General features: G+C 46.8%; 11 protein-coding genes and 1 long non-coding RNA gene across 18 annotated transcripts; 6 read left to right on the plus strand and 6 right to left on the minus strand.

Moving 5' to 3' along the window:
* Nucleotides 1-344: 344 nt before the first annotated feature.
* Nucleotides 345-5,116, minus strand: gfap (glial fibrillary acidic protein). Its single transcript, XM_062487256.1, has 9 exons — nucleotides 4,576-5,116; nucleotides 3,271-3,331; nucleotides 2,955-3,050; nucleotides 2,527-2,688; nucleotides 2,197-2,322; nucleotides 1,704-1,924; nucleotides 1,492-1,535; nucleotides 1,255-1,337; nucleotides 345-1,053 (listed from the first exon to the last, which is right to left on the minus strand). Exons 1-9 carry the CDS (start codon nucleotides 5,076-5,078, stop codon nucleotides 1,012-1,014), a joined length of 1,338 nt encoding a protein of 445 aa, XP_062343240.1. The 5' UTR covers nucleotides 5,079-5,116; the 3' UTR covers nucleotides 345-1,011.
* Nucleotides 5,117-8,766: 3,650 nt separating this feature from the next.
* On the minus strand, nucleotides 8,767-23,033 carry map3k3 (mitogen-activated protein kinase kinase kinase 3). The gene is made up of 17 exons (XM_062486037.1): nucleotides 21,489-23,033; nucleotides 18,555-18,656; nucleotides 17,963-18,084; nucleotides 17,713-17,762; nucleotides 17,264-17,363; nucleotides 16,925-17,038; nucleotides 16,579-16,699; nucleotides 15,521-15,654; nucleotides 15,292-15,365; nucleotides 15,109-15,176; nucleotides 14,767-14,862; nucleotides 14,212-14,373; nucleotides 13,752-13,900; nucleotides 12,560-12,691; nucleotides 12,274-12,403; nucleotides 11,914-12,091; nucleotides 8,767-10,990 (listed from the first exon to the last, which is right to left on the minus strand). The coding sequence occupies exons 2-17, from the start codon at nucleotides 18,556-18,558 to the stop codon at nucleotides 10,762-10,764; spliced, it is 1,863 nt and encodes a 620-aa protein (XP_062342021.1). The 5' UTR covers nucleotides 18,559-18,656; nucleotides 21,489-23,033; the 3' UTR covers nucleotides 8,767-10,761.
* A 354-nt stretch (nucleotides 23,034-23,387) lies between these two features.
* Nucleotides 23,388-34,428, minus strand: limd2 (LIM domain containing 2). Its single transcript, XM_062487097.1, has 4 exons — nucleotides 34,249-34,428; nucleotides 26,936-26,980; nucleotides 26,413-26,549; nucleotides 23,388-26,295 (listed from the first exon to the last, which is right to left on the minus strand). The coding sequence occupies exons 1-4, from the start codon at nucleotides 34,249-34,251 to the stop codon at nucleotides 26,136-26,138; spliced, it is 345 nt and encodes a 114-aa protein (XP_062343081.1). The 5' UTR covers nucleotides 34,252-34,428; the 3' UTR covers nucleotides 23,388-26,135.
* A 2,541-nt stretch (nucleotides 34,429-36,969) lies between these two features.
* ddx42 (DEAD (Asp-Glu-Ala-Asp) box helicase 42) lies at nucleotides 36,970-43,882 on the minus strand. The gene is made up of 18 exons (XM_062486159.1): nucleotides 43,804-43,882; nucleotides 43,011-43,270; nucleotides 42,758-42,905; nucleotides 42,559-42,626; nucleotides 42,238-42,274; nucleotides 41,621-41,773; nucleotides 41,392-41,496; nucleotides 41,104-41,223; nucleotides 40,822-40,998; nucleotides 40,590-40,718; nucleotides 40,388-40,487; nucleotides 40,048-40,095; nucleotides 39,850-39,947; nucleotides 39,441-39,717; nucleotides 39,099-39,325; nucleotides 38,900-39,010; nucleotides 38,656-38,757; nucleotides 36,970-38,505 (listed from the first exon to the last, which is right to left on the minus strand). The coding sequence occupies exons 2-18, from the start codon at nucleotides 43,253-43,255 to the stop codon at nucleotides 37,861-37,863; spliced, it is 2,790 nt and encodes a 929-aa protein (XP_062342143.1). The 5' UTR covers nucleotides 43,256-43,270; nucleotides 43,804-43,882; the 3' UTR covers nucleotides 36,970-37,860.
* A 258-nt stretch (nucleotides 43,883-44,140) lies between these two features.
* Nucleotides 44,141-51,247, plus strand: strada (STE20 related adaptor alpha). 2 transcript variants are annotated; one of them, XM_062486407.1, is made up of 13 exons: nucleotides 44,141-44,279; nucleotides 44,516-44,597; nucleotides 44,803-44,860; nucleotides 46,159-46,187; nucleotides 47,572-47,674; nucleotides 47,816-47,937; nucleotides 48,187-48,295; nucleotides 48,403-48,526; nucleotides 48,803-48,974; nucleotides 49,194-49,298; nucleotides 49,440-49,693; nucleotides 50,000-50,042; nucleotides 50,195-51,247. In XM_062486407.1, exons 2-13 carry the CDS (start codon nucleotides 44,586-44,588, stop codon nucleotides 50,348-50,350), a joined length of 1,287 nt encoding a protein of 428 aa, XP_062342391.1. In that variant the 5' UTR covers nucleotides 44,141-44,279; nucleotides 44,516-44,585; the 3' UTR covers nucleotides 50,351-51,247. The 2 variants fall into 2 exon arrangements, with proteins under 2 accessions (XP_062342391.1, XP_062342392.1); XM_062486408.1 differs by lacking the exons at nucleotides 44,141-44,279; nucleotides 46,159-46,187 and having other exon boundaries at nucleotides 50,195-51,245.
* Nucleotides 51,248-51,291: 44 nt separating this feature from the next.
* On the minus strand, nucleotides 51,292-54,187 carry rnf113a (ring finger protein 113A). 3 transcript variants are annotated; one of them, XR_009932891.1, is made up of 11 exons: nucleotides 54,044-54,187; nucleotides 53,538-53,614; nucleotides 53,326-53,424; nucleotides 53,056-53,163; nucleotides 52,824-52,933; nucleotides 52,613-52,719; nucleotides 52,171-52,260; nucleotides 51,972-52,065; nucleotides 51,770-51,876; nucleotides 51,466-51,595; nucleotides 51,292-51,419 (listed from the first exon to the last, which is right to left on the minus strand). XR_009932891.1 is itself a non-coding variant. In XM_062486542.1 (11 exons), the coding sequence occupies exons 1-10, from the start codon at nucleotides 54,144-54,146 to the stop codon at nucleotides 51,528-51,530; spliced, it is 963 nt and encodes a 320-aa protein (XP_062342526.1). In that variant the 5' UTR covers nucleotides 54,147-54,187; the 3' UTR covers nucleotides 51,315-51,471; nucleotides 51,517-51,527. The 3 variants fall into 3 exon arrangements, 2 of the variants coding, with proteins under 2 accessions (XP_062342526.1, XP_062342516.1); XM_062486542.1 differs by having other exon boundaries at nucleotides 51,315-51,471; nucleotides 51,517-51,595; XM_062486532.1 differs by having other exon boundaries at nucleotides 51,315-51,595.
* Nucleotides 54,188-54,431: 244 nt separating this feature from the next.
* Nucleotides 54,432-66,126, plus strand: rundc3aa (RUN domain containing 3Aa). 2 transcript variants are annotated; one of them, XM_062486401.1, is made up of 11 exons: nucleotides 54,432-54,737; nucleotides 62,341-62,456; nucleotides 62,754-62,887; nucleotides 63,114-63,199; nucleotides 63,330-63,419; nucleotides 63,536-63,616; nucleotides 63,712-63,877; nucleotides 64,273-64,430; nucleotides 64,792-64,905; nucleotides 65,040-65,143; nucleotides 65,350-66,126. In XM_062486401.1, the coding sequence occupies exons 1-11, from the start codon at nucleotides 54,631-54,633 to the stop codon at nucleotides 65,490-65,492; spliced, it is 1,299 nt and encodes a 432-aa protein (XP_062342385.1). In that variant the 5' UTR covers nucleotides 54,432-54,630; the 3' UTR covers nucleotides 65,493-66,126. The 2 variants fall into 2 exon arrangements, with proteins under 2 accessions (XP_062342385.1, XP_062342384.1); XM_062486400.1 differs by having other exon boundaries at nucleotides 65,037-65,143; nucleotides 65,350-66,125.
* On the minus strand, nucleotides 56,020-59,330 carry LOC134041027 (uncharacterized). Its single transcript, XR_009932937.1, has 2 exons — nucleotides 59,139-59,330; nucleotides 56,020-57,712 (listed from the first exon to the last, which is right to left on the minus strand). It is a non-coding gene; the product is annotated as an uncharacterized LOC134041027 (long non-coding RNA).
* Nucleotides 66,127-67,475: 1,349 nt separating the features above from the next.
* fam117aa (family with sequence similarity 117 member Aa) lies at nucleotides 67,476-74,386 on the plus strand. 3 transcript variants are annotated; one of them, XM_062486416.1, is made up of 8 exons: nucleotides 67,476-68,012; nucleotides 69,193-69,338; nucleotides 71,126-71,221; nucleotides 71,455-71,568; nucleotides 72,126-72,242; nucleotides 72,437-72,578; nucleotides 72,710-72,833; nucleotides 72,934-74,386. In XM_062486416.1, the coding sequence occupies exons 1-8, from the start codon at nucleotides 67,898-67,900 to the stop codon at nucleotides 73,190-73,192; spliced, it is 1,113 nt and encodes a 370-aa protein (XP_062342400.1). In that variant the 5' UTR covers nucleotides 67,476-67,897; the 3' UTR covers nucleotides 73,193-74,386. The 3 variants fall into 3 exon arrangements, with proteins under 3 accessions (XP_062342400.1, XP_062342398.1, XP_062342401.1); XM_062486414.1 differs by having other exon boundaries at nucleotides 67,480-68,012; nucleotides 72,668-72,833; XM_062486417.1 differs by lacking the exons at nucleotides 67,476-68,012; nucleotides 69,193-69,338 and adding an exon at nucleotides 70,184-70,578 and having other exon boundaries at nucleotides 72,668-72,833; nucleotides 72,934-74,385.
* Nucleotides 74,387-74,837: 451 nt separating this feature from the next.
* On the plus strand, nucleotides 74,838-79,544 carry slc35b1 (solute carrier family 35 member B1). The gene is made up of 9 exons (XM_062486503.1): nucleotides 74,838-75,349; nucleotides 75,778-75,881; nucleotides 76,022-76,152; nucleotides 76,238-76,268; nucleotides 77,391-77,551; nucleotides 77,703-77,829; nucleotides 78,297-78,403; nucleotides 78,548-78,701; nucleotides 78,903-79,544. The coding sequence occupies exons 1-9, from the start codon at nucleotides 75,234-75,236 to the stop codon at nucleotides 78,953-78,955; spliced, it is 984 nt and encodes a 327-aa protein (XP_062342487.1). The 5' UTR covers nucleotides 74,838-75,233; the 3' UTR covers nucleotides 78,956-79,544.
* An 842-nt stretch (nucleotides 79,545-80,386) lies between these two features.
* Nucleotides 80,387-82,306, plus strand: ndufa4a (NDUFA4 mitochondrial complex associated a). The gene is made up of 4 exons (XM_062487168.1): nucleotides 80,387-80,546; nucleotides 81,242-81,327; nucleotides 81,548-81,608; nucleotides 81,977-82,306. Exons 1-4 carry the CDS (start codon nucleotides 80,505-80,507, stop codon nucleotides 82,031-82,033), a joined length of 246 nt encoding a protein of 81 aa, XP_062343152.1. The 5' UTR covers nucleotides 80,387-80,504; the 3' UTR covers nucleotides 82,034-82,306.
* Nucleotides 82,307-123,904: 41,598 nt separating this feature from the next.
* Nucleotides 123,905-125,045, plus strand: spop (speckle type BTB/POZ protein). The gene is made up of 3 exons (XM_062487072.1): nucleotides 123,905-124,190; nucleotides 124,636-124,757; nucleotides 124,871-125,045. Exons 1-3 carry the CDS (start codon nucleotides 124,113-124,115, stop codon nucleotides 125,031-125,033), a joined length of 363 nt encoding a protein of 120 aa, XP_062343056.1. The 5' UTR covers nucleotides 123,905-124,112; the 3' UTR covers nucleotides 125,034-125,045.
* The last annotated feature ends 3,400 nt before the right edge of the window (nucleotides 125,046-128,445 follow it).

Raw genomic sequence — 128,445 nt, forward strand, 5'->3', positions numbered from 1 at the left:
AAAGAGGCAGCATCACGTGGACAGGTAGAGCCAGTCTCAGAGAAGATGGGTACGGATGGAGATCATGGAAGAGGGCCAGAACCGAACACACTGACAAACAGAGGCCCTGGGGAACGGTGGGACAAAGTTAAAAAGTCAGGTGGCTGAGTCAGGTGGCTGAGCGGTTATGGAAGCGGGCTAGTAATCTGAAGGTTGCCAGTTCGATTCCCGGCCGTGCCAAAATGACGTTGTGTCCTTGGGCAAGGCACTTCACCCTACTTGCCTCGGGGGGAATGTTCTTGTACTTACTGTGAGTCGCTCTGGATAAGAGCGTCTGCTAAATGTAATGTAAATGTAAAAAGGAGAAACTAGGGTGAAATCTTTCTATGTTCTACAACAGCTCTGCCTAATTCACCACTTTTACACACTTGTCATCTTCTCTGTCTAAGACGTCTTGTCCGATCCCAACCACTGCTTCCTCCAGCGCCTGCAGTTACCTCCTCACTTTCCACATACATGTCAGCCACATAGCTTCATCCTGGCACCAGGTTCAAGCAGAACTACATTCCAAGGCCTATTCCAGCACTACATTCCAAGGCCTTCTCTCATGGAACTATTTCAAAACAACACAACTGTTGAACAGTCTGTTCTGTTAGTGAAAGCAAAAACAAATTGTGTGCATCTTGAACACAGACAACGCTGTAAACTTTCTTAGTACTCACAGCACACTTCCTATCTCTAACATGGATCAAACACCTATTTAATGTAACAAAAAATATTTTTGGTAGACGTTCTAAAAACGTTAAGTATTTGACAGTAGTGTTGTTATACTGGTGAACCGGCATGGCTTGTGATGATATGGGGAGCAGGAGTGGGATGGTGTGATAGTTGTGATTGTGGGGGGCTTTGGAGTTGGAGATGAGAAAAAAATCTGGTAAAAAACATGTGTCATGATCAAAACCAGTCAAAGTCCACCAAGCATTGCTGGGGACGGCGTGGCAGGTTTTGCCAGAGCTGTGAGTGTCCTTCAGATCAAGGCAGATCCTTCCGTTCAGCTGTAGATTCTTTTATGATCTGAAGAGAGACCAAATTAATTCATTAGTTGACAGCACAATGCAGGAGGGATAGTCAAGTGCGCTCAGTCTCAGAGATTGTCTTTAAAACACCGGTAGCTCAGCCACAATGATGTGACAGGCCCTGCTGCCCCCTGGAGGAACAAACCAAGAAGCACACCACCCCACCACCACAGCCTGACGGTGTCCATCCATGGCTTACCTCCCCGTCACGAGTCTCCACAGTCCGCACCAAGATACTTTTCTTCACATGGGCCTCCATGGGGACCCTGGTGTCTATATTCTCTGAAGCGAGTGAGTAGGAGTTTAGACAGGGAAGAAGCCTAATGCCGTTCAATTTCATTATGATGATGATAATTTGTATGTTTTATTTTACTTATATTTATTTAATCTATCAATGAAAGGTCGAGTAAATAATCTGATGCCAAATCAAACTGACCTCTGAACTGCACGTTGGAAAAGCTCTGCATTGGCACAGTGATCCTGAAGACAAACATGAGAGGGCTTTACAATCAACACGAGACATTAAGCAACATTACGTCTGCCGTTACATTTATATTATTTGATACAAATGGCTTTCTCAAGGATCTCTTTCGTCATGGCTGTGGTCAACCCCCTGTCCTCCCCTGCTACATGCCCCGCGTTGCTGACCTGCTTTCCTCCCCCTCCAAAAGTTTCCTGTAGGTGGCGATCTCTATATCCAGGGCCAGTTTGACGTTGAGCAGGTCCTGGTACTCCTGCAGATGTCTGGCCATCTCCTCCTTCAGCATCTGGGTCTCCTCCTCCAGGTGGCTCACCGTATCCTGGTAACCAGCCGACTCCACGGAGAAGCGGTCCTCCATCTCATGCAGCTGCCGCTCCAGGGACTCGTTCTGCGGGGGTCAGAAGGCTGAGCGGTTAGGGAATCGGTCTTTTAATCAGAAGGCTGCCGGTTCGATTCCGGGCCCTGCGAAATTACGTTGTGTCCTTGGGCAAGGCACTTCGCCCTACTTGCCTCGGGGGGGAATGTCTCTGTACTTACTGTAAGTCGCTCTGGATAAGAGCGTCTGCTAAATGACTAAATGTAAAACAAAACGCTGTCGTTACCGGAAGGTTTGGGATTGTGGGCTGGATGATCGGAGGTCTGTGTTCTGAATGGACTCACTGTTCCTCGGAGAGCCTCGAGGTCACAGGTCAACACCTGCATCTGCCGACGAAAGTCGTTGGCCTCCTGCTTGGCCTGTCGCAGCGCCTCGGCGTTCCTCTTGGCAGCATCGGTCATGTCAGCAAACTGGACATCAAAACAAGAGCGCACCGGATGTTTTCGGCGTGTGTGTTTGCATGTGCAGCGTTCAACACGTGCCACATACCTGGCTTTGATTGAAAAAGGCATTGTGTGCTTTGTTGTTTCTGAACAAAAGCACAATGGGATTTGCCCAGGTGTGGGTGTATTATTAACCCTAATCCTGCTACACCATGTCCACAACGCTCCTACCTTGGAGCGGTACCATTCCTCTGTCTCCTGCATGTTGGAGGAGGCCATGGACTCATACTGGACCCTGATGTCCCTCAGAGCCGAGGTCAGGTCTGGCTTAGACACGTCCAGATCGACATGGACCTGCTGGACCATCAGCTGCTCCTGCAACTCACGCAGCTCCTGAGGAGGAATCAGAGAGTCAGAGAGTCAACAGAGAGTCAAGAGAGTCAGAGAGTCAGAGAGTCAGAGAGTCAGAGAGTAATAGAGTCAGAGTCAGAGTCAAGAGAGTCAGAGAGTCAGAGAGTCAAGAGAGTCAGAGTCAGAGAGTCAGAGAGTCAAGAGAGTCAGAGAGTTAGAGAGTCAGAGAGTCAGAGAGTGATGCCACAATTTAATCTTATTTATTCTCGGTCAAAAGATGAGAGATTAACCAGAGGGGACTAGCTCACCTCCTCGTGAATCTTCTTCAGGAAGTCTATCTCTTCGTGCAGGCCGTCGATCTTCCTCTCCAACTGAACACGGTTGAGTGCCGCCTCATCCACATCCTACACACACACACACACACACACACACACACACACACACACACACACACACACAGACACACAGAGACACACACACACAGACACACATGCACACACACACAGACACAGACACACACACACACACACACACACACACACACAGACACAAACATGCAGAATGAGTCACAATACTTGAAGAATATATTTCAGAGATTGTAATGATGAGATGAGAGAGACTCGCCTGTCGGAAAGTGTTCAGGTTGTTCTCTGCATCCTGCCTGAGGCCCATCTCATCCTGCAGCCTGAGAGCGAGAACAACAGGTGGTTAGTCTCACCCAGACACACACAAACAGAGGGACACACAACACAGAATCGATGTCGCTGTGACGGATATCAGTCCGAATGTTTCTAAAGTCTTTTTAAGTCTATAAAGTTTGTGTGCGGTTCATTTAATTTAACAACCTAATGGCCAGAGGAGATCCTGTTGAGCATTAGCAGATAGTTGTTAGGGGCCGGGCCAAGCTGAATGGGGAGTTCATGCATCATTAGCCATTCACTCCTGTCCAGCAGCCATCTGTCTTTCCCACGGGGCGGAGTCTACAGTCAACAGAGCCTCATGCACGTCACTTACTTATATAGAAACATCTAAACTCGCAAAAAAAAAAGTGTCCACATACATATAACTCCATCTGACCCACTCTTAAAAGTGCTTTTTCACACTATCAAAAGTGGACTGACATCTGTATCTGTTAATACAGCAGTAGGAGACACTGACTGACCTCTAACCTCCTACTACAATTACCATCCAGGCTCAGATCGACAGGCTGGTTACTGACCATTCGCTTCTTTAAACCTTTTGCTCCCAAATTATCTTCACGGATGAAAAATAACAGGCAACCATTAGCAAGCAGTAACACGCACCCAAGACTTTGTATCCATTGTGTCTTTTTTTTCCCCTTTTAATGCTTAAAAAATTTGGCATCTTATAATAATTTAAAAAAACCACACACGTTTGAAAGAGACTGCATGATCAAGCAACAACAAAACAGCTGCCTGCCTTCTCTGCTCCTTTTGAAGGAATTGTCCTACTATTGTGTAGTTCTCTTTTCATCACACTCATTCAAGGGCTACTGGGTTGGGGGTTTGGCTGGACAAAGTTTGAAAAGCGGGGCACCCTTTCAGAACACCGACTGAAACATAGTGTAGACCGCTTTAAAGTCAGAGCACAAAGTCTTTAAAAAACATATGCCCGCGACTGCGCGCGCGAGAGAAACACAGCATTAAATGTGACATAGGGAGTCAGGTAGCTGAGCGGTTAGAGAATCGGGCTAGTAATCAGAAGATCGCTGGTTCAATTCCTGGCCGTGCAAAAATGACGTTGTGTCCTTGGGCAAGGCACTTCACCCTACTTGCCTCGGGGGAATGTCCCTGTACTTGCTGTAAGTCGCTCTGGATAAGAGCGTCTGCTAAATGACTAAATGTAAATGAAACGTAAATGTCCTGCCTTATGAAGTCATGTAGCGCCATCAGCCCAGGCTGCTCCTACCTCTGCTTGAGGGTGGTCACGTCTGAAGCCAGGTTGTCCTTCTCCACCTCCATCCGGGCTTTTCCGGCACTGAGGCCGTCCACCTGCCTGCGCAGCTCCCTCAGCTCCTCCTGGTAGATCTCCCCCAGGCGGCTGGGCTCCTTCCCCCTCAGCTGGTTCAGCTCCGCCACCAGCACCTTGTTCTGCTGCTCCAGGAAGCGCACCTTCTCGATGAAGGTGGCGAAGCGATCGTTCAGGCCCATCATCTCCACCTTCTCGCTATTGCGCGTCTCCCGGTACTGGGCCTTCAGCAGGGAGTCGGCTGAGAAGTCCAGCCGGTCCCCGGCCGAGCCCAGGGAGAGCCTGGAGACGGGGCTGGAGTAGGCGAGCTGGCGGGCCGGGCTGCCATGGAGGGAGAGGCGGCCGGAAGAGAAGCTGCTGATCCGGACTCCCCCTCCGCCACTGCCGGAACCCTGGGGCCCGAAACGCTTCCTGTAAGAGGACTGGACTCTCTGACTTTCCATGGCGGGGAATTAAGCTGGGTCAAGGCTGAAACAGACCTTTTATAGTGCTGCTACCCCCTCCACCCCCTCCCCAGAGGAGAGAGTCCCCAGGGAGGGGTGGAACAGAGAGGGGGGGGGGATCACTGAATGGGGCAGAAAGAGAGAAAGGGGGGCTGGTTTAAGTGATATTCTAAAGCTATGTGCCGAGTATTGTTTTTGCCCGTCCACTCAACTACAAATGCCTCCCAGCCATCTCTTTCTCCCTCTTTCTCTTTCTCTCTCTCTCTCACTTTTCTCTTTCTGCATCTCTTACACTTGAATGGGATTTCGCGCGACAGAGCCTGCCACGCTCACACTAACATGGGTGGGGACTATGTGTGACTGAAAGACATCAGGTGAAGGAATGAGACTGTCGGTGGCTTCATGACAGGGGGACAGGACAGATTGACAGTGGCACGGGGTGACAATGGTAGACAAAGGGACAGCTGTGGCTGTAGGGTAAACAACTGGTCTCGATATCTTGGGGATGGTCTCTCAGTGACATGTAGATACAATTATGTAACACCTTTTAAACCTTTTCCTCATGCTTATTTGAACCAAAAATCGTTATTAATAATAGGATATCCATTGTGATATATTGTAAGACATGACATAAATACCAGGGAGTCTTGGGTCTAAGGCAGGAGATCCCACGACATTTGTACCTTTACATCTGTGGTCGTTGATGGCAACAGTGAGAAAGGATGGTTGTACAACCAACAAAACGTACAGCCAATGACAACATCTCCTAGGTGCCACCTCTTTGTCCCTGAAGATTTACTGATCATGATGTCACTGCTTCTACCGAAGCACACGATCCATACAATCCTACTGTAAACTGTTTTAGGTCTTGACAAGAAAGAGAAACTAATGGTCCTAGGGCTGTCCCAACTGTCCCAGAACTTGAGGGCTTGGTACTTTGGTTGAGGGGGGATGGCCCATATGACTGAGAAGCCATCACCAAACAGATCCCAGCAATCACCATGGTAACAGAGAAGGCAGACTGGGTCAGGCTTTTCTAGACATTCGATCGACATTTAAATTCTCAAGATGGCGTGGGTAAACCTCTCAGGATTTGAAGTTTCTATTTACCTGAGGGAGAACGGAAATAAACCGCGGTGACGGAATGAAAAAGAAACATCATACTGTCTCTCATAGTGTGACAGTGTGACCACGGTCCTGAAATACCACATACCGTGCATGCTTCCTCAATCTGTGAACTACCAGTATGTTCTCCATCTGACTCCTCTTCCCTCTGACCAACTCCGGCCTTACAGCAGGTAATAAATCTAACCATCTCTGACCATGAAGGACCCCTTTGTTAGCCTCACACTACAGTCAGTCATGGAAAGTGGGAATCAGCGAGACTTGGACACAGTAAAAGACAAGCTTTTGTAGTTTTGGCCCAAAGACAGGGTGAGTATTCAAGGAGAATTAAACAAAGTGATTTGAATTCCAATTTACAGAGGTTAAAAGAGAGGACTCTAAGCCTGGCAACGATTTGTTGTTTTACTAGGCTCCATCTCCAAGGATTTACGGCAAGGCCTACTCATTAAGGTGACACTAATTGTGTCACCTCCCTGGATTTCTGAGGCTGTCACAGTGGTTGCCACAGATCTGGTCACTGAGGTAGTATCTCTTAGAGAACAAACATCCTGAGGTGGTAAGGGAGTGAGGTAGCAAGTGAGAAAGAGAGAGAGAGATGGCGTGAACCCTTGCCAGATTCTCCCCTTTCCTTACTCTCGGTCGAGCCAAGTCAAACAGCTGATTCATGTGTCAGACATGAAGAACTCCTCTCATTTACAGGAGGCAAAAGAAAAGCTACCTTGCCTCGCAGCAGAGCAGAATCTTAATGATGCTCAACCAGACTGATGTCTAGCCAACACAACACGGTCGCCAGCTCTGTTTGGCCGCTTAACGCGTCTCCACTTAGTGTTCGAAGATTTTAGACCCGCTGTGTCAGGCCCCACCCTTTTTGCTATTCTACGCACTCCCAAACCCCAGTATGCAAATGTCTGCATTCCAACGTCTGACCGAGGGCTCCTTCTCTACCCTACATCAAGCGCGTCTCACCGACTCAACGATTCTGCCTCTTGTGTCAGCTCATGCTCTCGTAAAGGCTCAATCCCATCTCTTAATCTCAGTCCCAATAGGAGCCCAAGGGACCCACCCCCACTGCCCTGTCGACAAAGACTCTATTGATTCCATTGGAGTCTTGGAAAGACGAGGTTCCATAGTTCTAAACTCAGGCACCACACACTGTGACCACACGCAAACAAAATACGTCTGACATGACGTTCTCCACCGAGGAGAACCATCTCCACCAAGGAGAACCACGCGAGGCATCTCTCACTCCCGGACAGGCGCTGCGTGATTTAGACGTCGCTTTACGAACTCCTACTGCGAAGAAGTTATGCTCGGGGTATCCGTCCTTGCTGGAGCCTGTGAATGGGGTGGAGAGGGTAAAGCAGGGAGCTTAACTGGGGGCAGACAGGCCGGCTGTATGACTCAGCACCACCGGGTCCAAACAAGTGTGGTCACAAAGAAGGGTGGTGGGAGAGCCGGTTCAGCCTCAGTCCAGCCGTTTGCCTGTCAGCAGTAATGCTGGGGCCCGGCAACCCAGGAACATACCACACAGTCCGCACCACATACCGCCTCAGACCCCAACACATACCACACCCACCACAGGCCACACACGAGCTGCCCCACGATAACAAGAAGGGAGGTGGGGGAACAGCATGGACCCCGAGGTGTGGAAGACACTGAGGGTACACCTGGCACCTGGCGAGTCGTGGAGACGTCATGGCAACACCGAGAGAAACACGGCAAGGAGAAGAAACCAGGAGGACAATAGGACTGGCGTTCTGGGCTTCTGGAACATAATGAAGGCCTGGAAGAAAGGAGCCCATTCCTGCACAGACCAGAGAACAAAGGATTAGAGGAGGAGAGAGGAGAGGGGGGAGAGCCAGGCCAGGGAGCTGATAAAGAGCATCAACATGGAGTTGAATGCCAAATGACAGCAACTGGACAGATGTCTGTTAGCTATTTGATCCGCTCCTAACCCAGCGCAGAGAGGACACAATGAGTCTATCCACCCTCTTCAGCCGCCCTCACCCTGCTGGGCATGTGATGCAGACATGTCCTGAAACCAACCTAACGTTCATCCGGACAGCAGTTGATTGACTTGTTTGTGGATGCTTTGGGAGTGCATTTGGGGTCATTCGACCAAGCATTTCATTAAGGAAAAATGGGACTTGGCTTTCACAAGCAAAGGGAAGGGACAGCGTACATGTAGTTGCTGGAAAAAACAAAGCAATAAACTAAGATCTACCATCCATCCTCATGTGGCATCAGTTCAAGAACAGAAACCTTTGTTTAGTAAAAAAAAAAACCTGTCCTCCATCTTATGGCTGCATACTGTAGGTTGGCAGAGCTCTGGAGAGACATAAAAAAGCGTAAATCAAGTTGATTCTTAGTTCCTACAATGAGCTCCATTGAATGACGTACTCTTTTGTTTAGTTGACTGGGCCCAATCCTGTTAGCCTGTTGGACACACATGCCCAGAGAGAGAGAAAGAGAGAGAGACAGAGAGAGAGAGAGAGAGACAGAGAGAGAGAGAGAAAGAGACAGAGAGAGACCTGGTCATAAACAACAAGATAGGCAACTTAAAGACCAGAAACAAAAACAATTTATTTGCTTTTGAAAGTAGGCACTCAACAATATATAAAAGACCATTCTTTTTCATTGTAAATAAATTTGATACACTGGACTTTGCACTGCAAATCCTGTCATGATACATAATCATTTATATTTCTAAACATCTAGCTTGTAGTCATTTGCTTACCCCAGGGTTCATTCAAATGTTTGGCTTTTTTCCAAAATAGGACCACTTTCAATACTGAATTGATTTTAGCTGCCTTTAGCATTTAGCAGCCACATGACATCTGCTCGTCACTCAAATGTTTAAGATACAGAAACATAAAGGGCAAGTAAAGGATTTCAAACCAGACCAAAGTGAGACATAAGGGAGCCCGTTTCTAAAAGTATGGTAGGGGCCAGATACTAGTCTTTGAACCCTGAGCTAAACAAATTCGTCGTGCTGGGTGGAACACTGGCATCACACTCCTCCAGAACGCTCTCCTGGCTGTTAGCTTTCTCACACGCTCTGCCACCTCGATCTCGGTGCGAGGACACTCAGACGGCTCTAGCGACAACACGTTGGTACATTACAGCTTTCCTCCTCATTCTACACTTCATCATATAGAATACCAAATTGTTTAAATTGTTCTTGTGTTAAAACAAGACTGAAATGACTTCTGGCCTGTAGTCTGCATGAGATTTCCTAGCAGAAGGGTTCCAATACAAACTTGCATGCCTGAAATAAAGCGAGGATGCTGAAACATATATTTGAAAAAATCTTGTGGTAGAAAAAGTGATTTGGTGGGACAGACAGAGCTTATTTTCCACCCAGTTGTTTACTTACATTATCAACCCTAATTTCATAATCTCTGCAAAACCAGCTGCTTCCACAGTTTATCACTTGACCACAACATTTCTCATATACCTAAAAAGCATCATTTGATTTCAAATGGTCTTTACAGAGACAATATATAAAAAATATATTTATACATATATATTTGTATGTAAAAATCTAATTGAATGGACACAGGGATATAAATAAAAGTGAAATAAACCTGTAAAAAGAAGGAAATTTGGCAGGCAGAACAAGAACGTTGTTCGTATTTTACATAAAAGTGCATCTGATTAAAATGAATCCTAAATGGGAGTGCTTCCAAGACAGATGAACAGTATACTGACTGGCCAAGCCAACAGCAAAAAGACTATACATAATGCATTAGGATTGTATTCCTCAGTTAATGAGTAGCAGACGATATCATCAGTCTCATTGTATGGTCTCAAATACATGAAGCCCCTCCGTGATTGAACCTCACGCCATTCTTCTTTGGTACAATCTAAGCAGCAATTGATGTACTGCAGTAGAGGGTAAAACATTAAGGCACAGTTATCGTCAATATAAACTGTCAAGGTAACATGAGGTTAACTCGGAGGCCTATTAGAGAGAGTCTTGTCAACATCGCAAACAGTTTGAAGGACGGAAGGAGAGGTAAATACTGTCCGTTCTCAGTCACACTGTGAGTAGTGCATAAGAGGGGTTTAACACGTCATGGGTCCTGCTCCTTGAGACAGTATTCAGCGCAAGCTGAGGCGAGTCACAGTTACCTCAGAGATCTCAGCCGAGAGAGACCGTCTGGAGAAATGTAAACGCGCGAGAGGACACTTTGGTGCATTTAAGACACATTTGGAGTCTGTGTTCTCTCTACGGAACACTAAAGCAACGGACATTGTTGAGGCACAAGGATTGCCCCTCAATCCCAGTCAGTGGGGGAATCACAGGTCGCGTGGCGCCCCCTGGTGGGAGGAGGTACTCAGACCAAATAAAGCACTGGTGAGGGTTGTCAAGAAAACACATTGCCTATGATTGTCAATAGCAACCACAGAGCTGATAATGGAATGACCCGGGAGTCTGGATGAGATGTGTCTGCTCTAAGGAGTCCCCTGAAGGAGGAAACTCACGCAGTTTCAGTCAGTGAGCCTGCTTGTCTGTGGGGCGGGTCACGAGGAGAGCTTGCCGTCTCTGACCGTCTCAGCACAGGATCTGGGAGAAGGGGTGTCTAAGCAACTCCTCAGCACTGGGCCGGTGCTTCGCGTCCACGAAGATGCGGTGGATGAAGTCCAGAGTGTGGTCAGAGGTGTTCGCGGGCAGTATGGGTTTGGTCGGCTGAGTGGCGATCTTAAAGATGGCCGCCATGGCCTCGTATTCTGCCCAGGGTGGTTTTTCTGTGAGCATTTCCACCACCGTACAGCCTAGACTCCTGAAGAGAGACACACAAGGCCACAAGCGAACACAAGCTTATTCTACAACGATACTCAACACACAGCTTTCGTGAAAAACCGTAACAAAAGTTATCGGAATAAAACGTCCCGTTTAGAAGAAATAAACAAAAGAGCTGCTGTTCCTCTACCCCTCTATACAGGCACAGGCAGCACATCGTTCTGCTGATCTGCTCCCAGGCTCCACTGGAATGTTTTGGTGGAAACTTCTTCCCTTTTTCCCCTCCTCACTGTTGACAATTAAAGTGTGCTATTGCTGGCAGCAGGGGGCCTCTTCAGTACTTAATTTCAGACGCAGCTGGGGGCTGGCAGTGGGGAGGGGTGTGGAGCCCCAGTCCTCCAACCCCTCCCTGGCTGCTCCCCACCGCTAGTTCTCCTTGCCCAGGGCCCTCAGGGGATGGGAGCTTGGAACATTCCGACCCCTGTTATGAGCCGGCTGGCTGGCTCTTACCCAATCACATCCCTCGCCTGACGGGATGCCACCCAATCGCATCGCACAGGGGAATCCCTGGGAAGCAGGTGGGCCCATCCCACTCTCTGGCTCACTACGTGGGAGTGTGGCAGCCCGTCTATTTCGCTGATTAAATATAGACCTTTTCCCTTAAAAATACGCGTTTTTTCCGATCAAGAAACTAAGTTTCCTTATTTAGAAGCAATAAGCTGTTATATACATGTACCCTACTTCCCTTTTGATTCCAGTACTCAAGCCACTTAGAATGCCTAACCACACCGTCTCAAGTAAACAGAACCTGCATAGCTCATAAAAACGTCTTAGAGAAGCTTAAGGGACTGAGGAAATATTGAAAAGTCACAAACAAGGCCCGTTTCCAACCAATCCTCCAACTAAATGTGCGTCTATTAAAGGCCATTGGACACAGTGGTGGCAGATCTGGCTTCATCTTACCAGACATCGGCCTTCCTGCCGTACCCCTCTCCACTGATCACTTCCGGACTCATCCAGTAGGGGGTGCCGGTGACAGAGCGGATGCCTGTGCCAGACATACAGATGGTCTGCAACCTCTTGCTGGCGCCAAAATCTCCCAGCTTTACATTTCCCGCTGAATCTCGCAGAATGTTGGCACCTGAGCACGGAAAAGTCGGGCGTCACGTCATGTGGCTCTCAAATAACCAATCCCTGTCCTTGTATTTTACAAACTGTCAGTTCTTAAGCTGGATGCTGTAATCCTTTTTTAATTGCTATCAGCCGTGTTTGTCACATCTGCTTTTAATAACAGCTTTCCGAGATGGGTACTGAGAGCAGTACCTTTGATGTCCCTGTGAACAATCATGTTGCTATGGAGATAGGACATGCCCTCCAGGATCTGCCGGGTATACTTCCGGGTCACATTCTCTGTCAGCGCTCCGTAGGCCTTCAGCTGGTCTTTGACTGAGCCCTGAGAGACAGGAAATGCAGAGTTTACGTTCCATCCTCCAGAGAACAGGGTACCAACACATACAGGGGCCTGGGCCTGAAGACCACAGATCTGCTGTAACTCTGAGTGGATCCCTTCAGCGGTGTGGCGCGGGCCAGTTCTGACTGACTCACTTACCCCTGGCATGTACTCCATGAAGATGGTGAGAGTCTTCTCGTTGCGGTCTCTCAGACAGCCGTAGTACTGGACAATACGCTCGTGGTGTAGGTTCTTGAGCAGCTGGATCTCACACTCCAGAGCACTCACCTCCTACAGAAAAAACAAATAAGATATGTGATGAGAGAGAAAGAGAGGGAATAAAGATAAAATCCAACAAATGAAATTCCAACTGCAACCCAAAAACATTCCCAATAACAATTTGAAAGTTTCTGAAGCCATACATTCAACAACACACACACAGCCAAATAGGACATAAGTGTGCCAGAGCAGAGCCGGCCGTATCAAGAACATGAGCTCTAACAATCCAGTTCCTCAAAAGCAGTTCCTGAGTTTACCTCAAACTATGTGGCCACAGAGGTCAATTCACAGGGACAAAGACAGAGATTAAGCAACAGCGAGAGAGCGGAAGAGGGAAAAGCAGCGATAAACAAAGTATCCCCGACACAAAGCCCAACTAAATAGATAAAAACAACAACAACTGATTAACATCCTCTGCAGACAGAGGGGATTGGAGGGGCTGGAGGAGGGTGAGGGGCTTTAGGAGGCCTGCTCTCTTGCCCCCTCTTTTAACTTGTTCCCCCCCTACACACACACACACACACACTAACACACACCCACACACAGTCCACTCAGATACAGGAAGTGACACTGCATGTTTTCTCTGTCTCTCTCTGGCTGACAGGAAAACACATTAAAGCAGAGGGGGGAGAGAGAGGAAAGAAAATCTGTGGAATAAATTCTTTCTTTCGGTCTTCTCAGCGACGGAGAGCATTCCCGGTCGAGATTTATGGGATACGCGAGGGAATCAGACAAACAATTCTTCAGATTATTATCGGATCTGCCTGTTTTGGTTTCAACGGTTAATAACTAGTTTTAGTAACTAAAACTGAGTGAAGTTTACTTTCGTAACACACTGCATTCCAACAGTCTTTTAGAAAGTCAACATGCAGAGCAAATAACCTAATTCTTGGTATCACTCCATATCAAAGGTGTTCAGGCCTAACCACTAGACTCGTCATTAATCATCGACCAGTCAGGCAATTGCTTTCTGTTTGAATACACAACAAATAATCCTTGGTTTGATTTGACACCATTCTTTGTGACCAGTAACCAACACATGTAGGGGCATGTTAAATGACTATGCTCTCACCTTGCTAGTTTCAGGGCTGTCAGGGTCAAACTGGACCTGCTTAGCAGCCAGCTCCCGGCCCGTGTCCACATCGTAGCACAGGTAGACCCTCCCAAAGGCACCCTGGCCCAGCAGCTTGCCCCGACGCCACGTCACCGGAGCACTGGGGGCTGGAGGGAGAACACGGGCACGTCAGCTGACCTCACAGAAGGGCCCTTATAATGTGTTAGCAAACATTTACATTTAGTCATTTAGCAGACGCTCTTATCCAGAGCGACTTACAGTAAGTACAGGGACATTCCCCCCAAGGCAAGTAGGGTGAAGTGCCTTGCCCAAGGACACAACGTCATTTGGCTGAGCCGGGAATCGAACCGGTAACCTTCAGATTACTAGCCCGACTCCCTAACCGCTCAGCCACCTGACTCTTTTTATCCTTGATGACGTCCATGATAAGACGGGTGTAAGACGCGTCAGGACTTACACTTGTGGGCCACAGGGCGGTCCTGTGGGCGGAGTCTGCCCTGGGCATCGACCAGCTGCCAGCTGCCCAGGCTCTCCTCGCTGCCGTTGAGGGAGCGTCGTGACGGGACCAGCGTGAATAAGTTGCCTTGGGGACGACGAATACGTGGGAATGTTCGTCGGCCTGGTGGAAGAGCAGAGGCAGGGTAAGAGGCAGAGTAAGAGGCAGAGTAAGAGGGAGGGTGAGAGGCAGGGTAAGAGGCAGGGTAAGAGGCAGGGTAAGAGGCAGAGTAAGAGGCAGGGTAAGAGGCAGGGTAAGAGCCAGGGTAAGAGGCAGAGTAAGAGGCAGGGTAAGAGGCAGAGTAAGAGGGAGGGTGAGAGGCAGAGTAAGAGGCAGGGTAAGAGGCAGGGTAAGAGGCAGAGTAAGAGGCAGAGTAAGAGGCAGGGTAAGAGTCAGAGTAAGAGGCAGAGTAAGAGGCAGAGTAAGAGGCAGGGTAAGAGGCAGGGTAAGAGGCAGGGTAAGAGGCAGAACAGTGGGATGCCTAAAGGGGGAAGAGGTGATGAGGTGCAGGACTACCTTCACTGTGGTCCTTGTGGTGCAGAGAGACGTGGTAGCGGCGGGGGTAGGTTCCTCCCTTCCCCACCACCTTGTCATAAACGTGGTTCTCCCGGTCTGAGGGACACAAGTCAAAGGTCAAAGGTCAGCTGGGCAACCACACAACTTGGGCTGAGCCCGGCCGCAGGCTGAGTCACACAGCATCCATGTAAAGCCAGTCGACTGTTTTGTTGCTGTGTTCTGTTGCCTAGCAATACACTGTTGAATTGTTGCCAAGAGCTTAAGTATGGTCCAGGACTGTTGCTAAGGGCTGGTGATTGACGTTGTTACCAGGAGTTATTCTTGTGCAATCTTGGCACCCACCTGAGCACTCCTGCCTGTTATCAGGGTAGCTCTTGGCTCTGTGCATGCGTGACTTCCTTTGGGAAGGGCTGGAGGGGAGGAAAGAGGTGGAGAGAGAGGTGCATAACTGTGTCCGGGAGTACATACTAAACACACAGACTCCATAACCCCGCCCATGTACAAACGTGCCTTTCCCCGGCTCACCTGTCTGAGCTGCTGTCCAGTGATTGGCAGCTGCCAGACACTGAGTTCTCTGCGCTGCTCCAAGGATCCAGCACCTGCACAGAGCCAGAGACACAGAGAGGGATGTGTTATGTGCAAACACTGGACAGCATGTACAACGGAAGCATGAGTAAGGGCCTGTGCGTGTGTGTGTGTGCGGGGGGGGGATTGTGCGTGTGTGTGTGTGTCCACATGAGCCCTGATGACTCACACACTGGTCGATGGTCTCGGGGATGAACTCCCCCTCGCTGTTAATGCTGGTGTAGGAGCCCTGGCGGGCGATCCTCTGCTGCCGCTCAGGGACGTAGCCAGGGGGTGGAGAGCTGCGGCCTGTGTTCTGAGAGCCTGGGATGGAGAGCAGGGGGTCAGGAGGGCAGGAAGAAGACTACCACAGAGAACCTTGTGTGAGTCACTAATTTGCACGCAATGTCAAAGGTAGTCCTAGCGAAGCACAATCCACAATAGCATAGCGCCTGGAATAGGATGAGATTTGCATCTTTGCCGTGGAATGACTCAAAACACCGAACGTGTCGACTCAAAGACAGAGTGAACAGACTGAAGCATGAATACAGGGATTGTTTAAAATGTCACTCTGCTTGAGGCAAGGATCTACTGCGGGTTTTTACAGCTTCCCCCCCTCTCCTCTCCCACCAAAACAACCAGTGATTCTAAACCAGGCCGCTGGCCTGCCTTGCTAATAGTGTCTTGAAATCTGATTGGCTGGTGGCCAGCCGGCCATTGTAGAGAAGCCAGTGATGGTGGACAGGAAAAGGAAGAGGACCCACAGCTAAGAGAGGAAGTCAGTAGAACAACAACCAGTGAAGGAGAGAGGGAGGGAGAGAGAGAGAGCAGAGAGAGAAAGAGCAGAGAGAGAGAGAGCAGAGAGAGGGAGGGAGAGAGAGAGCAGAGAGAGGGAGGGAGAGAAAAGGGAAACCAAAGAGAGAGCAGAGAGAAAAAAAGAGAGTGCGAGGCGAGAGAGCACGGAGAGAAAAAGAGAGAGTGCAACGGATATATGACACAACCAAAAACAAACAGAACATTATTGACAAAGTATTACTACTTCAGTATCATACATTCTAAGCAGAACAAGGCCACTTCCCTTCCTCCTTTCCACATTTACATGTATTCATTTAGCACACGCTTTTATCCAAAGCGACTTCCAAGAGAGAGCTTTCTAACATAACTAATGAACCGAGTTCTTCCAGAGAGACCAAGGATACTAACTGTATCGTACGCGACCGAAGCAATCGGCTAAAGGGGACTACTTACTGGTGGAAAGGTGGCGCCCCCTGGGTTCTGAGGCTTGGTACGCGGTGCTGACATCACCTGTGGACTGGGAGGCTTTGATCCTCACCTGCTTGGCCACCGTCGAGTGAGAAGAAGAAGACATCTGTCCAGGAAGACACAAGGACAGAGTACACATCTGGTTAACACACACACACACACAGGAGCATGCATAATCTGACACATAGTCATGGGTACTTTCTGTACCGTGTGTGTGTGTGTGTGTGTAGGTGCATGTGTGTGTGTGTGCATGTATCTCTGTGTGTGTGTGTGTGTCTGCGTGTATGTGTGTGTGTGTGTGTGTCTGTGTGTGTGTACGTGTGTGTCTTACGTTGGCGTGCTCCTGCGTCAGCAGCAGGATCTTAATGCTCTTCATGTTGGAGCTGCGGTCCAGCAGGTCGATGGCCTTGTCCAGGTCGTCCTGGGCACGCAGGGGGATGGACAGCTGGGAGGACACAACCAGGACAGACGTCTCAACACACACTGGGAACAGACGCTCTGGACACTGTCCACTGTGCCTCTACGAGGACAAGTCTTCGTAACTACAGCATTATTTCACTGTGAATTATACTTTGTGTGTATACATATACATGTATTTGTTTATATTCATCTAAATGTTTTGAGATTTTAGGGAATGACGAGCAATGGGAAGGAAGAAGGTTAGTATTACCTCATTATTCATATAGTGCAAGTCTAACTGTTGGCCAAAAACAGTCTTGACTTTCTGCTGTATTTCCTCAAACTGCACAGGTCGGCCAAACATCAGGATCCTGCACACATAAGCATGGATTTCAGATAGACAGACAAGCTGATCCAGGAAGAGACAGGAAACTAATATGTCTTTACATATGCAAAAAGTCATACACACACACACAGATCTAGTTTTCAGCATGTGCAGATTTCACTAAGCACACCTAGCATAACTGTGGTTTTATCTGGCAGCTGCAGCTAAACCACAGCCCTTTCCCTTTAAATTCTCTCCCCAGTCTGCGTTTCAGTCTGAAAGGACAGTGTGTGTTTGAGCGGAGTAGACTCGGCTCTGTCCTGTTGACCAATGACACGACTGAATTCACACCCGCGCGCCACTCATTCATAAACATGTTCCTGTCGCGAACTCACCTCCTCTCTCCACAGAACTCAAACTTGATTCTGACATCATCCTGTGGAATCTGAGAAACAAAGCCCATGACGAGATTAGGTAAGGAGATTCAAGTGAGGTCATGAAGTGAGGTCATGAAGTGAGGTCATGAAACGAGGTCATGAGATAAGAAAATAATTTCTAATAGAGTCCCTATCTTGTAAATGTCAAACTATTATAAGGACACTCCTCCAGGGTTGGTTAGACGTGAGAGGGGTGGGGGGGGGGTACCTGTCTGGTGGTGGGCGTGGGCGTCTTGGGCTTGCCCGTGTCATGGGAGGGCAAAGGCTGGCGCCTAGTCATCTGCAGGGCCACCAGGTCCTTCATGATAGAGTGGAGAGCCTGTCTCTCATCTACACAGGGCGGGCAAAGACACAGGGACAGAGGCAGTGACCTAAAGGTGTTCCACTTAGTTCCGCACGATAAGATGTAGGCAGACAATTAGTAAGTCATCTTTAACTGAAGCCACATTGAGTGTGCTGTGGCAGGGAGAAAACTGAGGTGTTTTCGATCTTCCTATTCCCACGTTTGATCTCTGAGCAGGCCCAGTCTCAGCTGTGTTAGCTCACGAAAGGAAAATATTCAGTTTGTGTTGATTGGAGCGACATCACACAGTTTCAGAGCAGGAGAAAGAACCAGGCCCATGTCTCCATAACACTGAAAACCAACCTTCACCCAACAGCGCCTGTAGCACCCTCGAACACAAGCTACGGTCTGGGGATGGTGTCGGACTGTGCGTGCGTGTTTCGATCTGTCAATGCGTCTGTAGACGTACTGTCCATGTGATGGTAAAGAAATCCATCTAATCAGACAGGGTACTTACTCATGTTGGTGATGTGTGTGTTTACGTTATGTGTACGGTGTCTTAGCCAGCCGCCTTCAGAGACTTCCTTCTGCAGTGCCGGCACCCATCAACAGCATGCAGCTGGAAAAAACAAACCTAGTCGTTAGTTAAAAGGAAATACATCTTGATGCCCTCCTCTTTCTTCTCCTCATCATCATCTTCGTCATCATCATTTAATAAGTTTGTTATCTGCATGAGAATAGTAAAGGCAATCTTTGGAAACAACAAAGCAGAAGTGATGGACACGTAGGATGCATTGCGACATACAGCACGACTTATTTTTATTCCATTGAAACGACCATTTCTCACACTGTGGGCATGCAAAGCCAAGCAGAAACATGAAATCTTCTGACTTTTTTGGGGGAGGACGAGGCCTGGATGAACGGAAAACTACAATTTAAAAAATGCTCCAAGTGAGTGTGTGCATAGTATGACAGGGAGTGGGGAACTTTGCCCGTAAGAAAGAGTGAGAGTTGAAAAGGTTTGAAACTCAAGATGCCTTGGCACTCACAGATCTGGCAAAGGTTACTACATAAGAAAGGTTTTACTGGGAATATTTTGCCATTTAAAAAGGCTGCCAGTGTTAAACTTCTCAGAGTGCATGAGCCATGAGACACTCACTCAACCATGTTATAACTGTATGGTTAATAGTAAGAGAGCAATATCATTTTATTCACAGCCTGTTCTGTGCCAAACACACATTTTTCCTAGATTTGTGGGGGTATTTCCACCAAGGTATTCATGGTGACAACATGATTATAAAGTAAGCCTTTTCCTTTAGTGGAATGATTTGCTAGATTAATAACATTGAGAATATTGCATTTTTAAATTTAGTGGCCAAGCAGTAGGAAGACAATTTAGCAGCAAAATAATATGGATTTGGCAGTCAATGTACTTTCTTTCGAAGACAGTACATCCTTTAGACTTAGGACCGTGCACCGACTGAGCAGACTGGTGGTCATACTATATCAAAAGGTAGTTTGGTCTCTCTACGGAAAAACTGCGTCACTCCTAATGGTATTAGCCTCTTAGCCATCCCTGCCCAGCATCTACCGAATCAATAAGGTCCTGTCAGGATCAAAATGATCTCAGACACAACAGAGACCAGAGCTCGGCGTAGACACAAGCCACCTGAAGCCACCTCGTAGTGACCCGAGGCGAGCTCAGGCAAGCATCCCACAAAAAGAACTGAACAGAGAGCTCCCCTGCACCCTGTAGTAATATTGAGGTGAAATTCATATTCACATAAGCCCCAGCCTTCAACTCCTTAAGGCTCCAGGGTGGGAGACCAGAGACACGGTGGATGAGGAGGGCATGTCAAACTATGGATGTGGGAAGATGGTGGGCAACGGAGGTGGCAGGAAATCCACAGTCAGGGGGTGTGACTCTACAACTGGGAGCAGCAACACCTGCAACACATCAGTGGTTCTCTGGATTTCTGTGTAATAATCACCCACTGGAATGTCAGGCATGTCCATCTGTAGTTACCAGTTACCATGGTGTCTGTAGTTACCAGTTACCATGGTGTCTGTAGTTACCAGTTACCATGGTGTCTGAGCCCCCTCTCTCACGCTTGTCCGTTTAAAGAAAGCTGGAATTATTTTTTATCCTCTAATATCTACCCTCAACACTTCCTACTAGGGGTGTAGCAATATATTGTGTAACAATATATCGCAATACAAAATGTTTACAATATGTATCGTTGAGTTATGGCAACATTTTTACAATGTGATGTCCGTTTGATCATATTGGTTGAGCTACCAGCATGCGACCTATTCTGTACCTGTGTAATGCATGCATTCATTGCATTCACAGAAATCGCTTGAACGGAGTTAACTAAATTGTATGTACGACAAAGAAAATTATTGAAAATGTTTCATGTTTTGGAAATAAATAAATTTTCAGTTCAGAATTTCAGTTTAATTACAATGTTCAAAATATTGTGATACGTATTCTATTGTACACCCAGTATTGTGATACTTATTGAATCGTAAGCTGAGTGAAACCACAGGGTCACGACCATATGAGCCTAATCTAACTACCTATAGCACATTTTCCATAGCTCCATAGTCCACTGGAAACACTGTGTGCAAAACATGTTTGTATGATATCTCAGTAATACATTGACTGGTTTCTCTGTCTACCTCTCCATCTCATTGCTCCTCCGCTCTCCTGATTTTAATTACCTCCTCAGTGGAATGTGGGGAATTCAGCGAGGATAGAGGCCACACACTAGTAGCCCAGTCAGCTGTCCATGCTTTATTTTCCTTGAATCACATTTCCAGGGCTAGCAGGATTTACATGGATTTTCCTTCCCTCCAACCCCAACCCCCCCCCCCCCCCCCCCTCCACCACCACCACTTTCTGCCTGCTTTGAGGTGTTTAGTCTATGGCTGTTTTTCCCAGACACGGTCCTTGCTCTGTCTCAGACTGGTAGTGCATTTGGAGTCTGTGTCTCACATCAAAATCCCCCGGAGCTGCCCCTGGCCTGACGTCTCTTACTTGTTTAAGAGGCTCAAGGGTTCCTGGTTAGGGCGACAGGGCTGTACAAGCAGCTGCAGTTCAAGGCTTTTAAAAAAAAAGTTACTGTTGAAGTTTGTAGGGAGGCGTGCACCTCGCAGTATAGCAGCCTGTGTGAATGATGGTGCAGGCTGCTATACACAACAGGCTGAGTTGTGTGTTTATAGTGAATCACAAATTAGTCTGGCCACATCTCCTTTTTAAGTATAAATATATATATAATTTTTTTTACTTTCATTGGTAAAACAACTGTGTAATAAATCATAGAATATACAAGCAAAATAAGTGGGCTGAATTGACCATTGAAGGCTGTCAATAAGCAGACACTTTTCATTTATTTCATTAGCAGCAGATGCGTTAACAGAAGACTTGGAGGCGTGCATGCTTTCTCACCTGTGGACCTCATGACCTCTGTCGAGGGCAAGGCCGGGGTGATGATGGAAGGCGCCGTCTACTGTAGGATGTTGGCCTCTATATCTTGCTGAAAAAACAGGTCGCTCAGCAGACAGGATGCGCTCAGCCGTTAACCCCACTTCGGCATCCTCGTCTTTAAATCCCACAGTGTTGTCATGTCACTCAAACAACCCCGCTGAGGTGCTGAGTGATGTTGTGGATGCCATGGTGGGGACGACCCACGGGTGCGGGGGCAGTCGTGCACGCTGCCCAAAAGTTGGTAGGCTATGGCGCATACAAATACTTTCCACTAATAGTGACCCTTCTATTTTTCCATCACATCGAGTGTTACTCTGTATCCTGTTCAACGAAAGAGCCAACTAGTCTGATTACAATGCCTACTTTAGACAGTGTTAAAATACATCCAAAAAAAGAGCAATGTCAAGCCTGCGTCGCCATAACATCCAAGATGCTCATCTTCCCAAACATTAAAACAGATGTCAGATGGCATCTCTTTATGTTACAGTCTGGAATGGAAAAATGAACAAAAGGCAAAGAATCTTACAAGAATATTAAAGACATTTCCTATAAAAAAAAATGTCGCACGTGGACGTTTATGAAAATGAACACAAAAGGTGCAACAATAACCTCGTTGCCTTTATGAAATCCATTTGTAACAGAACACCCAAGAAAAAGACCAAGCGATTTCCGTGATTTTGATGGCCTCTTTTCCTGCTAAATTTGCAGATTTCCCCCTTTCGGATTATGCACGTTTCAATCCAACGTGTAGGCCTATAGCTTCACTTTTATGCAAAAAAGAATACGCTATCCATAACTTTATAGCTTATCGTCGCCCGTTTCTATTGTAGCGCTGTCGTCTAGATCATATTATAACAAAAGAAAGTTTTGGGGAAAGTGGTTAAAGCCACAACATGGTGGGTGACGGACGATTGATTCAGAAAAAGCGTACCGAAAATGTTTTGTATGTTTATATATATATATACAAATTCAAAGCTTATGACGAAACAACGAAATATTTGGTTGACATACTACCGGAGGAAAATCTTGCAGTGATTATGGACTAGACAGAATACAGTACACTATAAGTCAGTAGCCTTACTCATTTCCCCGCAGCTTATTGCAACTCGAGCAAAAACTCCGTAGAAGTGAAAAATGCTGCTTTAACAAACAAAAGAAGTTACCGACATAGGCCTACACCAACTTATCAGACGAATTGTTGAATTCAGGACAATCAGCAAAAAATAAGTCCGTATGCCCACCAACACAAAGTAAAATATCTTTAATGCGTCCAATTTCCTGACAGAAAAAAATCGTCTCCGGAACCCCTCTTGGCGCTTCCATCGAAAAGAGAAATGTATAATCCAAGTGCTTAGTATTGTTCAACGCCTTACCCTGATTGCTTGTGTTTATAAATGTTCGAACTTATATCATTGTAGCGACGTAAATAAGTCACCAGTGTATGTTGTACGATTACAGTAACTAGATTTATGCCGTGCCCTCTCGGGAGCGCGCTGTTCTCTGCCGATAAATCGCCCTGGGTAGCGCGCAGAGCCGCGCACAATATTACTGGCGCGTTAAAAAAAATGGACTCGTAACCAAATGTACACAGTTATGACGTACTCATCTACATTATTCAGGACTCTAGAAATCATACTTGCGTGCGGGATCCCTTACGGTTGACAATGGAGAACAAAATTCCCATCCACCATCTCGAGTAATCTATGTCTTTTTACATTTAGATCTTTGCATAATCTTGGGTAAATACACCACGCGAAATACTTATTTTAAAGGTATGTGGGCCTAATATAGCCTACCATAGTACACTCTAGACTTCTGAGGTTCAGTCTACATTTTAAGAAAAGCACCACACCACTTCAGTCTGAGTCAGCACCAGCATCTTTATTTATTTTTTCTCCAAAAAGCATGTAAAAAAATTAAAATAAAAAACTATGGAAAGAAAAAGAGCAGACAATATACATCTGATTGTGTGTGTGTGTGTAGCAGGGTTCACATTTTATGATCATATTCTTCTACCAGCACAACATGAACTACATCCTGAAGTAAAGAGAGGAGACACAGCACGCGGCCCGTTGGCCTTCTACTGCAAGGCCACCTCATTCCACAGGTCAAGTTTATATCGAATACATTTTCAATAAGATGCATACATTTAAATCTCGTATCAATTATGGACAACAGTGACTTTTGAATTGAAAAACCAAAACGAAGTTACGTTAAATTTAGCACACTAGATGACTTGTAGAACACAGGAACACGGTTCTCGTTCACCTGAGCCTCCTGGTGCGCAGGTGTGGAAAAACATCCTCTTTCGTGTCTCTTACAAAACAAAAGTTAATTCACAGATTACGCGTTTGTACCTTGGCGTACTGCTCTTACAGAACAGGTGATATGGACACAGTGTCTTTGTGTCCATGGTTACCGACGAGGACAGGCATGAACTCAGATGATAAAGACAAATAGAAAACCTCAATTAGTTCAAATATGGTAAATTCAGTAAGGGGCTTTAGAAAGTGGGCAAATGCAGGCAGAATTAAGTGACCACTAGTGCCCACTGCTTTAACTGTATAAAGCAAGCATAAGCATTTTTATTTGACAAGTGAGAAGGTAGAAGTTAGAGTATGTAGAAGGTGGTGGTAGTTATGCACAAAGTGCACTGAATTAAAGTTTTGTATGGAAAACAAATATGGTTAGGTTACTCATTTCTAAGGCTTTTCTATACAAAAGTAATGTATACCTCTTCCTCAGTTTATTGTCTATTCTGCACAGCATGTTTCATTCACAGTAAACTTTCAGCCACAAAATATATTTTGTGTCATTCAAGTGTCAGTCAAGTGGTTAGGGACATTTGATACGTTTTATTTTTATGAAAATTGAGTCGTTTTATTCTTGGAAAAGAATAAGAACGAATGATATTAATAACCAACTGTGGTCTGCGTAAGTTTGCACTTTTGGCTAGGTCTCGTCACATACTCAAAATGTCCACAGAACTACCGCTAAACCAACAGCTGCCTAAGGGCCTCCGGGTTGACTAGCCAATCCCTTCCACGCTTCCACCAGTAGGAGGAGCTCCATGCAGAGGTTCAGGGTACACTGTTCTAAACTCTGCTCTTACAACTCTAAAGGCCTTGGTCTTCGCAAGCTCTGAAAGAACAGGCTCCGGTGCTTCAAGACAGCTAAACACTCGAGACATAGAGGGCCCAGGTAGGTACTGACCCAAAAAAGAAAAATGTTAGTGAAAGTGACACGCACTATAAGTTTCTACGAAGGAAGATTATATGGAACGATGTGATGCCCCATCAAGATAAGACAGTATGTTAGAGTGAAGTCTAGGTTGGTTTACACACTGGCAGAGCAAAATACAGCCCTAGCATGATATAACTGTAGGGGCTGGAAGTAGCACTAAATGGAGTGACGGTTGGTTTACTGTGAAGCTGTTCCCTGTAAAACGTCTTGCCTGGTGGTCATGCATGGTCATATGCGCAAGACAGAGTACATTATAGTGTGATATGTTCACTAAGTACAAACTACACCTATATGTACAGATCAACCTATGAGATACTTCTCATACCCAAAATAGGACATTTAAAACCCATTAATATTCCAGCCATATAGCTCTGGTAAAAGTAGCTTTCGGCATGACATCAGTCAGACTCAGCATATACACAAAGAGTGCTTGTTAAAACGTGATGAGTCAATGAAGCACATTTAAACAAATTCAAAACGAGAGGTTAGTACAGTAACAAGGCGAGTCTGAGACTCAAGACAACTAACATGCGCATCACACCAGACAGCCCATTCAGATCACAGGAACTTAAACAAAATATTTTTACAAAATATAAAATTAAATGGAATAACGAAAATAAAACTCTGTCAGAAAAGGAAGCGGACAGTGAGAGGACAGGCAGGAGTGTGCCATTATGTGAGATTGTTATATACAGTACTGTGTTCCAGGTTTGTTTCTCAGATTTCAAAAACCCTGATCAACTAACAACATGACCACTAGAGAACTGCTCAGTCAATACACGGTGGATCCATTTTTAAGTAACAATCAGAAAGATAAGTAGAATAGTCAAATAAACCCCCTCAGAATCTTGCCCTGAATGTATGCTCCGCTACTGCACAGAGGTAGGCCTACTGATCTAGAACTTCACATTTAACAATGAGTTCTTCCGAGCATACCATTTCCTTACGACTAAGCAAGAAGGGTGCAACTGGAAAAAAAAAGATTTGAAAAAAAAAATGTTTTTTGAAAAAGGTAAAACGTTTTAAGATTTCACTTCCCACTTCCAGCAGAAATTTAACACTGGCTGGTGGAGAAGGTGTTTGGTCACCATCAACAAACATTTCCCTGGAGGAAATGGAAAATAAAATGATTGAAAGATAATGATATGCGCTCAATTGAAATCAAGATAAAAACACCTCACCATCTGACGTTTCAAGCAGGTCACATCATTTACTGTGTGTGTGTGTGTGTGCGCCTGTGTGCATTTTTCACGATGTGCCATATGATGTGCGTGTGTTCAAAAATGGCGGGGTGAAGGTGGAGAGAGAAAGATGGGTGAGATGGGCGAGGGATCGGATGGCCAGGACGACGCAGGCAGACGGGGGTTATGCGGTCTTGGTTATTTTCTCCGCCTCCTTTGAGGCCCACAGCTCCTTGTGCTGCTTGCGCCCAAAGCCCTCGTCGTAGTTGCCTTTGCTTTTGAAGAGCTGCTGGAAGTGGGGCTTGCAGTAGAACTCACCCTGTAGGGCAGCGTAAGTGCCAAGGCTGCAAAACAGGAATCGAGGGAGGGGGTCAATATGTGTACAAAAAGGTCATTGCTGTGTGTGTGTGTGTCAGATTAGTTAATACATTGACATTGTTTGTTGGTGTACGGGCCCCCACCTGAGTTTGGTGTTGCAGTGCTTGCAGCAGAAGCAGGTGCTGTGGAAGATCAGGTTGTTGGCCACCAGTCTCTCCATGGGGTAGACAGTCTTGTCACAGGACGAGCATACTTCCCTTTGAGTCTTGAAGCTGAAGGACTGGACGCAAGGAAAAACACAAACACAGTCAGAACTAGGCTTCCAGAGAGCTGGGGTTCTGTGGCCATAAAGCCAGTTTACAGAATAAAGCCAGGCTTACTTTCCCTGGCATGAGCCTGGTTTATTCGGTAAACTGGCTTCGTGGAACAGGCTCCAGGTTTGGCTGAGACTAACTTCAGTTATTCAGATATGTTCAGTCATATCTGTGGTATGACCGACAGGGCCTGTCAGTGGCTCAGTATGAACAGAGGTCTTGGTGCATTTTGCACTATGCTGTGACCAGTCTGACGGTGATCAGTGGCTGAGATAGAGACAGGTGGACAGATGAACTGACAGGCAGCCCTACTGAGCAGAGTGGAGTGGTTGTATAATGAAGGTATATTTACTTTAGAGCGCTGGACCGGTTTCTCTTCAGGGGTGTTTCGGTTGTCCTAAAGGAGAAGAAAAAAGCAAATATGTTTATTTTGACCTCTACACACACACACGATAAATACAGTAGTCAAAATGCCGGAAACATCAACATTGCACATCACCAATGTTACACAATTTTCACAGGCAGACAGTGTGAAGCGACCAACTGCCATCCTCACCCCAGTCACTCTAAAACCACCTTTTCCCCCATCCTTGTTTCATGTAATTCCATCCCATCATTCCCTTTCATCACTGCCTCTCCCCTCCGTGGGCCTCTCTATCCTGGTCGCTCCATCTGTCTGCGGCCGGCGCTGTGAGGGGATCAGGAGCCTTCTGTCGGAGCGCGTCAGCCCTGCTAGGCGCCGCTCACTGGCTGCTCTACAACTGCACTCACAGGCCAACACTAGGAGGGAGCACTGCTCCGTCATACTGTATTCTGATGCACGTTCCACATACTGTGGAGTCCAAACTCCCCCCCAAAAATAAAAAAATCTAAGTAAGAACGCAGGCACCAGAAGAAGGAGATGTTTTACGAGCGCGGACTGAAAAGTGCTGTTCAAAAATTCAATTCCTTTCCAGACTAGCATTAGCCTTGTAATAAAAGCCTATGCGCCTGCCCTGTTATCAAAGAGTGGCCTGAGGGCAGAGCTGTTACACACACAGCGTCCTCCCAGATCATTGAGGTCGAGTCAATACGTGAAGAGGCACTTTGATCTAAAATCTTCATCCAAAACAACAACAAAAAAAGAAAGAGAAAAATAACTGGGCGGGGAGGGGTCAAAAAGTCGGTCAAATGTGTTTTGCTTCCAGGCTTCTCACCTGTGACACACCTGGCGAAGGGAACCATCCGTAAGGATGGAATGCCCTCGGGAACCTTGGGCCTTGTCTCCATGGTTACGTCTATGACCATGTCTTCAGGCCGGACTAACAGGTCGTTTGGGTGGATAATGAGGGCTGGAGAAAGCCAGGCACATTGGGGCTCCGCACGCTGGTGACAGGCGCTAAGGCAGTGTGCAGAAGGGCTCTCTCTCTCTCCCTCTCTCCCTGTCTCTCTCTCCCTGTCTCTCTCTCTCTCTTCCTGACTCTCTCGCTCACGCTCTCTCTCTCTGTTTAGGAGGGGAAAGTCCACTGCAGACTTCACTAAAACCTGATTATATAAGGGGGCTGGGGGGAGGGAGGGAGGTTTAACGAAACCTTTTAGTGAGGCCTCCACATCGGAGACAACTACAACCCTTTCATGTAGTCGTACACCACCCAACACACACACACACACACACACACTTTTATGCAAGCACACTGAAACTAGGAAAACACGTAATCGCACCAAAAACAAAACACAATTCAGCTCCGAGACATGTTGACCAGACAAAATCCCTGGCGAGTGACACATCAGACCAACCAACGATTCAATTATGCAGCACTAAACAAATTGTTGCCATTAGGCTCAGTGTGTTGTGCCGTATCCCTTACACACACACAGGTCACATTTCTCCCCTATGCCAGACGGTGTCACAGCTGTACGCTGTGAAACAAACGGAGGGAAGGAGGGAGACATGGGGGGGAGGAGAAGTGTCCGTGTGCAGCCTGTCTATCATCTGGGGACAGCCTGACCTCATGGACCCAACAGGTCAAGTTCACACCTCTGACCTCACGCAGACATCTAGAAAGAGAAGAATGGAAAGATTGGTGAATGGGAGTGGGGGGGAGAGGGAGGAGGAGAGGATTATAGCTTCCATATCTAAGATCAGGAAGACATTTCAGCGGGCTAATTTTCTCATGGGAGCACAACAGCTTCCTGAAGATGCTATCACCATCCTCTCTTCCTCATTACACTAATTTAGCCTCTAGTGGGTGTGTTGGTGCAAATCTTGCATACTTGGTTGCTTGGTGTAGCAAGCCAAGCCTACTTCCTGTTCCTGAAAGTCTTCCTAAAACTGGTTCCAGAGCAAAAGCCCCTCATGGTTCCAGATTTGCAGTGTGTAACGCCACCTGGTCCAGTCTTAAAAGAAAAACAAAAAGTGCAATATATACTCAGGTGACAACTCTGGGCAATCAGTTCATGCAAGGCATCGGGTTTCTCATGCACACTTGTCCTGTTGCAGAATCGGACCACAACTTGAGCAGAACACTTCAGCAACGTTTAACATTCCCTTCCATCATAGACCAAGCTCACCAGGCAGAGGCAACAGGCTCTTGTATACAAAAATGAAACCGGATTAGATGCCATGTCAAGACACACACACACACACACACACAAATCCTGGAAGGCTGCACCATAGCCATCTGTCTTATGTTGCCATATTTGTACATGAGATGCACGACATCCCTTCCCAAAAGCTAGCGTTTAAGCAGGAAGTTGTAATGACACCCAACTTCCTGTGTTTGGCTGTCTATCTGGGGAGGGGGACATAGATACAGGCCCAGTCAACTGCCACCCTGCTGCCTAACATGGGAGAATCTTATTGCTCTTGATTAGGTCCATATATGGGCATCACCATCAGTGCTTACAGCCAAACCAACATCAAGAGGAACTAAAAGAACAGAGTCTGTTCTGTCTAATCTATGGCCACGAACACCATAAAATATTTTTTGGTGCAACAATATGGGATTAAAACAAGTCTGAAAAATAAGAGGCCTTGATGTGCCCATTATTGTTGACACGAAGATTCAGTTGCAATTTGGTGCAGGCTGCCTATGTTTGGAAGGTGCAACCATATTTGGAGGGCTCTTAGCGAACAAAGAAATGCTTGCTTTCTCAGATTGCGCAAGATCAGTCTCCTTTTTCAGCAAGAGGCTCAGTTGTTGCTTGGTGACGTCAGATCTTAACTTTCAATCTCATAGCCGAACAGAAAACACTTATTAATAAAAAGGTTGAAACTGTCCCTAAAACACCGTGCATCGAAGGCTCGAGAGAATGTCTCGCTGTACGTTTTAAAAAGTGTGCAAGCGAGAATTCTTTAGGACCTGATTCTTAAAGCCACACCGTGGTAACTTAAGTATCTTCTTCTCCATGCTGATGATCCTCTTATTGTTTTACCAAGACAAATCCCTATTGCGTTCTCCCTCGACATTAGACAAGGGGCTGAGCTGAGGAGGTTTCCAGAGGTACCTGCACCTTCAAAGCCATGTAGGCCTTTAGACTATTCTAAACATGGAAATACTCAGGTCATAAACTGGAGACAGGTAAGCATCCTCTTCTTCAGACCATAAACCGGACCAAACGTGTTTACAAAAAGAGTAACTAAGTAGCTAATCCCTCACTTTTAGTAGTGTTACAGCACCACTCTGGAATATTACCAGAGAGACTCTGGTCTTTGCACTGCTGAACACAGTGATGAAGGACTTGATCTGTTCGGGCTTAGTGACAGTGTCCAGTCCGAAGCTGAAGAGTGCAACTGGCCCTACATGGGGAGAAGGGGCCGTGTGCTAACAAACGTCAGTGGTCATTAATTTCACCACGTCTTTCATTGTGTCATGTGATATTTTTAGAACCGTGATCAGCGCCTCATCCCCTTGAGAGAGACAGAGGGACAGATTAAAACGGCATCAAAATGCAACAAGGGCCACGTCCCACTGAGAAAACGGTAACTGCAGGGTAGTGATCAGATACAAGTGTCTGTCTCCCCCCCCCCCCCCACCATGAACATGAGACAGGATCTCTGATCTCTGAGAAGCCTTGTGCAGTTCTCGGGGAACACCACAGAAACAAACATGTGGTGGGGACATGGTTGACTGCTTTGCAGCCGAGTGCAGAGAGAAACACTTGCTTCATGAAATGTTGACACATTTAAGGGTAGAAGATCAGGGTGAAACTAGCTGGTCAGCAGATTGAAGGCTTTTCTGGTCTGCCAACTTCAAGTAGGCCGCACAAATGTTTGGGGTGTTAAAGACCCAACAAAACGCACACAAGCAAACAACTTCCTCCTTTGTTAACGTCTTTCCCTCAACAACACCAAGTACGACTTACAATCTGCCAAAAACGAGTCTAATACAAATGATACAATGTTGTACCGAACATTGTCTGCGTTCTGTAGCTGGTGGTGACGTTTTCCGTGAACTGACATGAAACCGTTTCTTCTATTTGACACGCCTGGAGGCCATTTCCTGTGAGCTGGCTGGGGGTGGCGGTGGTGTAACTAGTGACACAGACAGACAATGCGTCGTAAGATCATCCCTACACAGGATGTGAAACCTGTGTAGCAAGGTTCCTGAAGGCTGAGGTCTGAGTTTTCGTAGACGGGACACCAGACGGACCGTTTCCCAGGCTTGATCTGGACTTCCACTTTCTCACACGACTGCTTTCTAACACATGACTCCTTTCTAACTTGCATACATCACAACCAAGTGTTATTTCAGGAGGCCCAGTTCTCATCTAACATGTAAACTTCTTTTTCTGAAAGAGCTGCCAGTGTCTCCATAGTTTTCTAGGTCTGCAGAAAACGCACCACATACAAATCATGGGAAAGACTGAAGACACAGTTATATTCATGCTTCCAGGTAAGAACGTTTGCCACCTGTATGAACCTGTGCGTATGCATGTGTACTGCATGTTCAAGAGGCCACATTCAGTCTCAAGTTCTAACAGGTTAGGCATTGAGTAATACCTAGAGGCTGTATTGGCTTGAACATACATGTACCCAAAAGGTTTCTGATACCTGGCATATTTGTATGGGAGTCAGGTGGCTGAGCGGTGAGGGAATCGGGCTAGTAATCCGAACTGACGTTGTGGGCCTTGGGCAAGGCACTTCACCCTACTTGCCTCGGGGGGAATGTCCCTGTACTTACTGTAAGTCGCTCTGGATAAGAGCGTCTGCTAAATGACTAAATGTAATATTTACCGAAGACAACACAGCCTTCAGCATCTGATCAGATGTTATCACACAGTGGGGAAGAGAAGATTTTTTTTCCACCAAAGCCTCTGGGGGGAATTCTAGATGACATGCCCAATCGTGTTGACAAAAATGAATGCAAATCTGTCTACTGTTCCAGATGCCCTCTTCTCATTTTAAGCTGCGGGCTTTATTGACATAGCAGGGGGCAGGGCTGACGTTAAGGAAGTGTGAGGCCCCTGGAAAGGGTTAGTCTGGAGTGGATGTTTCACAGGAGGAAAAGTCGGCTTTCATTGTGTCATGTGATATTTTTAGAACCGTGATCAGCGCCTCATCCCCTTGAGAGACGGATTAAAACGGCATCAAAGGAGGAAAAGTGGCTGATCTTGGTCAATTATCAGCTGCCATTTTCATTACTATTTGATTGGAGGAAGCAGTGTGACATTTTGAAAAGGTTTTGTGTTGAAATGTCCTTTTTTGCAAACTGTTGAAACCAATAAAACAGTCGAGGGTCAATTGTTATGAAACTGTGATGCAAATTAACAGGAACTTCAATCTCACCACATTCAAAGATGTAAATCCTTCAGTCATGTAAGCCTACAGTACTCTTAAGACTCATTATTTGTCATAAACAAAGACAAAAGTTTGGTCTGGAAAGCTTGAATAAATCCCATAATTCTGCACGAATAAATTCTCTTACATTCTACCAGAGCAATAAAACATGATTATTGGATTATCATATTTTGTAATCTTTTACTGACTGATTTATTTCTGGTAGCGACTGTATTTGGGACTCATTACACAACATTTCTGAGAAAATGCTTAGATGCGTGCAATGACTACACAATCTTTTTTTTACACGACTGTATATCGGACACCCCTTAATCAGTAAAATTATCAGATCATCTGCATTAATTCACGGATTGCAGGACAGAGGGTATTGAACCAGGAATAAAATCAGCTCCTGAGGTTGCCTAACCTTGATGACGTGCACCTGGAGGGGATATTAACGGCTGCTATTCGGAATTGAAGCCAAGCAATTTCTCATCGTTATATATGCATCCGTCTTAGCCTTGTGCACCTATGGAAGAGAGGCTGTTTTTGTATTAACATGTGTGCATATTTAATTGAATTCCAATACACTTATTCCAGCAAAACAAAAACAAAAAAACTTGTTTGTCCATCAAAGTATATTGGAAAACAATGCTCAAGATTGGTTGTGTTGCTAGTCGTGTATTACTAATTTAACTGGAGCGCAATAAATCAGTCAAATCACGACACCAGCCGTCCAATCAAGTTTCAAATCCGCCAGCATTGACGTAAATCTGTCTGCAAACCATATGTGTCAAGTCACAGTAAACACCGGCATAAATTACAGACAAGGAGCACGCCGACGACGTTTAATTACCGGGATGCTGCAGATCGAGAACTAGTTTGACAAGACCAGATTGTTTTTAGAAGTGTGTTCCCTGGTCTAAACACAACCGGGGATATGGTTGGACAAGGCGTTTGCGTGAGGGTTGCTGGCACAGGTATCTGGCAATGGCAAAGCTCGCAGAATGACTCTACAGCCTTAATATCAACGAAATTACATTAGAAATCTTGTAAAGTGGGTTCCTTGTTGCACACTGTGTGATGAAAATCCAGTTTCTCCACACACCTTACGTAACATCGAGGAGTCTTCAGGTGCTGTACAGTACACAAAATGATTCCCGATATCATCAAGGGCAGCATCTAGTCTGGTATATAACGGAGTCCTATAAGCATACATTTCCGTTGCTGCTCGTTGCTTTTGGGTTACCGTAAAATAGATTTTCACGATCTCAATCATGTCAGAGTGGCCTGACAAACACGCAACCGAGTCAAAATAAACCTTATTACAATCATTGTAGCCTATTCAACAGTGAAAGTGAGACAGCATCTACAAATCGTCAACGTTGTTCACGGAAGCAGTGGACAATGCCTGGGTTTCAAGCACCCGCTCAGGTTGAGTGACAGGGGCGAAGAGATAACCCCACAAAAATGAAGTCAAGATAGGCTGATCGCTATTGTTGAGATTGCACGCAAGCCAACGTCCCTGGTATGCAGTTACCTGCTAATATGTGATGTAAATAGGGGCACAATATAATACATAAGCATATTCAATTCACTCATCATTTCTTTAGGAGTAACTAGCCTATTGATAATCATACAACAAAAGAGTTGGTTTTAGACATAACGTTAGATAGTATTTGAGCGCATAGTCGCACATCATCCCACTTGACGAAGAAGCAGGATATATTATTTACTCAAGTAATCGGTCCTGTTCACATCACAGCAGATAAAGACCGAGCCATTGCTCGCTAGCTTAAGGGAATGGACATCACATCACAAAAGAAGAGGGGGGGGTAGCTAGGCTATGTGCTGGGTGTACAGTGCTGTGGCTAGATCTGTGGAAGAAATTGGCAAGAAACACTTACCATCTTTGCCCTGTCGTTAACGTCAATGAATGCGTCCTCTTGTTCGTCTAAAATTGCTGTACTCGACTGCCTTTTAATTCTTTTGACGGGCCGTTTAAGGCTTCGTTTAGATTAGCTTGCCACAGACCCGGCGAGTTACCTCTGCTTGGCTCTCACCCCTCCCCTCGATTTTCGAGTCGTTTTTTTAGGATTTTCTATCAGCAGGATGTAGCTCGCTATTGGTCCAATGTGTATACTCTCGTTCTCTCACCCAAAACAAAAATGCCAAACTGGCCGATATTCTCGAATAAGGTGCGAAATATATGTTTGAGTTAATAATTATGAAATTCTATAAAAGCCGTGAAAATAAACTGTAACGAACCGATATTTCATGCTGATGTGTGTTCAATTAGAGACAGATAAACAGGCAGATACAGTAGATCGATAGATACCTATTGTACAGCTATACATTGTGATGTATTGCGAACTATTTAACGACAGACGCACCAACATGGCACATGCAGTGTGCAGACACTGTCTTCTGTATTATGACTTCCGTACAAAGTTGTGAATAAAAATGTTGTATAATACGCTGAAATCTTGCCAGACTCGAAACAGTTTGTAATAGCCCAAAGTCTGGAACTTTCAGACCGTTGCAATTTAACCCACATTCACATGACAGAATGTCAGACATGCCCAGAGAGAAAACTATTAGCACTACGAATGCTGAACGATAATAAAAAAAAACAGCACAATTCATTCATTCATCAACCCTAAGAATATGTTCAGTACAAGTTTGAAGACTATAATAAAAAAAGAAGACGAGGATAATAAGCCTCTTGCTTCATCGATAGTTCCATGACTACAGTATATGACGTGAAGTCAGGGGTGACCCATAATTTGTTTATTGAAAACAGCTGCTCAGATCCTTAAATGTAGAACGGAAAGGGGTATGGGGGGATGGGGTATATTTGTGTGTACGAGTTTACTGGAAACCACCACCTAGTGGTGAATTGCCGGTGTTGTATCACCCGATGCATGACTCTATGGATTGGCACCCCCTCGCGGGATCGCGCGCGAATCAAAGAGTGAAGGATTTCGTCTTGATATCGCAGCCAAACGAAGGGGAGACAGAAGTCTCACATTATACTTTCTTTGTTATAGAATTCAAGAGAAGAATGTCGGTTATCTGTGTAAATATCAGATGCTATTTTCAACACAAAATCCTTAAAGTTCGTCATTCAAACCATATAGTAACCGTAACCGTATCGTTACTATTAGTAACGAACGCGAACCAACATTCTTGCTCCACGACATCGCATTCTTAGGAAATATACCCCAGTATGATTACCAAAGGAAATGTATTTTGTGTAGCAGGTTCAAAGTATTTCACATGGCTCTTCATACTAATGTATATTCAAAGGCATGCGATTTTAATGCAGTTAGCCTGCGCGTAAGGTGCAGAATAGGCTATCAGCTGTCCTGAAAAGGGACCAAAGGTTCACATGCCTACAGCCTACAAAGCCTTCTCACCATCAAATCCTTTTTTAAGATAGGACATATTATTCTTATTGTTTAAGTCAATGAAATAAATGACAAAAATAAAACATAATAATCCCACACCTACCATGGACTATTCTGATTTCAGACCTGTCCACCCTATACATACACATGTATTGGTATTAAATTTATGCCATTACATGTACATAATGCTGGAGTAGAAGGGAAGAAATGTATGCAGGGGGAGAGCATTTCATGTTTTCCATTTTATGTAAGTGCAATGCACTCCCTATTAACACTGACTAGGAAATTGTTACATGCCTGAAACTTACTGTGGTTACTCATACTAGTGCCCTCAGTGTACAGTAAGAATCATTTGATGCTGGGATATACAGAACAGACAATAGAGGGGGGTGCATTTCACGACAGGCTTGTTGTATTCCTTGTTGCCATGAAATGCAACCCCTGCTAACTCTGACTAGGAAAGTGTTACATGCCTGAAACTTACTGTGGTTACTCATACTAGTGCCTTCAGTGTACACAGTACAAATCAGTACAAATCCTCAGTGTACAGTAAGAATCATTTGATGCTGGGATATACAGAACAGACAATAGAGGGGGGTGCATTTCATGACAGGCTTGTTGTATTCCTTCTTGCCATGAAATGCACCCCCTGCTAACTTTGACTAGGAAAGTGTCACATGTCTGAAACTTACTGTGGTTACTCATACTAGTGCCCTCAGTGTACAGTAAGAATCATTTGATGCTGGGATATACAGAACAGACAATAGAGGGGGGTGCACTTCACGACAGGCTTGTTGTATTCCTTCTTGTCATGAAATGCACCCCCTGCTAACTCTGACTAGGAGTGTTACATGCCTGAAACTTACTGTGGTTATTCATACTAGTGCCCTCAGTGTACAGTAAGAATCATTTGATGCTGGGATATACAGAACAGACAATAGAGGGGGGTGCATTTAACGACAAGCTTGTTGTATTCCTTCTTGCCATGAAATGAACCCCCTGCTAACTGACTAGGAAAGTGTCACTTGCCTGAAACTTACTGTGGTTACTCATACTAGTGCCCTCGGTGTACAGTAAGAATCATTTGATGCTGGGATATACAGAACAGACAATAGAGGGGGGTGCATTTCATGACAGGCTTGTTGTATTCCTTCTTGCCATGAAATGCACCCCCTGCTCATACTAGTGTACCATCTACCTCACAAAGCCATCCAAATGCCAAGTCTGAAAACGTTTATTACGAGGAAGTGAGATGACAACAACATACACGTGAAACACAGAATACAGATGAAAAGTGTTACAGATCACTGTAAGTCATTTGAAGTAGGTTATGAAGTCTACGCAACGGATTGGGATCTCCGGGATGAAAAAAATGGATGACAGACTGAGTCCTGCTCAAGCTATTTTTTATAATAACTTCCGCAAGAACTTTCCTCACACACGTTAACAAATACGTTTTGTTGACACCAAGGCCATAAGCATATAAAACACCTAAGTGCCACTGAAAGGCACTCCGCTAAACTTGAGCACAAGATGTTAAACACGTTGACAAATGTAATTTGCAGTAGTTCACATCTTGAAAACAAAAAGTTGAACAAATTAGCAACGTGGGCTGATATTACCTTTACCAACACATGTTGTAAGGGTATACATATACATATATAAAATAAAATGGTTGTGGAGTTGACCTGAGCAGCAACTGGCTGTTCAGTGAGCAGTAGGACATAAACAAGACAACAACACACACTTCAGCCTTGAGCGTTTACTGGGATAAAAATGGAGACACTGCTCCACTTCTTGCTTCAACTGGCTCAATCTGAGGCCAGCTTCACAAATCCAGACGTATGGCTGATACCAGGTGGGACTCCCAAATCAAAAAGTTCAGTTCAAGATAAGAGGACTGTTGTGGGAAGTTTGACAGAGTACCCAACCAATAGAAAGTGTCCACATTTCCCTTCATACTCGATCCATATAACGGGTTAAAGTAAAACTCCCCCTGAACCTCTGTGCTTGTTTCCGACTCTTCTGATATGACCAGCTGTTTGTCTACACACTAGGCATGCTCAAGAACAGTTGGCTGGTTCCAGATGCTTTCTTACTGGGTGGGTTTTAGTTGTCCCACCTGCTTTTTTTACGTTTGGGCGGATCTGGGACGGCAAAGCTGTCTTCCTCCCTGTTCCCTCTCCCCTCACCTCCCCTGTCTCCCCCCTCCCTGTCTCCCCCCTCCCGGTCTCCCCCCTCCCTGTCACTTCTCCAATCATCTCTCTCTCTCCTGTTTCCATCTCCATTACGACTGTCACCGTGGCGACCACTGCTGCCGTGGCGCTCCGCGTCCCCGTATCGGTCGCGTTCGGCGTGCCGGTCCCCGTGACGGTCCCGTTCTCCGCCTACGTGGCGCTCGCTCCTGTCGCTGTACCGGTGGTGCCCCTCTCCGTGGCGACCCCTGTCTTCCCCATACCTGTCGCGGGGCCCGTCCCTCGGGGAGGGCGGGGCAGGGTAGCTCTGAGGTGCGCTATTGTGGCTCTCTGGCACAGAGCTGAGGGAACCAGCACTGGTGAATCCGGCCATCTTGGTGCCCATACTGAGGGCTGGAGGAGGGGCCATGGAGGCCCTGAACCTGTCTGGGGCCTCGGCAGCCTCTGTGGGCACGGAGCTGAGACTGCCGGCACTGGTCCAGCCTGAGGAGCTGCTAGACTTGGTGGTGAGCTTAGGCGGAACGCCTGACGCTGCTACAAAGTGGTTCTTGTACTGTGACTGGAGGAAAGGTAACACATTGGCAAGTTATATATAGAGCAATGAAAAGACTAGGGGGGTATGAACAGGACACATTGTTTGAAATGTGAAGGACGGAAACTGCGGATGTTACAACATCTGATGAGTGGAGAGAGAGAGAGAGAGGGGTACCTGGAAGGCTTGCTTCATGGCTGACATTCTGTCTCCCATGGCCCCAGTAGTGGGTTTACTGTAACCTTCATAGCTACTTGAAGAAGACCCTCCACTACGATCCTGATACAACAACAAAAGAGTCTACAATGAGAACATATTTTGTACTATCTGTCTAAACACGAAAGTGCCTGGAGAATTTGACCTAAAAAGGCAAAGTTATGCAGGAGCACACAGACTTGAGTTTGAATGATGCAAAACTCACAGAACTTTCAGCTCCAAGGCCTGGCCTCTCCCTGTAACCAAGACCACCACCTCCTATGTTCACCTTCTTTCCTTTACCACCCTTGAAGCGGGATTTCCTGAACCAGGGATTCTGAGTATCATAAAACAAACAGGTTCAGTAAATACACTGAATCATCAACTCATGACACTCATTCTAAAACATTATCATTACTGTTTACCTGCATTGCTAAGTCCATGAGCTCTTTGGATACACATTGATTGGCTCCCTCCAGGTTCCGCACAAGGTCACCAGCAAAAGACGTGTCTTTATTGGTCAGGAGGGTGTGGGCCACACCCTTTTCACCCGCACGACCTGTTCGGCCAATCCTGTGAGTGTGTGTGTCGATGTCTCGGGCCACATCGTAATTCACGACGGTGCGGATTGAAGGGATGTCCAGACCACGAGCTGGAGACAGAAACAAGAGCAAGGAGTCAAGAAGTCATTAAAAAAAAAACATTATCACTGGTGAAGTCATTTAAGCAGATGAAAAATCTTAAATATGATTCGCTCCTCCTCTCACCTGCAACGTCAGTGGCCACCAGCACGGGCAGGTTCTTCTTCTTGAAGTCGGCGATCACCTTGTTCCTCTCGCTCTGGTCCATGTCTCCGTGCAGCAGCCCCAGGCTGTGGCCCTCCTGGGTCAGGTTGGTGGCCAGCTCGTCACAGTTGGCCTTCTTGGTGACAAAGATGAGCACTGAGCCGGAGGAGGTGAACTCCACCAGGCGGCGGGTGAGCCAGCCCCACTTCTCCACCCCGCTGGGCAGCACTTCCACCAGCTGGGTCACATCCTCGTTGGCCTGGAGGTGGTGGAGGAAGAGGAAGGTGAAGAGAGTGAGACAGGGGTATTATTATGGGGTTTGATCCAGATCACAGGTATCACAATTGAATGTGCATGCGATCAGATGAAAGTTGTAGGAGAAGTCTGTTACCTCTCCGATGTCTCCCTGCACCACCCGGATGGGGTCCACCAGGATGTCTCGGGCTAGCCTCTCGATCTTTTTACGGAAGGTAGCGCTGAACAGAAGGGCTGTGAGGACATGCGTGGTGGTGGTTAAGTTAGGAACAAGTAGTCCAGAACAAACAAACTCATCATCTCTTAATCATCAAGAAGGCTGACGAACACTCACTCTGTCTGTCAGGGCGGACATGACTGGCGACGGACCTCACTTGGTATTCTGTAGACACAGAGCGGTTAAAGGTGTTAAGACACGTCTGACTGTAGGGAGTCAGATGGCTGAGCGGTTAGGGAGTCGGGCTATTAATCAGATGGTTGTTGGTTCGATTCCTGGCCGTGCACAAATGACATTGTGTCCTTGGGCAAGGCACTTCACCCTACTTGCCTCGGGGGGAATGTCCCTGTACTTACTGTAAATCGCTCTGGATAAGAGCGTCTGCTAAATGACTAAATGTAAATGTTCCTCGTTGTGCACACTGTATATGAGAAACAGGCAGACAAGCGGAACCAACCGAAGCCCATGTCAAACATGCGATCCGCCTCGTCAAACACCAGGTATGTGACTCTCTGCAGAGACGTGGCCTTCTTCTTCACATGGTCAATCAGACGGCCCTGTGATGCAAACAGGCCACGTGAGTATAAACAGTGAGCTTATTCAGAGGCCGCGAGGACAGATTCCATCACGACAAACCCCCCGACAGGTGGAGCACTCACCGGGGTGCACACCACAATCTCCGCCCCCTCCTGCAGCGCTTTGGCTTGTTCCCACATGCTGCCTCCTCCATAGACCGCCACAGAGCGCAGAGAGTAGGCTTTACCGAAGCGCTTGCACTCTGCATGGATCTGGGGACCACAAATATGTCATTAGGGACTGGTGAATGTGCCATCACTAGTGACTAAATCCCTTCTTCCCCCGCAACCCCAACCCCCCCACCCCCACTCTCACCTGCTGACAGAGTTCCCTGGTGGGGCACACTATGATTGCGATGGGCCCTTCTCCGGTGTCCAGCTCTTTCTGGTCCATGATGTGGACTAGCATGGGCCAGATAAACGCTGCCGTTTTCCCGCTGCCGGTCTTGGCGATACCGATCATGTCACGACCACCCAGGGCTATTGGCACTCCCTGAACAACAAAAGGTTAGAAAACACATCCGATATAGCATCAAAGCATGTGCGTCAGAACATGTGACATGTGCGTGTACACAGAGTAAGCAGCTTAGGGACTGACCTGGCACTGGATAGGGGTTGGTTGTGTGTACTCAGACTTGCGGATCTGGTGCATTAGTTGCTCGTCAAAGCCAAAATGGGCAAAGCTGGTGGAGGGTTTAGGAGGGGCAGCACCTGACACCTGGCAACAACACAAGAGGTCAATCAGGACAAAAGATATATATAAGATCGAGACAGAAAGGAATCCAAAACAACAGGATTGTTGGACACAGCACACAGTCATGAATTACGGTTAGCATTTTAAATACGAGTTGTGTGGGTGTACGCGTGTTGGAATTCTGGGACTTACCCGCAAATTTAGTTTGTGCCTCAACTCTATGACCTGGGTAGGTGTTAGGCTGTGAAGTTCCTCATGCTCGTTGTAGAAGTTCTTCTCAAAGGGAGGATAATCGATCTGTATAGGGGTGACACAAAAGCAATAAGACGAGTCCTTTTCCTAAGTGCTACTCGGCAACATGCCAGAACCAGCTGAATCTTAAAGATGTAGTCTTCCAGTGTCCAGCCCATCCATATAGTACCTCTGAGTGGTCAATGGGGGGCAAGGGCATGATGATCTTTTTGGTAGTAGGTGCAATGGGGTTCCCATCGCTATCATAATCCACGTTCTCGTCCTCGTCCTCCAGGGTCAGCCCAGCTGTGGGGTTCTCCGCCATGTACCTGAAGTAGGCTTCCTGCAGAGAGCACACCATAATGTGACCCACACGGTCAGCTAGCCTGCAGAATTTCACCTACGGAGGCACTTGTAACACTCACAAAACATGGGAGTTGTTCACATCTACAAAAGGTTGGCCTAACCCATGGTATGGACAAAATATGGATGTTATCCTTATTTGTATCGATGCTGTTATTCTTTTTAACCCCTGACAGAGGCATTCTTTCACGGGATGAAGTAGGACATTGCGTGTGTTATTACATAGAATAACACGTGCTTTTCTGTTTTCAGAAATAAAGCAAATACAATATCGAGGAGACTTTCCTCCATGAGGGAAAATACCTGCAATCACCTATGTTAAGAAAAAGAGCGAGAATGGGTCGAGTTGTGGGATTTGAGCAGATATGGGTCAAGAAGGGGATGGTCAGAGGGCTTCTCTGATCAGAAATGTAGTAAATTAAGAACTTTTGATGAGTCACTCACTTGTTCATCTTCCTCTTCAATGTCATCACGAATACCCCTGAAAAGACAAGCGGAGAAAAAAAACTTCCCTGCAACTCGTTCATTTAACCCATGATGCCCCCACAACCCAGTTGTCCCTCAACAGTGGCAATTCAAACCAAGCTAGATGTGTTACCTATCTGGTGGGTTTGAAAGCAAATCGTGTTTGTTTTTGAAGCTGGCCAGATGTCATTTTGCATCTTTGTACTACTGCACCTGGGTTCAGTCTGGGTTCAGTCTAAAACACTTTTCCTTGAGGACATTACCGTGCGTATCCATAAAAAAAAACAAAAAAAAACTTACTTTGCAGTTTTCTTCTCCTTCTCCTTCTCCTTCTCTTCCAGTTTCCTCATGTCCTTAGCCGCTTGGTCCTAGAGAACCAAGGGTTCAATGGGACGGAAACAAGAAAAATCGAAGACACATTAAAACAATGGCAAGCAAATACTCAGTGACAGCCTTCGGACATGACCCCCTTCTGTAAATTGTCAATCTTAACACTCACCTCAACTTCCGCCATGAAGGCGTCCAAGGGGTCATCTTCACTGTCTGAACCGCCCCCTGACGGGAGCTGCTGGCGTGTGGGTGAGTTCTCAGCTGGGATGTAGGGCAAGTCTGTACTGCTGGACTCCTCTTCATCATCTTCGAAATACCTGATGTAGATTTGGATATACTTAACTCAGGTTGATGTAAATGTAAATGAACACTGAAGCTCATCGACCCCACCCAATGCAGTGTGGAAAAAGGTCAATACTCACGCATTCTCTTCGTCAAAGTTTGCTCTTTTTGTTCCTATTTTGTAGAATGCTGGGAGCTGCTGGTTCTTTCCATAGCCTGCTGCTGATGCAGTCGCTCCAAACGATGTGTGGGACTTTTGGGGCAAACGAGGCTCTTCCTTCTTTGCTGGTCCTCCTCCACCACCCCCTCCTCCTCCTCCTCCAAGTGAGAATCCTCCAAACCCGAATCCACGCTTACCACTCGGCCCACCCTTGCTCCAATTCATGTTTTAGGCTGTATCCTAGAAGGCGGCGAAAAACAAGTTAATACAAACAATACCAGGTTTTGGCTATTAGAAACCAAACCAATTTCTGTGTTGCCTCTCCCTAACAACTTTCTTGTACGAGTATATGTCCTATCCACCACACCAAGACTAGCATGGACATTAATAAAACCCCATTTGGAAAAGAGATTGTTGGCTAGCTAGATAATACACTAAACTAAGTCCACCAACCAACGGATTTTGTATTCTATACAGTGGGATCAAACAAAGACTTCAATCATACAGATTTGATTTTCAAAAGAGGAACTATATGATAGGTAATAGGCAGCGTTTTGGTTGCATGTTATTATTTACTAGCTAGCTAAACTAGCTTAGCTCGCTGTGCTGTGTGCCATGGGCCGCAGCGGCACGACAAGCTCTTGAAGTGGGTGTGTGATGAAAGATTAGCAACCAATGTGCTTTGCCAAGGTAATTTGCAAACATAACAATCGATACTTCATCACTAAATACCATCAACTCTCATATTGGTGCAGCACTATTACTACATTTACCTTACTGTTGCTTCGAAGAAACGTCTTTTAACGCAGTTTGATACAAAAAGTATTCTGCGTCATCAATGTCCGCAGAATTTGTGCACAACGTAATTTTCAAGCGACCCACAACAGCAAGAATTGTTCTTCGATTTCTGATAGTTAACGCACGTCGGTACACTAGGTACTTCCCATTAAGACAGATACAACAAGTGAATTGAATTGGACCAGAGATTTGCTGTAAAAAATTATACATTGTGTATAATTTATACAATTGTTAGTGTATTCATTAAAGACTCATGGATGCTCCCGACAATCCGTCATGCTATAGTTGTATTCCGCCCTGTGTCCTCAGTGTCAATCATAACAAGTAGACCCTATCACAGTTCCGAACCGCATCTTCCTTAGTACCCACCCCCAGTAGCTACGCTACGTAACGTTGATATTCAGGGAGCTTGAAAAACAAATTGGACACGGCTGAACAAAACCCAATACGTGTAAGTTATTGTACTTGCTATATGCATTAACTAGATATGTATATGTCTTGTTAGCCAATCCTCCCATCGGCAATGGTAGCCAGTTAGCTAGCTTGCAATCCTTCGCTAGCTACAGTAGCTAATTGAGCCAGCACAACCGATTATGTCCATTTCTGTTTCACATCTTTGGAGTTATCATGCCTATTCATTGTAATAGGTACTTCAACTATCATACTAATTTACATCTGTTGTCTCAGATTTTTCCATTGCAGGTGTTATCTCTGAATGGGTATTTTGACGTTATAGCCATCACAATCATTCGGATCCATGTCTTTTTTGGTAAGTCCTAGCTAGTGATGACAGTCCTGTGTTAAAGTTGACGAGCAGCAAAAGCATTCCAGTCACCTTTTCAATAAATAACCATGTGGGGCCTAGTGATTTACAGTATTTGTCACCATGAGGATTAGTCTAGGCTACGCAGTTGATCCGCTCTCTTCTCTTTCTCCTTTTACACATGCTTTGCACCTCGTTTTCTCCGTGTCAGCGTTGGGTCTCAGAGAAATTGAGCGTGGAGAGTCTGCGGGATTTGGAGTTATTTGGAGGTGAGATCCAGGTGTATTATTAACGGGTTCTCCCAAGCAACCGCGCACACATCAGGCTATTCATCAGCTACAGAGTTGCCTAGCCAAGATATGATCTGCCAGCCATGTCTCTGTTGCAGCTTTGCCAACAAGAATATTGTGCAATCTTTGTTTGCAACAACCCCCTACAAACAATCTTTAAATAAAATAATTGAATAATTCATAGATCTACAAACATACCATTGTAACAGAATACAGAACTATTATACAAAATAGCCACAGCTTGCTGTATTTAATTTAATTTAAATGTTTGTGGGAGGTTAGAAACAACATTTTTCACGGGAATGTTAAAAATGATTTGTCAGCGAGTTTCTCTGTTATCACAGTTTGGTTTGTGTCTGAACCCTGGTTGTTATTGATTGTTGTTCTCTGTCTGTAAAGTGACAATATGAAGATGATGTAACTTAAACAATGCAGCAGATGGAAGTCCCAAATGTCATTAGGAAAGAAATCTCTCCTGTTTACCTTTTAAACATGCAATAGTGGCTTCAGCACAAACAAACACTACAAATGCTTACATTGAGAACAGTTAGCCTAGCCCAGAAGAGTAAAATGTTATTGGGTTGAATATATATAGATTAATCAAACAGTCTAGAGGGCTGGGATGGGATGGGGGGAGGTTCATTTTGTTTTCAAGCTATGCTTCATGTTCCTTTTTCCATCAGCTTTTTTGTGCCTAATTGTTGCATGTGTCCTTTTTCTGTTAATGAGGTGGGTGGACCCCTTACATTGTATTGCTTTGTCTAGTAGCTTAAGGTAACAAATTGTCTTTCTAGCTTGATGACATGTATCAAATGGATTACATTAGGTATATCAGATGTTTTTATTCTTCCTAATTCATTGATTTACGGATGTCTGAGAGGATGATTCACACACATTCCAAAGAAAGAATTGAAGAAAGGGAGATTTACTGAAATATGTCACTGGCTGAATGCCATTTGTACATCTTACATCAAATGGATCACGCTGTAGCTGTCATAGGGTAAAACTAGGGCCATAAGTCCTTTCTGTATTTAAAGGAACAGTTCAGCCTACCTGATGCCTTCTGTTTACTCGTCATGAATAAGAGTACTGGTTTAAACTAATATTATGTAATAGACTACATCCAGCAGAATGAGTCTGACCAGCCATGTTGACACATATGCGATATGCTCCTCCAAGCACACTGTGAACCTAACGATTTCGATGCTGTCTTAAACACAGACCTATTTTGTGTGTATGTTTGTTTATTTGTCATTGATGTGGTTTCTTTACCCCAGAGCAATCTCAGAGAAGCTCTCACAGGAACGTAAGTGCAGCTATCCTGTCCACTGCAAATGATTCTTTTTTGCCCACCATAAGCCTTTGTTCATGTTACATTGTGTGAGTGTGTATGCGAATGAATTCACAAGCCCTGAGCCTGGTACTATGCATGGTCATGTGATTCACCGTGTTGCTGTGTGTGCGCTTTGTGCTATGAGGCCCATCCCACTTCACCCACCATGTTTTCTATTGGGGGAGGTGGAGAATAGGTGAAGCTTACAGTAATTAAACGACATAGTCATAGGCTTATGGTTAGTATAAGGAGACAAGGGGGTCAATTCAATCATATTAGCTACGAAGAGTTTGGTGAAAGTAATAAATGCCAATTCCAATGATGTAGCTGTCCCCCCCCCCCCCCCTCCCATGTGCATGGTTGCCTCAGAACATGGGCGATTAGTGTTTGCTTACTACTTTGATATCAAGTGATCCCTGTCTATTAACATTGTGCTTTCACCTACTATATGGGTTGATGTCCCTGTGGCCCCAGGTTACAGGGACTATTTTGTCTTCTAGTTTAAATGCCTAAATGGGTCCTCACTAATCCTCACGGTGGTCTTGTTGATGTACATCTGTTGTTGGGAGTTGTGATTTTACCATGTCTTTGGTCCCCCACTAAAAGCCCTCCTCACTAAATGTGACTGATACTGTTCCATGTGCTGTATGAGGTGAACGTGATCCGTGAACAGTGTCTTTGTTTGTGGCCCGTGTAACAGTGTGTGTTCTCTACGTGGAAAGACATGAAGGTGGATGGGTGGGGGCTGGTTGTTAAGGTCACCAGCTGCTGTTGATGCTTGTGGACTACAGTTGGATGGAGTTCCATGTGTTCTATTTTGGCAATGCATGGCAACCCCTTCTGATTCTGTCTTACTGTCAACATCCACCTCTCTCTAAACCGGTCACCGTGGAAACGCTCCCAATGCTTCTGATGCGCCCACATTGCAACGCTATTCTTACTCATTGCCCGACGATATTTTTGCACCCTACGAATTAGCTGCCGTGCTGCCACGTCTGGTCAGTTGCCATCGTTTGAGTGGCAGGAGTCACGGTCGATGACTTGATTGAACTTTTAGTTACAGAACCTTAGAATACACTCATGCACCCCCTGTTGTGAAACCAGTGCAGTGACGCGCTCCCCCCCCCCCCCCCCCCCCCAGTTCTGTTAACCAATCAAAAGGAACAGCTCTTCCTCTGCATGAGTCGAATGCTGCCGTCTAGCCAGGCCTCTCAGGCCGCCTAGCTACAACCAGCATCACGCTGACCCAGCCTATCGGAGTCACTGACACATGGCCTACAGCACACTAGCACTAACGTAGCCTGTTGCTTCCAGCGTTGACTCGTATCTGTGTTGCCCTCCGTCCTTCTCTCCCCAGGCCCATGAAGACAGCCAGGAGAGCCTGACCTCGCTCTGCAGACGGGGAACCATGGCTAGCTTCCTCCCAGACAGCGCTGCCTACGAGCTCCTCACCGTCATAGGTGAGGCAGTGACTCCAAGGCCGTGACGGGCCCTTGGTGTCAGACAGGGAAATCGGGGTTTTAATGTTCCCAGTGAATGCGTCTGTACACTGTGCGTGCGTGTGTGTGCGCTAACGAAAATGCGCGTGTTTGTCATCCAAGGCCGTGGCCTGGAGGATTTGATGACTGTGAACCTGGCCAGATACAGACCCACAGGGGAACACGTGGCCATCCGTCGTATTGACCTGGAGTCCTGCACCAATGACATGGTTGCCTACTTGCAGGTCCGCCTCTTGTCACGGCTCCCCCGCAAGCCACGCCCACAGCCAGCCATGACATCATAGGACAAACACTTCCTCTCCTCTCTCTTTATATCACACGTTACATAATGTCCTCATCTGGCCTCTGTGTTGGCCATCACTATGTCTCTCTCTCTCTCTCTCTCTCTCTCTCTCTCTCTCTCTCTCTCTCTCTCTCTCTCTCTCTCTCTCTCTCTCTCTCTCTCTCTCTCTCTCTCTCTCTGTCTGTCGCAGGGAGAGCTCCATGTGTCCAAGCTGTTCCACCACTCCAGCATCCTCCCCTACAGGAGCATCTTTATCGCTGACAATGAACTGTGGGTCATCTCTCCCTTCATGGCCTACGGTGAGGAATTGAGGCTTCTTAACGAAGGTATTCCCCGTGGATCAGTCCGGTGTTGGTGGAGGGGCCTACGTCTCTTAAGTCCAGCCTCTGTCTCCCTGTGTCTGTAGGGTCAGCCAGAGATCTGATCAGCACCCATTTCGCAGATGGGATGAGTGAGCTGGCCATCGCCTACATTCTTCTGGGCATTCTCAGAGCCCTGGAGTACATCCACCACATGGGCTATGTACACAGGTAAAACACATCGGCACCAGTCTGTTTCTTGCTCCCTGGGTTGACATGCTCTCACTGACCCCACGTGTGTGTGTGTCAGGTGGCTGAGCGGTTAAGGAATCGGGCTAGTAATCTGAAGGTTGCCAGTTCGATTCCCGGCCGTGCCAAATGACGTTGTGTCCTTGGGCAAGGCACTTCACCCTACTTGCCTCGGGGAGAATGTCCCTGTACTCACTGTAAGTCGGTCTGGATAAGAGCGTCTGATAAATGACTAAATGTAAATGTCTGCGTTGGCAGGAGCGTGAAGGCCAGCCACGTGCTGATCTCTGCCGACGGCCAGGTGTGCATGTCTGGTCTGCGGAGCATCTTCAGCCTGATCCGACACGGCCAGCGTGCGCGGGTGGTCCACGACTTCCCCCAGTACAGTGTTAAAGTGCTGCCCTGGCTCAGCCCAGAGGTGCTGCAGCAGGTACGCTCGCCTCGCCACACACATTTCACCACGGGGTCTCGGGGCCAATGACGTGGCATAAGTACGGGAACGTCCTCCAGACTAACCATCTGTCGGTCTCTCTCTCTCTCTCTCTCTGTGTCTCTGTGTCTCTCTTTCTCTTTCTCTCTCTCTCTCTCTCTCTCTCTCTCTCTGTGTCTCTGTCTCTGTCTCTCTCTCTCTCTCTGTGTCTCTCACCAGAATCTGCAGGGATATGACTTCCGGTCTGACATCTACAGCCTGGGTATCACAGCTTGCGAGCTGGCCAATGGACATGTTCCCTTTAAGGACATGCCAGCCACACAGGTGAGCACCGGAACTGACCTCGCCCTCCTTCCCTCGCTCTTATCGTTCCTCGCTTCTCGAGTTCAGTCTCGCTCACTGTCCCATCTCACTAGTCATTGTTCCTTCCCCTCCTCTCCCCCTTTCCTCCCCCTCTGGCCCCAGATGCTGTTGGAGAAGCTGAATGGAACAGTCCCGTGTCTGCTGGACACCACCACCATTCCTCCAGAGGAGCTGACCATGAAGCCGTCCCGCTCCGGGGCAGACTCGGGCATCTGTGAGGGCCCCGGGGCCGGAGGGGCCCGCCACTCTAACGGGGAGCCCTCCTCCTCCTCGGCGAACCACCCCTACAGCCGCACCTTCTCCCCACACTTCCACGCCTTTGTAGAACTGTGTCTGCAGAGGGACCCCGAAAAGAGGTGAGCCCGTGAGACGATTGGTTGTTACTGGGGCTCAGATGGCTGAGCGGTTAGGGGATCGGGCTATTAATCAGAAGGTTGCCGGTTCGATTTCCGGCCGTGAAAAATGACAGTTGTGTCCTTGGGCAAGGCACTTCACCCTACTTGCCTCGGGGGAATGTCCCTGTACTTACTGTAAGTCGCTCTGGATAAGAGCGTCTGCTAAATGACTAAATGTAAATGTACTGGGCCGTCAAACGCACCGCTCGGTACGGTGAAGCATGTGGATCATTTCAGTAATGGTGGATGTCCCTCTTCTCCCAACAGGCCCTCTGCTACCACTCTTATAGGTCATTCCTTTTTCAAACAGGTGAGTAGGACCCTTTTCCAAACTCTAGTCCAGGATATAAAAAAACAAGTCTAAATAAAGGGCTGTTCCTTAATGTCCTTGTATCCTTAATTCATTCATCTGTATTGGAAGAGCCTGGGAGGTAACAGTGGTTTGGGGGGTGTTCCCTGCAGATCAAGCGCCGGTCATCAGAGGCTCTTCCGGAGCTGTTCCGGCCCGTGTCACCCATCACAAGCTTTGAGAGCGGCCAGCCTCAGGACTCTCCCTCAGGGCTGGCTAGCCTGGAGTCAGGCCTCAGCTACCTGGATGTGGAGGACTGGGACTTCTGACAATGGAGGACAAACGGACGTTACGAGGAAGAGGACATTTTCTGAGAACACTGGACTGGAAGAACACTTTTTTTTTTTTTTACTTTAAACAACGGAAACTGAGTTTAAAAGCCAGCGGCCATCTTGCCTCCCATTGCTGTATCTTGCGAGCTATACCCTAATAGGTGCATGAGCAAAAAGACCATGCACAGCTCTGCTGTCTGTCACACACTTCTAGGGTTAAACTCAAAGCCCTCTAGACCCACCCTCGGAACACTAGAGAATGTCTTGACTCTTTACCAATGGAGGTGTTACATCAAGAGACAATTTCTCTATAGGAGATCAAGCTGTGTTCTCCCCAAGAAGCATCCTCAATGGACTGTCTCCAGTGGAGGACTTGGCTTTATCGGCCTGCATATATAGAGGCTACACTCTACCTCTCAGTCAGTGTGAGCTAATCACTGATCTATCCCAGCCAGGAGGCCTGTTTGTTATGGTGGGGAATAGCCCATATTAATCTTACCATCTGATGGTAGATGACCTGGATTCAGTACCAACAGTTTATGAACAGTGTTTTAGCGTGTCTCTACAGCTAAGAGAAGCACGTTGTGTTGTCGCCAAGCTCCTCATCCTCGCGTCGTCACGTCTTGTCTCACGCTTCACCTATAGGGGAAGTGACATTTGTTGTTCTCAGTCGATTGCTAACTAGTTCCTGCGTACATGCGGTGTCATCTGAGGTCAAATTCTTATTGGTCCACTGTCACATTTTTGTCTCTAAAAGTGAACATCACCATGGTGCTTGTTTCTGATTGGTTGTGTGCATGTGGAATTAAGAGTATGTGGAGCTGAGAAGGAGAAAATGTCGAGTGTGATTATTGACCATTTTACTTGATATTAAACACTTCACCTTAACGTGTAAGAAGCAGAAATTATAAAAATTCATTTTTAATCCCAAAAAGTTTGATATTCACAAAAGACAACAGAGCTTGGCAATTGCTTGCATCCTTTCTCCTAAAAACACTCATATGATACTCTTCCCCTTGGACCAACCAGTGCGTTAGGAAAAGGGATGACAGGATCTGGGGAAGGGTGGATGACAGGATCTGGGGAAGGGTGGATGAGGATCTGGGGAAGGCTGGATGAGGATCTGGGGAAGGGTGGATGAGGATCTGGGGAAGGGTGGATGAGGATCAGTCTGCTAATCGTCCTCGTCTGAGGGCGGCTGGTCGATCATGGCTTGGTGCTTCTGGATCTTGGACATCAGCTCTGCGAGAGAAACACATGAGGGAAGCAGGGTTTTAAAATGTGTTCACCTGACAAAATATATTCGCCAACAGCAGCATTTGTGTCTTAACCCGTTAACGATGTAGTTTAATCTGTAAGACAGTTGAATATATTCTAATCAGGTTTAAATGTTCAAATTGTCAAACTGTCATTTACCTTTGGCTGGGTTGAAGACACCATTAGTCTGGACGTTGCATACGTAACACCGCTTGGACTTCCGATAGTGTTGGAGAGCGCATGTCTCACAAAAGTAATGCTTGCACCTAAGATACAGAGGTCATTCATCACTGCTTCAGAAACTGCTTCTCATCTACACACCATCAACAAAGACTTTGAGGTATCAGTGCCTATGTCTTACTTTGTGATGACGGGATTCTTAAAGGACTCCCGGCAGATGAAGCACTTGAAGGGCATGTCCTCATCGTCACTGCTCACCTCATAGTTCTCCTCATCTACACACGACAACACAGTGCTTAGCAGGAGAATCCCTGAGATCAGAGCAGCATGCCAGAGCATGGCCCCTGGGCTTCTGTACACCTCTGCGGGGGTGAACTCACCGTTGGCCCCGTAGCGCCCCTCATCCAGCTCCCTCTCAATCTGCCAGCCGTGTTTGTAGTCGGATCGGTCATGCAGGAACTTGCAGCTGTCTGATGGGAGGAATATTTAGTACATTTAGTACATGTAAGCATTTAGCAGACGCTCTTATCCAGAGCGACTTACAGTAAGTGCAGGGACATTCTCCCCGAGGCAAGTAGGGTGAAGTGCCTTGCCCAAGGACACGTCATTTGTCACGGCCTGAATCGAACCAACAACCTTCTGATTAATAGCCCGACTCCCTAATCGCTCAGCCATCTGACCCCAAACAGAAGGGGGCTTAGTTTGCCAAAGCTGCCTTAGTTGCTATAAAGTGAGACTGCAGTCTGATGAGTATATGTATAGTTCTGATAGCCGAGGATAAATGCTAATTTGGCAAAGGAACTTCAACAACATGGTGCTCACCTCCAAAGCCACAGAAGCCTGTCTCTTTGTAGTCTTTGCAGATGTCTGGCTGGTAGTCCCACCTTACTGTGGCCCTCAAGTGTTCAGGGGCCCTAATTGGACCTTTCCTATCATGGTAGAAGGGGGGGGGGAGAGAGGAAATAATGCACAATGAGCTAACATTCAAAGCTGTTCTATGTCTGTGTTCCTCAATGCATACGTGTTCACTCACCTGACCATGCCAGAGGACGCATTGCCCATGGTGGAGTCTTTAGGCTTGATGTATTTGTGGTAGTTGTTTATACCGCGGTATATTTTATCATCTTCTTTACCTGTCAGCTCCTAGTGACAGAATACGTCATGAGAAATCATGTTTTTGCCTCTACTTTTGACAGGACACCCAACACCAAATGATAAACTGATATTGTCCAATTAGCTATCAAGCTAAATAAAGCAACCGTTACCTCCTGAATCTTTTGGCTCCTTTCAAAGATAGACTGAGCATCCTTATCCTTCTCGGTGTCCAGTTCATACACTGCAGTCGCACCCATGTCCTCTGGTCCTTCTGGTTTCTACACATTTAAGATGACACGTGGCATGATGAGGGAAGAAAGGATAGAGCTCAACAACAGAGCTCAAAACGTGACAGTTACGATTCAAGGTAAAGATAAACTACAGGCTTTAGTAGAGAAACCATAGAATGATGTTTGGAGATCTTAGAAATGGGGACTCACTGCCGACCGTGTGGACTTGTAGGCAACTGTAACTTTCTTCTCTTGTTTTTCTTCATCACTTTCGCTGGATGACACCGCCTCTTTCTCTACTTTCTTAGTCTGGGATGCAAAACACATAATGAGCTATATTTTATGATTCAAATGGCGAGAACCGGACAGTAGATATGAGCAGAGAAAAGGCTGTTCGTAGGCTAGTCAAGAGTACACTTTACCCTCTGAATCATGGGGTTGACTCCGGTAGTCTTCTTCTCTTTCCTGACCACAGCATTTTTATCTTCATCGCTATTATCTAGGCAGAACACAAGAAAACGGAATACACGATAGTAACAACTAATGGTAAGCCGTCTCAAATGGGCTCAACGTGTGCATTGGGCGCTCATGCACTGCAAGTAGGATCACCGTACTTGACGAGCTGCATTTAATAACAGACTTGGGGCAAACGTAAGCTAGCAGTAACGCCGCAGTGTCTAGCTAGATACTAGAAAAATAACAAATGGTTAAAACACCTGGATGCTACAGTGATTTCCTAACATATGTATATAATTCGTACTTTTTCGTACTGTATTTTATACCAGACTAAATGTGGCTCGCTGTTTAGGCTAACACACATATCTTTCATAGCAAGTCATTACATTAGCTCGCAAGCTAACAGGCGAACTATTATATCATTTTATGAACCAAAAATCAGCAGTGCGGTTTTCTTCAAATATCTGTGTACCTTTTTCGCTGTCACTGGCTTTTCTTTTTCGTGCAGAGAATTTCTTTGTCGACTTTTTGAAAAGAAAAGTACATGTTGATTTAGGCTCATCTGATTCCGCCATCGTTCTTTCTGCTCAATGCAACCTGCATCAACAAATCAGCAAGAGCGAACAACATTGAAACAGCGACCCCAACCGTAGAGGAGACATGTTTTCCATTGGTTTATTCTGAGGCACACCATGCCACCGTGTGGCCAAAGATAATATCACCATTTACAGATATTTGCTAAAATAAACGTATTCTATGCATTCAATTTAGAAGATTTCTCGGTCTAGTCGAAATTAAGAATGCATTATGGATGAATTAGTGTGCGTTAAATTATTTTGCATGAAGAACAACTATAGTCATACATGTTTTCAGTATAGGGTTGTGTGCAATAAGTCAATCGTGAATCGAATCGTGAGCGTGCCGACGTAGCTGGACACTCTCCTACGATAACCTTCTCCAGCATCCCTACCGCGGAGGACAGCGGAATATCTGTATGGCATAGTCCCGCGCGGAGGGAGGGGTCCTGGTGCAAGGTAACAGAAGGCTCCGTGCCGACGAATGGAGTCCGGCTGTTTACAGACAGCAATGGCTATGGGTTTGACATCGAAAAAGGCATCTACTCGGAGCGTCGGCGTGGAACGAAAAAATCTCATCACTGTTTGCAGGTATAGCGATGCGGATATATGTATGTAGGCTACTTAGTGTGGATATTCACACGCCATGTATTGGCTCATCCTATTGCTAATGTGGGATGTCAAATAGCCAAAACATGAATGGTGTTCATTAGGCTAACATCTGAATTTCATAAATGTTCTGCCTTGTCTTCCCATTAATACAATGTATTATATTCTATATCCAATTCTGTTATTTTGTAAACCATCTTTGTAAGTGAACCATAACAAATGGTAAAATGAAAGGACATCCATAGCTTTATAACCTGAAGGTTTTCACCTTCAGATATCCCCCAATGGCCTTATGAGAAAGAATTGTAGGCCGATGCGGTTTAAAGGCATCGCTCCCCATGACTGGCAAATGATGACGAGGGCCTGTTAAGGACAAGGACATGGTCTAAGCTCTGGAGAATACTCAGTTACTGATGATGATAGCCTTCATTTTTGTGAATTGACAATTATACCCAACATCATTTTACATTGTGAGAATGAAGGGCTTGAATCTAAGAACGTATGAAATATATATGATATAAAACGTTCCTATAGAATTGCATTGGAATATGTTTTTTTTGTGTGTGCAAATCTTTGTTTTGTTTGTTATTTTGGTGCTGCCTGTTCTGTGTTCTGATGCACAATGCAGTTAAGTCACTTATGCGTTTATTGTTTAGATGGACCACAGGTCACAAACAGAGCCAGGATTGTTACCTCAGAAACGTGTGGGTCTGTGGTTGGCAGATTGTATGTTAGCGATGTGAATATGTTATCTCTGGGCACCCCATGCCGCGTCATGTCAGGAGTCAGGTGGCTGAGCGGTTAGGTAGTCGGACTCGTAATCTGAAGGTTACCGGTTCGATTCCTGGCTGTGCAAAATGACGTTGTGTCCTTGGGCAAGGCATTTCACCCTACTTGCCTCGGGGGGGAATGTCCCTGTACTTACTGTAAGTCGCTCTGGATAAGAGCGTCTGATAAATGACTAAATGTAAATGTAAATGTCATGTCCTAGAGGGTTTGTGAACAGTGTGTACTGTCACTCCTGAGAAGTCATGATGAGACCCAACCAATGCTTGAAGGAGGCATTGTTCCAGGCTGGAATTACATCAGTTTAGTAGCGTTGTCAACATTTTTTGAATGATGAAGACATGGTCACCTCTCAGTCATCTTTGGTGTAATATTATTAACATCAGCGCTTTATATTACAGTGGATGTGGCCATGCTGACTGTGAATATGTGTTGCATTGGCATTAAAACATTTGACAGATGAATGAAAACGACAGAATGCAAAGCGATTTCTTTTATTACCTCTATGCCAGAGGTTCTGCCTGCCTTTAGTGACACAGAACAGTTGTGTAACAGAACAAATACAACATCACATAGAACATGCCTCAAAAGAAAGAAAAAGTCACAATACAGACTTCTGAGTCTTAGAAAGATTAGCGAGAGCACAATGGACGTTTGTTGCCACTTTTCAGTGACAGTTCATGTCAAGAACATTTTAATCTAAGACACTTAAAAGACGAGTACAGTGGACACAAGACTAAAAATGAACATTGAAAACAATTTGTCATCAGTAATGCTAATTAAACCATTCCATTCACTTTTTTTTCTTTCAAATAAGTCAGATTAAATTCTTTTGAGGGTTTTGCTCCCAAGGTTTGACTATTTGAAAACATCTGTGTGGTTGTCAGATCTGCCTATCTCTCTTGTTTAGCACCAAAGCATACAGTACATGGCATTATTAATCTAAATGGCACTCAGGCTCTAGATCACTGTGGTCTTGCCAGACAATTTCCTAGTGACAGCTCATGTTCTGGGGGGGCTGTTCAAGTAGACAAAGGGTATGACCTTCAGTCACACTACAGGGAAATATTGACTGTGGCCTTAGGCCCGCTGTTTGCGAATTGAATCAGGCTGGCAATCTGGTGTGGCTGTCATCTTTGTGTAAATCAGCAGGCTTAGACTGCCCAGGTGCATGGCCATGATATGGAGGCTAGTTTGACTGACAGACAGATACACAGCTACTTTCAGATCATTAGCCAAGAAGCCCTGCAAAGCCCACATTAGTGTTCAGTTAGTACAGCCAAAACATTAACAGTATTCTGATGGAAGGGTGTATATTCAATTTAACATGCATAACTATTCCCCTCCCTATCATATCATATACATGTAACATACAGTACATCAACACATATAGATTAACAGTCCACTTTTTATTAGGTGGAATGAAATCCATTTGTGGGATCTCTTTTGTTATAATTATTACACAGAATCATGCCCTGTTTTGAGTTTTCGGGGTCCTGGGCACATATAGTAAGCATGGGCACATGTGCAACTTGTTTATTATCAGGGGTCATACATGTGACGTCACAGGAAATAAAAGCCATCATGGTTTTCAAGGGGCACATAGGGCACCCTTGTGGACTGGTCATACTACAACTCTCTATATATCTAGCTATATCTAACACCCATTGATGTGGCTGGTGGTTTGGGGTCTTCATCATCAGTACTGTGACAATATTTTCAGATGAGACATAACATGCAAAGCAATAACGCTACACTGGGGAATCTCATCTGCATCGGAAAGATCATGGGTATTTATTATGCATGTGCAAGGTTTATATGTGACCTAGCTTGGAAAGGTCTCTTCTTTCAATTCCTTAATGCACTACTTGATTACTTACCTCAACAATGTTTGAGCTGTTGCTATGGTAAACATTATATGTAAAATATGGCAAGACTAGAGTGTCATACTGGTTTCAGATCTTGAAATTGTCCTGAAGGTGTTCCAACAAGGGTTTACAGACAATTCCATTTGATTCTACTCTACTCTAAATCTAATAGAAAAGGCCATAAGCAAAACCAGCTAATCGCAAGGCGATAGGTCATCCCTTTGTGGGTGAATAGTGTGCCCTAAGAGTCCACATGTGAAGGTCCCAGACTGGACGAACCCTGATGGCGGAGACCCGTAGAACCTAAAAAAACAACATAAGTTGAATAAGATGAGACAAATTGATTTTTCACTTTTTACTTATTTTCTCTTCTACTGTAGCTTGTTTAAGCCTTCCGGCTTTCTTCCTTCACTTAGAAGTGGCTGCACCATAGCTTTTTGTGCATGTTTACTGAGTAGCATAAAAACCTCTCGTCATTTCCCTAGTCTAGTGTACTGTCACTCTAGACTTATGCCCTATGTATTTATCGCAAGGTTTATTGGCATTGCAATGACAGCAGGTCCAACCAGATCAGACGCTTAAAATCACAGCATTAATTTAAGATGACTCTTGTGTTTTGCGACTCCAATCCTGTCAGGTTCATTTTCATTTGACTTTCACATATCATGCAATTCCTCCAGATACTCTCAGTTCTTCCCATCCCAGCCCTCAGGGGTCTTCTCGCACCCTCCTTTAGTTGCACTTGCACTGACCATAAAACACATAGCCTGGACGCTCATACACTCAGGAAGAGAAACACATTAATCCCCAGGACCTATTGATTCTATTTTGCATTTTGTCTGTTTGACCAAAAGTGTGATATTCCCAGCATCAGAGCAAATACACAAACAACTGTACGCCTAGGAGGTCCAGGGCACAGTTAAGTGGTTCTCCTTGGCTGAACTCCTGTCCCCTTATTGGGAAGTAGGGGAAAGCCTAGGCTGCACAGCCCAGGACATGTCTCTCACACCCCAGACGGTGTCTTATTATGCTGTGGCCAGTGAGATGTCCTCCTGTGTCAGCTGATCCTGCTGGTTATGCCAAAACTAAAGAGAGAAGGGGAAGACAGAGAGTGAAAGAGAGATAAATCAGGAAGAGGTTGAAGAGGGTGGCTCAAAGGATTATTGCTGACAAATGAAAGAAGTATTATGATAGTGTAAGTGCTATGGCAAATAAACCAGAATTGTGGGTAAGTACAGTAGAGGGGGGGGGGGGGGGAGGGGAGAGAACAAGGAGAACATTTGAAGAGAGCTGAGAGGAGACCTGGCCAGAGTCCAAGGCGAGTGAGAGGGGGCACAAAAGATGCTTGTTATAAGGCAGTGGTTGTTTTTCAGTGTCAAATCGTACCAAGAGCATGTTGCTGTGGTATTCCAGCCATTTGCATTTCAGGCATGCCAGCTATTCTCGCTCTTAAACTCCCCTTCACATCAAGACCTCCTAGTCAATAGAATAACTGAACACCTATTTGAGAATTTTTTTATGACACTGGCAATTTTTGCTTGGTCATCACAAATACCACAAATATCAATTAAGTCAGACCTTACAGTTAAATTGAGTATGCAAATTGATTTTGGGGGTGTGTTGCAAACAATTAACTTAGCATTGGACTCAAGGAATCATCTGAAGTCATGGATATAGTAGAACACACGTTACAATGCCAACTATCTGATATCATTCTGATACTACTGACCTGTTTCAGTGGTAAATCCTGCAGGATAAAAAAAAAATGAAAGGTCCGAAAGTAATATAATCCAATATTTTCGAAGTCAATTTGGATACCCCTTTGCAGATGTTGTAATGATGTCCGTAGTTCCCCTGTGACAGTAGAGTTTTGTCTTTTGATGTTGTAGATATTGCTGCCAGTTCCCCCCACCCAGTACTGAGACCCCGTGTCATCTAGAGGGTCTTGCGCTTTGGAAAGAACGCTTTCCGGAAAGATGTGGTAGTGGTGCCCCTGCTGAAGGAGGCACTGCCCAGGGCAATCTTGGTCTTCCCGCTGGTGATGGTGGAGGCGCCTAGAGAGGTGGTTTTCTTGCCCCTGGTGATGGAGGAGTTGCCCATGGCAATCTTGGTCTTGTCCCTCTTGATCTTGGTGTTGCCCAGGGAGAGAGCAGTCTTCCCTTCGGTGATGCTGGTGTTGCCCATTGGGGAGAAGGTTGTCTACCTGACCCGGATGAGGTGGTGGATTTTGGGGTTCACTCGACACAACGCATCGCACACTCATGCAGCACACCCTGCTCACCAAGCCTTGGGTGTGATAGTAACAGTATGTGCAGCCCAGACCAGAGCAGAATGCTAAGCGTGGATGGTGCTACCCCCGTGGCACATAATGCCCTCGTTGAGCTTGTGGACGTGGGCTCTGGAAGGCCGCATACCACCCATGTGTCCCTGTGAATGGACAGAGGCTGAAGTAGGAGGCTATAGCCTATCGGGGGGCCCCAGACAGGGGACTGATTGTCCCATCGCCACGACGACATAGGATGGCTGAAGGAGACATTGTTGAGCAGGGGACAATCTGCGGTGACATCACTATATTCCGAGGCATTGTTCCCTATATCCCTTGATTGTAAGGCATTGGCTCTGTGTGATACTGTTAGAACTGATATCAGGCATATCATTAGAATGTGAGCCATGATAAAGGCAGGGTGTCCTGGCATGATGTTCATGCACTGGCTTTAGCATCTCTCTTCCTGTCTCCTGGCTTCTGTTTGATATTATATAAGGATTTGGTTTCATAGATGTTCGGACTTTAACTAATTGTGACACAATGAAATTGTACTGATTCAACTTCAAGGTTGTCACACAAGTACTTTCTAAAAATAATTCCTGGATAGTTGTCTTCCACTTTAAGACAACGTTGTCAAGCAGATCATTACGATCATTACAAGTTCCATTTGTGAACAAAACAAATAAGCCAAACACGTTAAATTAAGGTTATTCTTTATAAGCACCATGTTACATCTGTCAATCTTGACATAAACTTTCTCTAGATTATAACTGTCTTGCTAAACATAGCATAATTATTGTAAAGGATGTAACCCCCATAATTTAAATCCGTTTCACTAGCATACAAGCTGGTTTTCTATTGTAAAAATAAATGGATATTTTGTGATCATATATGTGGAACTATATGCCATACATATGTGACGTATTCCCAGAGCTAAGGACACACTCTCTTGTGTTTTCACATACATCACACACAGCTGTTTCACACTTCCCCGCCCTGCCAACACAGCACCAACCACATCTCATCAGTCACACGTCTGAACAATGCTCTCAATGTGTCTCCAGGAAATCTTACTCATCCGATTTCAAGCCTATTAGATCTGCAACTCATTTAGCACTGTCCCCCACATGGGGATTTAATGCAGTTTTCTGTGTTCGATGAACACTTTGAACAGTTTTGGGATCTTAACATACTCAGTTAGGGTCATGTAGAGACCAAAGGAATGCTTAATTGTAACATAAACTTAATGCTTCACATTTATTACCAACACTGATTTTTATCGACAAGATTTTAAGCCACTGACCTGCTACAATTGACAACAAAAATATCCCTTAGTTATCGTATGTATCAAGTATTCACAGGTTCAAATCCCAGTAGACGTTCCTTTGAGTTTGGTTGCCCCTGGTGAAGGTGGTTTTGACCACAGACACGGACTTGGCCCCGTGACGGAAGGTCAGCGTGCTCAAAGAGCTGGTGTTTTCGCCGCGTGTGACAGAGGTTGTGCCCATAGTGACACTGGTGTTGCCCAAGGTGATGGTGGTTCTGGTCCAGGAGATCGATGATTTTCCCCAGGAGATGGCGTACTTAGTTCTCAGAACCAAGGATGTGCCTTTAGTGAAGGTGGTCTTGCTCGACAGGAAGGTGGTTTTCCATTCACCGCTAGACTCTCTTTTTGATGTCTTTGCTGGTTTGGGAGTCTTAGCCCTGGTGTCTGGCGTCCTGTCCATCTAGGTGGTTCTGCGCTTGGGCATTAATGCTTTGCGGAAGGAAGTGGTGGTGGTGCCTCGGCTGAAGCTAGCTCGGCCCAGAGCGACAGTAGTCTTCTCTCTCTGGATGGTGGATTCCCCCATGGAGGTGGTGGTCACTCCCCTGAAGATGGAGGAGTTTCCCAAGGATACGGTAGTCTTGCCCCTGGCTATGGAGGTGCTGCCCACGGCCAGGGCAGTCTTGCCCTCCGTGATGCTGGTGTTGCCCATGGAGGCGGGCAGCCCTAGTCCTGGACTCTGACTCCTAACTCGCACACAGCATTGCTTCCAGCCTCCTAATGGTGTGTTGGGTGTGATTGCGAGGCCAAAATGCTGCCAGATGAAATCAGTGTCAGGGGCTGCCCTAAATAGATCAGACCACAATTTATAAGGAGGGGGGGGGGGGAGGGGGGGTTCTTTGATTATAGCTGGTCTCTTAGAAAGTACAGACAGAGGGACAGACGAGACCCAGTGTGACCTGGAAGCTCAGAGAGTGGACAAAGGCTGCAACGCCGACGACCGTATCATCTGCCACTGGTTCGGGACACAAGGGGGTTAATTGTGCCGTCGTCACGGCAACGCCGCCTCGGACCTGAAGGGGGGCATTGTGCCGCACACAAGACAATCGGGGGGTGACCTCAGTGGGCTTTGATGGCGTCGCTCCCAACAAGCTCCTCCCAGCTATTGTTTTGCGAGTTTCAAACACAGAGGTGCATTTGTCTTTGCTGTGTGTGTGGTTACACCATAAAAAATAAAAATATATCAACACTGTACTGTTATAACTACTAGGCCGTTCTCCGTCCCGCTGTACAGCTGATAGGCACATTTACAGTACACATGACGTGACAAGATTCCCCTCATAGCAGATATTTTGTATGTTACATTTCTAAGCTTTTGTTGTTGTTGTCCCTCTCTCTTAGATTTTCAGTGAAGACTCTACTGGAAAAGTACACAGCCGAGCCCATCGATGACTCATCCGAGGAGTTTGTCAACTTTGCGGCCATTTTGGAGCACATTCTCAGCCACCGCTTCAAAGGTAACAGGGCAGGAAAAACCCATCACACATGCACAGATGGTTATGGTAGCATCATGCAGTTACTCTATTTCTGTAAATAATAAATGTGCGCCACAAAACTGGAAGAAAAGTGACACTTAAAGGTCAGTACAGTAGATTTATGAAACTGGCAAATTATTTCCTTGGCTGAGCAAGACTGTTGTATTACTCATATCCATCTGTGTGTACTGCATAGTGTCGTTTGACAGTGTTTGCAGACACTGTGTGGGCTGTGGTAGGAGTTGTGAGTCATTCTTGTGTTTCTAAACTGGGGTCCAGGTCCGGGCAGCTGGTTCAGCTCAGATGGACAGCGTAGTTTCTGGGACTACATCCGGTTGGCATGCAGCAAGGTGCAGAACAACTGCATCGCCAGTATTGAGAATATTGAGAACATCAGCACCTCACGCGCAAAGGCAAGGACTGTGTGTGGTATACTTTGTGTGTGTGTGTGGTATACTCTGTGTGTGTGTGTGTGTGTGGTATACTCTGTGTCTGTGTGTGTGTTTGGGGTCATGGGAAGAAGGGTTCTCTGATTCCGAAAGCATGCACTCTCTCTTTGTTTCTCTGTATGTATTTATCCCTCTGTCTGTTACTCTCTGATTCTTGATCTGTCTGCCATCTTCCTCTGAACCCTTCTAGGGGCGGGCATGGATCCGAGTGGCACTGATGGAGAAGAGAATGTCTGAATATGTTGCCACAGCTCTGAGGGACACACGGACCACCAGGTCAGTATGGACCAACCATGACAATGTCTTCCATCCACACCGTGCTCAGCAAGCCATTAGCATGCCCTCACACAACACAACCTCATCTCAGGACCTGAACACTTTGTACGCTTGAACGCACGCTTTGTAGGAGGTTCTATGATGACGGTGCCATTATGCTGAGAGAAGAGGCCACAGTGTTGACAGGCATGCTTATCGGACTCAGCGCTATAGACTTCAGGTGAGGCGTCACTCAGATCACATCAGAATAGGACACAACTTACAGAGTCGATACAGAACATTTCAAACATGCACAATGATCTCTCTCTCTCTCTCTCTCTGTGTGTGTCTCTACAGTTTTTGTTTGAAAGGCGAAGCGTTGGATGGGAAGTCCCCTGCAGTGATTGACTACACACCCTACTTGAAGTTCACTCAGAGGTCAAACGCTACACTTGTGGAGAGCTTAGAAGAGCGCAAACAGAGTGACATGGACGTGTGCTCTAGTACGATCCCTGTGTGTCTCTGTTGAGCAGCTACGACTACCTGAGCGACGAGGAAGACCGCTGCAGCGTGGACAGCAGTGCGAGTGACGAGAGTGTCCCCGAGCACCCCTACATCCCCTTGGTAACCGACGACGAAAGCTGGAGCACCAAATGTCGCAAGATGGAGCAGAGATTTAAGATAGTCTACGCCCAGAAGGTGATTCCGACACGTCGCTCCTAGCAATGTACTGTAAAACATTCAATATCAAAAGCCAGATTAAAAAGGATTTGATGCAAATGAATAACCCTTATTTCCACTGATAATCCATTTACATTACATTTTGTCATTTAGCAGACGCTCTTATCCAGAGCGACTTACAGTAAGTACAGGGACATTCCCCCCGAGGCAAGTAGGGGGAAGTGCCTTGCCCAAGGACACAACGTCATTTGACAGAATGGACGGAATCAAACCGGCAACCTTCTGATTAATAGCCCGATTCCCTAACCGCTCAGCCATCTGACCCCTAACACAAGACGCCAGTGTATATGGCACACACCGTTTCCACTCCTAAACGTCCACCTCGGGGCCTGTGCGTGTCTTTGCGTTTCCAGGGTTACCTGGAGGAGCTGGTGCGTCTGAGAGAGTCCCAGCTGAAGAACGTGGAAAGTGAGAACAAGCGTCTGAGCTCCACGCTGGGGGAGCAGAGTGTCCAGAGCCACCAGGAGAAGAAGGAGCTGGAAGCCATCGTTCTGGAGCTACAGGCACAGCTGTAAGAGCACACAAACTGGCCCAAACCGGCCCAAACTGGATCCTCATGTCCCAGGGCTCTTTTACGCACTGGGAAATTACATTTAGTCATTTAGCAGACGCTCTCATCCAGAGCGACTTACAGTAAGTACAGGGACATTCCCCCCGAGGCAAGTAGGGTGAAGTGCCTTGCCCAAGGACACAACGTCATTTGGCACGAACCGTGCCTTGAATCGAACCGGCAACCTTCTGATTAATAGCCCGATTCCCTAACCGCTCAGCCGTCTGACATGAGAATACATATGCAACTGTCATTCTTCTCTCTCCCTCTCATCCCAGTTTTTTCTGCTGATAGTTATTTAAATCTAGTGTTCTCCCTGTAGCACTGCCCTCATCCCCTGTGATTCCTCTCACCTGGCCAAACACCTGTCCATCCCTCTGGTCAACCAGTGGCCCTCAATCCCAAACAACCAGGGGGACGTCAAGCTCTTTCGCAGGTAAAACTTCCCACGACATGCAGCACACGGATCACATTTTGGGCTGTTCCACCTGTGTGCCTGTATGGTTGACATGCATGTGCAGGTGTGCAAATACAACAGCATTCCATAATGCTGGTTCACTTTTTCAGAAGAAGTTTCCACAGTCTGGAGTTGCTTTCTGCTGAAGTTAGCCTGAACTCCGAGTCCCAGAGAACAGATGGCAGAGAGAATGGAGATGCTGCCTGGTCTTCAGCAGGTATACAACTGAAGACATTCAGACTCATTCTCACCAAAACTAACCCTTTTGATACTGATATGCAAACGTTCAGATGGAAACCTCTCCAAAGGTATCCACATGTCACATGTAAAGGCATGTTTGGGTCCTGTCCATGTTGGGTTTTGGTCGCTGATCAAAGCGTGTTTTAAGGACAGAATGTTATCCTGTTTGTTCTCTCTTTCCAGATAAGGACTACACCCCCTCTATGCTTGGTCTGTGTGGTTCTCTGGCCTCCCTTCCTAGTTGCAAGTCCCTGTCCAGCCTCAAGTCAAGCGAATGTCTGGTCAACATCAGTACTGAGCCCAGCCCTGCTCTTTCTCCCAGCTAGGGGGCGCCACATCCAGGCTTCGAGGAGTGGCAACCCAACAGCCAACCCCAGCCCTTCCTGCCTGTCTGCCTGGTGATGTTGCATCGGCCATGATGAACAACACTGCAACCATCCTTGTCCTCCTCAACTTCTCCGCCACCTCTCATTCACAAACAATAGAGGGAAATAATCTATCCCTATTTCTTTATTTCTATATGGATACATTTAAAGTGACGATACAACAAAAAGCATAAGGTACTCAAGTATAAACTCTACGCATAACTTCTGTGACTTTTGCCCATGCAGTAATTCACTTGCCTTTTCCCACACACTCTGTTCTAGCCCTTCTGATGTATACATTTCTAGTTGGACTTGGTCTTGGCCTGTGCAGGATCTTGCTGTGCTTTTGATCACATATATGCCACTTCATTTCAGGAAAACAATTCAATTTAAATTCATTCTCCAACTGTTTCTCTGACACTGATAAATCTCCTCATAGTACTGTTTGTGTGTCAGTGTTGCCCTGGGCAAGTCATGCTTTTGCCCAGAGCAAGTCAGAATTACACAGAGCTGGAATGACTATGGAAGCAAATTAAAATTGAACTAAGAATTCATTTCAATGTGAAAAAAAAATTCTAATTCATATTTCAATTTTAAAGAGGTGAGTTCAAAACCAACAAATTCGGTGGTGTTAACAAATTCGGTGGTGTTAAACACCACCGAATTTGTTGGTTTTGAACTCGTCTGTCAATATTAAGAATTCAAGGCCTTTTAAAATTCAAAACATGTCACTGATTAACTTCCATAAATGACGTCCCTTTGCATTAGAAAGCAGTCCTATCTGGGTAAACAATGTGGTTGGGATGGGATATTGAGAGTGTTGCTAATAGTGTAGATGTGTGTTTGAAGCATGTGAATGACTGATCATTGACCCTTTATTTGCCAGGTTTTCCCACTCTCCAATAGGCATGTCATAGACCTGCTTGGAGTAATCAGACAGTATAACTTTAGTTAGTGTAAATTTGTGCAGCAGTTAATAAAAGCTATTGATGCCTATCGCCATGTCTTTGATATTTGGTTTATTGGACGTATTTTATAAGTCAACTATTCTGTTCTTTCAATTGATCTATTTTGTTATTTTTTCAATGACCAATGCTATTTGTTGCAATAAACAGCATTTTTGTTTATGCCCATCACAGTGTGAGTGAATGATTTTAAACTGGGAGACATCTTGTGTTCTCTTGATGTCACTTTCAAATGTGTCCAAATTATGTCCAAAAACAGCTTGTGCGCGACAAGCCCCTGTACAATCAAGGCTCTCTTTTTACTGGTTTTGGCTGTGGTAGTTAAAATAACCAGATTTTACAGCTGGTACAATTTCCGTACAAAACATCATCAAGACCGCTGGTAGTGATCGAGTGAAACTTTGTTCTCCAGTCCCTGGTACAAGGCAGTACATGTCGTTGAACGCGTGGGGACGCCGTTGTCGCCTACAAACCATAGCCGCAAACCTTAAGCTGGACCCAAACTTCCTACTGCACTGTTTTCTGTGGGTCAGGTACCAGGCAGTGATTGAGAATTACTTTTCATCCTGGTGCCTTTTTTCTTTGACGTAAAGGCTAGTTATCAAAATACCTCGACTCAACTCAAGTGAACGCTGGTTGCCATTCAAGGTAGCCAGGTTACCATGGAGGTGTCAAAAGAGTTCCCACCTCAAGGGGAAATTATGAAAAGCACACCACTGGTCTTACTGAAACCATGTTAAACAACGAAACTTGCCCAAATGGGAAGGAGGGAAGGGGGATGGGTGGTGTGTGGATGGATGGAGGACGCCGCACGGCACGCTGTTATGCCTTTTAACAAAGTGGGAGGAAACTTTTAACTTTGTATGGCATGCCTTTAACAGATAGACAAAGTCTACAACCAATAGATGCTCAGTAGTATTTTTCAGCATCCAACCAGCTACATTATTTTGCATTTTCCTCGCCCCTTGGAAGTAGAAAGTGCACGAGACGAGAGAACTTGTGTTGTCAGTTATCAGCGGAGGTGCAGGCAGGATCAGCTTGTAGTGTTAGGGTTTATATAAGTAGTTAAAAAGCCAAATAGTCCACTTATATTGAATAAACGAGTTGATTCGTAGGATGGTGTGGTAATAACTACGTGCCTAACCTGCTACTATAAGACATTTTACTTCTTTGATGACGACAGAAGTTGAGGGGAAATCATGGCCATCACAAAAGGCTGGCTGGCTGTGGCTAGCTGAGACGTGAGGCATGATGTTGAATAGCCATCGAATTCAAGCATGAAATATTAAAGTTTTCCATTGAAGTTAAAAAGGAGGAGCGGTTGCTGTATCCGTATAGAACTATACTCAAGTCGTAGGGTAAAAAGTGTCAAGTGAGGTCTGCTGCTTTTGCACTTTGGAGATGTCGTGTAGAAGTGGTGCGATACGGGGGGGAAACCCTCCGTGTCTTCAACCTCTGAGGGCCACTGTCCCCTTCCAACTCCACAATAAACCGCACTGCAAAGATGTCAAGACGGGTAATTATGCAGCCAGAACGCTAGAATATATATTGGGTGCTAGAATATTAATATATTTTCTTGTCATCATCTTTTAGCACAGGACTTAACTTGTATTGTTATTTTAAAATCCTATAACCTGTTATGACTATGCAGGAATCAGGAATTATGTAGGCTACAAACTATTTGTAAAATTAATTGATTTAGCTCATGTTTTCCAAAAGATCAGTATGTTTTGATCAGACATTGCATATAACTTTTTTTATACTCTCAGAGATTCTGAAGAAGGGGAAAAAAAACATTTGCAAGCTAAGATGACCTCAAATAACTTTTGAACTTTTATTGTGGGCTGAACTGGCCTACATATGTATGCTACTTTACAGATAAAGCGCAGATCTGGGCAAGTTGTACCATGCAAGAATCATCTTGACATTAGTCCACATTCTCTTGAGAGCTACTAACATCCCCTTATCGTTTCCAATCCTCAGTTTCCAGTCATCATTCTCTTAAAGATGCATTAGAAGCACTTGAGGTTTTGCATAGCTTTTTGTCCATCATGATCACCAGGGTAACCCTATGCACTTTGACATTTTTTACCATTTTTGACCACTGCCAAAGCATCAGGGGCTTGGTGTGTTTTTGTTCCTGCGTGTCCTGATATAATACACAGTCAAAACCCTGCAGCCTCCCTGTGTGCCCTTAAAAGCATTCTGTAACAGTGTTGCTCAAGTGCTTGTGCTGTTTATTTATACTGGATGCCTGGGAAGTGGGCCGGAGGGTCTGGGGTATCTGTGGAGGAGTGACCTGGAGGGTCTGTGCGCTGCAGAGGAGCAATTGTTGCCAGTTTTGTGCTTAATGCCTTTGCGTGGCTTTTCTCTAAACCCTGTGGTTTGGCTCACACCTGACATAGATTACAAAGAGTTGTTTAAACACACTCGCCTCAAACAACCTACATTCTCATCAGGGCCTAACAGGAAGGCTGACAGGAAAAAGGATGGGGGGGGGGGGGATGGAGGCCATTTTGTAATCCCTTGTTTTATGTCTGTTAAGAATGGGATAATCTGTATCTGTTTCATAGGCATTGTTACTGTAAGATGAACATGATGCCATCTTTATTACACTGGGTCAGTGAAGTATAACACTAAGCATGGCAGATCCCGCTCCCCTTTAATAATCTCACCTTCCGTTTGTTCTTCCACAGTGGACAGGACCAAGTCTGGGCCACCAAAACCAACCATTCGACGCACGCTCTCCCTTGATGCCATTGTGGGTCCTTATCTTCAAGGCCAGTGGCCCAAAGAGACAGAGAGCATGGACGTCACCTGTTTTAACGATAAAGCTACACAGGTGAGTTTATTTATGACACAGTAAAGTTAACATAGTAAGTAAAACCTTGATGCGGTGACACTCTGGACATGAGAATACATGCAGTAAGTGTTTTGGTGGTTTACAACAGCTTGAGCCAGAGACTGTTTATAGTTTCATGTTGAAATCAATGTGGCCTAAAGGTACTATACAGTGTAATCTGATTGTCTTTGTCTATTTTGAGGATTTCAAGTGAGCGTATCAGAGGTCGCCTGCACAGGTGTCGGGCCAGTTACAGTTTGAAGCTGTCAGAGAAAGGGCAGCCAACTGGAAAGGCTTGTTTTGTTCTTTACAACTTTTTCTGCTCTACCCTGTCCCCCCCCCCTCTCTACGGCACCTACCCCCCTTTAGAGCACAGACTCAGCTCACATAACCGCTCTGCATCTTCGGTTCTGACGCGGTTTCAGCTGAACAAACCCCCCCCCCGCCTGCACTCCATTGTGTGGAGAAGACCCTCCCTGAGCTCAATACACAGACCCCCCCCCTCACCCCCCCCCCGGTGTACTTTCTCTGTTTTACTTAAGATGATGTAACTGTCTCCTCTTCTTGGGCAGTTCCACGCTAGTTTCCCCGGCTCCTCTCCGCAGCGCCTTCCAGACTCATCATGTAAAACACACACTCGCACCGCTGTGTGTTTAAACCGTCAAAGCCCAGGCTGAACCGGCTAAGGAAATATTAGACATGTTCAGAATATTTGGCCACCTCTTACAGATCTTTTTATAGGCTTGTGTCCCGTGATTGCCTGTTTCTTTTTTGTGGGGTGGGGGTGGGGGAGGGGGAGTGGGCTGTAATACTACACCAGCGTCAGTGTGTGACTGACTGGTCTCCCTCTATGACTTATTTAGCCAGGCTCCCTGACCATGAGGTCCATCACATAGGGCAGTGGATGGCGTCAGTGTTTCTGTTTACAAATTTAGCTCCCTGCTTGAGTGGATTATGACATCTGAGCAGAGCTTGGCGAGAGGCGTCTGACCGGAGAGTTGTGAGGCGAGTGTTGCTCCAGTTCAGGCCGGAGACCCCCAGAGTACCAGGAGACCAGTAGCCGGTGGATCGTGTGGATGCCAAGCCTGTGAAGCAGCTAGAGTGTGTGTGGACGAGGTGAACTGGTGGAACAACTCGGCACAGGGCCCGTCTGATGAACCACCAAACAGCCACTTCCTGTCTGTCCCCAGCAGCCCCGAGGCCTGTGGGTAGAGCGGCAGGAGCTTGTGTCAAGATGTCGGTAGGAACACGGCAACGGCGTGGCCCCTTCTCCTGTCGCATGCGAACGTAGGAAGTCGCGGAAAGCTGCGAGGAAGACGGCGTCTCTCTGCCGACAGCTGGCTTATCGTCTGCGTGACGTGTCGTGTTTTCAGTTTGTCGAGTTGGCGTTCCGCCGCACTGTGCTGCGGTTGTTGGGTTTGTGTCGTGTGTTTGTGTGCACCAGGCTTCTCTGTTGAGGGAGTGTTGTCAGGCTCAGTAATAGTTGTTTCCCCCCCCTAACCCCCCTCTCTCATCTACACAGCTGTGTACGGTATAGCAGGTGTTTGAGACAGATGTGGGGCACCACTTCTGTTCTGAAACTAGAGAAAAGAAGATCTGCTGCTGTGCAAATGTCAGTACTAAACCCCACTGTGAAATAACAAGCGGTGTGGGTCCACCTAGTTTAAGCACGCCCACGGCTTTGAAGAGGAAAAAGCTTTTATCTGTCTGTTTCTTGACTAGCATTCCCCTTTCGATGACAAGTCTGGCTACTGGTGATACGCTCTTTTTTTCTCGTCCCTCCATAGACGCCCAGCTCCTGGGCAGAGGAGACCCGGGGGAGGAGGAGTATCGGTGGGCACAAGCGCTCCGCGTCGTGGGGCAGTGCGGAACACTTGAGGGAGGTCAGTAAAATCCTTCGTGTCAAGAGTGGATGGCAGTCGGAACAGTTGCCCTGTCACTCAAACACGCCATGACGACCCCATCGTCGTTAGGCAGATTTCGTTTTCCCTCGGCTGTTGTCCGAGTTAGCCCTCCATTTTTATAAAAATGCCTCTCATGCCGATGAACATGAACTTTTTCTGTCCGTCTACATTGAAGCCTTGACACCTTCTCTCTGTGCTGGTTCTCCCCTCAGGTGGCCACGCTCAGGCACCAGCTGCAGAAGCGGTCCCGACACGCTCCACCCTCGGGAGGGAGTGAGCGGCCTCACCACCCCATACCTGGAGGCCCCGTACCAGGATTCACCCAGGTACCAGAGACACAGCCCTCTCCATAGCCCGCCGTCTGCCTGCACGCTTACGACAGCTAGGCCGCTTTTATAACATCTTACGTTAGTTTTGAGAAATGATTCTGCATGTTTCTGTATTGCTAATCTAGAATCAAATAGCCTTCCACGTGATCCCAGAATCATGAAATGTATGAACATGTGTGTACTTCGGCAGAAATGGGTTTTTGTCTTAACATGCTGTAGTTATGTGATTGTGAAAAAAGGTGTGTCTTGCCCGTGACATTATGAAGGGTAGGACTCTAACATGCAGTTGTTTGAGCCTAGTCTCTAAGGCAGAACAGGGAGGAGCTAGCAACAGTAATATATAAACAGCTCAGCTTTTCTTAGGAGCTGGTGTCATCAAGCTGCCTTCATCACCCATAGCCATGCTATTGCAGAAATGCACAGGGAAACATATTATCTCAGTCTAGCACATATAGACACACACAGACTGGCTCTCGTTAAACACCACAGCCTTTTAATACACCCTTTCCTGCATTCAAGTGTGAGCCTAAGCACTTTTACTGTTTACTTCCCAGACACACTCTCTGATGCCGCTGAGCAGACTGGCTCCTCGACTGCGGCGCAGCGTGGAAGGTCTTAACCTGGAGCTGGAGGGTGTGTTTGTGTCTGAGATCCCAGAGGACCAACACAAGGTGAGCACAGCTTAGATCCACTTAGTGGTTCACTCAAACCTAACACACATCTACCACAATGACCTTAGCCGTAGTTTCAGGTGTATCCTCCCACTGCAGCCCCCTCTAAGTCATCCCACGGAAAGTAAAGTAGTTGTTGTTCTTAGGCTCTTGTCGTCTTTCCCCGACGTGTTTTTTCTTTTTCTTCTGTTTAGATTCTGGAGGTCCCAGATGGACACCGAGCCCCTGTTCCTGCCCAACGATACAGCAGCGGTTCTCAGAGTGACCCATCCCCCGTCCCCCTGGACCCGGGTCTCCTCTCCCCATCCCAGTCCCCCTGCCTCATGGGAGAGTCAGGTCAGTGAAGGGACCATTTTGTGCCAATATATTTACATCAGTGAGTCTGATCTGGAAAACACATGGATGTTCCCGTGTTTTCTGTGCAGACCATGTGGACAGCGAGACCTTGTGCCCCTCTCCCACACCAGCTCTTGTGGTTCTGGACCCCTCCATATTCCAGTCCTCATCTTCCCCTCGTCCCAACAAGACCTACTCCTTCCAAAGGGAACCTCCTGAGGGATGTGAAAGAGTGTGCGTGTGTGAAGAGGCAATGTGAGTAATACTAATGCTGTGTGGACACTCACAGAACCAAAAATACATTTTGGACCGGATAGCTAACTGTTCTCCTCGTCTCCCACTCTGTTAATGCTAGGTCGCCCAGTCAGGGTGAGCCTGTCATCAAGCCTTCCTGCCCTGACCCCAACAAGGTGAACTTTACCCCCCATGGAGGCTCTGCCTTCTGTCCTGTTAGTCTGCTGAAGCCTCTTCTGCCCTCCATGGACCTTCTCTTCCGCGGCCTGACGGTCTCGCCCGTGACTGGCTGCTCTGGTCAAGGCTCAGTCTCCTATCAAGCACCAGTGCATGCTGCAGGGGGGTATCTGAGTGGACCATTCCAAGACTCCACCATGTAAAAAAAAAAAAAAAAAAAAAAATTGATTTCTTTAGATGTGAGGAGAAATTTAGTTTCAAAGACAGATTGGTTTTAGCCTTTTTGCTGTCAAATGCTGTCCAGGCTATGAAGAACGCTGTGATTTAAATCTGATCAAGTTCGAAAGCGGTGAGAATTTATGTCTACAGAGTTGTCTCTGTGAGACTAAATATGAACTCTGCCATCTGAGCTTTTTTTGTGATAGGGCTTCAAATGGAACCAAACATCCCTACAAGGCACACCCTTTGCAAGAATTGTGTTTGAATGTGTAAAGAATATTTTTATACTATTTGTTCAGGCTATGATAATGATCATAATTAATATTATAAGGTAGACTTAACCATTTGACAAATGATTATCAACTCTATAAAGAGGTAGAAAAAAGGATTACATAAACAAAAATAAAGTTTGTTAAATGCTACCATTTCATTTTTTGGGGTGGCAAAAGTCATGAACTAGGCTTTAATTTGGATATTACCCACAACCACATTTTTCTAGGTTTAGCAGAAGATGAGCTCAAAAGTGATTTTTAGTCAGTCTGACAGAAAACCTTGATTCTGGGTTGGTTTGATGATTTCACAAGTTTGTAACCTATAAACTTTCAAAACTTGTTTTGTTTTGAAAATGTACTTGTTGTGAAAGGCTGTAAACTCAGTTTAAACCCCAATGCTAGCACTTAGATTAAGTATTTCAAGCATGGAAGGGATATATTTGTTTGGGTTTGGATGTTTATGGTACTGTTTTTATACTCATTTATCTTTGAAATAAGTGTTTTTTGTTTTTCTAAATGATATCTAGCTATAATTGTTTGGTTTACAGTTGGTTTGTTGCTGTAACTTAGTCTCCTGTGAGTTTCTGGTCACTGATGGAAGTTCTGCCAATGTTCACTTTGTTTGGACCCATCAATGTGTCAGTGTTTAGGTTGGTATTGATGTGCATTTGTGGTATTATGACCTGCGTTCATCACCAAAACGTGTTGTGTAGTTCAAATTTTTTTTTTCACTATTATTTGAGAATTCACTTGTTTTTGAGATGTGAAATGACAAGTATTAGAATTGTCTATTGTTAATTTTTTATGATTCAATATACCTTTCTAGACGTTTTATACGCATGTTAGTTGCGGACACTAATAATAATAAATAAATAAAATGGTAATGAGTGACGATTCATGTACTATAACCGTGTAAGCCCGTCTTTGTTGACAACTTCTTCCACGGACACGTGTAGCTGTCCAGCCCCGCCTTTTCAACAAAATGTCTTTCCTCATTGGTCTAATCAGGCTCGAGATTGCCTTATTTGGACCAATACAATTCGTACACATCCTAAAACGACTAAATGTTATGCGACCCTTCCAAGAAAGGCCCCCACATATCTGAATAGGAGGCTGTATATTTTGCCACATTTTTGCAATCGTAAATTTTTCCATGTAAAGGATTCTGACTTTATGTATTCGCAGCTGTGTGCAACCATCCAAAATGATGTGCTGCAGTAAGATCACTTGAATTCAGTATGACAAAAATCCTATGTCATTACCAAGTTTGTTATGGTGCACTGGGTTGTGCTGAAACAGTAGGCAAATCCTTCCACTCCTTGACTCCTAATCTTCGGGTCCTCATTCCCATTATTTTCTGACGCGTCCATATGCTCAATGAAAACATTCCAAATTTACACCGGTTATCACTGACAGAAGATTGACCGAATGAGAAGCGAATAACATTAACTTTATGTTGGTCTAGGGTCAAATTACTCCGTTTCAGAAACGGAGTAAATTGAATGGACAATGGCTACTCTATAATTCCATCTATTAAAGATTGATATCTAGCTAGCTAACACTATCCGAGTCTTGGAAGTAGACGGGATTTTAGGGTGAATTATTAAGTATAATTAAAGGGACCATCAAATCCCCCTTCGGCGTCACCATTTCCGGACTTGTGACATCTGGGATAGTGGAGCGGGACGTTGGTTTACGGGGTACGGGGAGTGGTGTCGTATCGGTTAGCATACCCGGAGTTCTCGGGGACAGAATGGCCTCAGGAAAAGGGAAGAACTCGCTTCTTCAGAATGAGCGACTACGATTCATTGTCTGTTTCCTCGGAGTTTTTGTTTGTTATTTCTACTATGGCATATTGCAAGAAACAATGTAAGTAAGCCGTTGCCACATCTTACCTCACCTTGTGTACGGTTGTATTCATTGCAACGCTGGTATTCAGTCGTGCATTTTTCCATTTATGATTGCCCAATGCTATGTTTTGTGTCTGATAGCTCTGAATACAATTACTTTGTAACTAGCTAAATGAAGAAGTATGAACTCTTATGGTATGCAGCCATGCACCATATCTTCTTATAGCTAATGTTTTGGCACTGGTCCGAGGTCCACTCTGCCACAAGAACTATTGAATGGCTTTCCGCTTAATGGTCAATTTAAGTTGTTCAAGGTTAAGCGGCAATTTACGCTTAACCTTGAACAACTTAAATTGACCATTTCTATACCATCTGTCTCTGATAATCCAGTTGCATACAGACTGTATAAATTGTAGCTCTGTAATGATCTTGGTCCTGTTATCTCAGCACAAGAGGACAGTATGGCCAAGGGGACCAAAAGGAGAAGTTCCGATTTGCAACAACCTTGGTTTTAATTCAGTGCATCATCAACTCTATATTTGCCTGGATCTGTGAGTATACTGTCCAAAGCTTAGTGTCTGCTTCATTAGAATATCTTAGAGATGGTTTCAATACGTGCTATCGCTGTTTTTAACTTGTTTTGATCATTTACCCTTGACTGATTGTTGCATCCGTTGCCCTTCCTCGTCAGTAATCCAGTTTTTTGAGGGCTCTACAACGGATCACACCAAGAGCTGGCTCTATGGCCTCTGTTCCCTCTCCTATCTGGGAGCCATGGTTTCCAGCAACTCTGCCCTTCTGTATGTCAACTACCCGACACAGGTAAGCCCAACTGTCTTTTCCTCTTTGTAATTACAGCTTCCAGATGTATGGTTGTTGTAATCATGTATATTCTCTGTGTTTATAGGTGTTGGGGAAGTCCTGCAAACCCATCCCAGGTTTGTTTGATATTACTGTATATTTCCCTTTTTTTCTCTCAGATTTACCAACCTCTTGCTTATCTTGTCACTCCCTCCCCACCTCCCTCCCCACCTCCCTCCCCACCTCCCTCCCTACCACCACCACCAACACCACATGACATAACTGTTTAACTAATTTGAGTGACCAGCCCACAGGTTTAAGGGATTTGTCTTGTCTGTTAAGAACAAGACACACTTTAAACGATTTTGTTCGATTTGAAAGAAGATTTTTTAAATGATCCCCTACAGTCATTATTTGGATACGATTAAACATGTTTAACATACTTTTTCTTTTTTAACCCTTGTGTTATCTTCTGGTCATTCTGACCCATCAGTCGTTGTGACCCACCGTCGTATTGCGACAACTTTACCGCATACAAAAACAAAGTGAAGCATTTTCTTTTAACCGTTGGGCTGTCTCAGACCCCCCACATTGCGAAGGTTAAAAGAAAATTATTTGTATTTGTTTTTGTATTGGGTAAAATTGGGTACACAACGATGGTTCGTTATGAACCTTTGGGTCATGTGACCCGAAGGCAGCACAAGGGTTAATAAGTGAAAAGCGTCTGGAAGCACATGTTCTGCTTTCAGGATATGTGTAAATGCAAATATCACAGGCCTTGCTCCCCACCCTCACCACTCTTTTTAAGCAAATCACTCCATGAGTTGTAGTTTTACTGTACTGTGTGCTGTGAATTGGCTTGGTTTGCACTTTCCACAAGGGTTATCTTGTGCCTCGCTCTGTCGCAATATGCAAACACTGTGGTCTCCTGTCCATTCCACAGTCACACTAGTCCTCTCTTTTCCACAGTCCTCCCAATGTGTATAACAGGGAGTCAGGTGGCTGAGCGGTTAGGGAATCGGGCTATTAATCAGAGGGTTGCCGGTTCGATTCCAGGCCGTGCAAAATTAAGTTGTGTCTTTGGGCAAGGCAATTCGCCCTACTTGCCTCGGGGGAATGTCCCTGTACTTACTGTAAGTCGCACTGGATAAGAGCGTCTGCTAAATGACTAAATGTAAATGTATAACGCCTATGATGCATGCTATGTACAGCAATTAGTAATGTTCCAGTAACCTCCTTCTCTGTTTTTGATTCCACAGTAATGATCCTCGGTGTGACAATACTGAGGAAAAGGTACCCCCTGGCTAAGTACCTCTGTGTTTTGTTGATTGTGAGTGGGGTGGCCCTGTTCCTCTACAAACCCAACAAGAGCTCAGCTTCTACAGATGACCACGTTTTTGGTTTTGGGGAGGTGCTATTGGTGAGTCCAAGCCATTCAATGTACTATTCAACATGTCAGATCCTATTTGTAGTCATTGTCTTTCTGTGTGTCCTTGTTGGCTCCTTGTGTGTGTGTGTGTGTGTCTCTTTTGGCATGTCTGTGAGTGACACTGTTTCCCTCTCTGCCTCAGTTGATGTCTCTGACGATGGATGGTTTGACGGGTGTGGCTCAGGACCACATGCGGAGTCGCTTCCAGACTGGAGCCAATCACATGATGCTAAACATCAACATGTGGTCCACCCTAGTGTTAGGATTCGGTGAGTCTACCCATTCATAGGTACTCGTAACTCTCGTGCTGTGTTCACACCAAACGCAACGCGAATTATTCACACGAAGAAGCTAATTTTCGCTTCGCTTTCATTTCATCTCTAGGAGCCAGAAATTATAAAAAATGTGAACATATGTATTTTTTAAAGCATGTTTGCATTGACTTCACATGTAATCTCGAATCATAATTCGCTTTGCTTTCGGTGTGAACACAGCATTATGCCTCCTTCCACCACCAGAGAACTACAGAACTACTGTTACTGCTCACTGCCACTAGGGGGTGCCCTCCTCCAACAGTTGCAATTGAGAAAGCAATTTTTACTGGAACCATTATGTTGACTGCTGGCTAAATCCTGTAAATTCGTTTTGAACAGACAATAGTTGTTAAAAGAGTAGTTTGAATGTCTAAAATGAATATATCTTCATGCGTGTCACTTCCTATTACCCCCACCCCCAGGTGTTTTGTGGACAGGTGAGGTGTGGGATTTCCTGAGCTTCACTGAACGCCATCCCAGCATCCTCTATAACATCCTTCTGTTTGGATTGACAAGTGCTTTAGGCCAGGTAGGTCTTAAATGTGTGCGTTGTTGGCCGTGGGTGTGTGTGTGTGGTTGTCTAATACAATGATAATGCGTGACGTTATAAGTGTCCCAACATGCAAACCTTACAGACAGATTCTACAGCCATTCATTCCTTTGCCTCCAATAGACCTTCATCTTCATGACGGTCGTGTACTTTGGGCCGCTTACCTGCTCCATCGTCACAACAACACGGAAGTTCTTCACCATCCTCGGCTCTGTCATTCTGTTTGGCAACGTCATAAGTACCATGCAGTGGTGCGGTACTATTCTGGTGTTCCTTGGTGAGCATCAACACCAACTTGTTAATTCTGGCTCAGTCTCTGCTTTGCTGTCTGTTTCAGTCTGTCTCTCACTCTCCACCCTGTGCTCCTGCTTTCACTCCTGCCTTTACATCTTGGGAGTATTTGATTGGCTGATTACACATCTTTTGTCTCTGCCCAGCTTGTCTTTTGTAAACCGTACCGTGTGATTTCTTATTCTAGGTCTTGGTCTGGATGCCAAATTTGGCAAGACACCCAAGAAGACAACACACTAATCTGGAACATTCTGACAGGCAGACAAACTGAAAGTGTAAGGCTTAGCAGTAGCCACAATATCTTATTTTCTTCCCTCCCAGCAGAGGTATGTGCCAATAGCTTATGGTTTATTTCCATTCATATTTTAAATTAATTTACCTGATTGTGAGGAGGACATTGGACTGAATGAAGACAGGAACTGAAGAGGTGAAAAGGCGTCAGAAACAGCATGATTGCAGCCTACTGAAATCTTATCTCCAGTATTTACCTGGGGTACTCGCCATTACAGAATGTCTGGTTTTCAACGGTTTTGCTCGTATTTGTATGTTTGAGAAGTACACAAGATGCCCTTCTTGGACATGTTAACTATAGCACACCTCTTTTTGTTTACTCATGCCAGCACTTTTATTCATATCTTGGATGACGGATAACTTTGATTACATTGTATGAAACTGTCATTTCATAATAAAAGGGAAACACTTTGTCATCAACGACTCAAATGTTTTCACAACTTTCTTTTGTCTATTAAAGTATTCTTGGACTGTTTAAAAAAAGAGGCCAATACAGGGTTCTTTGTAAGAGAATTAAAACCGAATGGAATAAAAAATTATATGGGCAACGTTTGTCACGCCTGTGTCATTGTATATATTGTGTTGTGTATGGCCGGATACACAAATATTTATAAACGGCAATATCAATCGACAATCGTATATGGAGGGCGATATGTCGCACTTGAGAGAATGGAGTAGGCTAGGCAACAAACCGAGTTAGGAATTGGACTAATCAGTGGTCGATTCCCAATATACACAATACTAGGCTACCGATGACTAAACGGCAAACGACTTCTGCTCTGGTTCAAAATCCTAGCTATGCTCAGGAAATCGGTAACAGAAAGATCAGTAAGCCATTTAACTATATACTATCTACTAATATACTATATCACAAATGATATAGTTAGTAGATACATCTAGCTAGTTACTTATATCCTTGGCTGACACTGACTTCAAATAGTGGAGAAAGCTGCATTATTGGCAGAATATCAGGTTCTGACACCTATGGAATGCTGCGATGTGAGGCACTACAGATGACATTGATCGACATTGAGATGCAAACAATATCTTAAATTACTGTCATTCTGACTATTCTAATGAGATAAACTTCTATGACATGGTATCAGACTAATTGAGCAAGCATACGCTTTATAATAAATTAGAAACATCAGAAATAATTTACGATGGTTGTACTGAGTTTGATGTGAAAATATTGCCAGATGAAAATAAACGTAATCGCTATATCCTCTTAACCATATTATAATATTCTATAGATTTAAAGGAACCTCAGTCGCGCGTGTAATAATTGATTAAATGTTGGTTTATTCAAAATTACTATATAAACTAATGATATGGGACATTACCAGTCAGGCAGCACGGGCAGCAAATAGGACCCCATTTTATGTAGTGATCGGGCAGTAGAGTCATCGGTATTATTTCTCACCCTTTTTGGCAAGGCCAACGTCAATCCAGTTATTGCGGTACCAGTTGGGATAAATAAACCCATACAAACGCCAGAATGCTAGGTACCGTCAGCAAGCAACTTAAATCCCACCCCGCTGTAAGTACGGTTGTTTTCTAGTGAAGGGTATATGCTTTATTTAGATACTTTTTTGTGGCACGTTTCGTATCCGTAGCCTAGACTAGCTAAATTGCTAAACAAGATTGTCAATTTTGTTAATCCCTGGCACGATTCAAATGTAGAGTTTTATCTTTTAAAAAACATTTTTTTATCCTTAATACTGATTTTAATTGAACGTTTAAACAAATTGACATTACTTGCGTTGTGTAGCGTTTTGTAGTTGGCTATATTTGTAGCTAACATGAGCTAGGAGTCACATTAGCTACCGAAGCTACCGGCAGTACCCCGGCCCTAGGTCACGCTGTCCACTCGTTCAAAAGGCTGTGTTTTGCTAACTCTCACTTGAATTCATTCGTATAGATGTGATATTCACTAGATGATTGTGTAATGGACAGGAACACTTTTTAAAATCAATTTACTGGATAATAGTATTAGGTTTAGTTAGCTGTCAACAAGCCAGCTGGAGAAAGTGATCTAAGGTCACGTGACGTGCCTACGGACTTCAAGGGCGAAACGGGTGACGTGAGGACAGAGCAATCGCTTTTAAACAAAGCTCTACGATAAGATGTTTGTTTGTCCTCATTATCAATGTTAAGTATATATTTGTTTTCTGGAAGTTCTTTACACTCCTGTGTTTACATCCCGCACTATCTCTTCCTCTTCCTCCACTGCAGCTGATCCCCCTGTTCTTCTTTATTGGTGGTGGGATGGTCATGTCCATGATGTACCTTGGCCGTCTCGGCCTCGGCCCTCATGTCTGGTAAGAATCCCGATGGAAGCGCAAGCACGGGTCATAAACGGGTCAATGTTATGATAAGGGAACATCGAGTGATAGCTAGGTGTAGGATCCAGTTCAATGCCAGCACATGAGAGCAGATCGACAACTGTTTTGTTTACTTTGAAATTCACACAGAGCAGTTTAATAAAAAATAAAAAATACTATACTTATATATATACTTGTATACTTAATCCTTTCTCAGCTGGGACCGCAAGAATAACCCAGAGCCCTGGAACAAGATGAGCGCCACAGATCAGTACAAGGTATGGTAACAGTGATTTGCAGTGCGATCTTTTGGCAGTTTGTTATTGTGTGAAATCCAACTTCCCCATAGTCTATACTTTGAATGTATACACCCATAGTGTAGATCTAGAAACGTTGACCGTGTACACAGTTCCTTCCAAAGACTATTTTGAGACAGGGACTAGAGCTAGATATGTACATGAGCTGCAGTCAGTGGTGGCTTATCCCTGCTTTGAATTAATTAAAAAGGATAAGCTTGTTATAGGTACCTTGATGGTAACTGATCTGATCAAATGATTTTCTTGCCAGTCTTGACACACTATCCATGACTTGGGTGTGCGGTTAAGGAGTGTGCCGTTCTGAACATGTTTTTTCTCTTCTCGTCTAGTTCTTTACCGTAAACATGGACTACAGCAAGTTGAAGAAGAACGGCCCCGACTTCTAAACTCGTATCTTCTGTCAAAGTGTTGCAGGGCCGTAAGTTTAGGGGGGAAACATGTTGAAAACACCTGGACCTTTTGAAAGCCCAACTCTGACCCCAATGGATGTAAAAAAGCTAACCCGCACAAATGTTTCTTTATCTTGTTGAATTTCCCCATTCGGTCCCATTGCACTTTCTTTGCCACCTTATATATATTATTTTCCTTCTAATTCTGTAAAGTTATCTAAGGTTGGCAATAAAGTGAAGGAGATATCTCCTGCATACAGAGAAAAACAATGTCTAATTTCTTCTTTATTGTAGAAAAAAATACAGATTTGCAGAATGTAAATCCATGTATCATGAGTAATGAGTCTATTATACTTAAATGTTTCTTTTAAAAGTGTGAAGTACAATGTGATTGTATTGGCTGGAAGTCAGTCATGTCTACCGTCGTGTCATTGTATTATATTTACATTTAGTCATTTAGCAGACGCTCTTATCCAGAGCGACTTACAGTAAGTACAGGGACATTCCCCCCGAGGCAAGTAGGGTGAAGTGCCTTGCCCAAGGACACAACGTCATTTGGCACAGCCAGGAATCGAACTGGCAACCTTCTGATTACTGGCCCGATTCCCTCACCGCTCAGCCACCTGACTCCGATATTTAGTTTTTCCAAGGTTTTTAAGATGGCTGACAACAGGATATCTTTCCAGACACACTTCTTCAAAAGACTTCACGCAAGTATTTATTGTAATCCTTGGCAATAAATTATTTGCAGGGCTCCATCTAGTGGTTCTGAAAATACACATGTATTGGCAAATGCAGTACTTTCACCATGTGAAAAATACACAGATGAGCCAAACATTAGCCACCTGCCTAATGTGTTGTTGGTCCACAACCCATAGAGGCTCAATCTGAGGAGATCTGGAGAATATGGAGGCCAGGGAAACATCCTGAATACTTAATCAGTTTCCTTCAAACCATTCCCTAACAATGCGTGCACTGCAGCATTGCACATTATCCTGCGGAAAGAGGCCAGTGACATAAGGGAATGCCATTGCCATGAATGGGTGTACTTGGTCTGCAATGGTGTATTTGTTTATCTGCTACGCATTTTTCCTGCATCCAACACGAGAACTGGTTGTTCATTTACATTTAGTCATTTAGCAGATGCTCTTATCCAGAGCGACTTACAGTAAGTACAGGGACATTCCCCCGAGGCAAGTAGGGTGAAGTGCCTTGCCCAAGGACACGTCATTTTGCACGGCCGGGAATCGAACTGGCAACCTTCAGATTACTAGCCCGATTCCCTAACCGCTCAGCCACCTGACACCATCGACCTCTACCCAGACCATGACGTGTGGCCTTGTTTGTAGATGTTATCTGCTTCACCTTTGAGCGGTCTAAACGTTAGGACTCAGCAGTGTATACTTTCATCAGTACGCTGCACAAGTTGCTTTAGATTGAAATCACACTTACCCAGTAAGTGTGATTCACACACAGTACAGGACAACTTTTCACTGTAAGGTGACAGTTTTCTTTTTATATATTTTTTTACTTCAAGTGAGCAATTATAATTTTCTCTGGAGAGCTTTAAATAGACCAGATGAAAGAGAGGCCTGGCAGAGGGAGGTGTGCTGTGTTTCTTCTTATAGAATGTCAACGCTCTCTGCCTGATGAGTTTGTAAATGTCAACAGGTCACACTGTGCATTTCTGTGGCTCGCAAATGTGCGACAAGGATGAGCAGCCAACGCGACAAAGAAAATGTCAACGAGACCTTCACATTTGAATAGAAAGCCTAGTCTCGCCTACCCTTTCAGAGTGTGGAGCACACTTTGTACCTTCGAGAATAATTGTTTCAGATGAGTTTCAGACTGACTGCAACTCTAATTTGTTCTTCTGATGTCTTTTGCATCAAAAGGATTGCTTTGTACTTTGTCACAGTCATTATAGACTGCATATGGTGACGCTAGATTCAGTAGGCTACAGACTAGAGACACTTATGTTAATGTGACCAGTGATACACCATGATACAGTATGTATAGCAATTGGGAATGCAATGTACAAACAGTAACTATTGTGTACTTTTGAGTCGTTATATATTGAAATGTGTGACGTTATAGATTTCAACAGGCAACATGTGAACCCTAACGCCTGTAGTAGTACAGCACAATGGCCTCTGTGATCAGTGGCATAACAGGTTGATAATGTGAAACTGGTGGTAGGAGTCGCTAAGGGGGAAGCCAGCTGTTACAGTGGAGCGTGGATACCGGATGGGTTTGGATTGATTGATGGCCTTAAGTGTTGATGGTAATCTTGCTTTCCCCAGATCTATAGCATGCCAGATACTCCCTCACACCCTTTTTAAAACATTTATACTTTGTACTCTGTGACTGTTTGTTTTCTTCCTCTCTCTTTCTTTCTCTCCCTCTCTTTCTCTCACGCTCTCTCTCTTTCTCTCTCTTCCTGTCTCTCTTCCTCTCTCTTTCACTCACTCTCTTCCTCTCTTTCACTCACTCTCTTCCTCTCTCTTTCTCTCTTCCTTTCTCTCTTCCTCTCTCTCTTCCTCTCACTCTCTTCCTCTCTTTCTCTCTCTCTCTCTCTCTTCCTCTCTCTTTCTCTGTCTTCCTCTCTCTCTTCGTCTCTCTTTCTCTCACTCTTCCTCTCTCTCCCTCTCTCTCTTCCTCTGTCTCTTCCTCTCTCTCTCTCTCTCTCTCTCTCTCTCTCTCTCTCTCTCTCTCTCTCTCTCTCTCCCACCCCTGCAGTGTGCTCCTTTCAGAGAGCATCTAAGGCAGCAGCCTGGATAGATTTATCTAAACGCTTGTATTTCATTGGCCTGGTTTCTCTCCTTAGGGAGAGGGGTGAAATTTGGGAGAAATCCTCAGCCATCCTTCACTGGAACTTCTTGAACTTGCTGTCTGTTCACTTAACTTTTTCGATTGTTCAATTTTTGATCCACGTGACCCATCTTTATCACGCGATACACATAGAGTGCAAACCAAAGAGTCTATCGATGCTTCTGTGTACCAACACCATTACATTGATCTCTCAGCTCCCTCACTTAGTCTGACAAAGTATCATTTGCAGCAGACACACAAAAAGGTCAGGGCTGTCGATGTAGTTTTGAGTGAGGGGTTGAGTAAGGGCACTGCAATTTAACAGCCAATTCAAGACAAATTCAATTGGAATTAATCATCCTGGAAATCTCAGGGACACTGGTGCTACATTTGAGTCGGAGGCTCACTAGTTTTGAGAGAGCATCAAAAGGGTTTTATTACGCCAGTTGGAACCATTTCTGATTGTCAAGTTGATAAGTTTCTCTCAAAACATTTTACACAAACATACAGGGAGTAAGGTAGAGACCCATATCAAAAACTGTGCCAAGTCGTCATCATCTATGGTATCTGCGTTTTGATGAAATCTGATTTATTTTCATCCATGGTTGGAAAGCAGGTCAAAATTTAAATAGCTGAAAATAGAACATCTGGCTGGGTCTTGTCAGTCAGCAATGCGTAATGAAATATGGAAATTGGGACGCTCTTCAAAGAGACTCAGGCCCTCCGTGCCTTACTGGGTCTCTAGCAGCCTCTTCGACAGCCCCGGTAAGACCCCGCCCCCTTGAAACGCGTGCTGCATTTCCAGGTGCCGCCGCCATGGCCCGAGACGCCGATGCTGCCAGCTCGTTAGCGCCCGCAGGCTGGCGGAGCTGGCATCTGGCATCATTAAACTTCAAACCCGCTTTCGACCTGAGGTGCCCGATCTTGGGTTTGCCAGAAGTGGATTAGCACCACATATCCCCCCCTCATCGAACCGCCATTTGTAAAAGACACTCAAATGGCAAAGCATAATATCGTTATCCATCCATGTCACCAGTCTGTCCTCCTTTTGTTTTCCCAACGTCACTCTCCTCATAGATGGATTCCCCTTTTTGCTGAAAATGTCATGAATAATACAAACACAATTATTTCTCCAAATGGATCCCAGTGGACCCATTTGATGCTCACTGATAATTTGAGAAGCTTTGTCTGCCTTGATAATAGTATACTGTGAAAGAGACATCATCTGTCCAGCCTTTGTGCTTTCATTGCTCTGTTGTGAATCACCACAGATGAGTCTTGAATAATCCTGCTCCATTCAGTAGCAAGCTATGTGGACTGGTCATCCACACTATTCAGTCCTAGGTGTAAACGGTGTTATCTTCCTCAGGTTGAGAGGTTTAGGGGAGCACAGGGATAGGGCCTGATAGTCACTGAATCCGAACATCCTGCAGGATTTCAAAAGTCTAGCCCATAACAGACATTATTTAAAATATGATTCACGCTTACAGAAGGCTTTTGCTACCGCAGTATCTTTCTTCTTGGATGTACTGTAAGTGGGTCCATTAAAATGCTTTAAAGGTACCTCAGGGAGCTGTAAAGACAGCTGTGTGGAGAAACTGCTGTGTTTTGCTGCTGCGAGACAGAAGTCCTCAGTTACAGCTCGGATGATCCGTTAATATACACAGACACACGCGCAACACAGGCCTCGTCAAGATTCTGTTGGAACTGAAAGAAAAAGATGTTAGGTCTTAGAAATCCCTATTGTATTTTGTAAGCTCTTTCATCGAGCTTCCAACTGCCTCCCCATCAGTTGAAACTTCTGTCGATACAGGGTGGCTTTTATAGTTTGCGGCAACTATATTAGTGCCAAAAGTGTCCAAGATACAAATAAATGAGCTCGGGGTTAAAGGAAGTTCAATAGATCAGCCGCTGAGCACTCTTGATGAGGTCTCTGTTCTGCAATAGAAACGCTACATTGATTTGCCACACAGCAAGTGACAGAAAGGTCACCAAGCCACTCTGTGATAGGCTCCCCAGCCTTGGGGTTGTGACACAAATCCTTGACCTCCGCAGTGTGGTTCTCAACGATTGGCTGCTCATCATGCTGTCACACGATACATCACAAGCAGACCCTGGAACAACAAACAGCATCATCTTTTTGTCCGATCGTCTTTTGGATGTACAAACTGAGGGATGGAAAAACCGCATATCTTCACGAGAACGGGCGTCAATGCTTTCGGGTAACATGACCCAAAGGTTCATAACGAACCATTGTTGTGTTTACCCAATTTTACCCAATACAAAAACAATTTTTATTTTTTATTTTAACCTTTGCAATGTGGGGGGTCTGAGACAGCCCGACGGTTAAAAGAAAATGCTTCACTTTGTTTTTGTATGAGGTAAATTTGTCGCAATACGACGGTGGGTCACAATGACTGATGGGTCAGAATGACCCGAAGATAACACAAGGGTTAAAATGCTGAAAAAGCTGCAGTTCTTATTTCCTCCATTGGGAGGCAGTACCAGTGTACGTGTTGTGCAGTATGATCTCTGTCTGTTTTGCAGTTGACCCCTGTGTTGGGGAGGGCTGGGCTTGGACACAGTCCTGTGTTCTCCTGGCTCCAGGCCCCCACTTTAGGCATCCAGCGCTGGGCAGACTGAAGAGAGCATCCCTGGGACTGGATCAGAACCTTTGGACTCCATCTGTCGCATCCTCAACACCAGAGGAGAGGGAGACTGTGAGAGCCAGAGACAGGTGTGCCTACCCACACCAGCTGCCACGGCAACCAACATCTGCCCACAGCCAAGGAAACTTTCCTCACTTCTAAGCTTCTCAGACAGTTTCCAGTTGCTTCTCTCAGTCTGCCCCCCACCTCTCTGTCCCCTGTTCTCTAATGTACTCGTTGAGCCGGAGCAACCAGGGAAGTCTAGAAACATTCGTTGGTAATAATGTATCTCACATGTCATTTCTGGGAAATACGGGCGGGTAGAAACACTGATAAAGGTGCTACATGTTACTTCCCCTAGGGGGCGCGATCACCTCTTAAAACATTCCAGACGTTGGTTTGCAGTAACTCTAGCGCCTACTCTACATGGTTCACATGCTTGTGGGATGTGCAAGCGGTGTGATGTTATGTGGGAGACTGATGTTTTTATTATGAGCTCTTTCAGGCCTGTGTGTTTGTTTTCTAAATTGTGGTGCCATTGTGTTATCCCTGCCTTCAGCTGAGCTTCCTGCTACACTGCATGAGATGGATTGAAAGGCAAAAGTGATGCTGGGAAAAATTATTACTAAAATTATTATTAAACTAGAGAGGGTACAATTTCTGGGGAAATTGTAGGGTGTGCTTGCTTGCGTCGGTTGCACAGGGGTCCGTTTTTGAATGACATTTTTACAACTGATTTCTGTATATTTTATATGATCATGCATAGTTATTATTTATAAAGATTAAATAGATTTAAAAAAAACAGACAAAAATGCTGCTCATTTACAACTGAAAATACGAGTGAAGTGTAGAATGAAATAGATGTCTTCTCATTTCCCCTGCAAGAGGCAGCCTCATCGTTGAATCAAAACGAATACATTTGGCAGACCGGTGTAAAAATTGACCTAATCTCTATGACTTAAACGTCATTTTAAGTTTTTCCCTTCTCGTGATATTTTCAGGCATGTAGCCTACTCATTGCATTCATTCATTATTATAATACGGGTGGTTGAAATCAAGCATTCTGATTGGTTGAGAGTGAGTCACGGGGTGTGCTTTATTGAGCATAAAGTACTGTACGGTGTACAGGTGTTTACAGTACGCCTGTTTACATTTGCCTTAAAATGGAGCGTTCCATATTAGTGCGCACTCAAAATAACGGTTACATTTTTGGTTGTCATTGGTAATTTTCGTTGTCACTTGGTTGTCGTTGTCATTTTGTTGTCATTTCAAGATTAACAGTAAGCAAACATGTTTCATGTTAACGTCGATCTTTTGGGGGGAAGAACTTTTGATGAGTGGTTAGCCGAAGATGAGAGAGCAAGAGTGAGCAAGAGTGGTCGAAAGCAATGTCATCAGAGACGAAGGGGACATGAGAAACGTTTTCCATGGATGCACAATTAGTGGAAATATCCAAATCAATATAAGCAAACCGTAACATGTTTAGACCTAATGTTTAAAATAAACATTATTTTATTGAAAGTGTCCCATTGTCATTTTGTTATTTTAAAGGCAGCTTTTATGAAATGAGCAAAGTCAATTGCGAGATCTAGCTAGCTAGCTAGGCTAACAAACGTGAAGTTCACAATGCTGTTTGTCCGTTGCATAGCAACAGCCACTGTTTACAGGGACTATTTTCTCTCGGCTACTGAAATGCGATACACAATGTTTGTTGTCTATAACTATTTTGTGCTGAAAGGCAGCTTACTATTTATTTACTATTTATAATTTCGCTGGCAACCGTATTATAAAAGCAATAAGGTACTCGAGGCAGTACTTTATCGCCAATAAAGTACGTGTTCCAGGGTTTTCCACGTACTTTATTCCCTTCCGCTGTTGGCCTTCCGCTGTTGGCCTCTTCAACAAGGCCAAGGATCCACACTGACTCTAATGACTTCCTGCTTAAAACACACTGCATTTTGTACTGCATTACAAAATTGTATCTTGTACATTTCTATTTTTTGTAAATTTGTATTTTTGTATTTTTATATTATTAATTACGCCAACTTATATTTTATTTTATTGTATATTTTATTTAATTCTAATTCCACTTAGTACTGCTAATTTATGTACCCTTAGTATAGATAGTCCACATATTCAAATTTTAGGTCCCTATATGTTTATTGCACCTTCCTGCCAAAGCAAATTCCTTGTCTGTGCAAACTTTCATGGCGAATAAATCCCATTCTGATTCTGAAGAATATGACCTGGTCAGTTTCAAAGCCCTTTTTACAACCCACGACCGATTAACAGAATGGCCCTACTACGCGACACCGCCATATTTGCACAATAGAGAAGACAAATGCTCCAAATCAACCACATCCGGGCCCTGTAAAAATAATAAATCTAATCCCATTGCTAGTTATTGCCTTCATTTGTCTCCCGTTTTATCATTACTGTGCAGGTGATTGACAGTCCCGCGAGGTCTTGTTCGTAGGGGCTCACCTTCCTGATGTGCAGGCTCTGCATGACCGACGCGCCTCTCAGGACCGTGCCGTACCTATTGTCTGATCATACTTTATCTCTGACTAAAATATTGGATTATTGATTTTGCTAGAGAGCTGGCATGCGGGGAGTGGGGGTATGTGTTTGTGAGTATCCCCCCCCCTCCCCCCCCCCCCCCCGTTAGACTCAACTGAAGACTTGGCTGATCTAAAAACAATTCAGATGAATCATTTTACTTTAATGTAACATGAATGTAATTCTGCACAAAACGTCGCTCGACGATATTGTCAGTGGGCATGAGTTTGTCTGGTGTCTAGTCCTGAGGTGTCCACGGAGCCGAGGTTTCCTCTGGTGTAAGGATGAGTGCATTGTGCTCTGTTGTGGGATGGGTTATCAGAAGCAAAGTGCCGGCTTTTGAAAAAGGGAGGGGAACCGAAATTCTTGAATTAATTAATCTGTCTATGTGCCCTTGTTAGTCGACTCAAATATACCCCTCTGCTTCCTCTTCTGTGGGGCTGCAGTGTATCACGCGACATAGAGGTCAATAGACAGTGGTTAATAACCCAATAATGTCACAAACACACAAACACAAATGAGCGCACCCCCACACCCCCACACCCCCACATACACCCCCACACACACACACACACACACACATACCCCACACACACACACACACACACACACACACACACACACACACACACACACCCCACACACACACACACACACACCCCCACACACACCCACCCCCCCCCCCCCCCACACACACACACACACACACACACCCACATACACACACACACACAGACACACACACACACAGACACACACACATGCCATTAGAGGAAGGACCATCTGGAACCATGCTTGTCCTTTGAAGAGATTAATTACTGGACTGTGGCTTCTATGCCAGAATACACGAGCAGTCGTCTCTGTGCTACACAGTGCTGTGCTAAGTGTGTGTGTGTGTATGTGGGTATCTGTGTGTAAGTGTGTGTTTGTTTGTTTATGTTTATAGGAGGGAGTGGGAGGGGTTTTGAGGAGAGAACACAGGAGAAATAGGTAAGACTTTCATGCTTCCTCAGGAGAATCCCTGAATTAGGGCAGTCTGAACTGGGAATAGGGAGGAGGTGGGAAGAGAATTCAGTCAGGAGGATGTTATCAACCAGGGACAGAGCTTTTATTGATATTAGTGTGAATGTGTGTGAATGTGTGTGTGGGAGAGAGATAGTCCATGTGTTTGTGAGATGTAAGTGAGAAGAGTTTGTGTGTGTGTGTGTGTGTGTGTGAGAGAGAGAGAGTGTGTGAAAGATAGAACAAGAAAAAGAAAGAAAGGCGGGAACAGGAGTCAGAGAGAGGTAGCTGGTGAGTTGTCCTGTAAAGGCCTCCCTAAGTGGGGTGCCTCTTGCTGTTTACAGACTTCAGTGGACCAATGAAAAATGTGAGCCTGGCTACATACCTCAACTCTGGCGTCAGCAAAGCTGGCGTCAAACAAGTTAGCTGTTCACTTTCAGTAGCTCTCTCACCCCCAGCACCAGCAACCTGCTCCCTCTGTCCCCAGCTGTCTGAATGAATTAGTAACATGCAGAGTACCTACTGCTACCAGATCACAGAGTCACACTGTGACATCTGTGCACCTGACCACCAGTGGCACTCGGAGCCCTTGAGCATCTTCCCGAAAGAGTCTCCCGAAAGGACACTTATAACCGTCAAGCAAGAGGAATGTGGAATTACACACCTCCCCAGACAGTAAGGAATCTATCTGAGATCTCCCCTCTCTCTTTGACAGCCAGGATTGTCACCATATTTAGATGAGGGGATAATTGCTGTGTTTAGGTGAAATCATCCCACTTGACTGTGTGTGGAAATGCTAAATGTTGACTCTCTGCTTACCTTCCTACTCAACGTAGTTTTGAACACACTGTATCCAGCCTGAATCCTGAATCTCTCTAAATGTATGTTTGCTTCTTCTCTGTATCCCACTTCCTCATCTCCTCTAGACGAAATATCGCCAGGAACAAAAGCCACCTGTTTTGAATTTACATATGTAAATTAGGGCAATGTTCATAGATCTGTAATTAAGCAAACAGCCGAAGCTTACAAACAAACCTCGGTCTCTATTACTTTTCCAATAACTGACTTTCTGCTGCGTCGCTTTTAAGTGGCTAACCCCATTACTGTCTCACTCCTGCTTCTCTGTGATTGGTTGGAACCAATATCCTGCACCTGATTCAAGGTCTTTGATTATTGGAGCTGCACATTGTTTCAGCATGAAAAGAAGCAACTCATTTCACCCTCACATTCACATTAAAAATGATTAAAATGTCTATGCTAGAAAGAATATTCATTTTTTCACATAGATAACCTAAAAAGCAGTTTAAATGTACTTGAATTTAAATGTAATCAACATCAAAAGGGCAGGCCTAAGTTGTCAATATTTTAATTGACTGAGTAGTTTACACATAGAAATCCCGACTAATATAAGCAGGTCAGGTTCAGCAGGATCTTGTTAGCTCTCATTTAGGAATAGGAATGCTGAGCCCATGTGCCATGCATACTGGCAGACTGAAGATTCAGCTGAGTCTGAATGATACCCATGCAGAGTGTATGTTTGTATCTAAGGTCACAGTGACCTGCTCCATGCGTGAGGTCTATGATGGTTTTTCAATAACATCTCCCCCCTGGATAACCTCTCAACACAGGGAATCAAAGGATTCAAAGCCCATTTGTACCAGGGAAGTCCACACCTCAAATTGGAAAAATCCAGGTCATGCATTTCTAACCTGACACACACACGCACACACACACACACACACACACACACACACACACACACACACACACACACACACACACATACCCTCAGAACCCCCTCCCGCACACACACAGATTGACTTAATGCTATCTTACATTACCTCCCTAGTATTGATAGTGCCTTAATTAGACTTTATCAAAATGTCAATGGAACCTCAGGAGTCACGTAAGGCTGGGTGTCAAACCTGACCCCACCTCTCATATGCTAAAGTCTGGAGTTTCTGGACGGTCTCAACTTGATGGCTCTCACACCCCATTCAAGATGTGGTCTGATTGGTTGTCCTTGTGTATAAAGGGAATTGTAATGCATTGTTCTGTGGATTCTTCATCTCCTGAGACTTTCTCCTCAGTTCTCCCTTGTTCTACTGTTCTACTCCTTGCTCACCTCTTTCTTCTCTCTGATTTACAATGATCATGGTAGAGTAGGTAAGATTTAAAGCTTTCATATTGTAACATGTTTGCCTTCATTTGCAATGTTATTAAATGCGTATTTCATTTAACCGTACTTTGACCATTCTTGCTCTGATTTAACCCATAGAGTCAAATACCTGGAATTCTATTTGTATTGGCATTATTTGGTTCATGCTAATACACTGTTCAGTTTCCCATCTTGTTGGGAAACTGAGGCTTGTTGTATTCCTTCTTGCCATGAAATGCACCCCCTACTAACTTTGACTAGGAAAGTGTTACATGCCTGAAACTTACTGTGGTTACTCATACTAGTGCCTTCAGTGTACAGTACGAATCATTTGATGCTGGGATATACAGAACAGACAATAGAGGGGGGTGCATTTCACGACAGGCTTGTTGTATTCCTTCTTGCCATGAAATGCACCCCCTACTAACTTTGACTAGGAAAGTGTCACATGTCTGAAACTTACTGTGGTTACTCATACTAGTGCCCTCAGTGTACAGTAAGAATCATTTGATGCTGGGATATACAGAACAGACAATAGAGGGGGGTGCATTTCACGACAGGCTTGTTGTATTCCTTCTTGCCATGAAATGCACCCCCTACTAACTTTGACTAGGAAAGTGTTACATGCCTGAAACTTACTGTGCTTACTCATACTAGTGCCTTCAGTGTACAGTAAGAATCATTTGATGCTGGGATATACAGAACAGACAATAGAGGGGGGTGCATTTCACGACAGGCTTATGATTCCAATTGCAATGCTCAGGCTACAGTCCAACTGTGTCCAAGTAGCGTCCACTTAAAATATCTTTCTCTCCCTATTTAAGTTCCAGTGGCTAATTAAGATAGTGATAATTGGCTCTTTTGACAGGCAATATGGAGAGAAAACTGAATTAGCAAATAGGACATTCATCCAGCAAGTATTACAGAGTATGGCTTATGAAGATATCCTTTCTCCATCTCCCACTAACAGACATTCTAGTTTCCACAAATGTATGCTAATGTGTCAGTGCACACAGAATCTTGTTATGCTGCCAGCCCTCAAGAGGCCTCTCTGGCAATGTTCAAAATATATTTTCAACTTAATAATTTCATAAGGGGCGTTGTTTTTTCAACTGGCTGACTGATGGTGTATGTATTTCATGCTTATTCAAGCTTGTCATTAGAGCGAGAGAGAGAGAGAGAGAGAGAGAGAGAGAGAGAGAGAGAGAGAGAGAGAGAGAGAGAGAGAGAGAGAGAAAGAGAGAGATAGACCAGGCACAAACAGAACCCCTTTTTCTCTCTTAAAAAAAATCCTTGCATGGAATAAGAGTGTCTTCCAATGGTTGTCCCTAATTGGGGGAGAAATAGTTAATTTCTAACCGTGTTGCCAGTGTAAGTGGCCATTAAACGCATAGTTAAATCCCTCTTCTTTCATATTGTGGGATGGAATTTTGGGACTTGGTGATGGTGGGAGTTTTTTCTGGTGGTACTCAGATTCTTCTAGAGGGGCATCCAGGGACATTTACACATAGACATGTAACACAGCGCTCTCCACAGTCGGTGGATTCTGCTTGTGGGGGAGACCGAGAACCCATCGTGCTCCAACACCACATCTTTGTACTACCAGACTGGAGAGCAGCACATGACAATCAATGGCTAAAAGACAAGCCCTTGATGTTTCTCCGACTGGCTGTGCTCCTCGGTCTGACTTGTACTGCTTTGTTTCTTTGTTGCAGTTTATTTTTTTCGCTCAGTGGTCTGATTCGGCCTGCAGCTAGCGGCTGGTGAGTCTCGGTGGAGATGTTGGCCTAAGCAGCCGGGTCTGAAGTGATTATGTGAGAGCGGTGTGAGAGATTCCTTCAGGGCCTGAGGGAAACCTACACACAAAGCTACACTGGCACTGTGTTGATGGTGGCAATGAAAGAGAGGAGGACGCAGAGATAGAAAAAGGGAGAGAGAGAGATAGAGAGGGACAGATAGAGGGAGAGAGAGAGAGAGATAGAGGGAGAGAAAGAGAAGGAGAACATGAGAGAGAAACCAAGTGTGAAATAAAGAGAAAAGGAGAGAGAAACAGAGAGAGAGAGAGAGAGAGAGAGAGAGAGAGAGAGAGAGAGAGAGAGAGAGAGAGAGAGAGAGAGAGAGAGAGAATGAAGATGATGTGAACAGATGGAGCGAAAGGTTGAGCCAGAAAGATAAAAGGGAAGATAAATGGCGGGAGGAAATTCATCCTACTATTAACTGTTGTCTTAAAGGATATGTTCATGCCGACATGATTTAGTTGTTTACTTGATGGAACGTTAACAGGCATACATGTATTTAAGGTATGTGTGTACGTATGCATGCACTATGTGCATGTATATGTGTGTGTGAGAGAGAGTGCAAGAGCAGGAGAGAGAGTGTTAATTGTGTATTATTAATTTAATTGATAATCTGACATTTTATCCCATAAGGCTTTCAACTCCTGAAGTAGCAGACAGTTCTGTATGACATCATGAACATATCATATGAGCTCTTAATGTCTGGTCATCAAGTTCAAAACCAGCATAGTCATTGCCAACACATATGTGTCCATCATAAAACTATCACTATTTCATTACCCTACTGTGATTTAAATCCTGTAAGACACAAACTGTTTTCTTGCCTCATGTTTCCTCTCTGAAGTGTTTTAATCCCAGGTCATAATTGTGCAAACAACACAATAAGTAATTAAGCAGCAAGAGTCTGTCTTGTGGACCTGTAACAATTAATTATTCACATTATCTCACATTGTCTTTTAAAGTGCAGCCAAGCAATCAAATTAGTTTCCTCTTCTTTTTTGCCATTGCCCTGTTTTCTCTAAAAGCCCGTCCTTCAGCAATCTCCTTTTCAGAGTGGAGGAGCTAAGCTGAAGAAAAGCAAGCTGACGTTTATCGCTGCCAAACAGACAAATCCACTCTAAAAGGCTGGAGATGTTCACTCATTGGCTCAATAATCCATTGGAGAATTTACCCAGGGAATCAGACACATTGTTGTGGTCCTTGTTGTTTTTTCCCCTCTTTAGTAACAACAATCCACATATTCTCCTCTACTTGAAGGATATTTCTCTAATAAAACAGAGAAGGAATGCAAAGGGTTAGCCAAACAAATGCTAATGTGTAAAGTAATCTGCTGTGAGACTAAGCACACACTTGCTACAGTAAGAGAACCCAGACGGATGAATTTGTTCTGTGTTCAGGCTCAACTTTCCTTTTATACTGAAACTCACTCCCTTCAGGTGATGCACAGATTAAAGGTTGTTGTCATGCTAAGTTTGACAAGGGGAACATGTATTTCCCGCCTCAGTCACTATTCAATCCGCCAAAGTCTCCAGTGATACCTCTTCACAGTTATCGTCAAGACGCTTCACGAACAGCTTACTTTTCAACCCCTCCATCCCCTCCTCACACCCCCCTCCCCTTTCAGCTGCCCCCCTCCCATGGTGTGTTGTAGTAATTGCGTGAGAGCTATGGCCCTGGAGTCCTATGTGTAATCCACACTCTATAAGCACTCTAATTGAAGTGCAAACTCAATACTCCCTCATCAACCTTTTACTAGCTGTGCCTTTGCTTGACACCCCTTAGGTAATTACAGGGAGACTGGCAGTTCAATCACTGCTCTATAAAAAACATAAATACATCCACAGAAACACAATATAACAAAGTGATGCATTTGTGTACATGCACAATGTTGTGTTTCTTCATCTTTGCAAACCCATCCTTTCCTCATCCGTGCAGGTAATCCATCACCTCTTATTATTATCTGTTGATAACGATCATCCATCCATCCATCATCTTCCGCTTGTCCAGGGGTCGGGTCGCGGGGGCAGCAACCTAAGCAGGGAGGCCCAGACTCTCCCCGGCCACTTCCACCAGCTCTTCCTGGGGGATCCCGAGGCGTTCCCAGGCCAGCCGAGAGACATAGTCCCTCCAGCGTGTCCTGGGTCTTCCCCGGGGCCTCTTCCCAGTGGGACGTGCCCAGAACACCTCACCAGGGAGGTGTCCAGGAGGCATCCTTAACGATAACGATCACATTATCAAAATAACGATCACATTATCAAATAAGTGATTGGTGTGATCATAAGTACTGATCATAAGGACAAGTATTCATAGTTGGACATACACACAACCCAACACAGACACACACATCATTTTCTACTAATGTGTTGGTTATTTTCACAGTGTGTGTGTGTGTGTGCTCGCATGCTGTGTGTGTAGGAGTATGGTTTCACAGCTTTAATTAAACTTCCTATATTTTCTTTCAGCTTGTCCCCAAAGGGCACTATCTTCCTCCCCACCACATGCTTATTTATTTATAATTGCATTAAACTCCTCCAGAGCTGACTGATCGACTGCTGAACATGGTGCCAGACCTTCAGAGTGAGCTGAGTTTGTCACAGAGTAATAATGTTCGAACTTATCGTGGAACCAAATGACAATCTTCCATATTTAATTGGCGGGGAATCACCAGCTTCACACATATGAAGCAAGGCTTTAGATGGTTAGATGTTAGCCCTATTAGATCTTGAACAAACTATCCATCATTTAAATGTAATCAATTATAATTTAAGATGTATTCATATAATGAATCGTTGCAACGAAAGTCAGAAATGTGTTATGATAAGCAAACGTCTTGAATTCCGTTAAAATACTAAAATATTAGATTCCTTAAAAAAATCTATAACGTTTACAAAGGCGGACAGTACAAAAAAAGTACAACATCGTAATAAACGTTGTCATTCAGACTATCTGAAGGTTGGCCCCTTAACGTTTTTTATTTTAAAGCCTAAAAAAGATTGACGTCCCGGCCTAACACATCCTAATAAAGTCAGTGCCTTTCATTTAAGTTTACAAAACTAATGCTGTGTTTTGCTCATGTGGGCGCAGCGTGCACTGCACAGGCGTGGATTACATATGCAGTATTTCCATTTGACTCACGTGTAGTCCCGGGGTGGGCGTTTTATCTCTTCAAACAAGAAAATATCGCCCATCTGGGCTACACGAGATTACAAATCGTGCTCACCTCATCTATGGCTCTGAGTGTATATTTTCGTCATCGGCAGAACCCGGATGTAAAATGTCAACTGCTGTCAAAATTTGATCTTGACTGCAAATAAACAAGGAAAGGTGAGTATACAACCTAAATATATCTGTGCCCTTATTGATGGGAGACAATAGTGAGGATGTGGTGGTTACAGCTTGTGTGAGTGGGATCCTGTTTTCCGTACAACCGGCTTGTCGAGCTCGGTTAGTGTCCACACGGTCTGACCGAGGTGCTGAGGAGATGCTACTCACCCCATTTCATATCAATAGGCCCCAATGAAAGTTCACAGAACTCCCGATGCATGGTCGCATAGAGTTCTAAATGATATCAAATTGTATGCCTTGGGTTAGTGATTGTATTTAAAATATCATAATATAATTTGATCGTGTTCTAAACAAAGCCTGACTGTCAACGTCGAAGCAGTCTTTTAGCTACTAGCTATAGCATTGTAGGCCTACATGTACCCAAAGCTACATTATCTTTGTTAGTAAGAGGTTACCTTTTAAACCCCGTTCAGAATAAATAGGATGTTATTTCTGTTGTCTAAACATAGGAAACCTAAGTTGTCTTAGGACTTATGTTAGCTCTACCCCATCAGCTATTCGTCTAGCACACGCCGATTGCGAAACTTTCAGGCTAGCTAACTGTTTTAACAAAAATGTCCCTATTTTTCCACTCATGTGTGATGTCAGACATAAATTTATAGGATTTACGGAGCCCATCAGTTCCTCAGATCTACAGATTATAAAATAACTTAGAAGAGAGCATGATTAAAGAGCATGATAAAATAACCAAGGTGATTTGGGCGGAGGGAGTGTGGGTTATTGTCTGAAGAATACTGCAAGAGATGTCTGTCCTAGACTAAAATCCATAAACATCCTTGGATGTGTCCCTCAAGAACAATAGGTTCTCTAAGTACTCTCCAACCTGTATAGTTTACTTCATCTGGTACATGTTTACCCCACCCCCCCTTCTCTGAGCCAGCTAAGTGGGCATCCTCATTGTCAGTAAATCAAATCAAATCAAATGTATTTGTATAGCCCTTTTTACACGCAAGCATGTCACAGAGGGCTTCACATATGCCCATAGAACTGCCCCTCAACCAACCTATACCCTCAAGGAAGACAAGGAAAAACTCCCAAAAAACTCTCAACAGGAGAAAAAAAAAATGGAAGAAACCTTGGGAGGAGCAATTCAGAGAGGGATCCCCTCCTCCAGAGACGGTTGGTGGGAGAGAGGAGCAGAACACAGGCAGTATAAGGTCATGGTGTTTTTCGTGCATTGCTGTGGACAAATGTAGGTAGACTGGTACAGCTGTTTCCATCGGCTCAGATCAGGAAGATTGTAGAGTCATAATTGGGTCCTTTGAAACCATTCTTGAGTTCACAAACTAAATGCATCATTAGTGCAGTTATGCCTGTGTCTAACATACTGTCTAAACTACTATGAGTGTAATCGAAGTCCTGGCGATGGTTGATGATCCCTTATGGGCCTACAGACCTCTCTTAGTTTGGATCCCAAACTCCCAAGGTTACCCACAATGCTCTTTTACAGCACAGGTCTCTCATCTTCTTACATGGCATGCAGAATCCACACATTCACACTAAAAATCCCATCTAGACCTGACCCCAGATATTTGCAACTCTTCTCGAACTAGAACACTAGAAGAGATGGGGACCTTTCCTTGTTACCCTACCCCTTCAGCCCTCTGACCTTTCTGTCATATGAGGAAATATCGTTTGATTTAGTCTCTCTTCATAATGAGATAGTAGTGTTGAATGAACAAGTGACATCACATTCTTTATTCTGCCTTTCTTAATTTGCGTCTGCCTGCCGGTTAACAGGTTACATATTCATGGAGAAAAACTGTCTGCATGAAATGAACAACAACCCTAAACACTGCATTAATTTGGATGTTCTGCAAGCAGTATGCACGTTCTTGTCTTAAGTGTTAAACAGACAAAAGGTGTTGTGGGAGGACTCCTACTGTAGCTAAGGTGGAGCACAGGATCCATAGCCGTTGTGTTAATGACGCATCCTGACTCCATCTTCATCTCACGTTGGGATATGCTAAATTAGACTTCTCTCAGAGATTTACATTTAGTCATTTAGCAGACGCTCTTATCCAGAGCGACTTACAGTAAGTACAGGGACATTCCCCCCGAGGCAAGTAGGGGGAAGTGCCTTGCCCAAGGACACAACTTAATTTGTCACGGCCGGGAATCGAACCGGCAACCCTCTGATTAATAGTCCGATTCCCTAACCGCTCAGCCATCTGACCCATCTGAGCCATCTGAGATGTTTTTCCACACAGCCTCTTTGCCACTCTTCCTCCCGGAGCCATCTTGGAGCCATGAGCCTCTGGATGCTGGGACAATAGCACGTCGAAGTGCGCCGATGGCGAGCTGGCTAATGGAGTCTGACAGGAATCGAGTGGTTGAGGCCACTCAGGCGTGGGAAAGCTGTCGCTGTTTAAGCCCCTAAATTTGGTCGCTAATACCTGCCTGCATCGTTCTCCAACGGCACAGAGGGGGGAGAGGGAAAGTTTAGGTCCGGAAAGGCGGCAGTTGTCTGGGTTTGTGTCCAAGTTTGGCGAGTGAATGTGTGTAGGTCCTAATATGTATGGCTGCAATGTTTGTGCTCCAGTAAATGTGATTATACCTATTTCCTACAACCTGTTCATTCTGTGTGTGTGTGTGTGACACTAAAGGTCCAGCTTGAGAAGAAGCTGATTTCTCAGTTTGCTGATCACTTGTGAGGGAAGGCAACAAGTATCAAATTAGTTTGCATGAGAGAATGGGAAATTGAAATATGGATTGGGGTCGCAAATGCCTGCCTGTGCTATTGGCTGTTTCGAATGTGGAGGATGAAATGTATTGTGTGTGTGTGTGTGTGACCTGATACAGACAGTGGCTCTATCGAATGGTTTCCCGTCTCCTGCACAGAGCTGTTTTCCAATAACTAGACGGGACCAAGAGTGACACAGAAGAAGTGGATGTTTTAAGAGGAAAAGTAATCTTGAAGTGACGCCGGGCCATTCCTCAGTCTTAACACCGCGCTTCTCAGACAGCTTCTCTCTCCCATTATAGTCACCGTCTCTGCCTCGCACGCCGGCCAGTTCAGCCCCTCTTTACTAACCGTCGGCCTGCTTGACGTCCCGTCCTGCTGAGGCGGAGACTGGGTGGGAGGCTGGGGCGGAGGCTGGGTGGGAGGCTGGGTGGGAGGCTGGGGCGGAGGCTGGGTGGGAGGCTGGGTGGGAGGCTGGGGCGGAGGCTGGGGCGGAGGCTGGGGCGGAGGCTGGGGCGGAGGCTGGGGCGGAGGCTGGGGCGGAGGCTGGGGCGGAGGCTGGGTCGAGGTTTTGGTCTCCCTGGCTGGCTAGCCTTGCTGCTGACCCTGGGAAGCGGTCTGAATATGAATGACAATGCGGTGATTTAGAAGGTGCAGTGGCCCCCAAAAGCCAAATGTAGTTGTGCTGATATTCTCTGGCATTTAAGCCTGGATAACAGCTGATGTGAGGGCGCGATTATAGCTGGCTGGAGCCAGGTGGAAATGTCTTCTGTGCAGATATTGTCTGTTTGGTATTTAGGGAGTTGATTGGTCTGTCCAAGGAGAGCAGCCAGGGGTTGGGTGGGGAATTGAAGCCTTTTGCAAATTCAATGTCAAAGGTGAAGAGATGCAAAGAGCCTCACACTCTCTAACCACAACTGGGGACAGGGAAGAGCAGATGCCAGTGTTTGACAGTGAGTGGAAAACAGCAGTCTTGTAGCAGACTGGGAATGACAACGGGGTAAGGGAAAGTGTTTTTGTGTATAAGAGTGAGATGAAAAAAAAAAAAAAAGATTAAAACATCTAGATTAAGATAGGAGGGGTCTGAGGTGATATAGAGTAGGTGAGATGGAGGCAGGTCAGGGAGGGAGGGAGGGAGGGAGGGAGGGAAGGGGGGAAAGAATTGCGGTAGTGCTGAAATCGATAGTTCATACCATTCTGAAATTGAGTTTTTTTTTTTCTCTCTAAAAACCAGGTATGGAGGGAAGAATATGAAATGGCGGTGGCGTAGGCCCTTGTGTGTGCAGCTCTATTGATTCCTGGACCCTGTTCCAATTATACTTTGCTGTTTTTGTCCGAGCCGCGCTCTTTAAAGAGCCTGGGACACCAGACGGACAAAGTTTTAGGTGCTGTTTGACTTTGTCTTATCTCTCCTTCAAATGGTTCACTTTTGAGGGCAGAGGGAGGCGCAGGGGCAGAGGCAGGTGCAGGGGCAGAGGGAGGAGCAGAGGGAGGGGCAGGGGCAGGGGCAGATTCTCTCTGAGAACCAGACTGGTTTGGGAGTTTTTCTCCATGGCTCTTCCCTAGTGATTACTGGCATCACAGCACAAAATAATCCTCATTGTATGGGCTGTGCGGTTGTGTGTGTGTGTGTGTGTGTTCGTGTTCAACGTGGCTCTCTGTCTGTCTCAGTATGCCCAGAGAGAATCTCTGTCACTGCGGTGTGTGTGTACGAAAGGAACCTATGTATGGTAAAAGTGCAGCCTCTCCTTACCCTGGCCTGTTGTGTGCAGCAAGACAGCGGCAGAGGAATTGTAGTTGTTTGACGCTTTTTATTACAGGAGGATTTTGAAGCTAAAATTGACTTCTCCAGCCTCGTTCCCCTGGACTGGGCCTATCCCTGCTGCTGGGGCACTGCTACAACACTGGCTCCACGGAGCCGTCTCCACGGAGCCGTCTCCCACGGAGCCGTCTCCACGGAGCCGTCTCCACGGAGCCGTCTCCACGGAGCCGTCTCCGGGCTTGTAAAGAGGGAAGAGGGACTGCTGTTGGCTCTAGGATAATGACAACTTTGTCGCACTCCTGAGGTTCAGCAAAGTGCTAATTGTTTTGGCTGCGTAGCAAGTTCTTCCCCCGCTCGTTCTCTCTCTCTCTCTCTCTCTCTCTCTCTCTCTCTCTCTCTCTCTCTCTCTCTCTCTCTCTCTCTCTCTCTCTCTCTCTCTCTCTCCTCTCTCTCTCTCTTCTCTCTCTCTCTCTCTCTCTCTCTCTCATCTCTCTCTCTCTCTCTCTCTCTCGTTCTCTCGTTCTCTCGTTCTCTCGTTCTCTCTCTCTCGTTCTCTCTCTCTCGTCTCTCTCTCTCTCGTTCTCTCATCTCTCGTTCTCTCTCTCTCTCGCTTCTCTCTCTCTCGTCTCTCTCCTCTCTCTCTCTCGTTCTCTCTCTCCTCGTTCTCTCTCTCTCGCCGTCTCTCTCTCTCTCTCTCATCTCTCTCTCTCTCCTCTCTCTCTCTCTCTCTCATCTCTCTCTCTCTCTCTCTCTCACACACACACACACACATCCATCTCCAAGTAATGGAAGCCACATGCAATATGCTGCGTTTTCCTCACAGTGTTGAATATTCATGATGTGGTGGTACAGAGGGTGGGGGCGGCAACAGAGGGGGGGACTGTGGAGAGGGTCGGTTGGCCAGGACGCTCCTCTGTGTGGGTGAGGACAGGAAGAAGGTGACCTGGGCGGTGTTCTCTTCCCACGATGAAGGGAGTTGAACGTCTCAATTAGTGAAGGAGATGTGTGTGTGTGGGGTTGTGGCCAGATTTTTCCTCACTGTTCCAGTACCGTCCCGAGTGCAAAATTAACCGTCCCAAACTGAACTTGACCTGTCCCAAAATGTAACACTATTTAAGTAATCCATCCAGACGTTTTCCTCATAGTACCGTCCCGAAGTGCAAAATTAACCCTCCACATTTCGTGACATTCTGACGTAGTGTCACTGTCAAGAGCTAGTCAGTTGATATGGGTCCCCATTTCGTTAGCTAGCTAAATTAAATTTGCTAGCGGGTTGGAATGAATGTTCGCTAGGAGCTAGCTAGTTTACTCATGCCACGGTTTTTCGTCGTCCCCGGGACGATGGGACGCCCGTAATTTCGAGGCCTGGTTGCGGGTGTGATGAGGGTGGAATGGTGCCCCTCTGCCTGCTGATGGCTGCCCCCTATAGGTTGAGACAGGGACAGGCTGCAGGAGATGACAGTATTTCTGTCTCGTATTTTCTCGGCCTTGTTTCATGACAGTCCACCGCGAGCTGTCTCCAGGAAACCTCTCATGTGTCACACCCTCCTTTCCCCTCCCTCTCTTCAACTCTCTTGCTTTTTACAGACATGGCTGTTTGCTATCTCTTGTGCTGTGGTGTTTAGAGTAGTACTTTCTGAAGGACACGAGAGGAAAAAAAAGCTGTCCGTTTCAGCGTAAAGCGGATATACGCGACGTTGCGGTTACGTCTCGCGTTTGTCATTTGATCTCTGGCGGCTTTTCCTTTTCTTTCATTATGTCAGCTTTGTTCTGCTTTTCACTTTCTCCTCCAACAGTCTCCTCGGTCACATCCTCTCTTTCTCTTTCGGTTGCTCTTTTTGCTTGGGAGCTTTTCATTTGCATTCTCGCTGGCACCCTTCATGCAGTCTTCCTCTCCCTCACGCACTCTCTCTCTCTCCCTCTATCACACTGTCTCTCTCCCTCACACTCTGTCTCACTTTGTTTTGGTGGCTGGATGTCAAACTCCTACAGCCCAACACTACAGCGGCCCCTCAGCCTGGTAAACCATCTGTAAACTCTTTGATCTCGCTCTCATTCTCTGCACAAGGTGAAGGTATATGAAAGTGTGTGTGTGTGGCTTCAGCACATGAAAGAAGTATGTGTGGAGCCTGCGTGTATTCCGTGTGTGTTTGTGGCAGTAACTGGTAGAGGAAGGGTGGAGTCCTCTGGTTATCAGTGTTGGGTCTACTCAAGACTAGCCTGGCTCTGCCCTCCTACGTACTTCCGCTCAATTTTCATTGTGCTTCTGTACTGCGTCTGGGCTTGAGGTACATTAGTCGGATGTCTCCGGTAAACTTCCCACCTGTCCAATCAGCGAACAGAGGGAGTGGCTGAGAACGATGACGTTGATGCGTTGCGCTAGTTTGAGTTGTAGTTCCGTAATGGCGCCGGAGAAGAAGATGCGAGCGAAGCCATTCGGTCCGTTGTGGCAACGCTGCCGAATATCCATAAGTTAAAGCGTTTTTTGGGTGGCCATATGTTGTGGCCCTCCTCCCCACGGGGTTCGGGAAAGTTAGATTTTCCAGCTACGGCAGCTAGCTCTGTTACAGTAGTGGTGAAGGAGTTGGCTAAGGCGAACGCTAGCGATTGGTTATGGCAGATCCAGAGTGGCTCTGGGCAGATCCAATAGTTTTAAAATTCAACAGAATACCCGCCTACAAGGAAGTCAACGCTTGTCAATGGAGCGAACCCAGACACTGTACAAATGAAATGTACGAGAGTCTGGTTAGGACCAGGCTACTCCAAGACTCCACCCAGAGGCAAACCTTCCCCCTGTGTTGTGGCGCTCTGATGCCTTCATCCCTCACACAAATTGTCGCCAGTCACCAGAGCTCTGAGAGCAGAATTAAGGGGGCCGTTTTCAGGTTAACTGGCTGTAGTTTGACGTGGCCTCGGCCTGCCCGCTGCCCTGGAGAGGTGAGGTCCCTCGGTGGAGCCCGCGGTGCTACCTCGCTGGACCCCCCCGGCGTTGTCCTGTGACAGGTGAAGGACGCCTGGTCCCGACATCCATCTCCCCCTCGTTCTCCCCTCCCCCGGGTCCCCTCTTTCCTCACACCCCTCCGCTGATCAAAGCCCCCTTTGAGGGTCCTGAGCAGGGCCGGGCTGATAGGGGTTCTGATGATAATGCACATCTTGAAAGAGGCCTCTTTCTATTTCTTTCTTTCTTTCTTTTTTTTAATTTTGTCTCTGTCTCTGTCTGTCTGTCTGTCTGTCTGTCTGTCTCTCTCTCTCTCTCTCTCATCTCATCTCTCTCTCTCTCTCTCTCTCTCTCTCTCATCTCTCTCTCTCTCTCTCTCCGTCTCTCTCCGTCTCTCTCTCTCTCTCTCTCTCTCTCTCTGATCAGACAGGCAGTGACCAGGCTGAGCCAGGCCCATCAGCTTCCATTAGGCCCCGCACAGCCCGCCGACCACACACTGCCGTTTTTATCCTTTAATGTTGCACCTTCTCCGCCAGTCGAATCATTTATCAGTGATTAAGTTAGTGTCAGAGTCTTTAGCACTGAGCCCAGCACCGCTCCCCCTCCCTGGTGGCGGCTCCTGGGTCCTTACAGACTGCCTGCCTGCCTGCCTGCCGGGCTGGCTGCCTGGTTGGACAGCTTTACAGACAGCTCTAAGTTTAACCTCTCCTTGATCTCTAGACTGCAACGTGACAATGAACTGAGAGTTGATAATGTCACGCTTTGAAAGTCTTTAGGTGTTACGTCACCGTGGCGGCAGGGGGTACCGTTTTTAGAAGGGCGTCACGTGGCGTTGGAAGGTGACGCCTAGCAGTGTTGGCCTCTTGCGGATCCCTTTCCCTCCAGCGTTGGAAGTTTGGGGCGACCGTGACGGGAGATCATCCTGAAGAGAGTCTGTTCCACGCTTGCCTCATCGTACTCCACCGAATGCACACCATGTCCAATTCCCGGTCACAGGGTGCTTGTGTGTGTGTGTGTGTGTGTGTAGGGCACCTTTTTTTTTCGGTGTGTTTTCAGCCTTTTCTCCATCTCAACCCAGATGTATTGTTCAGGGTTTGGCGGTAAGAGGAGATAGTAATCTGCTGTAGCCTTGGTGCTCTCTGCTCTGCTCTTGTTGAGAAGATTGATGGTCCCCACTTCTGGAGGGCTGTTATTGTGGCTGGGCAGAGAGGAAAGATGGAGGTACAGAAGTGGAGAAGTGGACCCAGAATGAGAGTTTAGGATGGGGAGTGGGGGGCGGGGAGGGAGGGAGGAGGGGGAGAGGTTTTTTTTTGAAAATCTGAGTGAAATGGGCACAGAAAAAGAAATGCACTTGGAATGGTTAAGAGAAGAAGGGAGCAGTATTTTTGCGTGCGTTCATGAGCCTGTTTGTGGGGAAGCTTCAATTTCTCGTGGGTTGGTTGTGTGCTCTGCAGCATCAGGTTACGTTCCCGTCAACAGTTTGCGCTCGCGAGCGGGGCGTCAGGTTCAGAGCTGTGCGAGTGCACGTGGGCTGCATTTCCTTGACTGGCCCGCATGACGTGCGCTCTTATCGTGACAGTTTATTCTCTCTTATTTGCTTCCCCCCCCCCCCCCCCCCCCCCCGAAGACTGGAGGTCTTGATGGGACCCCCCAGCGCGCTGCCTCTGTTTTGAATCTCTCAGTTCTAAGTCTTTGCAGGTTTCAGTTGCTGCGAGAGAGAAACAGGCTTTCATTCCTTTTCTCCTTGATTCTTCCGCAGAAAGTCTGATGTTCCTTTTCATGCTCAGCCTGTCCTTCCTGGTCTCTTTCCGCCCTCTGCTTCATTTGTCTTCAATCCTGTCTTGTGTCGTCTTTTTTTTTTATCCTCTCCTTTTTTGTGCCTTTTGTTTGGGCTTCTCGCTCTCGCTCTCTCTCTCATCAGCCTGTAGTACATCGACCCATCTTTCATCCTGCCTCTCTACTCTCATCTCCCATTCTTTCTCTGTCCAGGCCTTTTTCTGCTTTCCATTTTCTTTCCACTTTTCTTTGCTAGACTTCTGTCCTCCCGCTCCCTCCTACCTGGCAGCTCTCTCTCTCTCTCTCTCTCTCTCTGTCTCTGTCTCTGTCTCTCTGTCTCTCTGTCTCTCTCTCTCTCTCTCCGTCTCTCTCTCTCTCCGTCTCTCTCTCTCTCTCTCTCCGTCTCTCTCTCTCTCTCTCTCTCTCTCTCTCCGTCTCTCTCTCTCTCTCTCTCCGTCTCTCTCTCTCTCTCTCTCTCTCCGTCTCTCTCTCTCTCTCTCTCTCTCCGTCTCTCTCTCTCTCTCTCTCTCTACTCTCCGTCTCTCTCTCTCTCTCCCGTCTCTCTCTCTCTCTCTCTCTGTCTCTCTCTCTCTCCGTCTCTATCTCTCTCTCCGTCTCTCTCTCTCTCTCTCTCTCTCTCTCTCTCTCTCTCTCTCTCTCTCGTTCTCTCTTTCTCTCTCTCTCTCTCCTTCTCTCTCTCTCGGTCTTTCTCTCTCTCCCTCTCTCCCTCTCTCCCTCTCTCCCTCTCTCCCTCTACTCTTGCCTGGCTTGGTTTCGCAAAGTTTTATTTAGGGGGAAACATGTACTAGTCAGTAATATTTTATTATTCTTTTTACATATCAATATAAGCAGACTTACTATGTTAAATCTACAGAGTTGATAAAATGAGTATCAGAGTATTCTGTTACTATATTGGTTTGGATTATTTCATGTTCAGATCCTTTTACTTCAGCCAGATAGGCTACTCAACATCTCAGGTTACTATAGAAACGTCAAGGATATAGGACACAGATCACATTTACCAGGCCTGCAGATTAGTGTGCTAATATGTAGAAAACTACGAGTACTGCATTGTAGCACCCCTACCCCACCCTTCAGTGGCTCTCCGCAGCCCAACACGGCTATATTAGCTGCTTTTACACTCTTTCATGTAATCACATTCACACCAACTTTGTCAGAGCTTCACTCAATTCCCCTCGTGCCTGTTGAAGTGGGGGGGCATCCTGACCAGGGGACATTAGACACAATCTGGGAGCGCACACCATCGATCCCGACTGGCACATCTTTGCTGTTGTCAAGTTTCGAATACACATCTGCTTGCAATGAATCACATATTCATTTCAGGTGAGGGTATTGATCAACCTCTCACTCTTTGACACACACACACACACACACACACACACACACACACACACACACACACACGCCTTGGAGAATACAACCAGCTCTTTCGCATTCCTTGTGAGTGTTCTACCTCTGAATTTAGCATCTGATTGACATTTCACCGCTGTGTGTAAACCTGAGGGTTTTAAGGTGAATTCATTCATTCAGTGCCTGCGTCTTCTCTGTATAATTTTGTCTCTGCAGTAGTGCCATGCAGGCTGAGGGAGAACCAGCGCAGCTCATTAAGAGGTGCTGTTCTGTAGGATAAGCATTCAGACAGCCTATATACTGTGCTGTATGATGCAGCATTCATAGAGATGTCGTGTTGATAACGCATTTGTTATTGGGGTTCGACATTTCTTTTTGAAGTCCACTTGTGATTTGATTATCTTTGCCTTTTCATGGTCTGCTTTCAAAGACATAAGTTTCATTACATTTTGTTTTGATTCTTTCAGTGAAATTTGAGCAGGACCCCGGTAAAGCAGTCTCTGTTTTCCTAGAGAGCACAACATGAAGATGACACAGGGAGAGTTGGGCTAATCTGTTACTCTCAGCTCCTGCTGGAGAGATTGCGTTCAGCTTCTATAGAGTTAATCACTCTATAGACACGAACCTGTGAATGTACTCAACACACACAGAGTAAAGTCTTACTCCAGGAATCTCTGGCATGAGAGTCTCTCTCTCTGGCCTAATGCTTTGTCTTTGCATCCTCTTCTCTCTACAGACAGACGGACAGCGTTTCAGACAGACTGCCGGCAGCGTTCAGACAGACGGCTGGACAGAGGGTCCAGCTGGCCCCACCATGGCAGCAGCCAACCGCACAGATGTTTGAGGGACTTGATCTGGGTGAGTACCAAATGGGTGTGAAGAACCAGGGAGTCTTGTGGAGCGTACCAAAACAGGTAGACGACGGGGGTGGTTGGGGATGGAGCGCTGGCGGCTAAGTTAAGGAGTCGAGGTGGACTGAAAGACGTGACACGAGAGAGTGGTTTAACCCTTGTGCTGCCTTCGGGTCACATGACCCAAAGGTTCATAACGAACCATCGTTGTGTTTACCCAATTTTACCCAATACAAAAACAAATACAAATATTTTCTTTTAACCTTCGCAATGTGGGGGGTCTGAGACAGCCCCAGCGGTTAAAATAAAATGCTTCACTTTGTTTTTGTATGCTGTAAAGTTGTTGCAATACGACGGTGGGTCACTGACTGATGGGTCAGAATGACCTGAAGATAACACAAAGGGTTAAGTGAGGAAAAAGCGACTGGTCTAGGATATAAGGAAGGGGGGGGGGGCAAGGGGAGGCTGGGGGGGGAGGGCTGGGGGGGAGGCTGGGGGGGGAAGCTGTGGGGGAGGCTGGGGGGGAGGCTGGGGGGGAGGCTGGGGGGGAGGCTGGGGGGGAGGCTGGGGGGGAGGCTGGGGGGGAGGCTGGGGGGGAGGCTGTGGGCACAGACTCCAGGCTGAGGAAGGCATCTGCACCTAGGTGAGAAGGTTCTGCAGGATGCTGCTGTCATCGACAGAGCAGAAGCGACACTCACCGTCTAATAAAGGACGTGAGAAATGGAGAGGGATGAGGGCGTTGGGGGAGAGATGAGGGGGTGGGGTGCTGTGGGCCATGCTAATGTGACAAGTGACACGCATCCCACTAGTGCAGCAGGCTTCCACAAACTTCATCAAGAAAACTTCACTAAGAAGAAGCTGGAGCGAACCCGCCACCGTTGGAAAGAGGTCTACTGTATCTAAAGCGGCGTGGAGGAGCTCCGTGCCAGGTGTCAGACCACCCACTTTGCTGTTCACAACAACATTAGATTGAGATGTGCTCACGTGTGTGTGTGTGTGTGTGTGTGTGGTAACAGACAGGGAGATCACATGATCAGTATGTGAGTGTGTTGCCACAGTTTGCCTTTTCGAATGAGGCTCAGTAGGATGGGAGTTTTATCCAGCTGGTGCAGAGTGATGTGCGACCCCCCCCCCCCCCCCCCCCCCCCTCCATGCGCCTAAAACAATAGGAGGGGGGGTGTGGGGGGGGGGGTGTCATGGTGCTTGCGCTATTGATGGTTCGTGCTCACCCAGCAGAATGAGCCTCTTTGGTCTGATCAGTGACGAATGTCTCTTGATGGATATGCATTCATTCGCTTTTTTTTTTAGGGAGGGGGTCGGTGGTTTTCATCTCGTCCCCCCGTCAGGGGACTGTCCGCCCCCCCCCTCACCCCAGCCCCCCCTCACCCCAGCCCCCCCTCACGCTCGGCTGCTCCAGGTAATTGATGCCACTTCAGATCAGCCACAAGCTCAGGCTTGGCACACCTGACTGGGCCAGCTCCGCTCACCTGACCTGTCACTCACCCCCCCCAGCCCCGCCCCCAGCCCAGCCCTGCCCCGCCCCCAGCCCCGCCCCCAGCCCCGCCCCCAGCCCCGCCCCCAGCCCCGCCCCCAGCCCCGCGCCCCGCCCCCCGCCTCCAGTGTTCTGCTGGACGTTTGCATTCCTTGCCCAGCGCCCCCATGGTCAACCTGCCAGTGGTCAGATCACTCAGAACCTGGCTGGGATCTCCAGTAGCTCACACAGCACGATGGTCAATAAGAAATCTTATCTGGACAGTAAGAAAGGAATATAAAAAAAAAAAACTGAACTGGTTTGAAAATGCAAGGACTCATCACCATGTTCTTGCTATTGCGGAAATTGACACAGATTTTTCAATTTGATGATGAATTGAAACATTTAGTCTTTGTCCGTTTCACTTCCTAGTTTACTTCCTTCGTTGTATATCTCCTCTCTACTGGCATGTCATCTGACCCTCCCAGTACTCAAGTTTCATAAACTGTCCCCAACTCCAACAGACTAACATGCCGTCTATTGCTAGGCAACCTCCAAGCAGAGAAGGAAACTGTTTCTGAATGCTGTGCCACTCTTATCAATACTTTAATCGACTCTATTCTTTTTCTATCTCTCTAGCCCCCCCATCTCTCTCCCTCTCGCTCTCTCTCTCTCGCTCGCTAGCTTACCTGGGTATTCTCTCTGTCTCGTCTCCCTTGTTATCCCTGGTTTGCCAGTTGCCGCGGCAACCCCTCAACTGCTCCACTGATGCTTCCTCTGCTTGTTGGAGCTTGTTAAGACTGGACAAGCTTTAATGGAGGGGGGGATTTATTTAGATTTCTCCTCCAACGAGCTTCTGCTTCTTCCTTGGAAGAGTTCCGTCTCCATCCCAACGCTCCATCCCAACACTCTATCCCAACACTCTATCCCAACACTCTATCCCAACACTCTATCCCAACACTCTATCCCAACACTCTATCCCAACACTCTATCCCAACACTCTATTCCAACACTCCATCTCAACGCTCCATCCCAACACTATCCCAACACTCTATTCCAACACTATCCCAACACTATCCCAACGCTCCATCCCTCTCTTCCCCCCCCCCCCCATTTCCCTCCTCTCTCTCCTTGTTCTTCTCCTCCATCTCAATCTTTCAGCTCCTAGTCCACCCCTCCCCCACGGGGAGTGAGCGCTGTCATGCAGGCGAACCCGATCCATCGCCTGACTTGGTCCGGCCGGCTGTTCCGGACGTCTTATCTGGGGGGAGCTGGAGGCAGGGGAGCTGGAGGCAGGGGAAGCTGGAGGCAGGGGGAGCTGGAGGCAGGGGGAGCTGGAGGCAGGGGGAGCTGGAGGCAGGGGGGCTGGAGGCAGGAGAGGCTGGAGGCAGGGGGAGCTGGAGGCAGGGGAAGCTGGAGGCAGGGGGAGCTGGAGGCAGGGGGAGCTGGAGGCAGGGGGAGCTGGAGGCAGGGGGGCTGGAGGCAGGAGAGGCTGGAGGCAGGGGGAGCTGGAGGCAGGGGAAGCTGGAGGCAGGAGGAGCTGGAGGGAGGGGGAGCTGGAGGCAGGGGAGCTGGAGGCAGGGGGGCTGGAGGCAGGAGGGGCTGGAGGCAGGAGGGGCTGGAGGCAGGAGGGGCTGGAGGCAGGAGGGGCTGGAGGCAGGAGGGGCTGGAGGTGGAGGTTTAGGAAAGCTTCAGGAGATGTGGATCCGAGTCCCTGAGATGCAGTTAAATGTCAGGAGGTGTGTGTGTGTGTAGAGGAGCCCACATTACAGCATCTTTATCTGCCTGGCATTTCCAGAATCAGCAGAAAGAAGGGCACCAGCCAGCCTTGTGATGCGTCACCAAAGAGCCACTCGAGAATAACAACAGGCAGAGGCACACAGGAACACTTAACCTGAACGTGTTTTGGGGAGAGCTGGGGTTTGGGTGGGTGAAGCACTGTTATTGTTAGGCCTTCTTTTCTTAATTTGTTGTGTGTGTGTGCTGGAGGTTTAATGCCTGCTGCCCAGTTCTGTGGCTCGGTAATGACCTGATTCAGGATCATTCTGCAGGATGATTAAACTGTAGTACAGGGCTCAGCCTTCCAGTCACATGGTCTGTAGTCACATGGTCTGTAGTCACATGGTCTGTAGTCACATGGTCTGTAGTCACATGGTCTGGAATCAAGTTGTACGTTGGAGTCGTTACATGTCTTATCTCTTAAATTTGGAGGCTTACAAGTCTGTGGCATTCAGGCCATGCCATAGGCTAGCACATACACATACACACACGCATACACACACACACACACACACACTCCAGCAGCATCTCCACACATTTTCGCGACACAGCTTATCACCACACTCCATGCAAACCGTAGTTTGACTGCAGGAATAGCGATTACACAAATCTGTCCTAAACAACCATACAGATAATGTGAATGAATTACTGAAATACTTTACACCTCCAAAATAACAGAAACCGTTTCTGTTAAGCGTGCGACGCTCCAGCAACCCACTACTGCCCCCTCTGGTGGAGAGATGAACTGCTCTGTCTGCTCTCACGTGTGGATGGTAGAGGGAAGCATATGCGGGGAAGATTAAACAACAGCAAGCGTTTAATATGAGCTTTACTGAAGGAATGTGGAAATAAGGTGTGTATGTGTGTGTGTGTGTAAATGTGGTAATTGGGAGGTGGAGTGGCGTGTGGGTGCAGTGAGGAGTGGCCTCTGTCGGAGTGGGTGCAGCAGATGGACACAGCTGAACTTATTAGCGCGGTTACCTTATCCCTTCTTCCTGCTCTCTTAAAAGAGCAGAGCAAAGCAATAAGACGGAGAGCTCCGCTACCCCCCCACACACACACACACACACACACACACACACACACACACACACACACACACACACACACACACACACACACACGGTTCTCTACCGCTACACATGTGTCTGCCTACAGTGTATTGGTCCTGAATGTGCCGATACTATCCGTGCGGTTATTGTGAAATTGTCACTTCAGCCGGCCCATAGCCGTGCTGACAACCCTGTCCCCCTGTCCCCCTGTCCCTGTCTCCCTGTCCCCCCTGTCCCTGTCCCCTGTCCCTGTCCCCCTGTCCCTGTCCCCCTGTCCCTGTCTCCCTGTCCCCCCTGTCCCTGTCCCCTGTCCCCCCTGTCCATGTCCCTGTCCCTGTCCCCCTGTCCCTGTCCCCCCTGTCCATGTCCCTGTCCCTGTCTCCCTGTCCCCCCTGTCCCCCTGTCCCTGTCCCCCTGTCCCTGTCCCCCCTGTCCCCCTGTCCCTGTCCCTGTCCCCCTGTCCCTGTCCCCCCTGTCCCCCCTGTCCCTGTCCCCCTGTCCCTGTCCCTGTCCCTGTCCCTGTCCCCCTGTCCCTGTCCCCCCTGTCCCCCTGTCCCTGTCCCTGTCCCCCCTGTCCCTGTCCCCCCTGTCCATGTCCCTGTCCCTGTCCCCCTGTCCCTGGAGGTTCAGAGGGGAGGTGGGGGCTCCACGCTGGACCTCCCGATGACAGTGGCACTGTCTTTAAGTAATGACCGACTTGAGTTCAACTTGGACGAGCAGGTAGCCTGCTGTACCAGGGAAGAGAACACTTTGCAAGTCAACATTCCCATTGAAATGGTCCGGACTGTTCCTGTCCTTTTTTTGGCCATTGAAGTGAATGTCTCACATGAGCGAAGAGAGGCTGAAGTGGGGCTTCCTGTGCAGGTGCTCCACCTAGCAGGCTGTTCCTCCTGCTCGGCTCTGCCCCTCAGGTGTGGGAGGTGAGGGAGTAGGAGGGGGAGCAGAGGGAGGAGGGAGCTGGGGGGCAGAGGGAGCTGGGGGAGGAGGGAGGAGGGGGAGGAGGGGGAGAGGGAGCTGGGGGGGAGAGGGAGCTGGGGGAGGAGGAGGGGGAGGAGGGGGAGCTGGGGGAGGGGGTGCTGGGGGAGGAGGGAGGAGGGGGGAGGGGGAGAGGGAGCTGGGGGAGGAGGGAGAGTGGGTGTTCTGGTCCTGGTGTGTCTGACCCTGTGCCTGACGCTGTCAGCCATGTCTCTTGGTGTTAAGAGCTACATTTGGAAATGACAGGTTTCTGTATTTAATGAGAAGAAAAAAAGTCTGTCTGGTCTCCTCCGACGCCGCGCTCCTTCCTTTCTTCTCTCTCTCTCTCTCTCTGTCTCTGTCTCTGTCTCTGTCTCTGTCTCTCTCTCTCTGTCTCTCTCTCTGTCTCTCTCTCTGTCTCTCTCTCTGTCTCTCTCTCTCTCTCTGTCTCTCTCTGTATTTCACACATTCGGCGACTCGCCCGAGGGGTTCATCGTTATAATTGTTGGTAGAAGTGAAGGAGAACAAGAGGGGAGGGAGGGAGAGAGAGAGGGGGCCAGGATGGTATACACAAGGCACAGAGTGGTGGGACAGGAGGGGGTGGGGTAGGGGCGTCTAGAATGGGTTGACGGGCGTTGTGGAGAACGGGAGGGCCACAGCGTGGAGTGAGGGAGGATGGGATGGATTGAATCGGTCCTGTGATCCTTACGGGGAGGCAGGGGAAGCAGCACTGCACCTTAGTCTGGGTTCTGCAGGAGAGGACCTGGCTTCAACCACACTAACATGGGAATCAAGGCACAGAGGACTGGAGGCTGCTGCCTCGCAGGCTGCTGCCTCGCAGGCTGCTGCCTCGCAGGCTGCTGCCTCGCAGGCTGCTGCCTCGCAGGCTGCTGCCTCGCAGGCTGCTGCCTCGCAGGCTGCTGCCTCATTATCCGTCATAGTTATATCACGACTACCTGAAAACAAACACTTTGCCTGCACCGGACTGAAGGACTGCTGTGTTGCAAATGACATGGTCTGTGTGTGTGTGTGTGTTTATTCAGAGCCTCAGTGCCTTCACACAGAAGAGAACGGGAACTCGCCCATCTCATTAGCTAATCACTATTGATATTTCACTGGAAACGGAGACTAGCTTTAACATTTCATCTGGAGGTTGAGTTGATGTAGAAGCCAGTTGGATGCAGTCCAACCCCCGTGGATGCTGTGTAGACTATGCCCAGCTGAGATGATAAGCCTCCTTGTTTATGAATAAAGAAGAGGATCTTTCATGTTTTAGTATTGCATCCATAACCCACCGAATGTAAAGGGCAGGAGTTGAAGTACACCTGTAGGCATATTGATTGAGGGCATCAGGAGCGACAGGATCAGGAGTGACAGGGGAAGATCAGAAGAGACTGGAGGAGACACACAGCTGCACACAGCCTTCAGTTTAGTTTCTCTTGATGAGGGACGACTCCCGCTAATCACCTAGCACGCTGGTCCAAATAATTGACCGTTTCCTGGCAATGTGAAGGTCTACAACAACAACAAAAATATATAATTCTCATGCCGTCTTGAAATAAAACACCAGAATGATTCGTTTTACAGCTTGTGTTTGTGTGTGTGGTTCTCAGGCTGAAGGCTGAGGAGAATTGACACATCTTTTGTTATTAGCGTCAGTAGCGTCAGAACAGCTACAGTACAGGCTAACAGTGGACTCCCAAGACTCACTGTTACGGCAGTCAAGAAGCTGGGCGCGTTTGTAGCAGTAGTAGTAGTAGTAGTAGTTGTTATTGTTGTCAGGATCGGAGCTTTTTAAGTGTCTGAAACTGGAGACCATTGTCTTGTGAGCAAATCCCATGGTTCTACATGAAGGTTACCTCATATGTTGCTTATCTCAGTTTACTGTTAATGGGAGATTTAAACTAAGAAATTAATTTGCGAGTAAATCGAGTTGCACGTGTGAATCTGAAGTTGGTCTTTGGTCCTGAGAGAGTCGTGGATAAAGGGGTGAAAAAAAGAAAAACCTTTCAGAGTAGAAACTCCCTCTCACTCAATTTGCATTTTAATTATAAATTGCATAATTACAGCCAGTAAGGTATCACACCCACCCCCTCCACCCTCCAGCACGGTTGGAACACTGTAATAACCTCTGCAGGGCAGAAAATCAACAAGACGGGGAAAATGCAATTGAGGAAGCCATGAGACATGAAGGTGAAGGTTAAAGTTGCATTACTTTCTGCACCGTCCCCACTGCCTGCCTGCCTGCCTGCCTGGCTGGCTGGTGTGGGCCAGTCAGAGCCCTGCTGGAGCGCAACAGCAGTATAGGATGTCTGGGTCAACTCCTTATTGGAGGCAGGGCTGGAAGGTGTGGAAGGTGTTGGGCTCCAAAGCACACAACGATCTGTCTCCATCACATCCCGTCACTTTGGGAGGAAAAAAAAGAGGGAAAGGTTTGGGCTCTTTGTTTTGTAATGCGTGTCTTACTTTGACTGCCAGTATGAAAGCATAGGTCTGTTTTGTCAGCTTCAAATGTACTCAAGGGATTGCCTGTACATACTGTTGTGTGTGTGTGTGTGTGTGTGTGCACGCATGCTTGTCTGAAGCTAGCCAATATAGTGTTCTGTTGGTTGCCGTGGCCCTGTGTGTGTTGCGGTGTGCCATTGAAGCGTTGCGCTGTGAGCGTAGCAGCCTAATTGATCACACTGGAGCAGTGTGCGCGGGCAGACTGGGAGAGCACAGACAGCCAGGCCTCAGACCTGGGACTTAATGAGTGGATCCTGAGTCACACAGCAACTGGGCAGCTAGTGCACTGCAGAGAGAGAGGGAGGGTGGGGGGGGGAGGGGTGGGGTGGTGTGGGGGGGGGGGGGGGGGGTTGGAGGGAAGGCTCGGAGGAGAGAAGGGAAGTTGGGGAAGGTGATGGGGGGGGGGGGGAGACGGAGAGAAAGTGAAAAGTGTCAGGAGACTCGGGGTGGGAGACAGATTTAATGGCAGGCTTGTGTGAGCAGTAGAAGCCAGGGAGAGGAGGCCGTTAGAGGTAGAGAACATGGAGAAAAAGCGCGTGTGTGTGTACGTGTGTACGTGTATGTATGCTAGAGGGGAAGGAAGGAGAGAGAGGGAGAGTAGGGGAAGGCATAGGGAGAGAAAGGAGAGGAGGGAGAGAGTCAGTGATATGGAGGCAGATAGAGACGGTGTCTCAGTAGGCCTTTCTCCACGGTTCACAGAGGGCCTTTGTCTCTGCGAGCGCCTCTTAATCCATCACGCCTCCTGCCGCCCTGGACCCGACACACTCCAGCGTGTTCCCAGCCCGCCGCCGCCGCGGTAACGCCCAGCCCCCGTCACGCGTGTCTGCTCGTCCTTCGATTCGCTCTCTCTCTCTCTCCTTTCTTTCTTCCTTTTACTTTCTCTCTCTCTCTCTTCTCCTGCTCTCTCTCGGTGATGTGGACAGCCACAGTCAGAACAAGTGGACAGGACACCGTCTCACACATGTAGCACATGTCATGTCACCGCACTGCTACATATCCCCCCACCTCCACCCCTTCTCTCCTGTTCAGTCATCTCAGACTGTCTCCAGCACAGGCTCTACATCTTCCCCGTCATCAGCTGGAGAGACACTGTGTGTCTGGCCACAGGTGGAGAGAGAACCTGTGTGTCTGGAGAGAGACCCTGTGTGTCTGGCCACAGGTGGAGAGAGACCCTGTGTGTCTGGAGAGAGACCCTGTGTGTCTGGCCACAGGTGGAGAGAGACACTGTGTGTCTGGCCACAGGTGGAGAGAGACCCTGTGTGTCTGGAGAGAGACCCTGTGTGTCTGGCCACAGGTGGAGAGAGACCCTGTGTGTCTGGAGAGAGACCCTGTGTGTCTGGCCACAGGTGGAGAGAGACCCTGTGTGTCTGGCCACAGGTGGAGAGAGACCCTGTGTGTCTGGAGAGAGACCCTGTGTGTCTGGCCACAGGTGGAGAGAGACCCTGTGTGTCTGGCCACAGGTGGAGAGAGACCTGTGTGTCTGGAGAGAGACCCTGTGTGTCTGGCCACAGGTGGAGAGAGACCCTGTGTGTCTGGCCACAGGTGGAGAGAGACTTGTGTGTCTGGAGAGAGACCCTGTGTGTCTGGCCACAGGTGGAGAGAGACCCTGTGTGTCTGGTCACAGGTGGAGAGAGAACCTGTGTGTCTGGAGAGAGACCCTGTGTGTCTGGCCACAGGTGGAGAGAGACCCTGTGTGTCTGGAGAGAGACCCTGTGTGTCTGGCCACAGGTGGAGAGAGACACTGTGTGTCTGGCCACAGGTGGAGAGAGACCCTGTGTGTCTGGTCACAGGTGGAGAGAGACCTGTGTGTCTGGAGAGAGACCCTGTGTGTCTGGCCACAGGTGGAGAGAGACCCTGTGTGTCTGGCCACAGGTGGAGAGAGACCTGTGTGTCTGGAGAGAGACCCTGTGTGTCTGGCCACAGGTGGAGAGAGACCTGTGTGTCTGGAGAGAGACCCTGTGTGTCTGGCCACAGGTGGAGAGAGACCCTGTGTGTCTGGCCACAGGTGGAGAGAGACCTGTGTGTCTGGAGAGAGACCCTGTGTGTCTGGCCACAGGTGGACGGATGAAGGTCTCTCAGCAGAGCGTGGCTCACTTGGTTTCTTCTCATTCTCTTGTGTGCGTGTGGTTACATGGTGGTGACCCTCCATCTGAGGTCAGCTCCTTGGCTTGATCCACCGGCTCCATCTCCCAGCCGTGGGTCTGTCTGGCGTCGTCCTCCTTCTCTCACCTTCTTTCTGTTTGCATCCCTCCTCCCTTCTGGCTCTTATTTCAGTTTTGTTCTTCTCGATGCGTTTTCGCCAAGCTTTTGATGAAAACTGACCTTATAATTAACAGACTTCATTAACCCTCTGTCTGGCTTGTCACCGGAGGGAGGGAGGGAGGGAGGGGAGAGAGGGAGGGAGGGAGGGGAGAGGAGAGAGGGAGAGAAGTGAGAGCACCGAGAGCGTGTGGGAGTTTCATTATGTTCATGCGTAGCATGTTGGAGAGCGTGCACCGACCTCCATCTTCCATGTTCTTAGCCCCGCCCCTGTCTCTCTCCTGCTCCTCCTCCTCGCCCTGCACCTCCTCCCTCCCCCTGCTCCTCCTCCTCGCCCTCCACCTCCTCCCTCCCCCTGCTCCTCCTCCTCGCCCTGCACCTCCTCCCTCCCCCTGCACCTCCTCCCCCTGGCCACCTGGTGGCAGTGTCTCAGACCGGCGGCACCCTTCTCCTCCTCCCACCAGGAAGTGCGACCCTGGGGGGGAGAGGCTGGTGGGTGCTGTGCATTTGATGTTTCTCTTTCAAGTTGCGAGTGAAAGGGAATTTAAATGGAGAGACTTGGTGTGTAATGGTGTTTTTTTTTTTTTTTTCATAATTAATTTACGTCTTGGAGCAATAGAAATAGTATCTGTAATGAATTCCAGAAGGCATTCAATCGTCTTTTTCTGTCATCCAACAGCAGGGATTCTTTCGCCCTGGCCATATGGCAGTAGGCTCGTGAGGATGTCTTGAACCAGGCCCACCAAACCTGAGCAGTCTACAATGTGATTGTTTACATTTACATTTATGCATTTAGCAGATGCTTTTATCCAAAGCGACTTCCAAGAGAGAGCTTAACAAAAGTGCATAGGTCACTGAAGATAACAACGAGATAGCCCCAAACATTGTGGGTAACCAAACATGAAGCATACATTGTGAAAACCAAATAAGTCCCAAAGGGAAGAACCATAAGAGCATGTAGTTAGACAAGTTACAATTAAACAGCATGAACCTCAAAAGTGCAAGGGTGTACCTGTGGAAAAAGCAAGCAACAATAATATATATTTCACAGCGAGTACAATCATTTTAAGTCAGTTACAAGTAACCAACAAGAGCAACAAGTCTCTCAATAAGTCATTGTGATCCTGGAGGAAACTAACATCAGGTTATTATTTACCTCTGATGGACCATCTAATGGTCTGATGGAACGGTTCTTGAGCAAAGTCGGTCGGTCCGACATGGAAAGAGGGCATCACCCCCCCCCCTCCCCCAGGTCATGGGGAGGGGGGGGGGGGTTACCAGGACAACCTCCCTCCACCCCAGAGGTCTGCTGCTGTAAGATAAACACAACATCACCTCCCTGTGTTTCCTGTGGAGGCCTGAGGAGGCAGAGACGGTCTGTCATCACAGGTCTGTCAGGCCAGTGTGTCTGCCTGGTGGGAGGATGGGAGAGAGAGAGGGTCTCCATTCAAGCTTCTTGTGGTGTTTGTGACAGAGGGGGGGGGCTGGGTGGTGGTGGTGTAGATGGAGGGATGGGGATTGGACTGGTGGAGTGAGGGAGGGAGGCTGTCTATGTAATGAATATAAATGTGCTCCCTGCTCACTCCCATGCTGAAGGTCTCTACAGCAGCAGGCTGGAGGAAATAGGATGCGGGTGGGGAACAACTCCCCCTCCTCATCACACACACACACACACACACACACACACACACACACACACACACACACACACACACACAGACAGACTGCCATTCTCCCCCTTTCCCTTCTTTATTTCTATCCCAGCTCAGTCTGCTAGTCTTCGTTTTATTTCCCTCAGTCCACCAGGCAAACACATGAGAGGTGCTAATGTACTCAGTGGGATCACACACTGAGACAGACAAGCACACAGCAGCTGCATTGCCTCCTACTTTGTCTAATTATTGTTTTTTTGGGGAGGGAAGGGGTTGGGGGGGAGTGTGGTGGGGTGGGTTGGGGGGGAGTGGGGGGTCGGGAAGAGAAACACAATCCTCTTAACTCCATGCCTGGCGTACGCTGTGTTGTGACAATATTTATTTCCTTGGTACCGTGTGTATTATCACCTATTAGTCATTTTCTTCATTCGCGCTGTCATCCGATTGAATCCCTGGATGAATGAACCGTCTGAAGTGGTTCCTGCCAGAGAGCCTCCTCTGATGAACGCACACCTCCATCTCTCTCAGCGCCGGCAGCTGATGCGCTCCACGTTGAAAGGCATGAAGAGAAGCCCTCTTCAGCGGTGTCATCCGGGTGTGTTCGTGAAGCCGGGAGATGGTTAGCACCGCTGCCTGGATTGTCACAGTGAACAGATTCCCACCTGATTGCTTGGTTGCCCGTTCTTGAGGGAGCGCAGAATATTTTTTTTGTGTACACCCACATTCCATACACGCGTGCACTGCCTATACCCACGCACATACTGTAAACACACAACTTGTGCTCTTACACACACACGCACACACACACACACACACACACACACACACACACACACACACACACACACACACCATGCTCCTTCACTCACACACAGACTATAATTAATTGCCAGGAAGTCTCAGGTAATTTAAATTGCAAATCACTGCCGCCTTGTTCCTCCAACTTTTGTGATTAATATTTTATTGTTTTACTGAGCGAAAATGCCACCAGTGTTTTTCATCAGATACAAATAGCACGAGAGAAGAAAGGGGGGGGGGGACTGAAATGGAGGGGAGGAAGATAAAAAAAATAAAAACCTGATGGAGCCAATTGAAAGTTATCTCTTCGCATTAATTAAGTTGTGTCTGGAGTGGAGGCTGTGGAGGTCTGGGTTGTCGTGGAGGCTGTGGAGGTCTGGGTTGTCGTCTTCCCTGCCTCGCCTCCACTCAGCCCAGGACCTGTACCCTGTTCCCCTCTCTCCCTTCTCCCTCTCCACCTGTACCCTGTTCCCCTCTCTCCCTTCTCCCTCTCCACCTGTACCCTGTTCCCCTCTCTCCCTTCTCCCTCTCCACCTGTACCCTGTTCCCCTCTCTCCCTTCTCCCTCTCCACCTGTACCCTGTTCCCCTCTCTCCCTTCTCCCTCTCCACCTGTACCCTGTTCCCCTCTCTCCCTTCTCCCTCTCCACCTGTACCCTGTTCCCCTCTCTCCCTTCTCCCTCTCCACCTGTACCCTGTTCCCCTCTCTCCCTTCTCCCTCTCCTTCCATCCTTCTTCATTTCAACCTCCCCTTCTCTCCTCCGCCTCGCACCGTGTTGCTGACTGGCTCAGGTCCTGAACCTCCCTTTCAATCAGCCTCTAATTAAGCGCGGCGGTGGCCAGACGGCTGTTCTGCTGGGAGACAGGGCCACCAGGAGGGAGAAGCCTGGGAGTCGACACTCTAGCACAAACGGCCATTTAAGAAAGAGAGAGGACACGGAAGGGCAGACGACAAACGAGAGGAACACTGAACCGAGGATGATTAGCGGTGTTTCCGGTGGGGAGAAGGTAGTTTCATCTCGAGGGGAGGTACCTGACGTAGCGTAATAAGGGTCGAATTAAATAATGGTAATTGGAGAAAAGTCACCAAGATAAAAAAGATGGAGAGAAACATGGCTGAGGGAAGCTATGGCGGGCCGGGCCCCCTCACACACTTGTACACGGATTTGAAGTCTGCACTTTTCAAGTAGGCTACGACCTCTCTTGTCAACGTTTGTATTTGTTTTAAAGTTATTTGACCTTGTGCGTGCGAGTGAGTAGAGGCTGGCACTTGGAGATGAAAGTGGTAAGCCTTGCCCTTCAGTCAGAGCCACGGCACGCGTGGCTGGCATCGGCTGGCTGGCGCTGCGCTCAAAGCAAAAACAAAGGCAAAACCGCGGGCAGATAGACGAGGGCTTTTTTCACTGAAGCCGACTGAGCGCTAGACGTGGTGCTTTGAATGCTGAGGCCCTTTGAAAACAAATGAATTCAGAACTGTTATGTCCTACTTACTGTGCAATACCGCTCAATTAGGCTAACTGCTCAATTAGGATTTATCATTGCACTCACACACACACACACACACACACACACACACAGAGGCACCAGTCTCTTTGATATGAATCTGCTCTAACTGGTGGTATCGTATGGGTGTGTATTGTATTGTGTGGGCCAGCTGAATTCTCCAACCTCTCCAACCCCTGTGTGTCCTTCCAGGGTCGGCCTGTGTGTGTGGACCTGGTGCCTGCGCTCCCTGCGCTCCCTGCGCTCCCTGCGCCCCCCGGCTTCTGTCCCAGCCTCTGGTGGCCTGGCAGGTTGAGGTCACCTTGGCCCTGGTGGTGTGTGTTTGGGCTCGGCCCCCGCCCGCCCCCTGTGTGTCTCCTGGCTGGCGCTCTGGTCCAGTCAGGCCCCCCCGCCTCAACGCTGGCCATGTCAAGAGTCCCGAGTCCCCCCCCCCCGGCGGACATGTCCAGCGGTCCTGTGGCTGAGAGCTGGTGTTACACTCAGGTAAACAGGGGTGGGGGACACACACATTTTTTTTTCACACATTAGAATTTCCGAGTAACGTTTGAAAATTATTTTTTTTTTGAAATCCGTGTGGGAAAGCTTCCTTGTTTTTTGTTTTCTTTTTTTTTTCTTGCATCTTCTGCTAGTTTTGATAGCAGCCCTGTTATAAAGCAGGATATACGATGTGATGTGTTTTCATTGATGTCTTTTTATTTGTTTTCCTCTCTCTACCATCTCTTTTTCTGTCCTTGCAAAATCGTTTTTGTTGCTGCTTTTTAATATCCTTTCTTCTCTCCCTGTGTTTGTTGTCACTGTTTATTGAGATGAAAGGCAGTTTTGATGTGTGGTTTTGAAGTCCATGCTGACCAACCACCACTTAGCTGTATGGAAAAGAGAAATAAATAAAGAAGTGCCACCGGTCTCATCGCTGGTGTCTCGCCCTCAGATCAAAGTAGTGAAGTTCTCCTACATGTGGACCATCAACAACTTCAGCTTCTGTCGTGAGGAGATGGGCGAGGTCATCAAAAGCTCCACCTTCTCCTCCGGAGCCAATGACAAACTCAAATGGTGAGTGTGGGCGGGTCTTATGTGGGGGAAGGGGGGGACGCTCTGATTGGACGGATGGCGGTACGGCAGCTGAGGCTTCTCCTCACCGTGTCTCCGCCTCCCTCTCTCCGCAGGTGTTTGCGTGTGAACCCCAAGGGGCTGGACGAGGAGAGTAAAGACTACCTGTCGCTCTACCTGCTCCTGGTCAGCTGTCCCAAAAGCGAGGTGCGCGCCAAGTTCAAGTTCTCCATCCTCAACGCTAAGGGAGAGGAGACCAAAGCCATGGGTGAGCCGTAGCTCTGTAGGAACCCCTGCTGTGTGCGGAGAGTCTGTCCGTCCTACATTTACATTTAATCATTTAGCAGACGCTCTTATCCACAGCGACTCACAGTAAGTGCAGGGACATTCCCAAGTAGGGTGAAGTGCTTTGCCCAAGGACATGAAGTAATTTTGCAAGGCCAGGAATCGAACCGGCAACCTTCTGATTAATAGCCCGATTCCCTAACCGCTCAGCCATCAGACTCCTCCTCCTGCGGTCTGCATTATCACCAGCCCGCGAATGTCTCCGTTCAAGACCTGCTGTTGGCTTTCAACTGAGAATTTGGCGCATTTCACCTGGTGGTGGAGAAGGGGAGAGGTGGTGGTGGAGAAGGGGAGAGGTGGTGGTGGAGAAGGGGAGAGGTGGTGGTGGAGAAGGGGAGAGGTGGTGGTGGAGAAGGGGAGAGGTGGTGGTGGAGAAGGGGAGAGGTGGCGGTGGAGAAGGGGAGAGGTGGCGGTGGAGAAGGGGAGAGGTGGCGGTGGAGAAGGGGAGAGGTGGTGGTGGAGAAGGGGAGAGGTGGTGGTGGACAACGGTGCCGTTGGACTTCTTCTCTGAGTTGATTTTGACAGTGTAAATGACTTGGTGTGTCTAATTGTCTGTGCGAGGTTACAGATAGCCATATGTGTGCGTAATCACTACAGGTGGTATTCATTTCACCCAAAGATTTAATTCAAAATAGTGCAAGGCAATTTGGATTTTAATTAAAAAAAGACCCAACCTTTTTAAAAATCTTAGTCTGCCTCTCATGCTACTGATGAATTGGAAACGAACGTGCTTCCAATTCCTGCTTCTGTTTAATCAGGTTATGTTATGGGAAGGAAAGCAAACTTGTGTGGAATTGAATTAGCGAGGGCCAGATGTGACCACTTCCTGGTTAGCAGTCTCACTGGCTGCCTCTCCCTCCCTGCACCCCACAGAGCACAGGAAGCAAGGCTGAGGTGTGGGAGGAAGAGGGGGCCTGGAGGGTGGAGGAGGGAGGAGGAGGGTTTTTTGGAGGGGAGGCAAAAAGCAGCAAGACTGTTTACAACCCCCTGCAGTGCAGGTCGTGCAGAAAGGGGAAGCCTTTCCCCGCTAGGAAATATTCTACCGTGTGAACTTGACCTTTTTTTTTCTTTTCTTCTCTCTACCACCTCTCTCTCTCCTCTTTCACTTTCTCGCTGAGTTGCCAGCTCATTCCTCTCCTGTGTTCATGCCTCCTGCTTCAGACACACATGGCCACTGTTACTGCGTTTCCCCTTCCTGGCCGTGGAGTCGTGCGTGCGTCCTCCTGCCCGGCCTCCTGTGGTAATGGAGGAGGACTGGGAGCTGTGTCGTTCCTCCACTCAGACATTTCATTATAGCCCCCCCCCCCCCCCCCCCGCCTCCTTTCTCTAAATGACCCCACTTAAGCTAGAGAACACTGGGGAAGAATGGAGAATCTGGGTGCCTCATTTTCCACACCTCGTATTTCTGTATATCTCGTCGTCTTCAGTGAACACCTCACGCCCTCTTCCAATTCCCCTGGTACTCCCAATCCTCCAATCTGCCTCTTGTCCCCCCGGGGGGAGAACCAGATCCTCCAGTCTCCCTGACGATAGAAGAAAATTACCCACCAGAGGTGTGACGAGGGCCGCAGCGCCCGCTCGGGATGATATGGCAGTAAAGATTGCTCTGTAGGCCCTGGATCATTTCGAATCCAATTGAATCCGAGGCCTCCAGAAAAACAAGCCAAATCAGACACAAAGTGTCCTAATGAAGGTGTCTGCAGACTGTAGGTGTGTCGCGCATGTCTGTGCACTGTCGCCAGGGGCAACAGGATCCACTACATGGTACATTTACATTTAGTCATTTAGCAGACGCTCTTATCCAGAGCGACTTACAGTAAGTACAGGGACATTCCCCCCGAGGCAAGTAGGGTGAAGTGCCTTGCCCAAGGACACAACGTCAGTTGGCATGACCGGGAATCGAACTGGCAACCTTCGGATTACTAGCCCGATTCCCTCACCGCTCAGCCACCTGACTCCTGGGATGTTAACCCCATACGTGCACGTGTGGTGGTGGAGAGACAGAGCGATGGATGAGAAGGGGCGGATGTATAGGAAGACTTGATGTGACTCGTAAATAAATGGTTTTAAAGCAGGATGTTGACATGTGACTTCCTGCTCTGCCAGCCCCTGCTCCAGACCCACAGGGCGTGCCTTGGGCCTGGTTTTGTCCCAGGTCCAGATCCTCTTGATTGCTGGCTGCTAAAGCGGATCCAGTCTCCAGGCAGCCCCCCCCCCCTCCCACCTCCTCTCTCTCTCTCCCTCCAGACCGCGCTCCCCTCCTCCCTGCTCCACCACATCATCTCTCTCCCAGGCTTCAGCGTAGGGAGGGGGGGGGGGCTGCGAGGGGGGGGGGGCTGCGAGGGGGGGGGGGCTGCGAGGGGGGGGGGGCTGCGAGGCGGCTTGTCACTCGTCTCTTGGTGTTCGCACCCCTGTCCCCGTGCCAGAGAAAGCTGCAAGCCTCCTCCTCTGCTCACCCTGCCGACTGTGCTGACAGGCTCCAAACACACGCAGACAAAGCCCTCCTCCCTCCTCCAGTGTTTTCTCTGAGTGCCAGGAAGGGTTTCCAGCCGTGGCGTGGCTGTGTTACGCCACGGCTGGGGACGGGAGCGCCCCGGCCAAAACCTAAGCGGGCTGGTGTCGCAGGGCTGGCCAGAGGGTCCTAGCTCCACCCTTGTGTCGCTGTGCAGTGGGAGCTGCGTTGCGGCTCGTCTCCCAGCCTGTCTGCCTCTTGATTGGCCTTCCGTCTGAATGCCTGGGAGTGGTTGTCGGTTGCCCTCGGTAACTGTCGGGAGGCGAGCAGGTGAGTGAGTGGGCTAATAGTGTTGAAGTTATCGGACACTCTTTACATAATCAGATAGTATCGACGCAGTTGGGGGAGAGTGCCAATAGACAGTTTTGTGCTGACACTTGCGTATAGAGCTCAGGCGCCAATACATGCGTGTGTATGTGGGCGTTTCTGCCAGGTTATTTGCCTTGTGGATGTCAGGTAGGTACTCTTCACGGAGCAGGTGTTGAGAATGCAAATGAGCATTTTTCTATCCAGATTGAAGTGTAAAATGTGTAATGGTGTAAATGGTGGTTTTAATCGATTTGGCTTTGAGGCTGAAAAGATTGGAGCCGAGATTGGGAGTGTTGGGGGGGGGGGGGGGAGGGGGAGGGGAGGTGGAGGGGGGGGGGGGGGGGCTCCTGATGGATTCTACAGTAACTCTCAACAGGAAGAGGGGAGAAAGGGAATAGGTGGGAGGGAGGTGAAGTGAGTGAGTGTGAGAGAGAGAGAGAGAGAGAGAGAGAGAGAGAGAGGAGGAGGATAAAGGATGAAGAGATTTAGGGAGAGTGCGTGCGGGAGAGAGGGAGGAAACAGAGA

The sequence above is a fragment of the Osmerus eperlanus genome, chromosome 2, assembly GCF_963692335.1.
Source record: "Osmerus eperlanus chromosome 2, fOsmEpe2.1, whole genome shotgun sequence".
Lineage (NCBI taxonomy): Eukaryota > Metazoa > Chordata > Actinopteri > Osmeriformes > Osmeridae > Osmerus > Osmerus eperlanus.

Excerpts from the sequence above, each read along its gene's own strand:
- gfap (XM_062487256.1), bottom strand. The coding sequence starts at position 5,078 with ATGGAAAGTCAGAGAGTCCAGTCCTCTTACAGGAAGCGTTTCGGGCCC. Across the intron at positions 2,689-2,954 it reads TGAAGAAGATTCACGAGGAG|GAGCTGCGTGAGTTGCAGGA; the intron begins GTGAGCTAGTCC and ends ATTCCTCCTCAG. Across the intron at positions 1,054-1,254 it reads TGGAGACTCGTGACGGGGAG|ATCATAAAAGAATCTACAGC; the intron begins GTAAGCCATGGA and ends GTCTCTCTTCAG.
- map3k3 (XM_062486037.1), bottom strand. Across the intron at positions 17,039-17,263 it reads TGCACTATATGAATAATGAG|CTGTCCATCCCCCTGCGTGC; the intron begins GTAATACTAACC and ends GTGTCCTCCCAG. Across the intron at positions 12,692-13,751 it reads ACAGCCCTGAAACTAGCAAG|GAGGTGAGTGCTCTGGAGTG; the intron begins GTGAGAGCATAG and ends TTTTTTCTGTAG.
- limd2 (XM_062487097.1), bottom strand. Across the intron at positions 26,550-26,935 it reads AACCGGTCCAGCGCTCTAAA|TCCTTCAGCTTCAAGACTCA; the intron begins GTAAATATACCT and ends CCTTGCGTCCAG. Across the intron at positions 26,296-26,412 it reads CACTGCAACACCAAACTCAG|CCTTGGCACTTACGCTGCCC; the intron begins GTGGGGGCCCGT and ends CCTGTTTTGCAG.
- ddx42 (XM_062486159.1), bottom strand. The coding sequence starts at position 43,255 with ATGAATTGGAGCAAGGGTGGGCCGAGTGGTAAGCGTGGATTCGGGTTT. Across the intron at positions 39,326-39,440 it reads GGTGGCCACTGACGTTGCAG|CTCGTGGTCTGGACATCCCT; the intron begins GTGAGAGGAGGA and ends TTCTGTCTCCAG. Across the intron at positions 38,758-38,899 it reads GCCTTGGAGCTGAAAGTTCT|GATCGTAGTGGAGGGTCTTC; the intron begins GTGAGTTTTGCA and ends TTGTTGTATCAG.
- strada (XM_062486407.1), top strand. Across the intron at positions 48,975-49,193 it reads GCCCAGAGGTGCTGCAGCAG|AATCTGCAGGGATATGACTT; the intron begins GTACGCTCGCCT and ends GTCTCTCACCAG. Across the intron at positions 50,043-50,194 it reads GTCATTCCTTTTTCAAACAG|ATCAAGCGCCGGTCATCAGA; the intron begins GTGAGTAGGACC and ends TGTTCCCTGCAG.
- rnf113a (XM_062486542.1), bottom strand. The coding sequence starts at position 54,146 with ATGGCGGAATCAGATGAGCCTAAATCAACATGTACTTTTCTTTTCAAA. Across the intron at positions 52,261-52,612 it reads AGGCTTCTGTGGCTTTGGAG|ACAGCTGCAAGTTCCTGCAT; the intron begins GTGAGCACCATG and ends TCCTCCCATCAG. Across the intron at positions 51,596-51,769 it reads TGTCTTCAACCCAGCCAAAG|AGCTGATGTCCAAGATCCAG; the intron begins GTAAATGACAGT and ends TTTCTCTCGCAG.
- rundc3aa (XM_062486400.1), top strand. The coding sequence starts at position 54,631 with ATGGAGTCCGGCTGTTTACAGACAGCAATGGCTATGGGTTTGACATCG. Across the intron at positions 63,200-63,329 it reads AGGGACACACGGACCACCAG|GAGGTTCTATGATGACGGTG; the intron begins GTCAGTATGGAC and ends CACGCTTTGTAG. Across the intron at positions 63,420-63,535 it reads CTCAGCGCTATAGACTTCAG|TTTTTGTTTGAAAGGCGAAG; the intron begins GTGAGGCGTCAC and ends GTGTCTCTACAG.
- fam117aa (XM_062486414.1), top strand. The coding sequence starts at position 67,898 with ATGTCGTGTAGAAGTGGTGCGATACGGGGGGGAAACCCTCCGTGTCTT. Across the intron at positions 69,339-71,125 it reads TTAACGATAAAGCTACACAG|ACGCCCAGCTCCTGGGCAGA; the intron begins GTGAGTTTATTT and ends GTCCCTCCATAG. Across the intron at positions 72,834-72,933 it reads TGCGTGTGTGAAGAGGCAAT|GTCGCCCAGTCAGGGTGAGC; the intron begins GTGAGTAATACT and ends TGTTAATGCTAG.
- slc35b1 (XM_062486503.1), top strand. The coding sequence starts at position 75,234 with ATGGCCTCAGGAAAAGGGAAGAACTCGCTTCTTCAGAATGAGCGACTA. Across the intron at positions 76,269-77,390 it reads GTCCTGCAAACCCATCCCAG|TAATGATCCTCGGTGTGACA; the intron begins GTTTGTTTGATA and ends TTGATTCCACAG. Across the intron at positions 77,552-77,702 it reads GTTTTGGGGAGGTGCTATTG|TTGATGTCTCTGACGATGGA; the intron begins GTGAGTCCAAGC and ends TCTCTGCCTCAG.
- ndufa4a (XM_062487168.1), top strand. The coding sequence starts at position 80,505 with ATGCTAGGTACCGTCAGCAAGCAACTTAAATCCCACCCCGCT. Across the intron at positions 80,547-81,241 it reads AACTTAAATCCCACCCCGCT|CTGATCCCCCTGTTCTTCTT; the intron begins GTAAGTACGGTT and ends CCTCCACTGCAG. Across the intron at positions 81,328-81,547 it reads GGCCTCGGCCCTCATGTCTG|CTGGGACCGCAAGAATAACC; the intron begins GTAAGAATCCCG and ends ATCCTTTCTCAG.
- spop (XM_062487072.1), top strand. The coding sequence starts at position 124,113 with ATGTCAAGAGTCCCGAGTCCCCCCCCCCCGGCGGACATGTCCAGCGGT. Across the intron at positions 124,191-124,635 it reads AGAGCTGGTGTTACACTCAG|ATCAAAGTAGTGAAGTTCTC; the intron begins GTAAACAGGGGT and ends TCTCGCCCTCAG. Across the intron at positions 124,758-124,870 it reads GCCAATGACAAACTCAAATG|GTGTTTGCGTGTGAACCCCA; the intron begins GTGAGTGTGGGC and ends CTCTCTCCGCAG.